The sequence below is a fragment of the Lissotriton helveticus genome, chromosome 3_1 (assembly GCF_964261635.1).
Source record: "Lissotriton helveticus chromosome 3_1, aLisHel1.1, whole genome shotgun sequence".
Classification (NCBI taxonomy): domain Eukaryota; kingdom Metazoa; phylum Chordata; class Amphibia; order Caudata; family Salamandridae; genus Lissotriton; species Lissotriton helveticus.
The window spans coordinates 860,220,658-860,364,836 of NC_136061.1; positions in this window are offsets into that span (position 1 = coordinate 860,220,658).

A 144,179-nucleotide genomic window follows, 5' to 3' on the forward strand; every position below is an offset into this window, starting at 1 on the left:
TTAACCACTGAATACACTACTACGAAATTATACCTAAGCCTGTTAAAAACAGGCATCTCCACACAATTTAACTGAATTCGAGCAAATGGGTAGTCAGACTTTCCTATGCAACACATGATCACAAATGTTTTCATGCCAACATTTAACACCTAGCAGGTCATTCATCGCTGAAACAAACTCTCAACCATGGACCGAAAATGGGCATTAAACTAATTTTTTCTAAGGTATGAGTCATCTCATCCCTACTCACATGTATAAGCCCATGAAAGTATCAGATCATTGCGGGCTACTGACTATCCAGTAAAAAATCCATCCATCTTGTCAGGATCCAACAGAAAAAGAATATACACACCCAAATACAAACCCAGGTATTATTAGAACATCTTAAAAATAATACTATTCCGGCAGGACTTCAGGTGAAAAACTATACCAGTAATCTTTGTCTTTAGACAATACACACATAAGTTCACTGGGGTTGGAACTAAATGTTTCAGAGCTTGGATCGCTTTGGGCAATACAAACTGCGCTTAGGATCTATGAGGAGTAACTAAAAGAAATGAAGGCTTTAGAAGAAGAGATAGGAGGGGACACTACTATAACTGATGCAAAATCTTTACTTGAATCTGCGGAGAAGACTATAGGCGAATTTAAGATACACACAACAAACCAAAAAACAACAAAGGTAGCTAGGGATATTAAAAACTTCAACATCGAACAGGTGTATCCGTATATGAAAGAAGATTTCTACAAAAATAGGAACCCCAGTTCATTCAACCTGTAATATAGGCGTCGTTCGAGAAATACATTTATCACTTTCTCCGACACATCATCAGATTCAGATCAAGGTCCCTCCCGGCAATATTAAACACATTTTTAATATCCAAGACCTCAACCTTTTTTAGGCAAAGGATTCAACAGTGGGCAAGGGAATATTGCCGAATGGAGGGGCCTAAATCAGGAACAGACGTTCTTCTGAACCAGAAAGAGAACATTCAGACGGTAACTGAAGTTGCTAATGTGCCCCAAATGAATGAATTAGAACGGATCCCGATCTACAATTTGTTAAAAACCAACTTACAGACACAGAAACAAGTATTTTGCAAAAAGGGCTATCTTTTGTTCCTCTGATGTTGCTGGACCCGGTTGATACCAAAATAGAAGTGTTACAATTCCAGCGTAAAATCAGGTTAAAAACTTTCTTCTCAGAGATCCCTGATTTCCAAAAAGACAATATGAGTGATAATGTGAGTGGTCCAAGATGTAAATCCAGTTTCTGTCCTGAAAGCGCAGCTATGCCTACAGAGATCTTGGCATTTGAATACCAGGTTCTCAGAGAAGTTGATGCCCTTAATGATAAGAAAACATATTTCAAACATAACTGCTCAAGAGATCAATCAGGAGCACTGTCCAAACTGGCACACAATCCCCTAATAGTTATAAAACCAGCTGATAAGGGTGGGGGCATTGTAGTCTGGGACAGTGCGATGTATGATGTAGAGGTTATGAGGCAGTTAGACAATATAATGCACTGTAGACGAATAGTGGACAACCCTACTGGGTGACTTAAGGTGGAGATAAAGAATCTTACGACACAGGCACTAGAATAGGGGTGGATTTGCAAACAAGAATATGAATTCCTTACCTGTACTTCTGAAAAAATGCCCTCAATCTATGTCTTGCCGAAGATTGATAAGAGCTTAGAGAATCCCCCCGGTAGACCTATTATAGCAGCCTGTGACTTAATTTTGGAGCTACTAATCAAATATGTTGGAACCTTTTTAAGAAATTTTGTGGTAAAAACCAGGCCTTTTATAAGGGACTTGATGGACCTACTCACTAAGATAGAAAATGTGTGCTTCAATGCAGAAAAACAGCTATTGGTGTCTTTCGACATCGAAAAGTTATCCACCAACATTCCGCAGGATGAGGCGTTGATTGTGTTGTGAGACACCTTGAACCAAAGACAACATCCTCATTTAGCACCAACAGACTTTGCTACAGCATTTTCCACGTTGTGCCTAAAGAATAATGTCTTTACTTTTAAAGGCAGTTTGTTTTTGCAAACTAAAGGAGTGGCAATGGGGTGTTGCTTTGCACTGGAAATAGCAAACTTAGTGATGGATTACTTTGAGAAGAAGTGGATATATAGTCAAGATATTCCCTTTCAGAGACACATAGTAAAATGGTTCCGCTATATAGATGATATAATGATGGTGTGGGATGGTGATCACGAGGGGCTACAATTGTTTCATCGTTGGCTTAATGCCAGAACACCTGACTTGAAGTTCACAGCAACATACAGCAAAGAAAAGCTGAATGTTTGAGATATTTGGATCAGTAATTATGAGGGCGTATTGGAGGTGAGCTTATATACTAAGCCTACAGACAAACACACACTCTTGCATTTTTCGAGTGGCCATCCTAGGAGTTTGAAGGGGAATTTGCCCTATGGGCAATTTCTCAGAGTTCGTAGAAATTGTACCAACAAGCAGGATTATTTTGATAATGCAGATAAACTTAAAACTAAACCAGTGGAACGAGGTTACCCGACAAAATTTGTCAGAAATGCGCTTAAGACAGCATGGTTTATACCAGGGTAGAATCTATTGGTCCCGAAAATCCGCCCGAGGCAAATCCTCCTATGTGCTTTTCGGCGTACAACAAGATCATACAAAGGAATTGAAGAATGATAAGACATCTTAACATTCCTCAGCCGATGTTTGCTTTTCGAAAAGGCAGAAACATTCGCCAACAAGTAGTAAGAGCGACGAGACCTGGAGAGATGAAAAAAGATTTGGGAAGTATGCTTGGTCTCTCTCCAGTAGTTGGGCATTGTAAATGTCACAATTGTTCTGCATGTCAAACGACAATAAATTCTAAATCTGTCATGATCAATGGTAAAAAAAAAAATCACCAGAGGATCTTTTCAAACTGGAACTCTAAGAACGTAGTGTGCGGCCTTAAGTGCCCTTGTGAATTGCTCTATATAGGACAAACCGCGCAAGCTGTAAAAACATGCATCCTTCAACATAAATCAAGAATAAGATGCAAAGTCCTGGGTGCTCTGCTGGTCCAACACTATCAACAGAAGGACCATAATGAAAATGAGATACAATGGTCTATGTTGCTAATGGTATTGAATACAACAGGAATGAATTTACAGACCATGCTAGAGAGATTAGAAGTGCGCATGATTGAGAAATATAGGACGGCAACACAGGGATTGAATGAACATGAAAAAAGGTGGGAGCTGGTGTAGTCATTGCTGGTGAAGGAGGTACTTGTATTCACATATTGATGGGGGCTTAAATATTTTATTCTCCCACCTATGACGATGCTATGGCTATTAGAAGGATGGATGCAGTGGAATAAATTAGAGCTATGAAGTTGCTGTGCATTGGTACAGAATTCATGTACTAGTTAACTAGGTTTAAGGGAGATCCTTGAGTATTACACCCAGTGGGTCTGACTGTTGTAAATAATCATGTCTGTGTACTTTAAGAATTTCTTTCCAATTGTGTTCGAGGGCCATCACTTTCATATTTTTATTTTTAAACCATTAGCTTGATAATATATTCATTTTTTTCATTTTTTATGGATCACCCTGTTAATTTGGTCTGTTCCTCTGGTGATTGTAGGTCCCGTGGAGCTTCTGGGCACTAGGTATGGGAAATCTAGTTATGATTATGGAATTGCATTCCTTTGATGGCCCGTAGACCCATGGAATTTAGTACCAATGGAGGGACAATAAAGATTTGGAGCTTTGTAGTGTTGATCTGCTTAATAGCGACGATCCCTCAATATGTTTATCTTTACAATGTTTGTTGACACCCCCTGGAAGGGGCATGGGACATCGGAGCACATCCCTGTTATGTCATGGACGTGTGCCTGGATATATGGTAGGACAGAGGACACGCCGAGACAGCCGCGAGGTAGATCCTGTCCGCGTAGGAATGCAAGAAAGTAGATGGCAGCAGCAGACTCCGTACAAAGATCAGCAAGGTGAGAATAGACTTGTGTGGGGGACATCGCTGTCCGTGTGAGTCTACGGTGGTTATATCAGTGACGGTGACCCTGTAATGTGTTCCGGGGACGTAATCAATAGTTTGTAGTTATGGGTGTTTTAGGTTCTTTGTTTTTCTGTCCACAGAATGGATAGTGCCTTATTCTAAGTAGACGCAGGCTACGACTCGAATTCCTCAGAAGCGTACACACTGTAGGAGTGTATTGGTGATATTCAGCCGGGGACAGATCCAAGGTACTTTTGAAAAGTCACCTTGGTGTGGCACAGGGTGTGTATATGTACCCAGCATAAGGCAGGTTGTCGATTGGAGGCATGATTTTATCCCTCTAGGTCCAGACGAGTTGACGAGTCTACACCCAGATACTTAGGGCTGCGATTAGCTCTTTTGTGAGTAGGTTGTTCTGCATTATTGGTACTTTGGGGATCTGTCCTATATAGCATGAGGATATGCTACAGCATGTTACGAGCACTGGTTATATGAAGCATGGCTGATGTATAGAACAAGATGTCTATTGATTGATGAACTCACAGCATGAGGAAGCATGTTTTGTACATTGGATGTATTATCCTTCCGACGGTTTATTTAGTATTTCTTTTGTGGTGGTCACTCTTTAAATTGTGTTTTATTCATTGTACTTGCATGGGATCATGCATGTCAAGTATGTGGCATTAATGGTGATATAGGCAGAGGTTACATGATTGTAATGTTTGTATAATTGTTTTGTAGGTTATGTTTGTGTTGTGTTACCTAAGTCCTGATGAGGCCTGACTCAGTGGGCTGAAATAGTCGACCTGAAGGAGAGGTGGGGTCAATTTAATTGAAATGTGTATATAGGAATTTGACAACACACACTATACAGTGATTGAATAGAGGGGGAGTCTCTCTCTGTTTTTGTTGTATGTGACAAGGATTATCTCTCCTCGGATTGCTTACATATATGTATCTCATTGCAAACGGATTCACATGGATGGGTACGAAAAGGTTTAGGAGTTCTTGGTTAGACCATTGGGTTTTATATGCATAATGTTTTTTATGTGCCAAAATGTATATATAAAAATTACATTTGTAGATATCTATACCAAAATATTGATTGAAGATATGTGAAAGAATTGAGGATGACTTCGTGAGTAAGTAAATTGTCTCCAAGTTGGAATTGGGGACTAGGCTCCCATCAAATATTTTTCATTTTGCTGGAATAACTATTGTGTATTTATCCCCGGACATCAGCTGCTTTTGTGTCTAACTTGTCAGGATCCAGCAGCAGGTGCCAAAAGCAAGGCCTAAAACAGTAAATGTAATCCTTGCTAAAGAACAGCTCAAATCTAAAAGGAGAATCAAATCCAATAATTAGAAGCAAATTGGAGATTGTGGAATTCCAAGATGGCAGCTGGGCACCTTTCCCTAGGCACCACACTAGTGTTTGAAGCACAGGCTTAGACTAGAATGTTCAGTGCACACTGTTTTCAAACTGCGCACTTCACTCAGGAAGTTACCCTGTGAGCAGCCTTTACCTTAGCCCCTGTAGCGATAGTCAGTCTGGAGTAGTGGCATCGATTTTTAGTCTTTGTACTAGTTCTTTGTGTTTTCTCCCATTTTTACAGGAATGCCATTGGTCAATTAGAGACCAGTAGTGTCTCTGTTTTGAGTTTGCCCATTTTTTTAGGAAATTGTGAGAAGCCTCTCTGTAATGCACCGCCTCCTATGAGGAATTACTTTCTCTGCTTCATGCATGGAATTTGAAGCATTCTTCAGAGGCAAACAACTATAAGAAAGAACATTCACAGGAAGTGTTTTCAGGCTGTCACTCTTTCAGAACAAGTCGGTTGAGATAAGAGCTAAGTGATAGTTCTAATTATAATATTTATGATTGAATGCCTTGCAACTAGAGTGAAGAAAAAAATCTTCAGTGTAAATGTTTATTTGGTGACTCTGTGTTAGTTTCTAAAACAAAAGTCAGGAGAATGAATTAATTAAGAATAAAAAAAAACTCTTACCCGAGGAAACGGAGGAGTCCTTGTATCTTTACATGTCTTCGTGGCACACATAAGTAAAACCTGAAAAGAAAAAGAATATATGCAAAGGTTACGAACAATGATAATAGCACATCAATTAGAAAAGTCTTATGAGCAAAAGGTTACTTGAAGGTTGAGTGATGTGCAATTGAAAATAATTTAATAAGATTTTTGCAATAATACACACTCGAAGAGGAGCAATAGCCTTAGGCACTTGGAGTATGTAGCATGAGCATATATAACTGTTTAGTGTTTTCAATTGAGTTAGAGATAAAAGCTAATCAAAGATTAGGAAGGAAGAATATTGTATATTGTGTTTTTTTGCCTTTTCTTACACTCTTGCAAGAAAACACACATCAGCAAACACATAGTGCCAATCAGTACAAAGAATAGAAATGTTCTATACGAGAGAAGGAACAGAAGGAAGTCACGGCTGTCTCTTTGTTTCTACCCATCCCCAATCCCCTTTGGGGCACTCTTGTCCTCCAGTGAATTGGAGGACAGTAAGGTTCTGAGCAGGGCATTGCGAACAGTCTTTATTCTGCTCCTGTGGAAATCATAGTGAAGTGCCCACACGGATCTTTCATCTGAGCAAAAGGGCCAAGGGTTTTGATTTAACATATCTGGGAGGAATCTTTGAAGCGATTCAAAAGGAATTAGTGACAGAGAGGAAAACAAAAGTCTAAGAAAAGAATTAGTGGCATTTTAGGAGAGAAATATCAGATTTAGCTATAAAGGTGAGTAGAATACTTTCAGGAACTAGTTTTAGGTTTCCATCTGAAAAAGTAGAAGGTGCAAGTTCCACCTAAAATCCTGTATCTAGAGTTGTAACAGGGCTTATGCGCAAACACAGAACTGAGCACAGAGACTAAGGCCATCAGTGAATTAGGGTGTGCCAAAACTCACCTTAGTACCCAAAATCCCCTACCAGACTAGCAATCAGTCTCCTATTAGCTCTTCGTCCTATAGCAAAGAAACCAATGATTAGACACCCTAGAACATGCGATTTAGGACAATCTCAGGAATGGTGGGAAGTGAGAACACTCTTTTGTTATACGCTCACACCAGTCCACAACAGGAGTAAAATGAGACACGGTAAGGTTAAAATGTTTATTTTAATGACATGATCTCAAGCGCAGTACTTTAATCAACACCAGCATACATATGGATAATAATAATATGGACAGTATGGTTACAATTCCATAAAATACAAAAGGAGGAATCATGTTACAATGATAGTGCAAACAGGTGATGAAAAACGCCTATTTAAAGCTCCCTCCCTATCTAGAAACTATGAATTATAAAACTATAGAAGGTCTCTTGAGCATTCTTAGGGGGATCCCATTTACCTGTCCGCTCAGTAAGTATAAATTACATCAGGACTGGTTAGTCTCTTTGCATGCCTGGATTCTTCCAAGTGTGTGCAATTTTGGCAGGTGTGCTATGATAAAGACGCCAGAATCCTACTCGGCTTGTTGCTGGCAAATTGTTGTGTCTAGAATGTGTTACACGGACACACCGACACCGACAAACAGGCTCGCACGTTATGATAATCTTGGCGGCTTAGCACTCTCTGTACAGACTGGGGACACGCTGTATGTCTAGAGATGTCGAAAATCAAACCTTTTCTCATGTATAGACCTTTGTGAAAGCTAACTCAGCAAAAATAAAAAGACAAGCAGTGTCGTGTGCAGAAGCAGCAAAAGGAAAAATGGCGTTTGAACTACGAACAAGCCATGCTAACTTAACATGCACTCAGAAAGAGGCCTATAAACCATACGACCCCCCTCCCCCCATGTTCGGGGAACACACAGCACTCAGGGCACACATGATAGAATGCAGAGTTCAAGTTCGAGGAAGACAGAACCAAGTTCAGAAAGTTTGCCAAATCTGATATTTAGGAGTGAAAAAACAAAATATATCAAATTTAGTGAATGTAAAACTCACTTGGCTATGGTGTCGGAAAACCTCTCAGCTATGTAACGAAAAAGCAAGATAAAAATAAAAAATATTCACGACTTTAGCACGTGTCTAGGAAGTAAAAAATAAGTAATACTTCAGTCCAACAACGTGTAAGCACCAAATGTTGCCACTGCTTCCAACAAGAAGTCGTTGTTTTCATCCATGAACATTTCAGCCATCCAATTAAGCAAGGGGAAAGAACATACATGTTCCTCGATTGCCGGAGCCTCTAGCATCATCAGAGGACAACTCTGGCTTACTTCAAGATAACTGCGTTCCACAAAGTCATTGGCCACAGTCCAAATGTTCTAATTGACCAGAACCCCATGTGTCGCTGCGCAGGCCATAATCCCGGTACCAGAACAGTCTATTTCATGAGCAAGTAAGGGACTCATTAGTAGATCAAAATCCAGATCAGGAGACACCGTGTTGTAGAGACACAAATCCAGGGCTAATTTGTGTTTACAATCCAGGCAATAAAAAAAACAGGCTGCACGCAAGTGAAGAAAGAAAACCGGAAGGTTAAACCATACGCTACAATCAGAGTCGCCAAAGGCAGCGCACCATAGTATTCTAGCGTCCGGTCACGCAGGTGGAGCAGGCGGGACTGAACTTCGAGGGGCACATACTGTGCATCTATTTTACAATAGACAAAATAAAAGCAGAATGTCGGCACCCAAAGCCAGGAGCAAGGGGAAACCTCCAAAGACACTCAAAAAAGTCAAATAAAAAAATGCGGGGATCACACCGAATATAGTCTGAAACGAGGTAACAAGGCCAGAGCATACTACTTTAAAAAAATGAGCCAAGCCAGTAGTCGACGAGGCATTCAAGATTGTGTGGATCAAAGCATCCGAAGTGCAAGGGCAGGTCCGTGTTTAATAAGGCATTCACTTCTGTGCATGTATTTGCAACGTGAAGGACGAATGTCTCACGCGCAGACGTAAGGGGAACTTCCTTCTGGGTCAAAAGAGCTCTTATTCTGCTCATCTTGTTGAACTCTGCTTTCAAGGTTGGAATCGAGGGCCAGATGGAAGAATCAAGTCAAGTCAATAGCACTTTATTTCGATTAATAAAAATCATAAAAGCAGTCACAGAAGTACATTAAACAAAAATATTAAAAACATTAAAATATTATCATGATTAATATACAGTATTATGCATATAACATATAAAGATTACACAAAAGCAATTAGTGTTAATAGGTATATCTAAAAATTTAAAATACCAAAATCATTAACAGAGGGATATGATCACTTCTCCAAGTCTCTAAATGCCACTGATGGAAGAATCAAGCCTGCCATATGGAGGAGGGAACAACACATTCTTGCAACAAGTAACACGCTGGGAAACGGTAACAATGTAAGCAATACCGGCGTGTTACCCATTATTTAATAATAAATAACTACCATTAGCAGGCAGTGTGAAAGTAGGTGTAATGGCCGGTACAGGGGTGCCTTTCAAAACACATGCCAAATTGGGTATAAGGACAATACAAGAGCAGTGCAATTGAAGATTTCTGCATGTTAATGAATGGCCTGGTGTAGTGATGCAATCCTCGCCATTTAAAAATTCTTGTTTACCATCCCTCAAACACCTGTAAGTGAATGGGAGGTTCCAAACGTCATGAAGATATGCTCCACCCAGGGGCTCAAATCTGCCTACAGCATAGTGTTTCATGCAATTCTCGATTGAAAAGAGAGAAGGGTAAGGTTATTAACCCGTGGATAAGCCACACAGCCGAATTTGCCTCTGCTACAGAAAAAGGCAATGGTTCTAATTTTTCAATATGCAACAGGGAAAACGTGGCTCTTTCTTTGACATAAATTGCTGTTTTAAAGTCAGATTAAAAGGTAGAAATAACAAGCTCGTGTTCATGTAATCCCAAGGAACGCGACCATTCTTAAGTGTCTGCAAAGTCAAGGCAAACTGCAATACAGAACGCAATTGATTTTGCCCATGATATAACACTGCAAGATCTTCTTGCACAATATCAACCACAGATGACACAATACTATCTAAAGGGCAAATTCGGGAAGAAAGCGTGTTAATGCTATTATCTACCACAACAAGCACTTTTTCGAAATTAGCTGGATATATAGCCCTAAGCCTAGTAGCCGCTTCAATTTGAGACAGTTTCCAAACTTCATTGTAAGCAGCATATATCCATCTTTTCGATCTACCACCTGCAGGGCCTTTTACAAAATCATTTAAATCAACAGCATCAGAGATCTTGGACAAATGTGACTTAACAGATGCTAAGGATGAATGTCTGAGCCAACTCTGGCACAATTTGCCTACAGAATAGGCGGTGACTAAATGGCTAGTCTGGAAACGGGGGTCAGAACCAGAAAGCGGTGCTGGCAGGAATCCACACTTTTTGCCATAGCAACCAGCCCTCAGGCTTAATGCTGGAAACATTAAAAGAGGAATTACTAAACAGTGCCTGAATCTCACTCAGGGGTGTACTGGTAAAATTATTCCAATGGGGGAATTCACCCAAATCTGGAAAGGAAGGAGCATAAATGTTTTTAGAAGTAGCCAATCCAAAGCATGTTGTTTGTGAAATAGTATCATTCAGAAACAACATATGGTTCGGAATGAGACAAGCACGATGCAAAGCCTCAGTGCCTTGGACTTGCCAACTTTTAGAACCCCAGATTAAAGATAAATAGTATCTGTCCACAGTTCAAAGCCCCCAACATCCTATTGGTCAATAAAGGACTTTGAATAAATTAATTTGGTGTGGGTAAGTCTAACCTTGGAAAATGACTCTCCAGTCAACTTAAAATAAAAAGCATTAGGGTTGGATTGATCAAAATCAATAAAATAGGAAAACTTTTTCAGGAATGTTTTCGAACTGCCTTCTACTGGTGCTGGACAATGTTCCCACTATGTGAAATTAACCATGCTTCGGAATGAGCCAGTCTTATGCAGAAAGTGATTGCCAAAATGTTGGTAACAGTACAAATCACCATAATTTGCGGACTCTTAATATAAATCGTCAGCATCGAAGGCAGCATAATATTTCAAATTAGTAAATAAGGCTTCAACCGCCTTAACATCCCAATCATCAGAGTGAATAATATCTTCTGTGGGACTATGAATCTGTAACTTTACAGCATCCCATACAATCCTATCCAAAATGGGCCAAGCAGTTATATTAACAATAGTCTGGTCCCTCTTCATGAAGTGTGAAGAGGAGTGGGGATCCAAAGTTCCATCAATCACTCGAATTGACGTTCTTTCTTCCACATAGTGTCCATTGATAAAACGGAAAAAATATACCACAAATCCTATGGACATGAACATAAAAATAGCAATCAGCACCAGCCAAATGTAAATCCAAGGTGGGATCAAAAACATTTTTTTAAACCAGGTAACAAAATTGAAACTTTTGAGCCAGTGTCAAATGAAAAACGGGATTGATTAGCCACACTAGTTTCCAAATCAGGCATAGACAAGTCAGTTGGATAAGTATATTCAGTGTCATTAAGAGGTACACCAGCAGGTTGATTCACTATAGGATTCGTAAGTGGACTCATTTCAATGGCAACATCAGGTCCGATGGCAAGATCCGGGGCCAAAACAGTGTGTCGCATCATTGCTGGACACGAAACTGCAGGCGTCATACTATACAGTATCGGCCACCCTGTGTGGTTTGACATGGTCAATTGAAATGTACCTGTTCCCCTTTCATCCAGGAAGAGGAGGTAAAATGACTGTTCTTGTACCCTGCACACCAAGCACGGCAACTGGAGCTCGATAGGAAGGACCAAATTCTTTTTTGTTGTCGATCTTCTCGTGGACCAGTTCTCCAACTTGATGTAGCCAGCCGACTACCGGAATCTGCAACGCAGCTTCAGACGTGGAGGGCAAGTGTTCCTTTGCAAGACTATCTCTGGTCTTTTGTAGGTTCTGCAAAACATCAGAATGTTCGTCTACGTCAAAGGATGCGGCTCCCGCCGCCATGTCTAGACCGTCAAGGTCCGGAACAAACATCTTGATGCCAAAGAGCATTTCGTATGGGGTCCGCCCACCCAGAGACCTTCTAGGGAGATTATTAAGTGCACGTTGTACGCTATTCAAGTGGGTGAGCCATTCTCTGCCAGCTCCCAACACCTTCGCTGTCAATGATTGCTTTAAGCCACGGTTCATTCGCTCCACAACACTATTGCCCTCAGGTCTGTAAGGAGATGAAAATTTGACCTGGACCCCCAATGAAGCCATGGCATCCTTGTATGCCTTAGAGGCAAACGCTGGGCCCTGGTCCGAATGGAAGGTCCCACATGCAAAAATTCCCACAAAGACATGAAAATCCCTTACAACTGTTCTGGCATCAGCGCTCCTTTGAGGCCACACCCACACAAAGCGCATGCAAAAGTCAACTGCTACTAAGATGTACTTATATGCAGTATCAGAGGAGGAAGGACCGCAGTGATCCAAATAAACCCACACAAGTGGCTTATTAGATATGTACAACTGAGTTTGGGGAGGCCGTGCAGCAGAAGAAGGCTTAATTTGCTGACAAATGTCACATTGAAGGACAAAATCACGTGTCTGTCTATACAAAGCCTGCTACCAATATCGTTGTTAAAGGAGAGATACAGTAGCTGATACGCCGGCATGCACCGAAGCCATCCCCGCATGGGCTGCTGTAATCAAAGCCTGTCTGCGGTCCGCGTTGAGAATCAGTCTGTCACCAACATCGTTAATTCTCAAATAAGGAACTTTATCGGGACATAAGTGATAAGAGTACTTCGAAGGGAAGCCCTTAGCATAATTACCTCCCTTCTCAGTCGCGGCAATAGCTGCCAAGATGTCATCATCAATCTTACTTTTGGAACGTGTAACCGCTGCCACTGCAAATATTGCATCTGCTGTCTTCGCAGCTTCATCCGCGAGACAGTTGCCAACAGTGTGAACTACTACTTGCTGATGACCTAGAGTATGAATTACAAAAACAAGTGGGAGATGTTCTTTAAGTTCCGCCACTGTAACCCAGATTGTTTTATGTTTTATTGTGCGACCTTTGGAATCACGATAATCATTTTGAGTCCAAAATGGTAGATTGTCATTGAAAGACTACACAGTAGTAGGAATCACTTACAATAAGAGTTGTCACACTGGGGTCGGCGTACTCCAATGCAAGCATCAGAGCACGTAGTTCTGCTAATTGGGCGGTACAGTCCCCTAATGTCCGAGTATGCACGACATCAGACTTGAATTCACCATCCACCATTGCACCAACCACAATTGCACAGGTCGTGGAATACGCATGTCTAGAACCCATAGCCGCTTGGACACTTCCATCAGGGTAAATGATACAACGAAAATCCTCCAGTGGGCGCACAGTCAGAGGAGCAGGATGAATAAACTCATACTGCAAAAACTCCTGAGTCTGCAAAGAGGAATTGAAAACGAAGTTACATCAGGAGCTGTCAAAGATGTAGCCCACTGTATCCACAGATGGTGCAAAGCCTTGGAATTGCCTACACTGGCCTTCATCACTGCCTCTAAGGCAGGATACGGAGTAACAACCACAATGCGTTTTCCCTGCGACAGTGCACGTTCCTTAAGAATTGCCATTTGCACTGCTGTCAAAACTTTTTCCACAGTGGAAAACCGCAATTCAGCCGAAGTGTACAGGTGTGACTTGTAAGCAATAGGAACTGTGTCTCCCTCATTAAAAGTGAGGTACGTGAAACCCACTTCCCCTGGCACGATTCTTATCACCAGGTTCGTGTGATTATCACTAGTCGACAAGAACTTAGATTCAAGTAGGTCAGTCTGCAAAGATTGCAAGACGGCTGAATGTTCAGGCAGCCAGCACGATTTGGAAAAAGTAGGTTGTATCAATGCATAAAGTGATTTGATACGCTGGGCATAATCTGAAATGTATGTTCGTCCAAACTTCAGAAAACCTAGTAAGGATTGCATCTTTTTCAGCATTGTGGGAGCACGCAAAAGTGTGCATCTCTCCAAGAAGTGAGGAGCCAAGCCTCTACCTTCATTGTTGAGCTCATAGCCACGGAACAACACTGTGCATTCTGCAATGTGCGCTCTCGCAAAATTGAATTTATAGCCAAAGTCCGCAAAACTGAAAATTATGTGGTCAATGCGGCACAGATGCGTCCATAACTCTTCGTCTGCGAGATAAATGTCATCCACATACGAACATGCATCTGCGTCGAGCCTCTCAAGCAGAGAGACAATGCGGGCAGCAAAACGCCCGGACTATTCTTGTAGCCCATGGGCAAACTAAGAAATTGACGTTGTTTGCCACCACAAGTGAAACTCGTCCACTGTCCACTAAATGGGTACAAGACAGTTATGGACAAAGAATCCATTGGAAATGTCAAGCGTAGTTTTGAACCTTTTACGCACCAGACTATTCACTAAAGCAGAACTGTGAGTATTCTGCACCGCACACGTACGACAATGTGAGTTTAAGTGGCGGTAATCCAATACCAAACAGTACAAGCCATCCGGCTTGGTCACAGTAAAAAGCGGGTTATTCATTGGACACACAGACGGTTCAATTACAACTTGATATTCCAATTGTTCAAGGATTTCGGCTACAGAGACTTTCGCCTCACACCGTATGGGGTATTGGGGTTGTGGTTGTGGCATCGACCGCAAAGGGATCTCACGTCGAGGGGAAAATTTGTCCCATCCACAATGAGAACGGTACAACGCCGGCGCAAGCGCCTTAGCCTAATCTTCTGCAAACTGCAGCGCCTGTTCCTTCGGCACAGTGTGCTCGAAAGCGGGGAGGATCACCTCCTCCCCTTGTGAAGCGGCCAAGACAAACGGTGGGGGCCAGTCGACCTCTGCCAACAAAATATCATAATTAGTCGACAGATTCTCCCAATAGACCCCTTTTATGGTACGTTCTATGTCACCTTCAATTGCAAGGACTATTTCATAAAGTCTGTCAGGGGGAGCTACTCTAGTGTCTGCTGTTTCAACTACAATGAAGGTGTCAGTCGCTGACATCTTCAGTAGTGGACGCAATGCCTCTCAAAAGATGGTAATCTCTGCCATGCTGTCCAGCAGGGTCAGAGCCCATGTCAGATTCCGAAGCTGTGTTCTCTCTATCTGTGGCATATCTCGCTGTTACAGCAGCAACTTTCTTCTTCTGAAACTGGGGTCTTTGACGCGGTGACTCATCCTGCTTGCCTTTTCTGTCACCCTTATGAGGCTGCTCACGGCTCTGTTGAGCTCCTTGACCTCTGCCGCCACTGCCTCCACCGGTGGTTGTTACCGATATTTTCCTTCAAAGAGCGAGGAGAACGTTGTTCAGGAACCTGAATTCTATCAGGCAACTTAATAGTACTGCGGTCGCGCAAATCATATTTACGCTCAACAGGGGCAGGTGTAGGCGAATCGAGACGGGAACCCTGTTTCTGCTACTGCTACTTCCCCTGTTTTTTGTTCTTATTCCAATTTTGTTTCTGAACTTTCAGGCGGTCATCCTTATCAGATGACCCTTGCTGAGCTTGCTGTTGCTTTTCTTTCTTCGCGAAAGGCTTAACACCTAAACTATTACGGACCACGGTCTTATAAGCCTCCGTAATACTTTTCGGCAACTGATGGGGTTTGTCGGCGTCGGGTACCTCGCGCAAAGCATTAGAGACATGGAAACTTACAGCATCCCCCTTGACATTAGCAAGGACGAGATCATGTACCATATCAAAAGCTCCCATGAGGCGCATTCCCAACTCCACTGCTGCCTCTGGTCCGTGCTCATCCTGAACACGCTTGATCACAGTGGGCAAAACAGTCATTGACGGGGTGCCAAAGCACCTAGTGTAAACTACTGCAAAAATCACCCCCCAAGTTGTAGACTCAGTTACGTCAGGCGCTAAGTCTTTCTGCAATCTCACGGTTAGAATCCTGTGTTTCTCAACAGGACGAGTATTTGGGAACACTGCCTCCAGTTGGTCAAATTTCTCGGCAAGCCAAAAAGGCATTTCTTCCTTGTCTTGGGGATGCTTGCCCATGACCGCATTAACCATGATGGGACTAACCTTGAGTCCACCACCGCCAACTGGATGTGCTGCACCAGCCGGGGCCCCACCCGGGAGGTTGCGAGTAATGTAGTGAACCAGACCCCTGATAACTGCTACCGAAGAGGCACACAGGGGTCGCAGTTGTACGGCTGTCAAAGCACCCGCCTGGGGATGCGGCGTGTAAGCAGCCAACACAGGCCAAGTAGCACCTGGAATGGACACCGGTCCTTGTCTGACCGCTGTAACAACGTGTGGGAGGGCGCCATTAAACCAAACGGCATGCTGCCAAACAGAAATCGGAATTTCTACTGTCCGATATGGAGCGTACACTGCAGGAGCATCAGCGGGGTTATACATGTAAAAAACACCAGAAACAGCATCCACTGCGGGAAATGTAACCCAAGAGTTATACAACTCAAATGGGTACCCCACGTCAGCAGAGACTACAAAAACCACCGCCTGTCCCTCAAGAGAAAACGATGTATTCCTGCAAATGATTATGCACAGCTACACAACTGTGAGCCGGGATATCAACCGCAGCCATATCAAAATAGTAAGAGAGAAGTACAAGACAATACTAGTAGGCACAACTGGGTTGTAATCCAAAGAAGAAACCTTCGAGAATTAACAAGCTTGAAACAACCTATGTAAATATAGGTAGGTTTTTTATCCGTCACTACCGTCAACCGGAAACGATAGTGAGGGGGTAGTAGACTGATAAAACCACTACTCAAGTGTCTCACAATAAGACCACAGTCATTAGCGGCGCCATGTAACAGGGATTCTGTGCAAACACAGAACTGTGCACAGAGACTAAGGCCATCAGTGAATTATGGTGTGCCAAAACTCACCTTAGTACCCAAAATGCCCTACCAGACTAGCAATCAGTGTCACATTAGCTCTTCGTCCTATAGCAAAGAAACCAATGATTAGACAACCTAGAACATGCGACTTAGGACCATCTCAGGAATTATGGGAAGTGAGAACACTCTTTTGTTATACGCTCATACCAGTCCACAACAGGAATAAAATAGAGACACAGTAAGGTTAAAATGTTTATTTTAACAACGTGATCTCAAGCGTAGTATTTTAATCAACATCAGCATACATATGGATAATAATAATGCGGACAGCATGGTTACAATTCCATAAAATACAAAAGGAGGAATCATGTTACAATGATAGTGCAAACAGGTGATGAAAAACGCCTATATATAGCACCCTCCCTATCAAGAAACTATGTATTATAAAACTATAGAAGGTCTCTAGAGCTTTCTTAGGGGTACCCCATTTACCTGTCCGCTCAGTAAGTATAAATTACATCAGGACCGGTTAGTCTCTCTGCATGCCTGGATTCTTCCAAGTGTGTGCAATTCCGGCAAGTGTGCTATGATAAAGGCGCCAGAATCCTACTCTGCTTGCAGCTGCCAAATTGTTGTGTCTAGAATGTGTTACACGGACACGCCGATTAACAGGCTCGCACGTTATGATAACCTTGGTGGCTTAGCACTCACTGTACAGACTGGGGACACGATGTATGACTAGAGATGTCGAAAAGCAAACCTTTTTTCATGTATAGACCTTCGTGAAAGCTAACTCAGCAAAAACAGCCAAGCAGTGTCGTGTGCAGAAGCAGAAAAAAAATGGCGTTTGAACTTCGAACAAGCCATGCTAACATAACATGCACTCTGAAAGAAGCCTATAAACCATAAGACAGAGTTACTACCCAAGTTGTACACTTGTTGTCCCATGTGATACCTATAGTTCCCCCTGAACCCTCTAATGGGGACCCACAGAAGGCTCAAACCTTATTGACCCAATGTTCCCTACACTGTATGTGTCATCCATTGATTTTCTCTGATGCACAAAATAAATGCCTTTATTCAGTCTTCTTTCAGTGGAGATACAGCACCATGGTCTATTTCCAATAGCTTCCAGGAATCACCCAGACTGTACAATTTTGAAGAATTCCAATTATAATTTGTTAGCATTTTTGATAAGAGGAAAGTGTCACAAACTACAGAAAACAAGTTATTGGAGTTGCGGCAAGCAAATAGAGACTTAGTGGCCTACTTAGTGCAGTTTAACCAGCTGGTGGTGGAAACAGAGTGGCCAAAAAAGCAAGAGAGCAGCAGTCTTTTATAGAGGCTTAAAAGATTATTTGAAGGATGCCTTGGCTCAAGTAGCTACCAACCGAAGTCTCTGCACCAGTGGTCCTGGTTTTAAAAATTGATTTTTGTCAAAATGAAAGAAGAGGGGACAGAAAGTGAGACTTTTGTTCCAATGTGCCATGGTTTGATATATTTTGGGCAGAAAATCTAAAGGTCTCAATACCAGCATGGAGTTGAACCTATGCAAATAGGAACTATTCGAGGTCCTTTGTCCATAGAGGAAAAAGGGAAGAGAAAACAAAATAACTGATGTTTGTATTGTGGATCCAGTGGGCATTTTGTAAAAAAATGTCTGAAAAAACGTAAGCAGTTGCAGAAGGAAAACTAGTAGGATGAGTTGGTCTGATGCATACGGATAAAGATACAACTCCAAAGGCCCATCAGTTGGTTGATACTTTACAGTCTTCTGCTTCTCATCTGGTCCTTTCTATGATTCTTAAGTTTTGAGAAATGTCATTGTAAGAAGAATCAGTAATAGTACATTCTGGAGCCACCAGAAACGTTTGGGAGAAAGTAGGATTGAGAGCTATTTGGAAGAACCGGAGTGAAGCAGTTCGAGCAGCTGATGGGACAAATCTTTTATCTGGTCCCTTTATGATACACGCTGATCAAGTAGAACTGATCTCTCGAGACGGGCACCAAGAAGATTGTGTAATTTAATCTGAATGATGCCCCACAGTTTCAACTCATACTAGGGCTACCATGGTTAACCAAGCACAATCTCACAATAGATTAGAGTACCAGAACCACAGTCATGGATTTGGAGTTCTGCAAAGAAAACTGTTTTGGAAAACATGAATTATGTCAAGAAAAAGGTTTACCTACCTTACTATGTGAAGGAGTAGCTTCATTATGTGTAATCCTTACCGATGACATTTCACCAGAATATGAAGATTATTTGAATGCCTTTAACAAGGTGGAAGCAGAGAAGCTCCCACCACACAGAACCTATGATTGTAAGATGAATCTAGAACCTGGTTCAAATCAACCTTGCAGTAGGATCTATGCTCTAAAAGTGAAAGAATACCAGCACTTGAAGAATTATATAAAAAATACTTTGCAAATTGATTTACTTGAGCCTCACAACCTGCCTTTCCCTCACCACTTTTCTTTGTTCCTAAGAAAGAATCAGAGCAAAGAGCATGCATTGCTTATAGAGCCATCAATTGAATCATTTCCCTTTGCCCCTATCTCAGTGTTGTTGGTCCACGTTAAGAGGGAACACGTGTATACCAGAATTAACCTGAGAGAAGCTCATCACCTCATACAAGAGGGAGACAAATGGAAAACACTTTCAGGATGATGTATGGGCTTTTTGAGTATCAGGTGATGCCGTATGAATTGTGTAATGCCACAGTAGCTTTCCAACAATTTATCAATGACGTGTTGAACAAATTCATCAACAAATGTGCCTTAGTCTATATAGATGGCATTCTAATATATTTAAACTCAAAATGGGGCATAGAAAGCATGTGAGAGTAGTTTTGCAGAACTTGAGAGTAAATTGTTTGTGAAGCTAGAGAAGAACTGTGTCTTCAATATTAAGTCTGTGTAATTTTTTGGGTTTGTACTATGTGACTATGGAAGAGCAAGCAATGAAGCTGTCACAGAGTGGAAATCGCCAAGTTCAGTGAAAGAAGTTCAGAGCTTCATAGGCTTTGCAAACTTCTAGCCAAGATTTACCTAGGACTTCTCCCAGAAGATAATTCAACTAACAAGTGTATTGAAAAAAGGAGTTCTTTGCAAATGGTCACAACATGCAGAAAATGCCTTTGAATCAGTCAGTCAGTCAGTCAGTCTTTATTCGATAATTTTTCAATCATAAAAGACACAATACATCATAAAAATGTAATTAAAAGGGTAAGACCCTAAAAACATACAATCTTACAAAATGTAATACTAGCATTATCGAAAGACCCTGGCAATACTCATAAAATAACTTTTAAGAACATTTTCATATAAGACATTCCATCAAGAATCAACAAGCGAGGAACCGCTAGGCAATCTTATTCTAAAATTTTGGTTCCTGAAGCAGGGAGATTTTCCTTTGCAGTGCCCATGCCCAACTAAGAAATTTCGCAATGGCTATAACAATGTTGGGTCGGGTATTTGTTACCAAGATTCGCAAGGCTACCATACCTGATCTCGTACCCAGGTTAGAGCAAAGCGGCTTGAGCCACTTGCGACGGGGCTACAATAAGCCGGACACACAAACAATACATGACTAATCGACTCTTCCTGTGTTGAACAAGAGGGACAAATAGTATCTGGAGCATTGTTCCAATTTGCCGTGAGAGATCTTATCGGAAGGGTGCCCACTCTGAACTGGTGATATAATTTCCTATCACCTGGTTTCGTAATCAGATTCCAGTAGGCCTCTCTTATGTTCCATAAAAATATCTGTAAGCCAGTTGCTGTCCACCACCGACAGGTTCTGTTTTGTGATCATATCCCAGTGAAGAGCTTGATATTAATTTTTACTGGGAAATGAATTCCCTATCGGGTCATCCCACAGGTGTCTTAGCCCCATGTCACACAGATTACGCTTAAGCTTCTGGAGCCATTTGATTTTTGAGGACAAGTCAGCATTCCTGATCCCCATTAGAGACAATTTATAGTTTTCCAATTCAGGAGTGGTCCATGACCTCCTCCAATAAGCTAGGGGTCTAAAACCCGCCACCTCATCGAAGGAAGTACAGCCTAGATCTAGTAGCAGAGGCTTAATAGTGGTGGATTGTGGGAGGGCGGTCATTGATCTCAGAAACTTATTTTGTGCCCTAACTAGGGGTGATAAATGTTTGAACCCCCAAAGTTTGACACCATATATTACAGAAGCTCTCATTTTCCCATTATAGATTGATATAGCTGGCCTCACCGGTTTAGTAGTTGAAAGTTGGTGTCTTTTAATAAGGCACCCGCTAACTGGTAATGCCTTAGGACTAGGACATCTAACTGTGGTGACCAGTTCATCCTCCTACCCAAAGTCACACCTAGGTATGTAAAGGTATCAGTTTGTTCCAAAGGTGCTTTGATCAATTCTACTCTACCTTTAACAGATTTCTGTTTATGCAAGACCATGAACTTTGTTTTGTCAACATTTACTATTAGGTCATGTTCGTTGCAAAAATCAATAAATCTGTCAAGGGCACGTTGCAGAGCCGATTGCGTTTTGGATAAAATTAAAGTATCGTCTACAAACATTAAAATAGGGGTCCTTGAGCCGGCTAGAGTTGGTGCATCGGTTGGAAAATTAGTGTAATAACTGACTACTTAATTAATGGACAGGGAGAATAGAGTAGGGACAAGGAAACACACTTGCCGCACTCCCTTATTAACTGGGAACCGATCAGTCAATTCGCCCCACCTTACCTGAGCATAGTTCGCCTCATGCAGTTTGATAATAAAACCTAAAATTTCTAGAGGCATCCCAGCCTCCTTTAGCAAGGCCCATAACTTGTGGCATGGCACTAAATCGAATGCTGATTTCAAATCAGCAAAGGATGCATAGAGAGTCCCCCCTGCAAGAATCACTGTATTCCAGTATATCATCATAAATCTAAAGAATTGATCTATGGTGCTGATGTGGGGTCTGAAATCCGCTTGGTAGGTAGATAATATGTTCTGATCTATTACCCATTCATTAACCCTGCCTAGCACAAGTCTAGCCACAATTTTCTGTAAAGTGTCAATTAGGCTTATTGGCCTATAATTGCTTGGGCTAGCTCAGTCTCCCTTTTTATATATGGGGATGATTTCAGCCGCACGCCATGTATCTGGAATTGCCGCACCTCTAGCAATGGCATTTATGATAATAAAAATATATTCTGTCCAGTTCTTCCTATCCCATTTATAAATATCGGCCGGGATACAATCCGGGTCGGGGGCCCTCCCTGCTGCAATACCCTCCAGGAAGGGGTTCAAACCCCGAAATGCATTGGGTTGTAAATATAACTGTGTTTTGTATCAATTGATTCGTGAAAAATGTATGATGACAATACAATAATTGTGTACTATTCATGTATAAATTGAATTGAGATATATTTTATTTGTTGATCATGAAATGAATCAAAAAACAAAGAATATGTATTAAAATTGTGTCAATTTGAAAAATTTGAAAAATTTCATTTAGTAAGTGCGCGCTAGAGTCCTGGTGATCTAGTGATCCCAGGCCATATTCATTGTTCTATTGGGGTTCAGCAGGCACCAATCTAGCGCAGCACACGTACCGTGCAAGTGGTTTAGTTTGACAGTAGAGTGCAATACCTCCAACCATTTATGCAATACCCTCCAGGACACTTTCTATCTCCCTTTTGCTGAATGTGATGACCGCCTCACTGATAACCTCAGGGTAAGCTGTTACATTACTGTTTGGGGAGGCAAATTGGGCTTGATAGTGCTCCACCCAAAGTTCTGGAGGTACATTGTTAACTGGTACAGAGTCAGTCACACCACTGCCCCACTTTACTATTTGCCAAAACATGGTCCAGTTCTTCCCGTTGATGGCAATAGATAGGCTCTCCCATCTATCCTCATCAAAGGCCTTCTTAGTCTGCATTTGTACTTTTTAATAATTTGCCCTTGCTATTTTGACCTCATAAGGTGCTCCTATTTTAATTGTGTTCGAGAGATGCTTAAATGCAGCTCCACATGCTTCATTGTACCATTTGGCTGATTTTTTCTTTATAGTGTACTTAAGAGGTTTTCTACTTTTTGTGAACAGGGACTTTATTTTAACAAATAACTCTTCATGAACCTTCAAGAGATCAGAGGGAGAGTTATCCTGGGTATCTCTAGAGCCAAGCCGTATTATGGTTTCTTCAGTTATCGACTTGATCTGCTTTAGAGCACCTTCGTCTGCAGAAACTACTGCCCCTTTCAGCCGACGGAGGTCTTGGGTCATAATTACATCTCCTATATCAGTTTCCAAAGCAGCTTTGGGGTGATCCATACCCTTCCCAATTAAGGTTAATAAAAGAGAGTTATGATCACTTTCCAGTCTGTGGTGAACCCGCATGTCCACAAATCTGGGTCATAGCTCCAAACTGAGAAGGATGTAATCGATTCCACTACCTCTAGACCCATTAGAGAAGGTATTAATACCTTCCATGTCTGAGGGAGATCTCCCGTTAACAGCTCTTAACCCCCCCCAGGGTTAAACTTTTTTGCGCCAATGCCGCCTCAGACCATTTAATGATAGGTGGCAGCGATAAAGACGGTATCCCCCAGTTCTGATCTTCCTCCAAACTAAGGCAATGGTCATCCAGGCCTAAGGGCTCAAAAGTACAGTTTAAATCGCCTGCAATAACCAAGGCATTTAAGCCGGCCTGATCATCTATGAATGCGTCCACGAGGGCTATAGTTGGTGAGGCTTTCCCACCCGCAATCCCTCTCGCATACACATTAAGTAATATAAAATCAGGCTCTCCCTGTGAGCTGATCTTAATGGCAAGAATGTCTGGGCTATCTATTGATAGTTCCTCTATTTGGATCGATGGCTGTTGCTTGACCCATATTAGCAAACCCCCACTAGGTCTCCCCCTGGGATTTGGAATTGCAGCTTTGCCAAACGCCAAGTATCCTGGATGGTAGATCATATCCACTGACAAGGACTCATGGAAGGCAATAATGTCATAGCCTTCAATAAAACTTGACCATTCAGAAGACAGTGTTTTAGTTATTAATCCGGCGATATTCCAAGATATCAGGGATATCTGTGTTTGTTGTATACCATGTGAATTTGTATTAGGTGGTGGGGGCCCAGTATAAACCTGGCAATTATCCTCCATTTGGTGCAGATCTTTTTTAGCGCGATGAAGTGGAGTTGCGCAGCCATCAGGGGTTTCAACCAGATTCAAGGTACGTGAGGGTAGTCAGTCACATAGATCCAAATCAGATAATGGGGCAAATCTCTTAGACAAAGGGACCTCAGTCCAAGGGTAGCCCATTTTTGCCTATCCTTCCTTTGATGTTCCAGCACATTAGGGAGACGGGGACCCGGTTTATAAAAGTACCCTAATGGTAAAATGCACACACTATCGATATGTCCTCCCGACATCCCTCCCAGATTCAACAACAAAACTTTGTTAAGTGTACATCATTAAAATTAACAACTACACAATCGCCGCTCCATTCTTTCCTTGAATTCCCTATCCACGGTGTCCGTCTAGCCATAATCATGTGCTGATCATCACCTTCCTCCCATATCCCAACATCTTTAAGAAGAGTGTTAAACCAATGCAATGCTTGTAATAATAGTTGTTCAGTGGTTTCGATCTGTGCTGCCAGCAAGGGTGGAACGTTCATCAACACAACCACTAGAGGTGCAGCTGCCGGGGGAAGGTTAGAAGCAGTAAGGTTTGATTGCATAGCATTATATTCCAGATCCCTGTTTCCCTGTGGTCCTATGGTTGTACTAGCTTGTCTGTCCAGGGAAAAGTTTTTACAGTTACTGTTTTTAGTAGAAGCTGATGCTGTTGACACTTTGCCGACTCCCGGAGTGCTCATAATTGATTGGGCAAATTCTCCTGATAGATTCCCTATGTGGGTGTCATTTCCATCCGAGAGAATTATTTCCTGGTGTGGTGCAAGGAATGCCTCTGTAGGTGCCCGGGGGCAGTATGTTTCATTGCTTCTGAACACGGGGGCTTAGATGTGGCTGTAACCAGGACTGGGAACTTATTACCCAGAGTGCTGGATATATTCGTAACTACAGATTTTGATTGGGCAGAAAAGTCCTCTAGGGCAGAGAAACCTGTCTTAACCTGAGATTCAGTGGTTATTAGGCGTTCCTCAATTTGGCTCAATCTGTAAGTGATCGGGGTTAATAAGGTAACTAATAGATTTTCCAGTCTTCTCCACATTTCCTCACTTGGGTTCGAGCCGTGGCCACCCAGAGAGGCAACGTTAAAGTCCGGACGGGCAGAATCAATACATCTTGTTCATTGCACTCATCAACCAGCACTAGACTTCAGTTTTTGTTAATCCTTGGCGCTTTGGTGGTCACTGGCCTCTGTGACCCACCTCCCCTCTTCCTTTTAGTTGCAGGGTCAGGGGTCGACTGGATTGTTGTGTTTTCATTTTTATAAATGGATCTGGCCGACGTTCGCGGGGGCACAGTAGGAGCAGGTTTAGCTGCTACTACAGGTGATTTTGCAGCAACCTCCAATGGCCCAGTTGGTCATCATCGATGAACATAGATGTATTAAGGCGGCAGGATGGACTGGGGAGCGAACTGTAGCAATTAAACCTAGGGAGGATCTTTTAGTTTGTTGCGGGTTCAGAGATGAGCGACGTTCTTTTATTGCTATTTCTTTTTTCTAGGACAGATGTGGCCCTTAATATAACTTGATCCAGGGTACCCGCCACGCTACTACCAGTGAGGGCAACTTTCCTCTTCCTTTCACGTTTGGCCATCTTGTTATCAAATGACAAAGCCCACACAATCTCTGTGTTCGCTGTACTCAAGGGTTTAATTAAATGTTTTTTTTCTTATTATTTTATTGAGAGTTCATACACATACAATGAAGGACACAGTAAAAAAAAAAAAAAAAAAAATAAAGAACTTTTCCCCATTATAAATACATAAATACATATATACCATCAATGATAAAAATTTTCTACAGTATTTTACTGATACGGCAGACCCGCTGACCAACCTTCACAAAAGTTCTTAAAAATGGTAAACACACGATATATCTACAATACCCTAGCAGCCATTAGACTCTTGACGCCCTCCAGGCCGCAACTGTAGCACAGATTCGAAGCCCCATTTCCCTTGTCTTAACTCCCTTTAACTCATAAAGTGCTTCCTCTATATTATGGATACCCAGCATCCTACACATCCACATTTGGAAGGTTGGTGCTTCGGTATCTTTCCATGCTGCACTAATTAATATCCTAAGTATTGCTACAGAAATAAAAACTAGAGCTTCAGCCTCTATACACATATTCAATTTCACATCGCACCCGATGATTATCAGAGTTGGGGATAGATTAATTTTAACACCTAGCAGCCCCTCTAAAAACAGCTCTATCTCAGTTTTAATGATATTCAATTTTTCGCATCCAAAGAACATGTGTATAATATCAGCTGGGCCATTCTCACATCTCGGACAATTGCTGTCCACCTTTTTCCCCCAAGAGAATAGTTTCGCCGGTGTGTAATACAAGTTAAATAAAGTTTTATAATGTTGGGCCCTAAGATTCGTGGATCGAAGAAATCTTTTGTCCATCGCTAGGGCCTTATCCAGATCAACTTCCGGATCTCCCAACTTTATGGACCAGGCTGATTCCATCTTAATCATATCGTCCATTGACCCTTCCATGAATATTTTATATATATCCTTAATTCTATGGCCACCCAACTTCAAATACTCCAATAATTCACAACTCTTCGTCAGGGTAATGCGTGGCCTTATTGATTTAATTCCGTTAACAATCTGTAAGTATTTAAACTCTTGACAACCCTGCAACGAGTACCGCTGCTTAAGTTCTTCCAGGGATCTACACTGATCCTTTACCATTATTTGCCCCAACGTGACTATGCCCTGTCTCTGCCAATGCCGCCAGGGTCCATCCCTACTCAAATTTGGGAAGAGTGTTGAATTCCAAAGTGGTGTAAGGTGGTGATATCTGGGTATATCTAGGATTTTTTTTAACTGTTGACCAAATTCGCCATACATCTTCCAACGTTTTATACCCCAGTTTTTTATAATAGTTCTTCTGAGTTCTCCTCAACAACACACCTACTGCTTCGCTACCCAGTGTTAACTGGAAGATTGATGGTATATCATCCTGTCTAAAGGTTGGACCCCCTGGATGAAATAGGATTGCCATATCAGTAAGAAGACATGCCCAATGATAGCTCCTTAGATCTGGAAGCCCCAACCCACCTCTTTCCTGTGGTAGTGACATGTATCTGCTTGACCTCCTTATTTTACCATAATGCCACAGGAAATTCATAAATATGGCTTCAATTTCCTTAATGACCTTCTCTTCAATTTTGAAAGGGATTGCCCTGAATTTATATAAAACCTTGGGAAACATGGTCATTTTGATGACATTAGCTCTACCAATTATCGATAACTGGAGTGAGTCCATCCTTTTTAAATCTTTTCCCATTGAATGCATAAACGGTGAAAAGTTATCCCTAATTATTTTTCCGAGTTCTGCATCTATTATTATACCCAGGTAGACGACAGAGTTTACATATCTAGCATCCTGCTTGGCTACCTTTTTGGAACATAAAACTTGTGTTTTACCCACATTTAATCGATAGCCCGACTAACCACCAAACTGCCCGGTAATATTAACTAGTTCCCTCATAGCTGATACTGGGTCATTAGTGATTACTGCTAGGTCGTCTGCGTATGCGAGAAGTTTCGTCTGGAACCCGTTGGTAACTACCGGACTGATGGTAACACTGTTCATTATTTGGGTAATTAAGGGATCGATATAGCGCAAATAGGATTGGTGAGCATGGGCACCCCTGTCACGTACCCCTTGTTATATTTATCTTCCCAGATCTTTCTCCCATCACCTGGATTATTGCCGTAGGTGTGGAGTCCATTGCCTGAATTGCTTGACAGAATCTTGGGCCAAACGCCCTTTCCTCCAAAACCTTCCATAGAAAGCTCCATCTGACGCGGTCGAATGCCTTTTCCGCATCGAGGAGGATCATTGCGACCTCCTCCCCCCTGGCAGCCCCGATGTCAAATAGGGTAATAGCTCTCCTAATATGGTCGGTAGTACCCCTACCTGGGATAAACCCATGTTGCCAGGGAGAAACCAGGGTCGCAACAATCCTTCCCATGCGAGCGGCCATAATCTTTGCATAGAGCTTATTGTCGCTATTTATCAGGCATATTGGTCTGTAGGAACCAGGATTATTCCTTGGTTTCCCTTTTTTGTGGAAAATCACTATATTAATTTCTTTCCAAGATTCGGGTATTACACCTGTATTCATAACACCCCTAAACAAATCTAGGAGCATCGGAGTTGTTTCATCCCTTAAACTCTTATACATCTCTAGTGGTATAGCATCTGGACCCGCAGCCTTCTCACTGGCCAGATCTTGCAGGGCCTCTGAAACTTCAGACCAAGTAATATCTTGCTCCAAAAAATCTATGTGGGCCTGTTGTAACTTGGTGCCCATATCGAGCCAACTTGTATTTGGAACCTCTGCTTCTGCCTCCTCCTGGTACAATACTTGATAACATTTTCTAAAAGCATCTAGAATTTCACTCGGTTTATCATATGTTTGACCATCATATTCTATTTGTGTCACTGTATTCTTGGAGGCCACCTGCCTGATTCGTAGTGCCAGCGCTCTTCCTGCTTGCTCCCCCGTTTCATATAATCTTGATCTCTGTGACTGATATTCTGCTGCCGCCTTTTTAGCTAGTTGTTTCTGGATCTCTGCTTTTAGAGAATTTACCCTTCCTAGACTTGCAGTGGATTGCCCCCCTAGAATTATATCCTGTCTGTGTTGTGCCTCAGCCTCAATCAATTTACCCATCAAAAGTTCTCTTTCCTGATTAACCCTTTTCCAGGTCCGAGTAGTGTAGCTGATGGTCTCACCTCTTAGTCCTGCCTTGAAACTGTCCCAAACTACACCCCTAGATGCACTGTACCTATTAGCATCAAAGAAGGCCTGGGACCAAACTTTCATATGTTTTAGATAATCCGTATCCGCTAATAGTTTCCTATCAAAGGTCCAGGGCCTAGGGGTTTTTCGTGGTTTGTTAATATCCATAGCTAAAACTAGAGGGTTGTGGTCAGACAGAACTTTTGGGAGTCTGGTTATTTTCACCCTACTTAACTGGTTGGCCGAGATCATAAAATAATCCAATTTCGTATATTTATTAAAAGGGTGCGAGAAGTAAGTGTACCCTGGGTCGCCTGCCTCTAGGTTCCCCCACACATCAGTTAATCCATGTGACTGCATCATTGAGGTTACTGCTCTGTATACCCTCGGCTTTCTACCTGCGTAGGGTCTATCATCCGAGAAATTAGCCCACATAATACTATAGGAGTTGGCCAGTCAATTAATTCATTCTCTAAACGACTGAAGACCTCAGAATCATCTGTGTTAGACCCGTAGACCGAGCATAAAGTAAACCCCAAGTTCATTTCACAGATAGCCCACCTACCCATAGCATCTGCCTTTAGCCCCCCCTAATCCAACCTTACTGATAATAGCCACCCCTCTTATCATAGAAGTCTGGGACGAACAAGACAACATTTCGTACCCCTTTAGATTCAACCAATGTTTTTTCTTCCAGGGTAGGTGGGTCTCCTGTAGACATATTATATCAAGACCCTCAACATTAAGATATTGCTCAAGCCTACCCCTCTTTTTCCAATCATTTAATCCTCCTATATTAAGAGATCCAATCCTGAGCTTAGGCATAACTATATATCAAACGTTGCCATTTCTTCAACCTGTCCAGATAGCTAATAAATAAATAATGGGAATATGTCCTTTGTTTCAAAATTACTCTTACGTTTGTGAACACATTGACGGTACAAACTCTCTTCATTTTAATTTTTTCACCCCCCTCCTCCCCCTCGCCCTCCTCCCTCCGTCCAGCCCACCCCCCTCACCTTTACCCCCACCTCCTTGGCCCCCACACTCTCCCTGGCAAAGCGCGCAGACAATGTCTGTGCATGTGATGGGTGCAGCATAGCAATGGACTCAATAGAACTACTTCCTAGTGTAAACCTCAAGAAAACCCAAATCAATTCACATCTATTTCAACATAGATCAGCACATAACCTATGGCTATTACAGAAAGCACTTCCACCCAATGTATATACCCCTAGTGCATGAACAATTAATTAGAATGCTTCTATTCCTATTGTTTATACAGAATCCAGAAACTCTTGGGCTTTGATCTCTGAAGAGAAGTACATTGTTTTCCGCAAATAGATTACTTTAAGTTGAGCCGGATTTATAAGATAGACCTGGATTTTTTTATCTTGGAAAGGCCTAATTAACTGTCGTAGCCTCCATCGCCGCTCCACCGTAGTATGGCAAAAATCCGGTCTAACGAAGAAGGTGACCCCCTCTCCGGTTCTCCGTGCATCCGGTCTTGCTTTCTCTGCCACAGATTGTCTTAAGATAAAGTTCCCAAAGAATACCAGGATTGCTCTGGGCTTATCGCCTTCTTTCGCGTTCCGGTGGATCCTAAAGGGTGTCCGGTGTGCCCTCTGAATTTCTAGGGCCCAATTCCAGCTACCCAGCTCCGGAAAGGCTTTCTCGAATATGTTCACTATGAAGGCTTTAACATCGCCCCCTTCCCGACCTTCAGGGACGCAAGGACTCTTAGATTGTTCCTCCTGAGTCTATTCTCCAAATCTTCCAGCTTCCACTGGACATCCTGCGCCTGAGCTCCAAATGATTCCACCTTAACCCGGTCCCCCCCATTCACAGTGGCCTTGGATAGCTTTCTGACCACGCTTTTCATTTTCCTCATGGCCGCTTGCGCTTTCAGGCTATCCTGCCTGGTCTCTTCCCGATGTGCAATTATTTCGTGATGAATTGCCTCCAGCATTGCTCGCTGAGTAGCCTCTTGGGTATCCTCGAAATTATGTTCTCGAATCGAATTGCCTTGGAGCAGTGTCGTCGGTGAGTGGTCCCAGGCCAGCTTCGTCTGTTTTTTTGATGGCACCACCATTTTGACCGCCGTAGTAACCAGATCTCCCTCTGGGTCACTCTCTGTTTCTGGGTTACTGACATCTACATCCGAGCTTTGTTCCTCTTCGTCCTCGGACCAATCTGCCTCCTCCGGCACTGAGACAAAGCCCTCGCTTGGAGTCTTCTCCTCCTCCCTTTCTTGCTCTTGATTCAAGTTTATCTGGAGGATATCACTTGGTTGCGCAGTTCCTGGTTGCACCTTATAATGATTTTTTCCCATACTGCTCATAGCCTTCTTAACTGTAGGGCAATTACCGGTGCTGATATCGACCCCTATTACGCTCTTGGTCTTGCTACCATGATCCTCACCCTGATTAACCTCATTGCCACCTGACATGCAAAGTATGCCCAAGTCTTTAGGAGAAACTTGGTCCTGGGCCATGCTTCCAGTCATACACTCAGAGTCACAAGTCATTATTTGGCTTACCATGGTTTCAGGCGGTTTTGTCTCAACCAGTCTCTCAGCCTCTATCTCCGATTCCACATCTGCCTCCCCTCCTGGAGCTCTAGTTTCCTTCTCCTTACCGGCTCTGCTGAACATATCAACAATGCTCAAATTGGCCGTGGCCAACCTGGTCCTGACTGTAGGTGGCCTCATTTCCTTTGTTGACTCCTGCGCTTTCGGTTTCCCCTTTCCGCCCGCTTCAGGTTGAGTATTACCTCCATCCGAATTTATTTTCCCTTCTGTAGCGGGATTAACATTTTCCCCCACTTTCTTTTTGGTAGAAACTTTCCCAACGTTGTTTTGTTTCGGGGGCATCTTGCACCGTCGCCGCTTCTCCCCCGGACCGCACCGCCTTGCAATTACCCAACCCGTGAGCACCGCCTTGATCCTGACAGCAATGTTCACTCTGGTGCCTCTGAGACCACTCCGCCTCCCCGCTCCGCGAGCTCCGCCTGCTTCGCCTGCTGTGACTGGTGCGCTGCTGCTGCTGGAAACCGCTGAGGGACTGCCGGTATACAGATCCGCGGATGCCCGAAGCAGGCCGACCGAGAGCCGGTATATTGTCTCCTTCCGTCCCATTCCGTTTCGTCCGGATTTTCTTTCTTTTCCGGGGGAGGGGGTTTCTGCGAGATCTACACGCCAACCATCATGTCGAGACCAGAGCCCTTGCTAATGCTGCCGCTCAGCCGCTAGTAGCGTCCGCCATCTTGCGGGTTTAATTAAATGTTATACAAGACTAACCTTGCAATGAAGTTGAAGTTAGAAGGGGGACCCGGCCCGGCCTTGTCCGATCTCTGACGCACCCGTGTTCCACACAGCGGTGAGCTGCTGATGTAGCCTGCAGCAAGGAGGCGCAGGTGCGGGGCAGAACCTCCGGGCTTCTTGGGACTTGCAGTCCCTTCTCCAACAGTCAGCGCCCTCCTCTCACGGTGTAGCTTTTCAATTGAGAGGCAGCTATCCCAACCTGCTATTCCACTGCTCAGCACCGGCACCGGGCATCATACATTGCCTCATTGTAATCGCCGCACACAGCCAAGCAGCAGAGCAGCAATTCCTTTTTTTTTTGCCCGGTCAGCTAGAACAAGTTGGCTCGGTTCAGCTCGGTCCAGGTTTCAGGTCAGCGGGGTTGGCGGGGACGGCGCGTGGCCAAGAACAGATGGGGCAGGGCATGGCGTCCTCCACCCAGCACTCCTCACCTGATCCTATCACGATCCTCGCGCTCCCCAGCGGCAGCAGATCTCAGTCCTGCAAAACCGCGACAAGCTGAGACCGGCCGCTACCAGCCGCAATCCACAACTCAAGAAATCCCCAGCAATCTGAGAAACCGGAGAATCCAGCTGCCAACTCCTCTCGCACCTCTTGCTCCACCTGAACACTATGATCCACTTTTACAATGCTCACAATGCTCAGGGGGCTGCTTAAACGGCACTTGCTGTTGACCACTTTGCTTCTGACTAGGTAATCACATAAAAAATATTCGTGATTCCCCTAGCTGCCTTTGAATCTTGGATAAGGATTTTACCACTGCCCCAGTCTTGCTGCATACCCATCACTCTGCACCATTCTACGTAGAAACTAATGCATCTGATTTGGCTATAGGTGGTGTATTATTTCAAAGGCACAATAAGACTGAGCAGTTACATCCAGAGGCATATCATTTACAAAAGCTGATCTCAGCTGAAATATATTATACCATCACTGAGAAAGAATGCATTCAAGGAGTGTAGACACCATATCATGGGAGCCAGACAAAGAGTCACAGTGTATACTGATAATCGAAATTTGAAATTTTTGAAATCAGCAAGAACTTTGACTCTGAGACAACTTTGTTGGCCCTAGTACTTTTCAGATTACAATGTTGTCATCATAAATAGACCTGGAAACAAAAACAGAAAGGCAGATGCTTTATCATAAATAGATACAGAAATAGCTAGGTATTTTATAGTCTCAGAGAATAATTCTAGAGGCGAAGATCATAGGAGCCACTCTAAAATTAACCATAGAAGAGCAAGTCAGCAAGTCCTTGAGTTTAGAAGAAATGAAGGAGTGAGCCGGTCATGATTAAAAAAAAGCAATTTGAGATCATTTGCCATATCAAGATGGAGCCTTTTATGTTCCAATCCAAGCTCACAAAAAAGGCCTTATAAGAGTGTCATGATAGTCCATTAGCAAGCCATAAAGGAAACCTGAAGAAATGAATGAGGCCTCGCAGCGCTTTAGCCAGGACCGTTCTGACAACAGGATAGGGCGCTAATAAGCTTTTGCAAACAGATGAGTTTTTAGTTGTCTCCTGAAAGTCAGCAGATTATTGTTCTCTCTCAGGGCAAGCGGAAGGGAGTTCCACATTCTGGCAGCATTGTGCGAAAATGAGCGACCACCCCAGCGGGCTTTGTTTATTTTGGTCGTAGTGGCCAGGTGCAACACGCTGGATTGTGTGGCTCTAGGAGGAGAATAGGGAATGGCCAAGGGAAACATTATGGATGGGCCTGTCTTGCGAAGGGCCTTCTGAGCCAGGCACATAGATTTGAATTGTATCCTGGCTGCTACCGGAAGCCAGTGTAACTTCCTCAAGGCAGGTCTGGCCGACTGCCATCGAGGGATCTGGAAAAGCAATCGGGCTGCACAGTTTTGGGTAACCTGGAGCTTATGTATTGCGGCCAGAGGGGCTCCAAGATAAAGTGCATTGCCGTAGTCCAGGCGGGAGAGGATCAGAGCCTGAACCATGATTCTCCTCGCCTGGAACGGCAATAACGGGAGGACTTTCCAGAGCATTTTCATAAGTCCGAAGCAAGTAGCAGATGTCTTGGTTGCCTGGACAGTGAAGTCGAGTGATCTGTCTAACCAGACTCCTAGGCTCGTTATCTGGGGGTTGGGGGAGGGGGAAGGACCGAGACAGGGGGGCCAAATGGGAACCAGAATGGTAGGTGAAGGGTTCCCCAACAGCATAACCTCCGTCTTTTCCCCATTTAATCTAAGGCAGGAGAGCTCCATCTATCTGGCGACCGCCTCCAGACAGGTACTCAAAGTGCTAGACAACCCATCAGCATTGTTCAATGATACCACACGCTGAGTGTCGTCTGCATAGGTGACTATACTGTCACCAAATGGATGGACAATCTGTGCGAGGGGCCTCATATAGACATTAAAAAGTGTGGGGCTCAGGGCAGAGCCCTGAGGCACCCCACAACTGAGTGGCTGTTTGGAAGAAACAACTTCTCCTTCAAAAACCTGGAAGAAGCGTTCCTCCAGGAAGGAAGTGAGCCATAACAGAGCCGCGCCCGACACTCCCATGCCACTAAGACGATGTAATAATGTGGCATGGTTAACCGTGTCGAACGCGGTGCTAAGATCTACTAATATAATGGCCGCTTTTCCTCCCTGGTCTAATACGATTCTGGCCTCCTCAGTAACTGCTAATAGGGCTGTCTCCGTCCCATGTTGGGGCGGAAGCCCGTTTGAGAAGCACAGAGCAGATCGTTAGACTCAAGATGTTCCACTAAGATGTTATTAATGTGCTTCTCAAGCAGTTTGCTCATCCATGGCAACAGAGAAATGGGGCGGAAGTTGGCTAAATTATTCTGGTCTAGATGGGTTTTTTTTAAGAGTGCCTTGACCATTGCACATTTCCAGGATTTTGGAACAACACTTGAGGTGATTGAAGAATTTAAAACGTCCAGAATTGCTGGGCGAATTAGCACCATGACCGAGGTAAGGACAGGTGGCGGTGCAGGGTCCTTAGGAGAGCCAGAGGTGACTTTTGGGAATATTTTGTCCAGCACGACTGGATCTAAGAGAGTGAACTTTTCCAGTGTACATGGGGGGAATGTGTTGGGGCTTGCTACTGTTGCAGCCTCCAGGTCAGTTAGGTCATCGGTGAATGAGGAGTAGATGGTCTGGATTTTTTGATAAAAGAAAGATGCTAGGCTATTACAGCGGCCAAATGCCCCATCTAATGGTGTTTGTTCGGGGGGGTGATCAATGACTTTGCTATTCGAAAAATTTCCTTGGGGGCATTGGCGACTAAACTAATTTTAGACTCATAAAACTGTGCTTGGGTTGCCTTAATTTCAGTTTTATAGTGCCTGATAGCGGCTCTATAGTCTGTCTTCCTGCCCTGTGTGCGATCTTGTCTCCAAGACCTTTCCAATTTACGGCATGAAAGCTTCATGTCCCTCAGTCTCGAGGTGTACCAGGGGGCTACTTTTCGCCTTCTTATGCAGTGTAAGGCTTTCTTCGGGAGAACTGAGTCAAGGGTGTTATCAATCCATTTATCAAAGTTGTCACTGGCTATGTCAGGACTGGAGGACTGCGGAAGCTCACGTGCTGCAAGTGAATACCCCCACTCAGTGGAGGGGAGTTTTGACCACTTCCTGCCCAGGTATTTTTTAGGTTCCTGTGCGGAGAGAGGGGACTCTGTGATCCAGGTGATAGGTAACAGATAATGATCAGTCCATGGTAGTGGAATGGGAGGTTCCGTTTTTAACGTATCAATGTTACTGAACACATGGTCCAGGAGATGACCTGGATCGAGTGTGAGGATCGAGTAAAAAGAAGGTTTTGGAGTCCACAAATGAATAAGGATATCTAACATACAACCTATAAGAGTTGTGCTCTGGGAAAATCAGAGATACGGTCCCCTAAAGGTCTATTACAAGCAATGCCAATCCATCCTCATCCATGGCATCCTGTGACCTTAGATTGTAGAGTGGACTTACCTTATAGTCAAGGGTTTGATACCATTTTAGTCTGTGTCCATGCTTTTAGAAAGATGGACCATTTCATTCATTTAAAAGGAATGCCAACAGCAAGGAAACTCACACAACGTTTTAGCCAACACATACTACATGCTGATGGCATTCCAAAGGTAATAATATAATATTGAGGCTCTTGGTTTCTGAACAATTTCTGGAAGATTTTCACCAGTGGATTACACATAGAAACCAAATATTCAACCAGTTGCCATTCAGAAATGGATGGACAGACAGAACAAGCAAACCAAGAACTAGAGCAATACTTGAGATTGTTTATTCCAGACAAGAGGGGACTGGTCAGAGCATTTCCGGGTTGCAGAGTTGACACACAATAATGCAAAGAGTGTGTCTACAAGTTATTTCCCTTTTTATATGACCTATGGTAGACATTCCGAATTCCGTGGTTGACTTCCAGGAAGTCACTATCCCTGCCATGAAAGATGTTGTCCAACATTAGGTATTACTACACGAATTAGCAGTAGAAAATATAACCATGGCCTTGGAGAATTACAAATTCTATGCAGACAAAAAAAGAACCAGAATTGAAGGTTGGAGACAAAGTGTGGCTAAACTCAACAAATCTTAGACTCTTGGATAGTCGAAAGTTCCAACCTCATTTTGTGGGACCATATTGAAATTGAGAAAATCATAAACCCAATAACCTTTTGATTAAAATTGCCTCCGGGTGTCAAAATACATCCTTTATTCCATGTTTCGTTTTTGAGGAAGGTGCCACTGAATTTAAGAATAAAATTGCCACCTAAGCCTTTACAACTTGAAGAAGAGCCAGAGTTTGAATTAAAACAAATTTTGGTCTCTAAAGAAATGATAGGTCAAGTATAATATCTAATCGAGTGGAAAGGGTATGTACCAGAAGAAAGATCCTGGGAGCCGCATATGGATGTACATGTTCCTCATTGACTAGAGCCTTTCATCAGAAATTTCCAACCAAACCTCGTCTAGGAAAATCCTCCTTGCAAGGGGGTACTGTCAGAATCCAGCAGCAGGCCCCAAAAGCAAGGCCTCAAGCAGTAAATGTAATCTTTGCTAAATAACAGTTCAAATCTAAAAGGAGAATCAAATCCAATAATTGGAAGGCAAATTGGAGATTGCAGAATTCCAAGATTGTCTCTAATGTGCCTTTCCGTAGACCCAGTGCTAGTCATTCAAGTGCAGGCTTAGAATAGAATGTACAGTGCACACTCTTTTCAAACTGTACACTTAAGTGAGGATATTCCCCCGTGAGCAGGCTTTACCTGAGCCCTCCATCGTGAAAGTCATTTTAGGGTAGTGGTGTCGCTTTTTAGGTTTCGTGCTTGTTCTTCGTGTTTTCTCCCATTTTTGCAGGAATGCCTTTGGTCAAATAGAGATTAGTAATGTCTCTGTTTTGAGTTTTCCCATTTTTGGAGGAGGCTGTAACTCGCCGCCTCCTGTGAGGAATTTGTGTTGCTGTTTCCATCCTGGAATTTGAAGCATTCTTCAGAGGTAAATGACTTCAAGCTTTTCTGCCCTCAGCACCAGGAACTGTGTGTTTTGTGCTGCAACAGAAGAAAACGCAACCTGACGACATCGACGATGCCGCTGCTGACTCTGTGTACTGACAGCACCGCAGAGGGCACCACTGCAATGCCGCACTGCGACCCTGGTCTCAAAGACAACGCTTGCTGTCACCGAGTCGATGCTCGCACCGCGTCCTGTGAGTACTGCGCTCCGCACCGCCTCTCTTCACGACAACACCTTGGCATCCATTATAAAGCAGCTCCATGCTGAAATCTATGCCGCTGCTGGCCCGAGGTTCCAGGGCACCGCTTGTAAAGTTACATGACACACTGCCCTCATCCCGCATCACAGCCTTAGCCTAGTGACGCCAGCGCCATCAACTCCAGTTCGTCAGCCAACGACAAAGCTTCAGCAACGATGATGACGCTGCTTGCACCGCAACTTGCCAGCACCGCAACGAGCCCAGCATTCACCTCACACCGTGACCCTGTTCTCACCAATGGCGTAATCTGACGCAGCCACAGAGCAGCTGCTTGCACCACGACCTGAGGGCACCGCTCGCTGCACCACTGCACTTCGCACCGCAGCACCCGACGCCTGCCGACGCTAGCGCTCCTGACTTCAACAGAGAGGAGTTTAATATGCAACGAGTGTGACTTCGAGGGCCCCGACGACTCCTACACCGGCCGCCGGAACCAACGCCTGTAAATGCCATTTGGAAGCTCACCCAGAGGTCGCTGACGCCCTGCATTTCTAAAAGGTACTGTTTGCGGGTCTTCCCGACACTGTCGCTGGCCTGCGACGTCACGGTCAGCCAGAACTGTTTGGATTTGTTTGCTTGTGGAAAATGGATATTTTTCGTTATTTATGTCCCATTATACACCCTCTCTTTCACATCCCGAGCTCATCATGATGGTAACTAGAAAACCCGGGCACATAAACATAAGGTTGCACACATCACATTTCTTCCTCTAACTGCAACCACAGATTCCTATGGTCAAGCCGATTCCTAGAAACAAGCCCCTGTTCTAACCACACACTTTTATGGTCAGGCCGATTCCGAGAAATAAGCCCCTGTTTGCCAAGACACGACAACCAATTCCGAGAAACCAGCTCCTGTTTGCATCGACATGACACCAGACATCCTGTCACGACCATTTCTCTCTCTTATCTAAGGAACCAGCCTAGGGTTATTTCTCAACACTCTGCCTCTGCCGTGACTTCCTCACGATTATGACACAGTTACGTCGCTTCTGCCATGACTTCTGTATGATTACAACACAAGTAACTGAAATTTGTTCAAGGGAAGCTCCTTCCTCTTTTCTATGTCCAAGAATGTATAAATACCATGTTTTCATTGATTAAAGTAGAGACTATTCCCGAGCCTCCTTAGGTGACTGAGCTCTCCCTTAACTCGAGTTACTGAATAAAGACCCTGAATTCTAACCACCACGGACTCTGCTATTCATGCTTGACCTTATTGATATTATAGAAATTCCGATCAAGGTAAATTACTAAAATATTTACTACATGCTCACAACGCCGTGATAGCCCGGGACGGAGCTATCGACATCAAGAAACTGTTTTACAAGCATATTTTGATAACTGAAGATTGCATTGTGGATTTTTATCGTTTTTGGTCTTGTCTTAAGTATATGAAAATATTGGATATTTTTCTAAACTGGTGTGATGTCCTTCTCTAGTGCTTACACTGTATTACTGTTGGATATGTGCAAATACTTCATACACTGCCTCTAAGATAAGCCTGACTGCTCGTGCCAAGCTATCGAGTGGATGAGCAGGGGTTATTTTTAGGAGTGCAACTCCCTTACCCTGACCAGGAAGAAGAGTCCCTATTTGGACAAAGGTACCTACCTCTGCCAACTCGAGACCCGCATTTCTAACATTGTATAAGAAAGAATGTTTGTAGGAAGTGTTTTCAGGCTGCAACTCCTTCAGAATAAGATGGATGAGATAAAAGCTAAGTGACAGATCTAAATATAATATTTGTGGTCAAATGCCTCAAAAGTAGAGTAAAGGGAAAAAAACCTTAAGTGTAGATGTTTATTTGGTGACTATGGGTTAGTTTCTAAAACGAAAGTCAGGAGAACGAGTTTATTGAGATGAAAAAAAGGATTCTTGTCTGAGGAGTCTTTATATAATTTCATCTGTTCATGGCACACGCAAGTAAAATGTGAAAAGAAAAGGAGTATATGCAAAGGTTACTAACAATGATAATAGTACATCAATGAGAAAAGACTTATGAGCAAAAGGTTATATGAAGGTTGAGTGATGTGTAATTGAAAAGAACAAATTGACAACAGAATTTAAAAAGATTGTTGCAAGAAAAATATACATTAGAAGAGGAACAATAGACTTAGGCACTAGGGGTCTGTAGCATATATAGCTGTTTAGTGTTTTTAATTGAGCTAGAGATAAAATCTAATGAAATATTAGATAGGAAGTGTATTGTATATTGGTTTTTTTGTTGCAGTTTTCTAGCAAGGAAGCATACATCAGCAAACATGCAGAGCCAACTATCACAGAGAATAGAAAGATAGTAGATGAGAGAAGGAACTGAAGGAAACAAGGTTGTCTCTTCTTTTCTCCCCTTTCCCCTTTCCCCTTTGGGGTACTCTTGTCATGTAGTGAATTGAAGGACGGGGGAGCTCTGAGTAGGGCATTGGGAACCGTCTTCCTACTGCTCCCGTGGAAATCATAGGTAAGAGTTTCTGACCCATTCTTTGTGGGATGGGGGATGGGGCATGGCCAAGCTGCTGACTGTGATGGCTCTGTGAGCCTCGAGCTTCGCCAATATCCCGAGATCCTCCCGCCCCGGGAAACAGTTATGGCAGCAGAGATTACGACGGAGTCGCATGGATGGTGACGGAATCGATTAGCGCCGTTATTTCCCCCTGAAGATCTGCCGCTGGGGACGAATTTTATGACCAGCTGACAAAGACACAACAAGGCCTGCTGGTGTACATGGAGCTGGGAGCTCGCATAGTCTGGCTCCGGTGCACAACGTGATGGAGGAGGGGCTGTGTAGACTAAGGAGTAGGATAATCAAGTAAGGGGGGGATGCAGTGTCAAGGGGGTGAGAGACGGCAGTGGAGGCTTCATACCTCCTCACTTGGATCCCATGAGACCTGCTGGCACTTTCCCAGAGGCCCTATAGAGAGAGGGTGAGCCTAGGATCTGGCCATTGGGCTGGGCTACCGCGGCCATCTCTGGCACCTTACGGTTCCTGCGCTGCCGGGCAGGGGGCTTGCTGTTACATGACTGCCGCCCCCTCCAACCCCCCACTCCTTAACTGGACCTCCATGAAACTGTCATGAGACCAAAGGCACCTCCATTGGCCCCCACAACAGTTCGAATGGGCTACCAATAGACACTGGCACATGAATCAGCTCACTTTCACTGGTACTGCGCTGGGTGCTGTTGACACATCATTCTGGGGTTGTGACCTGGCTCCACGGGCCTGGTCATGGTCCGGGGTGACCCGAAACAACGGAAGTTAACATTAGAGAAGCCCGGCCGTGGCGAAAACCCCCAGGGACCCAGCATGGTGGAGGGAGGCCGCATGCCCGCAGCAGCAGGGATAAAGGCCATGATGGTGGAACTCAGAGCGGGATTCAAATCCCTGGATACTCACTTTGACTCCCTGGATAAGTGCCTGGACACCATGGGCAACAGGCTTCACCAATAGGAGGGGTGCTTCACAACTGCGGAGAGCAGGATCTCAGCCTGGATGATGGCACCGCCAAAACTACTAAAAAGGTTGAATGCTTGGAGAAACTACTTAAAGCGATTGCCATCAAGAATGAGAATTTGGAGGCAAGGGGCAGCACAATCTGTGTAGTGGGTATCCTGGAATCCACCAACACTGGGTGGCTGGACCGGTTATTGGAGACATTGTTATCTGATTTGTTCGGACGCGGCTTTTTTCACCTCCACCTTTGTAGTGGAACGTGCACATCGAACGCTCGGTCCGTGTCCCAACCCTGGCTGCCTCCCGCGACCGCGACCGATAATTGCCTGTTTTCTTAACTTTAAGGACAGGGACACTACGCTTCGAATGGCTCGTGAGGAAGGCCCACTTGAATGGCAGGAGTCGTCTATTTCTATCTACCCAGATTTCACTGCGATGGTACAGGAGGCTAGATGGAAATATGGGGGAGTCAAGGCGAACCTTTTCAAGTTAGGACTACGCTATGGGATGCTCTAACCTGCCCGCTTAAAGGTGCATGTTGATGCACGATCACGCATATTTAACTCTCCGCATGCCACTCAGAAGTTTTGCCTTGCTTTCTCCAAGTCGAGGAGACAGCGGGGGTCCCCCTCTCCACATTGCTCTCTGAATTTCCCAGACTCTGGTGCTAGCACTGACCTTTTCTCGGCCAGCTAGAAGGACATTGTCTCCTTTCCAATGGTTTGCTGTCTTGAGTCCTATTGACAACTCTGTTGATTTCTTTGCTTTTATCTACCCTTCTTCCATGTTTTTTCTGGAATTGTTGCCACCTGCGGCTGCTGCATCTAACCTTCTCAGGTATCATTGATCTGACAGAATCGGAGATCGGGCATGGCATACCCCCCAGTGCGTTTGCACACTTTACGTTTTCACATTGCATTGTATAATGTCTATTACTCTCTCATGTATGATTCTCACAGTTGGGGTATGGGGCTTTCCCCCGAAGTTTGCAGCGGTGGATGGGTGGCGGGTGGGGGGGTTTGGGTTGATTAGAAATGTTTTTGGAATATAGTGCATCTGATTGTGTATATTACGGTACAGCAAACTCTTTTCGGGTCCTTGTGCTTCACTCACCTTCAGTATAGATAATGACTAAGAGGATACAGAAGCGAATATCCCATTGATGTCCTGGAATGTTTGTGGCCTTTATAACAAACATACATGTAAGCAAGTAATTCATTATTTGCAACAGCACCAGGTAGACATCGCTTTCCTGCACCATATCAGAATGTGTTAAAAAATGTAAATGCAAAAAGAACCTGACAGTTCACCTGCAGAAGAATGGAGAAAAATGCTTGGCAGTGAACCGCTAAGCATCTGATGGCATTAGGAAAAGGATTTCAAAAGGATCCTGTGACACAGAACAACATGGGATGACAATTGTATTACTTTTTCTATGGAGCTGTACCATTCTACATTTTTTATTTGCTTTTTGAAGGCCTAGAATTGGGGAATTATAGAGTCTGTCCAATACTTCCTTTAAAATGCCCTGATCTATCATTTGTTCAATCAATGGTCTCAGCCTGGAGTAAAGTTATAATGGGGTGTTTAAGGATGAACTGCATCGGGTTTCCCTTTTTTTTTCAATGGCTCAGCATCTTTTATCAGTTCAATGTCCTGTCTTGTCTGTAAAATCCCAAACTGCCTCCTTCACTGTACTTTTTAAATTAGATGGGGAGACAACTTTTGCCAAAACAGGAAGTAAACAGACATTTAACCCTTGTGATTTCAGTCATCATCTTAATACTGGGTCTAAATTGCCACTCCATCTAGAGTACAAATTGTGCAATTCATCTTGTACAAAAAATCCCTTCCCAATTGATTAAAGGGACTTACTACTGGGTGGCCATTCACTCCACATTCTACGTATGGGCTACTCAGGCCTACCTCTAGGATTGCACCAAGCATGCAATCCTCGTCCCGCCTCAGGCATGGTCAATGTGATTAGTTTGGCACAAGTACAGTTGGACTTTCAAAAGTTGATAAAAACTGTAAATCGTGGAAACCGGTCATCAGTTAATAAAGGGTTATGTTGCTAGTTAGAATTTAGTTGAAAATGAAAACCTGTACTTTGCATGACTTACTGCATCATTGGGGATTCTGACATTCTTGCATGATATGCTCTCTGATTCTGCATGCTCTGCAATTGTGTCAGTCGGGCTGGGGTTGCTGACTGCATCGCCCCATTCTGATACTACAGGGTGGAGGGTGGTGCACAGCGAGTATAGCCCAAATTGGGGACTAAGTTATAAAACGTTATGGGTGCACTCGTGGGTGGTGTTTCCGTCCGGAACATCAGCGATAATCATATATAGTTGTGTATGCATAACCTATGCATTACATCCCCAAGTGAGGCACACCGGGCTCAAACAAGATTCATAAGTAGTTCATCCAAATATAGAAATTTATTGAGACAAAGTTCATGTAGATATTGTTTTCATATCAATCCAATGGTTGTCATATGTATTTTCAAACGAAGAAATGATCAAGATAAACGACTCCGATGCATTTCGGGCAGGAGCCCTTTCTCAAGGAGTGCTGTAAGGAAGACAGGAGGGAGTGAGGATCAGGAAATGGAAGTCAATTGAGTGAACGAATTAAGTGCCGATCAATGGGTGCTGTCTTAAAAAATCAGAAGGGTGTGCATCTATACGTGGACTAAAAAAGATGTGCGCTTAATGGTAACCAAACGTGTGCGGTTAGCGGGGTGGAGCGAACGCTAGTACAAAAAATGGCATAACTTACTTCTCTTCCGTGGTAACGCGGCGCGTTACTTTACAAGTTGTGGGGCATTACAAGAACGCTGCAGAGGAGTGAGCAGGAAACGGGTCATAGAGGCTAAGGTTAAAAAAATAGTAGAAGGACTAAAAAAGTGGATAACTAAAAAAGTGAATCGGCATAGTGGGGGCCATATTGGAGAGGTGAGACGGAACTATTAGAAAAATGTCAGACGAGTGATGGGACGTAAAGAGACAATGTAAAGCAGTACAACAAGTTATAAATAGCAACTATATTCTGTCCGATCATTGAGACCAAAAGGTTTCTGTGTCTGTAAACGGAACATCCATTCCAATTCTCTTTTGAGAAGCAGTTTGTTGTTGTCAAGTCCTTTTCTTTTGATCACAGTTTCCAGGACGATGAATTGTAATTGAGCGATGGTGTGGCGAGATTCAACAAAATGTGTGGCAATGTTAGATTTCTCATTTTTAAGCCGTATATTCGATTTGTGCTCATTCAGGCGTGTCTTGATTTTTCTTTCTGTCTTTCCTATGTATAATTTGCCGCAAGGACATTTCAAAGCATAGATCAAATTTGTGGAGTCGCATGTGGCATTGACGTGAAGTTTGATTGCGTTACCCTTCATAGGGTGGCGGATGATGTTGCCCTTTATGACACAGTTGCAATGATTGCAGTTAAGACAAGGTTGGGTTCCTTTGTAATGTTTGTGGATAGTAGTAGGTTTAGACAATATTTCTTTGATGTTCTTACTTCTGGTGTAGGCGAACAGGGGGGGATTTGCAAACATGTCCCGAAAATCAGGTTCCATTTGGAGAATTGACCAATGTTTCAGTATGATCCTTTTGTAGATCGAGCTTGCTGTAGAATATTTAGAAACAAGAACGATGCGTTGTTGTTCTTTGATAGGTTTTTTGGTGAGAACCTCCTGTCTGCTAATTTGTGCCACTCGGGTTTCTGCCTCATTGAGGATCTGTGTAGGGTAGCGTACGCATGGTTCTTGTTTCTAAATATTCTACAGCAAGCTCGATCTACAAAAGGATCATACTGAAACATTGGTCAATTCTCCAAATGGAACCTGATTTTCGGGACATGTTTGCAAATCCCCCCCTGTTCGCCTACACCAGAAGTAAGAACATCAAAGAAATATTGTCTAAACCTACTACTATCCACAAACATTACAAAGGAACCCAACCTTGTCTTAACTGCAATCATTGCAACTGTGTCATAAAGGGCAACATCATCCGCCACCCTATGAAGGGTAACGCAATCAAACTTCACGTCAATGCCACATGCGACTCCACAAATTTGATCTATGCTTTGAAATGTCCATGCGGCAAATTATACATAGGAAAGACAGAAAGAAAAATCAAGACACGCCTGAATGAGCAAAAATCGAATATACGGCTTAAAAATGAGAAATCTAACATTGCAAAACACATTTTGTTGAATCTCGCCACACCATCGCTCAATCACAATTCATCGTCCTGGAAACTGTGATCAAAAGAGAAGGACTTGACAACAACAAACTGCTTCTCAAAAGAGAATTGGAATGGATGTTCCGTTTACAGACACAGAAACCTTTTGGTCTCAATGATCGGACAGAATATAGTTGCTATTTATAACTTGTTGTACTGCTTTACATTGTCTCTTTATGTCCCATCACTCGTCTGACCTTTTTCTAATAGTTCCGTCTCACCTCTCCAATATGGCCCCCACTATGCCGATTCACTTTTTTAGTTATCCACTTTTTTAGTCCTTCTACTATTTTTTTAACCTTAGCCTCTATGACCCGTTTCCTGCTCACTCCTCTGCAGCGTTCTTGTAATGCCCCACAACTTGTAAAGTAACGCGCCGCGTTACCACGGAAGAGAAGTAAGTTATGCCATTTTTTGTACTAGCGTTCGCTCCACCCCGCTAACCGCACACGTTTGGTTACCATTAAGCGCACATCTTTTTTAGTCCACGTATAGATGCACACCCTTCTGATTTTTTAAGACAGCACCCATTGATCGGCACTTAATTCGTTCACTCAATTGACTTCCATTTCCTGATCCTCACTCCCTCCTGTCTTCCTTACAGCACTCCTTGAGAAAGGGCTCCTGCCCGAAATGCATCGGAGTCGTTTATCTTGATCATTTCTTCGTTTGAAAATACATATGACAACCATTGGATTGATATGAAAACAATATCTACATCAACTTTGTCTCAATAAATTTCTATATTTGGATGAACTACTTATGAATCTTGTTTGAGCCCGGTGTGCCTCACTTGGGGATGTAATGCATAGGTTATGCATACACAACTATATATGATTATCGCTGATGTTCCGGACGGAAACCACCACCCACGAGTGCACCCATAACGTTTTATAACTTAGTCCCCAATTTGGGCTATACTCGCTGTGCACCACCCTCCACCCTGTAGTATCATTACTCCACTCCGCCTTTGGGTGGTCAGCACGCCTTACAATGCAATTTGATGAAATTAGCCGAAGCACTGAAGCTAAAGCACACACTTTAACGTATGATGAAGAAGAATGTCAACGCATATACTCATTGATTGAGGAAGACATCACTCCAGCCCTCACTACCCGTAACAAAGAGCAATGTATAAGACAACTATTATATCTGTCGAAGCGACACATCAACCAGAAACTCCATGCGAGTACTCTACTTAAATATCACCGGGCACTCAGAATCCCTCGCGGATTGCGGATCGCTTTGAAACCCTCCCTTTGTAAAAATTCGAAAACATTTAAAGATAAGTGGGATGGTATACTCAATAAATGCAGCCTGGACCTGATTCTTTTAATTGTCGAAGAACTGTCTGGCATCTTAAAAGAACTAGAACAAGAAATTAAAGAGATTGATAATGAATTAAAAGACATGTTAACACCAGAGGAACTTTCCAGTACATTAGAGGATTTGAAAATAACACTGGATAAACATCAAAAAGAAATAAAAGAGTGAAAAATTAGGAAATTTCGCAGAGACACGCTTGATTACAAGCTAGACGAAGTCTACTCTTGGGCAGATGTCTATGCCCAACGACGACACAATAGACCTACCAGCATGCAGACCGACACCTCATCCTCTGGTAGCGACAACTCAACTAGACCACCTCGAAAAAACACAGCTCAAAGACCCACAAATGACCAAGCAAGCACGTCTACAACGGCACAAGATCAACCTGCTGCGGTTCATTTTTTAGAGTCAGGCACGACAACCATCGAAGACTCAGGAGGAGCCAGAACAAAAGAAAAGGAAACAACCGTTCCAAACACACGGAGCACAGTCACCAAGAAGGATCCCAAACCAAAAAAGACCACCTAGTTATCAACATCTCAAACACCACCATCACTCCACACCAAATAAACTTACTAGAGAAAGGGACGTCTTTTATCCCTACTGCCCACACGAACTTATTGGAACTCGAAGTGAGCACCTTTAAGTTTATAAGGAAACTCAAGCTACGTCATTTTTTTGAAAACGTCTTGCCACCTACCACATCCACTAAACCTGATGAACTCAAAGGCCTGAGACCACCGAGTACATATCAGGCTCCTAGTAGCCATAAGTGTATTGACCTATTTGAGAACTTGGTTCGCAATGATGTGTCTAAAATCAACTTCAACAGAAGTTCCAGGCATCAAAACCATACTAACAAGGATCGTGATACCCTTAAATCTTTGGCTAACAATGAGAATATCAGATGTGTTAAAGCCGACAAGGGCGGAGCATTGGTAATCCTAGACACCACCATGTACACACAACGGCTCCATGAACACATACGAGACGCCACCATCTACATGCAACTTGATAACAACCCCACGAGGGAGTTTCAAAGCATCCTTAAAGACTTGGTCATGAAAGCCCTTCAAAATGGCATCATCCAAGAACGCACTAAAAATTATCTACTGCAGGAACATCCTCGGAGCCCCACCATACACATGAGTCCAAAAATACATAAGGATCTCCATAATCCTCCTTTCAGGCCAATTGTTTCCACCAAAGGATCTATTCACGAATCCACTGGGAAATTTATAGACAGGTATCTGCAACCGATCGTAACTAAAGCTGCCAGTTACATCAAGGACACCACTGAATTTTTGCTGAAATTGGCGAATGTTCAGATTGATGACAACAATCAATACATATTATGTACGGCGGACGTCAACTCCTTATATACATCGATCCCCCATCAGGGAGGCATTGAGGCTGTTGAGCAAGCCCTTCTCAACAGCAACATTGACGAATCCTTGAAATCTTTTCTGATGGAACTTATGGTATATACCCTATACCATAGTTATTTCCAAGTTGACAACGAATGGTACCTTCAGCTATCCGGAATGGCGATGGGAAACTGCGCTGCCCCAACGTATGCGAATATCTACATGGAAAACTTCGAAAAAATGAATATATATGGCAACATCAGCTTTTATGAGAAAATAAAAATGTACACAAGATACATTGACGACTTGTTCATAGTCTGGACGGACTCCAAAGAATCTCTTAATCAGTCTCTCCATGAACTCAATTCTAAGGATGAACGGATTAAACTTACATGGCAGATCAGTGACACCGAGATTACATTTCTTGACGTCAACATCAAAATCACCCAAGATGGCTTCATTACCGACCTTCACAGAAAAGCTACTGATCGCAACAATACATTACATTATAGTAGTTTCCATCAGCCATCACTAAAAAGACACCTGCCATTCTCCCAAATGCTGCGTGTCAAACGCATAGTCTCTGATGAACAAACTAGGAGCGCCCGAACCAAAGAAATGCACAACCGCTTCTTAGATAGAGGCTACCCTACACAGATACTCAATGAGGCAGAAACCCGAGTGGCACAAATTACCAGACAGGAGGTTCTCACCAAAAAACCTATCAAAGAACAACAACGCATCGTTCTTGTTTCTAAATATTCTACAGCAAGCTCGATCTACAAAAGGATCATACTGAAACATTGGTCAATTCTCCAAATGGAACCTGATTTTCGGGACATGTTTGCAAATCCCCCCCTGTTCGCCTACACCAGAAGTAAGAACATCAAAGAAATATTGTCTAAACCTACTACTATCCACAAACATTACAAAGGAACCCAACCTTGTCTTAACTGCAATCATTGCAACTGTGTCATAAAGGGCAACATCATCCGCCACCCTATGAAGGGTAACGCAATCAAACTTCACGTCAATGCCACATGCGACTCTACAAATTTTATCTATGCTTTGAAATGTCCTTGCGGCAAATTATACATAGGAAAGACAGAAAGAAAAATCAAGACACGCCTGAATGAGCACCAATCGAATATACGGCTTAAAAATGAGAAATCTAACATTGCCACACATTTTGTTGAATCTCGCCACACCATCGCTCAATTACAATTCATCGTCCTGGAAACTGTGATCAAAAGAGAAGGACTTGACAACAACAAACTGCTTCTCAAAAGAGAATTGGAATGGATGTTCCGTTTACAGACACAGAAACCTTTTGGTCTCAATGATCGGACAGAATATAGTTGCTATTTATAACTTGTTGTACTGCTTTACATTGTCTCTTTACGTCCCATCACTCGTCTGACCTTTTTCTAATAGTTCCGTCTCACCTCTCCAATATGGCCCCCACTATGCCGATTCAGTTTTTTAGTTATCCACTTTTTAAGTCCTTCTACTATTTTTTTAACCTTAGCCTCTATGACCCGTTTCCTGCTCACTCCTCTGCAGCGTTCTTGTAATGCCCCACAACTTGTAAAGTAACGCGCCGCGTTACCACGGAAGAGAAGTAAGTTATGCCATTTTTTGTACTAGTGTTCGCTCCACCCCGCTAACCGCACACGTTTGGTTACCATTAAGCGCACATCTTTTTTAGTCCACGTATAGATGCACACCCTTCTGATTTTTTAAGACAGCACCCATTGATCGGCACTTAATTCGTTCACTCAATTGACTTCCATTTCCTGATCCTCACTCCCTCCTGTCTTCCTTACAGCACTCCTTGAGAAAGGGCTCCTGCCCGAAATGCATCGGAGTCGTTTATCTTGATCATTTCTTCGTTTGAAAATACATATGACAACCATTGGATTGATATGAAAACAATATCTACATCAACTTTGTCTCAATAAATTTCTATATTTGGATGAACTACTTATGAATCTTGTTTGAGCCCGGTGTGCCTCACTTGGGGATGTAATGCATAGGTTATGCATACACAACTATATATGATTATCGCTGATGTTCCGGACGGAAACCACCACCCACGAGTGCACCCATAACGTTTTATAACTTAGTCCCCAATTTGGGCTATACTCGCTGTGCACCACCCTCCACCCTGTAGTATCATTACTCCACTCCGCCTTTGGGTGGTCAGCACGCCTTACAATGCAATTTGATGAAATTAGCCGAAGCACTGAAGCTAAAGCACATACTTTAACGTATGATGAAGAAGAATGTCAACGCATATACTCATTGATTGAGGAAGACATCACTCCAGCCCTCACTACCCGTAACAAAGAGCAATGTATAAGACAACTATTATATCTGTCGAAGCGACACATCAACCAGAAACTCCATGCGAGTACTCTACTTAAATATCACCGGGCACTCAGAATCCCTCGCGGATTGCGGATCGCTTTGAAACCCTCCCTTTGTAAAAATTCGAAAACATTTAAAGATAAGTGGGATGGTATACTCAATAAATGCAGCCTGGACCTGATTCTTTTAATTGTCGAAGAACTGTCTGGCATCTTAAAAGAACTAGAACAAGAAATTAAAGAGATTGATAATGAATTAAAAGACATGTTAACACCAGAGGAACTTTCCAGTACATTAGAGGATTTGAAAATAACACTGGATAAACATCAAAAAGAAATAAAAGAGTGAAAAATTAGGAAATTTCGCAGAGACACGCTTGATTACAAGCTAGACGAAGTCTACTCTTGGGCAGATGTCTATGCCCAACGACGACACAATAGACCTACCAGCATGCAGACCGACACCTCATCCTCTGGTAGCGACAACTCAACTAGACCACCTCGAAAAAACACAGCTCAAAGACCCACAAATGACCAAGCAAGCACGTCTACAACGGCACAAGATCAACCTGCTGCGGTTCATTTTTTAGAGTCAGGCACGACAACCATCGAAGACTCAGGAGGAGCCAGAACAAAAGAAAAGGAAACAACCGTTCCAAACACACGGAGCACAGTCACCAAGAAGGATCCCAAACCAAAAAAGACCACCTAGTTATCAACATCTCAAACACCACCATCACTCCACACCAAATAAACTTACTAGAGAAAGGGACGTCTTTTATCCCTACTGCCCACACAAACTTATTGGAACTCGAAGTGAGCACCTTTAAGTTTATAAGGAAACTCAAGCTACGTCATTTTTTTGAAAACGTCTTGCCACCTACCACATCCACTAAACCTGATGAACTCAAAGGCCTGAGACCACCGAGTACATATCAGGCTCCTAGTAGCCATAAGTGTATTGACCTATTTGAGAACTTGGTTCGCAATGATGTGTCTAAAATCAACTTCAACAGAAGTTCCAGGCATCAAAACCATACTAACAAGGATCGTGATACCCTTAAATCTTTGGCTAACAATGAGAATATCAGATGTGTTAAAGCCGACAAGGGCGGAGCATTGGTAATCCTAGACACCACCATGTACACACAACGGCTCCATGAACACATACGAGACGCCACCATCTACATGCAACTTGATAACAACCCCACGAGGGAGTTTCAAAGCATCCTTAAAGACTTGGTCATGAAAGCCCTTCAAAATGGCATCATCCAAGAACGCACTAAAAATTATCTACTGCAGGAACATCCTCGGAGCCCCACCATACACATGAGTCCAAAAATACATAAGGATCTCCATAATCCTCCTTTCAGGCCAATTGTTTCCACCAAAGGATCTATTCACGAATCCACTGGGAAATTTATAGACAGGTATCTGCAACCGATCGTAACTAAAGCTGCCAGTTACATCAAGGACACCACTGAATTTTTGCTGAAATTGGCGAATGTTCAGATTGATGACAACAATCAATACATATTATGTACGGCGGACGTCAACTCCTTATATACATCGATCCCCCATCAGGGAGGCATTGAGGCTGTTGAGCAAGCCCTTCTCAACAGCAACATTGACGAATCCTTGAAATCTTTTCTGATGGAACTTATGGTATATACCCTATACCATAGTTATTTCCAAGTTGACAACGAATGGTACCTTCAGCTATCCGGAATGGCGATGGGAAACTGCGCTGCCCCAACGTATGCGAATATCTACATGGAAAACTTCGAAAAAATGAATATATATGGCAACATCAGCTTTTATGAGAAAATAAAAATGTACACAAGATACATTGACGACTTGTTCATAGTCTGGACGGACTCCAAAGAATCTCTTAATCAGTCTCTCCATGAACTCAATTCTAAGGATGAACGGATTAAACTTACATGGCAGATCAGTGACACCGAGATTACATTTCTTGACGTCAACATCAAAATCACCCAAGATGGCTTCATTACCGACCTTCACAGAAAAGCTACTGATCGCAACAATACATTACATTATAGTAGTTTCCATCAGCCATCACTAAAAAGACACCTGCCATTCTCCCAAATGCTGCGTGTCAAACGCATAGTCTCTGATGAACAAACTAGGAGCGCCCGAACCAAAGAAATGCACAACCGCTTCTTAGATAGAGGCTACCCTACACAGATCCTCAATGAGGCAGAAACCCGAGTGGCACAAATTACCAGACAGGAGGTTCTCACCAAAAAACCTATCAAAGAACAACAACGCATCGTTCTTGTTTCTAAATATTCTACAGCAAGCTCGATCTACAAAAGGATCATACTGAAACATTGGTCAATTCTCCAAATGGAACCTGATTTTCGGGACATGTTTGCAAATCCCCCCCTGTTCGCCTACACCAGAAGTAAGAACATCAAAGAAATATTGTCTAAACCTACTACTATCCACAAACATTACAAAGGAACCCAACCTTGTCTTAACTGCAATCATTGCAACTGTGTCATAAAGGGCAACATCATCCGCCACCCTATGAAGGGTAACGCAATCAAACTTCACGTCAATGCCACATGCGACTCTACAAATTTTATCTATGCTTTGAAATGTCCTTGCGGCAAATTATACATAGGAAAGACAGAAAGAAAAATCAAGACACGCCTGAATGAGCACCAATCGAATATACGGCTTAAAAATGAGAAATCTAACATTGCCACACATTTTGTTGAATCTCGCCACACCATCGCTCAATTACAATTCATCGTCCTGGAAACTGTGATCAAAAGAGAAGGACTTGACAACAACAAACTGCTTCTCAAAAGAGAATTGGAATGGATGTTCCGTTTACAGACACAGAAACCTTTTGGTCTCAATGATCGGACAGAATATAGTTGCTATTTATAACTTGTTGTACTGCTTTACATTGTCTCTTTACGTCCCATCACTCGTCTGACCTTTTTCTAATAGTTCCGTCTCACCTCTCCAATATGGCCCCCACTATGCCGATTCAGTTTTTTAGTTATCCACTTTTTAAGTCCTTCTACTATTTTTTTAACCTTAGCCTCTATGACCCGTTTCCTGCTCACTCCTCTGCAGCGTTCTTGTAATGCCCCACAACTTGTAAAGTAACGCGCCGCGTTACCACGGAAGAGAAGTAAGTTATGCCATTTTTTGTACTAGCGTTCGCTCCACCCCGCTAACCGCACACGTTTGGTTACCATTAAGCGCACATCTTTTTTAGTCCACGTATAGATGCACACCCTTCTGATTTTTTAAGACAGCACCCTTTGATCGGCACTTAATTCGTTCACTCAATTGACTTCCATTTCCTGATCCTCACTCCCTCCTGTCTTCCTTACAGCACTCCTTGAGAAAGGGCTCCTGCCCGAAATGCATCGGAGTCGTTTATCTTGATCATTTCTTCGTTTGAAAATACATATGACAACCATTGGATTGATATGAAAACAATATCTACATGAACTTTGTCTCAATAAATTTCTATATTTGGATGAACTACTTATGAATCTTGTTTGAGCCCGGTGTGCCTCACTTGGGGATGTAATGCATAGGTTATGCATACACAACTATATATGATTATCGCTGATGTTCCGGACGGAAACCCCCACCCACGAGTGCACCCATAACGTTTTATAACTTAGTCCCCAATTTGGGCTATACTCGCTGTGCACCACCCTCCACCCTGTAGTATCATTACTCCACTCCGCCTTTGGGTGGTCAGCACGCCTTACAATGCAATTTGATGAAATTAGCCGAAGCACTGAAGCTAAAGCACACACTTTAACGTATGATGAAGAAGAATGTCAACGCATATACTCATTGATTGAGGAAGACATCACTCCAGCCCTCACTACCCGTAACAAAGAGCAATGTATAAGACAACTATTATATCTGTCGAAGCGACACATCAACCAGAAACTCCATGCGAGTACTCTACTTAAATATCACCGGGCACTCAGAATCCCTCGCGGATTGCGGATCGCTTTGAAACCCTCCCTTTGTAAAAATTCGAAAACATTTAAAGATAAGTGGGATGGTATACTCAATAAATGCAGCCTGGACCTGATTCTTTTAATTGTCGAAGAACTGTCTGGCATCTTAAAAGAACTAGAACAAGAAATTAAAGAGATTGATAATGAATTAAAAGACATGTTAACATCAGAGGAACTTTCCAGTACATTAGAGGATTTGAAAATAACACTGGATAAACATCAAAAAGAAATAAATGAGTGAAAAATTTGGAAATTTCGCAGAGACACGCTTGATTACAAGCTAGACGAAGTCTACTCTTGGGCAGATGTCTATGCCCAACGACGACACAATAGACCTACCAGCATGCAGACCGACACCTCATCCTCTGGTAGCGACAACTCAACTAGACCACCTCGAAAAAACACAGCTCAAAGACCCACAAATGACCAAGCAAGCACGTCTACAACGGCACAAGATCAACCTGCTGCGGTTCATTTTTTAGAGTCAGGCACGACAACCATCGAAGACTCAGGAGGAGCCAGAACAAAAGAAAAGGAAACAACCGTTCCAAACACACGGAGCACAGTCACCAAGAAGGATCCCAAACCAAAAAAGACCACCTAGTTATCAACATCTCAAACACCACCATCACTCCACACCAAATAAACTTACTAGAGAAAGGGACGTCTTTTATCCCTACTGCCCACACGAACTTATTGGAACTCGAAGTGAGCACCTTTAAGTTTATAAGGAAACTCAAGCTACGTCATTTTTTTGAAAACGTCTTGCCACCTACCACATCCACTAAACCTGATGAACTCAAAGGCCTGAGACCACCGAGTACATATCAGGCTCCTAGTAGCCATAAGTGTATTGACCTATTTGAGAACTTGGTTCGCAATGATGTGTCTAAAATCAACTTCAACAGAAGTTCCAGGCATCAAAACCATACTAACAAGGATCGTGATACCCTTAAATCTTTGGCTAACAATGAGAATATCAGATGTGTTAAAGCCGACAAGGGCGGAGCATTGGTAATCCTAGACACCACCATGTACACACAACGGCTCCATGAACACATACGAGACGCCACCATCTACATGCAACTTGATAACAACCCCACGAGGGAGTTTCAAAGCATCCTTAAAGACTTGGTCATGAAAGCCCTTCAAAATGGCATCATCCAAGAACGCACTAAAAATTATCTACTGCAGGAACATCCTCGGAGCCCCACCATACACATGAGTCCAAAAATACATAAGGATCTCCATAATCCTCCTTTCAGGCCAATTGTTTCCACCAAAGGATCTATTCAGGAATCCACTGGGAAATTTATAGACAGGTATCTGCAACCGATCGTAACTAAAGCTGCCAGTTACATCAAGGACACCACTGAATTTTTGCTGAAATTGGCGAATGTTCAGATTGATGACAACAATCAATACATATTATGTACGGCGGACGTCAACTCCTTATATACATCGATCCCCCATCAGGGAGGCATTGAGGCTGTTGAGCAAGCCCTTCTCAACAGCAACATTGACGAATCCTTGAAATCTTTTCTTATGGAACTTATGGTATATACCCTATACCATAGTTATTTCCAAGTTGACAACGAATGGTACCTTCAGCTATCCGGAATGGCGATGGGAAACTGCGCTGCCCCAACGTATGCGAATATCTACATGGAAAACTTCGAAAAAATGAATATATATGGCAACATCAGCTTTTATGAGAAAATAAAAATGTACACAAGATACATTGACGACTTGTTCATAGTCTGGACGGACTCCAAAGAATCTCTTAATCAGTCTCTCCATGAACCCAATTCTAAGGATGAACGGATTAAACTTACATGGCAGATCAGTGACACCGAGATTACATTTCTTGACGTCAACATCAAAATCACCCAAGATGGCTTCATTACCGACCTTCACAGAAAAGCTACTGATCGCAACAATACATTACATTATAGTAGTTTCCATCAGCCATCACTAAAAAGACACCTGCCATTCTCCCAAATGCTGCGTGTCAAACGCATAGTCTCTGATGAACAAACTAGGAGCGCCCGAACCAAAGAAATGCACAACCGCTTCTTAGATAGAGGCTACCCTACACAGATCCTCAATGAGGCAGAAACCCGAGTGGCACAAATTACCAGACAGGAGGTTCTCACCAAAAAACCTATCAAAGAACAACAACGCATCGTTCTTGTTTCTAAATATTCTACAGCAAGCTCGATCTACAAAAGGATCATACTGAAACATTGGTCAATTCTCCAAATGGAACCTGATTTTCGGGACATGTTTGCAAATCCCCCCCTGTTCGCCTACACCAGAAGTAAGAACATCAAAGAAATATTGTCTAAACCTACTACTATCCACAAACATTACAAAGGAACCCAACCTTGTCTTAACTGCAATCATTGCAACTGTGTCATAAAGGGCAACATCATCCGCCACCCTATGAAGTGTAACGCAATCAAACTTCACGTCAATGCCACATGCGACTCTACAAATTTGATCTATGCTTTGAAATGTCCTTGCGACAAATTATACATAGGAAAGACAGAAAGAAAAATCAAGACACGCCTGAATGAGCACAAATCGAATATACGGCTTAAAAATGAGAAATCTAACATTGCCACACATTTTGTTGAATCTCGCCACACCATCGCTCAATTACAATTCATCGTCCTGGAAACTGTGATCAAAAGAGAAGGACTTGACAACAACAAACTGCTTCTCAAAAGAGAATTGGAATGGATGTTCCGTTTACAGACACAGAAACCTTTTGGTCTCAATGATCGGACAGAATATAGTTGCTATTTATAACTTGTTGTACTGCTTTACATTGTCTCTTTACGTCCCATCACTCGTCTGACCTTTTTCTAATAGTTCCGTCTCACCTCTCCAATATGGCCCCCACTATGCCGATTCACTTTTTTAGTTATCCACTTTTTTAGTCCTTCTACTATTTTTTTAACCTTAGCCTCTATGACCCGTTTCCTGCTCACTCCTCTGCAGCGTTCTTGTAATGCCCCACAACTTGTAAAGTAACGCGCCGCATTACCACGGAAGAGAAGTAAGTTGTGCCATTTTTTTGTACTAGCGTTCGCTCCACCCCGCTAACCGCACACGTTTGGTTACCATTAAGCGCACATCTTTTTTAGTCCACGTATAGATGCACACCCTTCTGATTTTTTAAGACAGCACCCATTGATCGGCACTTAATTCGTTCACTCAATTGACTTCCATTTCCTGATCCTCACTCCCTCCTGTCTTCCTTACAGCACTCCTTGAGAAAGGGCTCCTGCCCGAAATGCATCGGAGTCGTTTATCTTGATCATTTCTTCGTTTGAAAATGCATATGACAACCATTGGATTGATATGAAAACAATATCTACATGAACTTTGTCTCAATAAATTTCTATATTTGGATGAACTACTTATGAATCTTGTTTGAGCCCGGTGTGCCTCACTTGGGGATGTAATGCATAGGTTATGCATACACAACTATATATGATTATCGCTGATGTTCCGGACGGAAACCCCCACCCACGAGTGCACCCATAACGTTTTATAACTTAGTCCCCAATTTGGGCTATACTCGCTGTGCACCACCCTCCACCCTGTAGTATCATTACTCCACTCCGCCTTTGGGTGGTCAGCACGCCTTACAATGCAATTTGATGAAATTAGCCGAAGCACTGAAGCTAAAGCACACACTTTAACGTATGATGAAGAAGAATGTCAACGCATATACTCATTGATTGAGGAAGACATCACTCCAGCCCTCACTACCCGTAACAAAGAGCAATGTATAAGACAACTATTATATCTGTCGAAGCGACACATCAACCAGAAACTCCATGCGAGTACTCTACTTAAATATCACCGGGCACTCAGAATCCCTCGCGGATTGCGGATCGCTTTGAAACCCTCCCTTTGTAAAAATTCGAAAACATTTAAAGATAAGTGGGATGGTATACTCAATAAATGCAGCCTGGACCTGATTCTTTTAATTGTCGAAGAACTGTCTGGCATCTTAAAAGAACTAGAACAAGAAATTAAAGAGATTGATAATGAATTAAAAGACATGTTAACATCAGAGGAACTTTCCAGTACATTAGAGGATTTGAAAATAACACTGGATAAACATCAAAAAGAAATAAATGAGTGAAAAATTTGGAAATTTCGCAGAGACACGCTTGATTACAAGCTAGACGAAGTCTACTCTTGGGCAGATGTCTATGCCCAACGACGACACAATAGACCTACCAGCATGCAGACCGACACCTCATCCTCTGGTAGCGACAACTCAACTAGACCACCTCGAAAAAACACAGCTCAAAGACCCACAAATGACCAAGCAAGCACGTCTACAACGGCACAAGATCAACCTGCTGCGGTTCATTTTTTAGAGTCAGGCACGACAACCATCGAAGACTCAGGAGGAGCCAGAACAAAAGAAAAGGAAACAACCGTTCCAAACACACGGAGCACAGTCACCAAGAAGGATCCCAAACCAAAAAAGACCACCTAGTTATCAACATCTCAAACACCACCATCACTCCACACCAAATAAACTTACTAGAGAAAGGGACGTCTTTTATCCCTACTGCCCACACGAACTTATTGGAACTCGAAGTGAGCACCTTTAAGTTTATAAGGAAACTCAAGCTACGTCATTTTTTTGAAAACGTCTTGCCACCTACCACATCCACTAAACCTGATGAACTCAAAGGCCTGAGACCACCGAGTACATATCAGGCTCCTAGTAGCCATAAGTGTATTGACCTATTTGAGAACTTGGTTCGCAATGATGTGTCTAAAATCAACTTCAACAGAAGTTCCAGGCATCAAAACCATACTAACAAGGATCGTGATACCCTTAAATCTTTGGCTAACAATGAGAATATCAGATGTGTTAAAGCCGACAAGGGCGGAGCATTGGTAATCCTAGACACCACCATGTACACACAACGGCTCCATGAACACATACGAGACGCCACCATCTACATGCAACTTGATAACAACCCCACGAGGGAGTTTCAAAGCATCCTTAAAGACTTGGTCATGAAAGCCCTTCAAAATGGCATCATCCAAGAACGCACTAAAAATTATCTACTGCAGGAACATCCTCGGAGCCCCACCATACACATGAGTCCAAAAATACATAAGGATCTCCATAATCCTCCTTTCAGGCCAATTGTTTCCACCAAAGGATCTATTCAGGAATCCACTGGGAAATTTATAGACAGGTATCTGCAACCGATCGTAACTAAAGCTGCCAGTTACATCAAGGACACCACTGAATTTTTGCTGAAATTGGCGAATGTTCAGATTGATGACAACAATCAATACATATTATGTACGGCGGACGTCAACTCCTTATATACATCGATCCCCCATCAGGGAGGCATTGAGGCTGTTGAGCAAGCCCTTCTCAACAGCAACATTGACGAATCCTTGAAATCTTTTCTTATGGAACTTATGGTATATACCCTATACCATAGTTATTTCCAAGTTGACAACGAATGGTACCTTCAGCTATCCGGAATGGCGATGGGAAACTGCGCTGCCCCAACGTATGCGAATATCTACATGGAAAACTTCGAAAAAATGAATATATATGGCAACATCAGCTTTTATGAGAAAATAAAAATGTACACAAGATACATTGACGACTTGTTCATAGTCTGGACGGACTCCAAAGAATCTCTTAATCAGTCTCTCCATGAACCCAATTCTAAGGATGAACGGATTAAACTTACATGGCAGATCAGTGACACCGAGATTACATTTCTTGACGTCAACATCAAAATCACCCAAGATGGCTTCATTACCGACCTTCACAGAAAAGCTACTGATCGCAACAATACATTACATTATAGTAGTTTCCATCAGCCATCACTAAAAAGACACCTGCCATTCTCCCAAATGCTGCGTGTCAAACGCATAGTCTCTGATGAACAAACTAGGAGCGCCCGAACCAAAGAAATGCACAACCGCTTCTTAGATAGAGGCTACCCTACACAGATCCTCAATGAGGCAGAAACCCGAGTGGCACAAATTACCAGACAGGAGGTTCTCACCAAAAAACCTATCAAAGAACAACAACGCATCGTTCTTGTTTCTAAATATTCTACAGCAAGCTCGATCTACAAAAGGATCATACTGAAACATTGGTCAATTCTCCAAATGGAACCTGATTTTCGGGACATGTTTGCAAATCCCCCCCTGTTCGCCTACACCAGAAGTAAGAACATCAAAGAAATATTGTCTAAACCTACTACTATCCACAAACATTACAAAGGAACCCAACCTTGTCTTAACTGCAATCATTGCAACTGTGTCATAAAGGGCAACATCATCCGCCACCCTATGAAGTGTAACGCAATCAAACTTCACGTCAATGCCACATGCGACTCTACAAATTTGATCTATGCTTTGAAATGTCCTTGCGACAAATTATACATAGGAAAGACAGAAAGAAAAATCAAGACACGCCTGAATGAGCACAAATCGAATATACGGCTTAAAAATGAGAAATCTAACATTGCCACACATTTTGTTGAATCTCGCCACACCATCGCTCAATTACAATTCATCGTCCTGGAAACTGTGATCAAAAGAGAAGGACTTGACAACAACAAACTGCTTCTCAAAAGAGAATTGGAATGGATGTTCCGTTTACAGACACAGAAACCTTTTGGTCTCAATGATCGGACAGAATATAGTTGCTATTTATAACTTGTTGTACTGCTTTACATTGTCTCTTTACGTCCCATCACTCGTCTGACCTTTTTCTAATAGTTCCGTCTCACCTCTCCAATATGGCCCCCACTATGCCGATTCACTTTTTTAGTTATCCACTTTTTTAGTCCTTCTACTATTTTTTTAACCTTAGCCTCTATGACCCGTTTCCTGCTCACTCCTCTGCAGCGTTCTTGTAATGCCCCACAACTTGTAAAGTAACGCGCCGCATTACCACGGAAGAGAAGTAAGTTGTGCCATTTTTTTGTACTAGCGTTCGCTCCACCCCGCTAACCGCACACGTTTGGTTACCATTAAGCGCACATCTTTTTTAGTCCACGTATAGATGCACACCCTTCTGATTTTTTAAGACAGCACCCATTGATCGGCACTTAATTCGTTCACTCAATTGACTTCCATTTCCTGATCCTCACTCCCTCCTGTCTTCCTTACAGCACTCCTTGAGAAAGGGCTCCTGCCCAAAATGCATCAGAGTCGTTTATCTTGATCATTTCTTCGTTTGAAAATACATATGACAACCATTGGATTGATATGAAAACAATATCTACATGAACTTTGTCTCAATAAATTTCTATATTTGGATGAACTACTTATGAATCTTGTTTCAGCCCGGTGTGCCTCACTTGGGGATGTAATGCATAGGTTATGCATACACAACTATATATGATTATCGCCCCATTCTGAGACATCACATTCATGTTCTGAAACTGAGAATGCACCAGAGCTTCCTCCAGTATTCTGTTAAAATCCAGTTTCTAATCTCATTTCCGATGTCTAATCTTGTTTCAGTAATGGCATGATGTGCTCTTTTTCTGGGCGCAAATGCTCACATTCACATTAGAATTATTAACAAAACCTCTACCTCCATGAGGGAGGAGATTTCCTGTTTGCTAAGACAACCTTGAACACCAACTAGTTGCACACTCTTATTTGCTACTGACTCTGGAATAGAATCAAAACCAGAGTCTGACACAAAATAACCTATCTACCCACTCCTCTGAGCCATGCGCATCTGCACCAATATGTACTTCTTTGATCTTTCTATGCTCTGCACCACATGAGTCACTGTAATACTTTACGTACTTGATTATTTTTTTATGGACTTTGTCTGCATCTCATTCTGCTGTGTTTAAGAACTGAGTTCTGGGCATAAACCAGGCACAAACAATGTAACAAATCCAGCCAGGTTGTCTTGAGCTGGGTCTTCAATTATACTGCCCTATCTATAGATCTGCATTGGCCTATAATAATAGGCGTGTACTGAATCTTGGTTCTTACATTGCCCTCATAATTTTAAACCAATTCACCTTTCCTTGGGCAACCTTCAAATTTAAATGCTCAATTGTTACTCTGAATTTGTTTATCACTTCTGGAGATATACTATTATTTAGCCAGTTCATAATCTCTTTACATTCCATCTGCAGGCTTTTGGGAACCACAATCTCAAACAGGATCACTTCTTTAGAAACAGTAACAAGTCTCTCTATTTCTGTATGCCACTTATCAGGCTCTTCCCTAAGCTTTTGCAAATTCTTTGTAAATGAAGGATGATCTGATTTACTCCAAGGTGCATGCACATACATTTCTCCAAGTACTTCTTACACAGGGAACCTCATGATCACTCCAGTATCAGGCTTATTTGCACTTGTTTCCATCACTTGCTGCCTTTTTCTCTTTCACCATGACCTTTTATTTCCTTGTCCACTTTTCCTGGAATTTCTTTAACTTTTGTCATCCTCAAATGCAATTCACTAATTCTTTAATGTGCACTCTTAAACTTGGCAATCTCATCTCCTTTATTTCTTCATCATCCATTACCTTTCTGAAATTTGTTAGCAAATCTTTCCTCTTATTCAGGCAAATCTTCTACTATTCTCCAAATCAAAATTGCATTTCCTAAGATTAAGACCTGTCAGCCTTACAATGGACTGCCCCCAAACATTTTGCCTATTCCCCTTCTGCTTGCTGAAAATCGTAACCAGTGCTAAAGTGCTTGTGTTCACTCCTTAAAACATGGTAAAATTGGCCTGCAGCTACTTGGCACATTTTATTTACATATAAGTTCCTAGCAATGTGCTATAGTATGTACTTAGGGTCTCTTAAATGAAATGGTACTAGTTGGACTAAAACACTTGTTCTGCCATCCTCTCAAGTAGCTTTATAAAGCATATCTCAGTCCTGCCATTGCAGCCTGTGTGCAGTTTAAACCTCTCTTTTTAATACATAGAAGTCACCCCAGAGTAGGTCCTAGTCAGCCCATAGGGCAGGGTGCAGTATATTTAATAAGTTGGATATGTACTTTTAAGTTTTACATGTCCTGGTTGAAAAAAATGCCTAATTTCGTTTTTCCCTACTGCAAGGCATTCCTTTCCCATAGGATAACATTGAAGTTACCTTATTACATTTTTATAATTGTAATTTCCAAATGGGAACAGGTAACCAGTTCATGTTTAGTGTATCTTTACATTCTCAGACATTTCTCCTCGATATTTCTTCTAAGCTCGTCAGGAAGCTGAGTTGAGGCCCAAACTACCTCATGTATCCAAACCGCGTTCCATTGTGGTTAGCCATAACTTTCAACTTTGCTCCAGTCTGATGCAACTAGATGGCAGTGGTTGCCGCTTTGACCTCTTAGGTGCTATTTTTTACTAAAAACGTAAAAAATTAAGAACTTTGATTTTTCTGATTAGCTTTTTGTCATTTTGGTTGTAAAATAATTTATTATATATATATATATATATATATATATATATATATATATATATATATATATATATATATATATATATATATATATATATATATATATATATATACATATATATATATATATATATATTCTTCCCTATTTTTCTAATATGGTGTGGAGTTTTTCGTGCATTGTGTTTCCACTTTATTACTGTTTGTGTGCTGCATAAATACCTTACACATTGCCTCTTTGTAAGGCTGACTGATGTTGTACCAAGCTACCAGATGGTTAAGCACAGTTTAATTGAGTGACTTTTTGTGGTTCGTCCTGACATGTATTGTTGTTACTGAGAGGGGTTCAACCCCCCAAATCAAAAACACAATTTCCAGCACAAAGCATACTCATCCTGCACACATTTTCATGACACCAAAGACTCAAACTACAAATCCCACAATGCACAATAATACACTCTCAATTAGGGGTGGGCGGACATCTTCGTTCCGCCCACGGAATGGCGATTTGCCCCTTCTGCCTTTCACAATGAAGGCGGAAAACCGAGGCAAATCTCCGCACACTTGGTTGTGTAACGGAAGTTGGCCGCCCGCCTCCTACCCGCAGTATTAAATTACATTAAAAAGCCTAAAATAAGATTTAAATAAAACTTACCTTACCGCGGGCGCATCCTTGTCCATCGCGCCTTCTTCTTGGAACTGCATATGTGCGGGAGCCTACGCATGCGCATTCCTGGCGAGGAATGCGCATGCATCTTAAGGATTTTGTTACTTTTCAACTGGACCTGAGCAACACATTTCAATGCAAATTACAAAACAGTGAAGCTCATTAGGCTTTACAATGCAAATTAGACAAGAATGAAAATGAACCTGCAAAGGTTTATTAAAGTTTAAAGCTTTACAGTGGGCAAATTAAATGGTTAGGATCAGTCAGTCAATTAAATTAAAGAGATAGCATGTAGCTCAGGATACTGTGCCAATAATAAAATAGCAACAAAAGTATAGTTCAGCTCAAATAAAATGAGTCATACTTTGGAGGTCAGATCGACATAGTGGCATCTCCTAAAGACCAGAGGAGAGTGATCCCAACACCCTCATCAAGGAGCTTTCTTGACAAAGCAAAATAAATTATAGTCCTACAAACAATACATTTTTGCATCAGTCACACAATTAAAATCAATCAGGTGAAAGAAAAAAGACTTTCGGAAATCACATTATTCAGCACTATCCCATAGATTTACGGAATGCAGTTCACATCCCTGGTGACTCTCAGACACATAAATTGTTAATACAAGTGTTGGTACTTAACATACAGGAAAAGGATCTCATGAGTAACCACCATGGTCTGAATAGGTGAGGCCTTGGGAACATTCACTCTCCATGAAACAGTATGCTACAGAATTGTAAAGAAAAGCAACATCATTCCGAAGCGGGGAAAATGAAATTACATCACAAAGCAATCTTTACAAAATTGCTTCTATGTGAATAGTCTGTATGCAGGGTGAGACAGGGACATACAAAAATAACATGCTGAAAAGATGGTTGCAGACAGCAGTAACCATTACGAGACCTACATTACTTAATATTAGCATAAGCGCAATTCCTTCAACATAAAGTCTTTATTTCATTAACATGATAATTATATTTTATCATTGTTAATTCTATTATACATATAAATATGAAATCCTCTTTCAATACCACGCATAATTAAAGCTACTGTATAACACTGATGTCTGAAGAAAAATATATTTTTAAAAAAGGCACTAAAATGTGCACTATTTTTTTGATGTATTCACTGCATATAAATGAAAATGCCATCACTCATCATTAAGAGAGCCAATGTCTGAAGCTGGTCTATGCTGTATATTGTTGTTAGTTGAGGCAGTATATATGAGTGACAATGGATCAATTGGTATGCAGGTCCTTACCCTGTGGTCTTTATCCAGTAGTTTGTTACAATGCAATCAAGCACCACATACGTACATACAGTGAGGCCCCTTTTTGTTACTTTCCCTGCAGTACTTTGCCACATGTGTAAGTATTTTTTTTCTTCTAAATGACATAAACAATATGTAATTTAAAAGAAGGACATTTAAACCTTAAGGATGGGTAAGGGTAATGGAGGGCAGAGGTAAATGAAAGCAAAGTGTTTTTAAAGTTTAGGGTTGGATAGATTGAAGGGGTGGAAGGGGATATTTATGGGTCAGGCAAGGGTTGAGATAAAGAATGATAAGTGTTTTTTTAGGGTTCAGGGGTGGGTAGACATAAAGAGAAGGAAGGGTGTTTAGGGCTCAAGGACAAGTAGAGGAAGATGTCTTGAGGTAAGGGTATTTAGGGTGAAGGGGCAGGCATAAGTAAAAAGAGATAAGAGTTTTTGGGGGTTTTAGGGTAGAAGTAAAGGGCAGTAAGGGTGTTTGAGGATTCCAAGGTGAGTAGGGGTAAAGGGAGGTAAGAGGAGGTTATTGGTTTTAAAAAAGGGTGTTTTGGGGGTTGTTCTCGAAAAACGAGAAAGGAAAAAAGGATTTCCCCCAAAAAATAAACAATATTATATATATATATAATCACAAAAAAACAAAGGTTACAGGGACGTTATAGTTAGGCTCACATTTCACTCTATAACTTACGTCACCCCAATGTACTACTTATGTCCTCACATATTACATCACTCATGACATCAATGATGACACTTGAAATTACATCATTGATGACATTTCAAATGACAACACTCTTGGTTTCAACTTTATGCATAAGGTTTATATTGGATGGACCGGGATGTGGAGATTACGAGTGAGAGAATGGTCCACTTGTACAGAGGCAGGCATTTGGCGGTATTGGAGCTATTGAGTTGACAGAACACAGGTTTTAGGAGGTCCTTGAACAAGAATCCGTATGGATCACGTATATGTGTATATGAACATTGCTTTGTTACATTACTTATTGGTTTATTTTGTATGTGGATAATGATTATTCCTTATTTACTAACACTCCCTTGAGAGAATGTTCAATAAGCCCACTGGGGCCCACAAGGCATTGACACTATTTGAATACATGCTTTATTGGTTACCTTTGCTACGCTTCCTTGTAACAGTAGTTGTCCACTTGGCCATGATTGCATCCGCTTCACTGAATGAGATTTATTATTATTTATTTTTTGCCTTGGGGCGTATTATTCTGATAAGTTACTTTTGTTGACACATTGAGTTCCATTATAGACACTGGAGGGCTGCACAATAATGTTGGGTGATTCCCAAAATGATAGAATGCAAGCACAATTTAAAGACTCTGATCACAAATACGGCACAGTGGACGTTACATGAGAAGGTGTCGACTGGAGGCAGATCTGATTCTTACCTCTTCCTCTTACTTTCCACTAATTTCATGTTTGGATGTTAATTATCGGGTGGGGTATTGGAATGATGACTATGCCAATATGGCCCAGATCGATCGAAAATTTATTATAGTTAAGGAATATTTGTGATCTTTATCGGTACAATATATGTTTTATGCAGTAGCATGTGACAATCCCCTTGCAATTTGCCCTTCTTTTATGTTGTTATCAAGATGACGAATAATTTCCTTTTTTAACCAGTCACGTGAATGAGGCTGCCCACCCTAGACCAAGGTGACTTGATGGCCAAAACGCATTGGCATTGTATGCTTTCCTACATGCGATAGGAATTAATGACTTCAACTCATGAGCAAGGCCCGGGTGTAGGCACTCCCATCCTGGGCTCCTTCCTCTGGCCGCGCTACACTGCCAAAGGCCCAGGATGGGGGTCCTGGGGACTGGATCCTGAGCCCTTGGACCTGGGTCCTTGGCATTGGGTCCCAGGACCTGGGTCCTGGGTCCCGGGTCCTGGGCGGGAACTGGGTCTTGGTGCCTGGGTCTTGGGGCCTGGGTGCTGGGATGTAGGTTCTGGGTCCTGGGCCTTTGTCCTGGGCCATCTGGTCCCGAACGTTGCCTATGCATTAAGGTGCCCGTGGGCCCCGGGCCAGGAGGTCATGTGCATTTTTGCCTTCGTCCCCTTTGTCACTTGGTGAGCACAGATTACAAGAAAGAGGGTCAGGGTACCATGGACACTCTTGTGGTCAGGTGGTTCTCAGCCAGTGACCAAATGGCCCATGTCCAAGGGCCCGATGGGCCCTGCGATTGGGTGCCCCTCATCATGGGCTCCGTACTCCAGCCTGCCATGTGGCAGAGCACCCAGGACCGGGTCCCATGGCCCTGGGGCAGCCTCACCTGCGCAGCAGGGTCCAGGAGCTCCGACCAGGCCCTGAGAAGAGACCCCCCTGCTGGGCCCTGTCATGGGCCCACCGCATGTCCAAGCACACAGGATAGGGTCCTGGGGAGGCTTTTTCTGCATGGCCTGGTCCAGGAGCTCCGACCTGGCCCCGCGGTGGGCCGTCCCGCCCTGGGCTCTGTACTCTGGCTTGCCGCACCATCAAGGGACTGGAAAGGGGGTCCTTCAGACCCGGGCAGGCTTCACATGCTTGGCTGGGTTCGGAAGCTCCGACCAGGGCCAAGCCAGGTCCTGGGATGGGGACCCCCATTCTGCCACTAGCTGCATGTCTAAGCACCCGGGATGGGGCCCCAGGGTGGCCTCCCCTTTGCAGCACCCATCAGACCTCAGGGCAGGCTCACCCACCCTGGGCTCTGTCCTCCAGCCTGTAGCACTGCCAAGAGCCTGGGCAGGGTTCCCCTGCTTGGCTGTGTAGAGAAGCTCTGACTGGGGCCACAGCGCTGTACCCTGGGTTGGTGGGCCCCCTGTCCTGCAGCCCGCTATATTTACAAGTATCCTGGGTGGGGTCACAAGTGGACTGAGGGGGCCTTCCCTGTGCCCCCAGGTCCCGGAGCTCTATCCACCGGCCTGTGGCACAGCTAAGGTCCTGGGTGGAGGGTCCAATTGTCCTGGGGAGGCTTCACCTGCTTGGTTGAGTTTAGAAGCTCTGACCAGGGAATTGGTGGACTCTGATGTGGGGGTCCTGCAGACTGCTGCTTGTCCAAGCACCAGGGATGGGGCCCTGAAGAGGCCTTCCCTGCGTGATTTAGTCCAGGACCTCCAACTGGGCCCCGTCCTGGGCCACACCGGGGCCCAGGGTTGACTGTCGTGAACTGGGCTCCAGCCTGCCACACTGCCACGATCCGAGGACGGGGTCTAGCTTGGCTGGGTTTAGAAGCTACGAGCAGGGGTTGGAGACCCCCATCCTGGGTCCTGTACTGAGGAATGTCACTTGTCCAATCAGACATGATTGGGTCCCGGGGGGCCTGGTGAGGCCTCTGTTGCAAGCCCAAGTCCAGGAGTTCCAACTGGGTCCCGGGTCCCACTGAGCCCTCCTGCCCAGGGCTCCATCCTCCAGCCTGCTGCACCACCATGGTCCCAGGACAAATGTCCCCTACCCCGATGGACAAATGTACATTGGGGTAGGGGATGCTTCCCCTGCTTGGCTGGGCTCAGAAGCTATGACCGAGTCTCCGGCAGGCTCTGAGGTAGAAGGCCACCGTGCTGAGGTCCACCATATATCCAATCACAAGGGATGGGGTCCTTAAAGCCCGGGGAGGCCTTCCCTGTGTACCTGTTTCAAGGAGGCCTGACTGGACCCTGGGGTGAGCCCTCTCACCCTGGGTCTCCATCCTATGGCTTGCCACACCACCAAATGTCTATTGGGCCTAGGTAGGCTATCCCTTTGTGGACGAATCCAGGAGCTCCAATTGGGCCCGGTGTCCTGCTGGACCTCGGGTTGAACCCTCTCACCCTGGACTCTGTCCTCTGACCTACTGCATTGCCAAGGTCCTTGGCTGTGGATCCATCAGGCCAAGAGAGGCTTCCCCTGCTTGGCTGGGTTGAGAAGCTCTGACTGGGGCCCCATGGGCCCTTGGGTGGGGAGTGCCCATCCTGGGCTATGTCCTGCAGCCTCCTAGATGTCCAAGCACCCAGTATGGGGTCCCTCGTAGGCATACCCTTTGCGCCTGGGTCCAGGATCTTTGACCGTGCCCTGGGGTTCTCCTGCCCTGAACTCAATCTTCCCGCCTGCCACATTGCCAAGAGCCTGGGATCGGGTCCATTGAAGCCAGGGACGCTTCCCCAGCTATGCTGGGTTCAGAAGCTCTGACTGGGGCCCCGGTGGGCTCTGGGGTGGGGCACCTTGTCCTGGGCCGCCGTGTGTCCAAGCACCTGAGATGAGGTCACGGGGAGGCCTACCCAGCACACCAGGGTCCAAGAGCTCTGACCAGGCCCAGCCAAGTCATCAGGCTCCATTCTCTGGCATGCCGCACTATCAAGGGCCCAGGAGGGGTTCCATTGGGCCCACGTGGCCTCCTTCACTTTACCTGCATGCTAAGTTTCCTGCGGGCCTGAGTCGGGACTCCATGAGTGCCACCCTTGCAGCCCCATGCATGAGGCCCTGATGGGACTCCAAGCACCTGGGCCGCAGCTGGGCGTCTGGATGAGGGATAATTTGCTTCCTTAAGCTCAGCCAGGGTACCAAGTGGCTAGGCACCTTTGCTCCCCTCTGTCACTTAGTGCCCAGAGATTACAAGAAAGGGTGGTGTTTTTCCTCTGGATTACTAGGGACAGGGTACTCTGGACCCCCTTGAGGTCCAGCAGTTCTCAGCCCTTCCTCATTGGGCTGCCTGCCTCCCAGTCATGCCCGATGGTCCTTTCCTCTGAGCCTTCCTTCACCGAGAGCCAGCAGGGACATCCCAGCTGCCATGGAAGTCTTGATGAAGTTGATTTTCTGCCTCTAGCCCAACAGGGCCTTAGGTGGCTTAAAGCATTGTTGGAAGTGGTCCCCTCTGTCACTCAGTGCACACAGATTAAAGAAAGGGTGGACACCTTCCTTCAGATTAATAGGGACAGGGTACTCTGGATCCCCTTGTGGTGCAGCAGTTTTAGCCAGGTGGCACCAGGGTCTGGGCTGGCATGGCCGGTCTCCCATGAGCCCAGGTCCACACTTGTCTCCCAGCTCTGCCCAATGGTCATTTCCTCTCAGCCTGCCTTCCCCAGGAGCAGGCAAGGAGTTGAAGCTGACATCCCGGTGCAGGGCCACCTTTCCCGGGTAGTTCCAGACAGAGCTGTATACTCTGATTGATTGGGCATGCTTGGTCTTTTGAGGGATGCACTGCTTGGCCATCCTTGGTGCTTGTTTCAAGGGTCATGAAGCCAGAATCTCTGTTGTTTTGGAAGCTCTGATGAGGACTCATTTGCTTCCTCAATCCCAGGCAGGGCTCCAGGAGGCTGGGTGTCTTGTCGCCAGTAGTCCCCTCTGTCACTCGGTGCCAGTGGTCTCCTTTCTCACTCGATGCAAACGGATTACAAAAAAGGGTGGTAGCCTTCCTCTGGATTACTTGGGACAGGGTACTCTGGATCCTCTTGTGTTTCATCAGTTCTAAGCAGGGTGCTGGCTGGGCTGGCCTGCCTGGTCCCCCCAGGGCCTGGGTCCCCATCGGCCTCCCAGCCCTGCTTGATGGACCTTTTCTCATAGCTTGCCTTCCCCGAGAGCATGTAGAGATGTGAAGTCAACATCCCACTGTAAGGTGGCCTACCTGGCGAGTGTTCGGCCAGTCCTGGATACTCTGATTGATTAAGCATGCTTGGTCTGTTTTGGGAGCCTCCGCTGTTGTTTAAAGCAAAGAGCTTCCACCCTGCCAGGGATCATCTGAATTGAGGGTCTGCCATTAGTGTAGACCCTACACAGCAAAGCAGCCTTGGCAGCTTGTGCCCCGCCAGTGGTCTGGCCAGAGTGGAAGGGGGACAGGTGGTGCCAGCTCCCTAATGCTGCCTGCGGTCCGGGCCCCTGTGCACCACTCCATCACCCCCTACAACCAACGCATTTCAGAAGCAGTTCAGAATGACCAATCCATGGGGTGTCACCACCGCCCAGCGTGACCAGGTTCAGAAGCTGTGGCTGGGTTCTGGAGCAGACGCTCTCGCCCTCTGCCCTGTCCTCCACATGCCTCAAAAAACATAACAATTTTACTAGACCTGCAGTTCCAGTAACTTGAGTAAACGCCATATCTTGTACCCATTTCAGAAATTCATAGTTTCCTTGATAACTATTTTTCACATGTTATATTTTACTAAATGAAGTTCTGTATACCTGCTGCACTATGAAAAACCATTGTAAAGTGCAGCTCAGGCTTTGGGTTCCTCGAGTTCTTGGAGAACCTACAAACCCTATAAATCCCCACAACCAGAAGGTACTACAAAAGTTAAAATAGTATACTTTCTGTATTACTAATTAGTAATAATTTTTTTAACATAGATTATGTGAGTGGCTCTGTGACTGTTTGTATCTGTGGGTGAGTGGGTGTCTGAGTGGCTATACGAATGTGTGAGTGGGTGTGTGACTGGGTATATGGGTGTATGCGTGAGTGTGTGAGTAGATGTGTGGGTAACTTATTGGCTGTATGAGCGGCTGTATTGGTGAGTGAGTAGGTGTGTCAGTGTCTGTATTGGTGAGTGAGTGAGTGGCAATGTGAGTGGCTGTATGGGTAATTGAGTAGGTGTGTAAGTGACTGTATTATTGAGTGAGTGGATGTCTTAATTGATGTATGAATGAGTGACTGGCTGTGGAAGTGGCTGTATGGGTGAGTAACTGGCTGTTTAAATAGGTGTTTGATTAAGTGAGTTGGTGTGTGAGTGTCTGTATTGTAGAGTAAGTGTCTGTGTGAATGGATGTATGGGTGAGTGAATGGATGTATGAGCGCTTGTATGGATGTGTGAATGGGTATGTAAGCGGTTATGTGGGTGTGTGAGTGAGTGTATGATTGCTTGCATGGGGGAGTGAGTGGCTGTGTTGAGAGGCTGTATGGGTAAGTGACTGGCTGTATGAAGGGCTATATGAGTGAGAGTGGGTATGTGAGTGCCTCTATAGAGGAATGAGTGGTTGTGTGGTGAGTACTTGTATGGGTCTGTAAATAGGTATGTGAGTGGTTGTGTGGGTGTATGAATGGGTGTATGAGAGGTTATGTAGGTGTGCGAGTGGGTGTGTAAGTGCTTCTGTGGATGATGTAATTTGAGATGTCATCAGTTATGTCATCAGCGATGTCACTGACCATGTCACGAATGATGTAATATGTGAGATCATAAGCAGTGCATTCTGGGGCATAAGTTATAGTTAGCTCAGGTATATGAATTTCTCTAAATATGTATGAGCGAAATCTGAAAATAACTATAACATCCCGGTAAACTTTTTATTTTATTGAATTTCTAAGGATTAAAACAAATTCTATTTCCTAACTATAATGTCCCTGTAACTTTAGTTTTTTTAGTGAATCTCAACGGTTTTTTAAATTTAATTTGCTAACTGTAACCTTTGGGAGTGTGTTTTAGTGGCTGTATAGGTAGGTTAGTGGGTGTATGAGTCTCTGAGTGGGTGTGCGAGTGGTTGTTTGAGTCTCAGAGCGGGTCTGTGAGTGGGTCTGTAAGTGTCTGAGTGGGTCTGGGAATGGATGTGTGAATCTCTGAGTGGGTCTGTGAGTGGTAACTAGGCCTAGGTATAAAATTCCACTTCACTCATGGATTTTGATGAATTCTGCAAACCTACATTCTGCAGAGAATGTTGAGATATCGATAAAGTCCGTACTCTACAATAGGGTGGATTTCTTTTGTTATAAGTGAGCGCAATCGAGCAAGAGCGACCACTTTTGCAACTTGTAGTGTGCCAGGAGGCCTGAGCCCCTTGCAGAGTGGTTGAGAAAGGGGAGGGCCTCCGACGATGTCTCAGCAAATTAGCTATGGAGGACTTATTTGTGGCAACAAAAGACATTTTTGCCACCAACAACCCTCATCAGACAAGGGGACTTCATCCCCCAACCAGTTGTGCTCTATGAGGACCCTGTACAGAGTTGTTGATAAAGGGGGTGGGTTTCCAGCAATGTCTCAAGCAATATTTCTGTGGGGGATTTAGTTGTTGTAACAATAGGGGTTCTTGGCCCCCATTGGCCCTCAGCAGTCAAGTGGACTTCATCCCCCAACTAGTACTACGCCCGGAGGCCCCTGTGCAGAGTGGTTGAGAAAGGGGCAGTGATGTCCTCAGCGACGTCCTTTGAGATGTCATCAGTGATGTAATATGTGAGGTCATAAGCAGTTTATTGCATGGGGTGTAAGTTAATTATTAGCTCAGGCAACTATAACTGCTGAATTCCACTGGTTTTGTATGAGTGAAGTATAACTATAATGTCCATATAACCCTTGGTTCTTTCAGTGAATTTCTAAGTTTTTTTTAATGCGAATTCATAACTATAAAGTCTCCGCAACCAATGGATTTTTCACTGAATTTCAAAGGTTTTTCAAATTGCATTTCTAAAGTATTATGTTCTTCTAATGTTTACTTTTGTAGTTAATTTGTAGGGTTTTTTAATACTAAGTGTATCACAAATAATTTTTAATTTTTTTATTAATTACATTTTTTATACTATAGATACATTTTTTTACAAATAAACTTTTTATACATTTTAAATATAAAATCACATATGCACACATGTAGATGTGTATAAGAAAGCTTTACAGAATGTGCACTGGTATATAACCATTAGCTGTAAAATTTGGTATGCATTGACCAAAGTGAGCAGTCTCGCAAACCAATTGTGAAGTATTAATGCAATGAAAAATCCACAAGTGATATATCAACATTTTGGATATTTTTTTTTGATGATGGTTATATTTCACTCTCCTTTCCAGAATGAAAAGTGCAGTAAACACGATAGTCACTAATCCTTGGCCCTTGAGTGGTAAGACAAAAGGTTTTCCATTGCATCATTTGAGCATAAGTGAATGTATTCCTGCCTTACAACATACTTTCTTATCTAACCTTGCTATCACAAGCTGCTTTTAGAGGCTGACACTATAGATACTTGGCAAGAACTATGCCTACTGTGAAGTGCTGTAGGTTTGCAGAAGTCTGGAACTGCTATGGGAAGAACATTCATGCAGGGCCTATGTCTGCAGATTTGAGGCCTGCATAAAATGTCTTCTGCAGTCCTGCTTGGCCCTCCCCCAAGTTCACACACAAACGATATCATATTTGAAGCACTTTTCAATAATGAATCTTTTTCCTGGCCTGTGGTATTACTGCTGTCTAAATCTTGACCTACCCATGTAGATTAGATAGTAATTTAACATGATTTCCTCAACAGGATTTGTTAGGGTAAGCGTGAAAGCTCTTTTTTCTTACTAGGTTATCTTTTTTATTCTTATTTTGGGGTGTACTGCTTCTTGGTTCCACACACAAGTCCCCTGCGGGAGCTGTTACAAGCCTTGCTGCTCTAACTGTGGGTGATAATGTATGGAACCCAAGTTTCTAGGATGTCAAGAACAGTGAAACTGTGCAAAACAGGTATTGTAAATATCAAGTTATTGCAAACACCATGTTCCCTCCCCGTGGAACTCCAAAAACAGGATGCATCAGCTCATGGATCATGAAGAGAAACTTATCTTTTAACAAGGCTATTGATTTACACTGCAAACAATCAGGTTAATGAAGTCCACTAGCTCCATTAGGCTCAAGTGAACCCACCTTCTGACAATACACTGCAATTAACATAAAGCAATTAATCTGCCTTGTCCCACATATAATTAGGCAATAAATAAAACAGTCATTAGCCAGAGACTAAGAGAAAGGTGGGAAGGTGGATTCAAACTTGGGGAAGTTTTCTCCAGTATCCTTGTGATTTGGAACATCATCATCAATCATCACCATTGTTGTTACCGTCAACCTCATCATCATACTGTGAAATGCTGCGATCAACATAAGGCCAGTTATTAAATATTCATCTCATTGCAACTGCTATGCATCAAAAATGGAACAATATAACAAAGATGTCATATTCATAGAACTACAGCATCACCCACTTGACCATTGCAGGATCACCACGACACAGCGCAACAGTCCTCACCCTTGCATTCCGCAGAGTTAACAAAATCACAGAACCCAGCTGGAATGCCGCCCTCACTGCCAACAGACCCCACACTACCTTTAGACAGACGTCCAAACCTTCTCTGACTGGATCACTAAACGAAAAATGCCAAAACCAGAGGAACCATCAAACACGCCAGCTGGTTCACCCCTGAACTCTGGGCCCTCAAAAGTGAACGCAAACAACTAGAGAGATGATGGTGCTCCAACAAGACCCACTCAAACCACACAACCTCCAAAGTACCCTCATCAAGTACCACCACCACTTCAAGAAAACCAAAAATGATGCTCTGACCATCTGCATAGAGACAAGCACTAACTACATGGAAGAACTCTTCAACATCATCAAAGAATTCTTTGGCCCTTCCATCACTGAGACCACGATCGGCCCCACCCAGGTCCTGTGCAACTCCCTGGCAGACAACTTACACAGCAAGATATCAGACATCTACACCACTCCGACCAGCAGCCATCCAACCTCAACCACTTCTTAACTCTCACAACTCCCGTAGTAGGCCTGGGTGTGAAATTCTGTTCCCCTCACAGAATTTTTAATCCTCTCCACTCCGCTGAGTTTTCTCCTCACTCATGCTCATCAGCGTTAAGTTGGCTAGCGTAAGCGAGGAACATCTTACTATAGACCACCTCAAGGCGAGATTTCTCAATGGGGCGGTTGCGAATGGCCACTTACGCTCGTGTTAAGAAAACTTCCGGTTGAGTTGAGAATGCTGCAGCATGAGTAGAACTTCTACTCGAGTGGCAAAAAGAAGCAGTTCCCTCTTGCGTTGCACATGGTGCTGTTTGCGCTGATTTTCCAGTGCAGAAAATAAACCGCCGCTAAAAATCAATGCAATCGGCGTGACCTAATGCATCCTGCAGCATGTGGAACTCCGCATAGCCTGGTGGAGTTTTTTGGTCACTTTACAGAGTTCCGAGTAGCAGAAATCCATGAACTCTGCCCAAGCCTATCCCACAGCCACCTCACCAACTGAACCACCCTCACCATGACCATCACCACAGCAATCATGACCTCCATTCACTCTGGAGCTCCGACTGACCTCTGCCCCCACCACTTCTTCAACCTAGGACAGAAGGAAATCGGTAATACACTCACCACCCTTCTCAACTCCTCCATCACCACTGCCATGTCCCCCAATGCCTGGAAAAACACTGAGGTGAACCCCCCCCCCAACAGCCCTCCACCAACCCCAGCGAGCTCAAGACCTACCAGTCTATTGCACTGCTCCCTTTCCGTCCAAGGTCCTTGAAAAAGCCTCAGTGGACGTTGTTCTTTCTCCTACCCTATCTCGCCGTCAAGTCCTGGAATGATCTTCCCCTCCATCTTTGAACATCCTCCCCTCTAGCCTACTTCAGGAGGGAACTAAAGACCTTGCTCTTCAACTAAGGTTCACTGCACCCCAACTCCTGGAGAACCCTCGGAGTGATAAGTTGCGCTCTACAAATACTGATTGGTTGATAGAAGTGGTTAAAATAAAGACACTAACCTTATGAGAAAAGAATACAGTTCCTCATAAGGGGCATGCTTATTTCTGGCAGCAGTTGTGTCAAATCATGGGTACGACATCCAGAAGCCTGCGTAGTGGGGTGGTATACTGCTAGAATATTGAGTTTTACAAATTGTGCTACAAAAACTTTGCAGACAGAATATTTGCAATCCAAAACCTTAAGGGTAAGTATTTACTGGTATAGATGTACTATTCCTAATTAACTTATACTGTTGGACCTGGCCCTTTTTGCAGGGTTATCCCCAAACCTTTTGTCTTCCTCCTGTATTTTTTCTGACCTGTTTTTGTTGGCTTTAGGTCTCTGGGCACTTTAACACTGCCTTTCAGTGCTAAATTGCATATGCTCTCTCCTTTAAACTTGGTATGATTGGCCTGTTGGGCATATTTAATTTACCTTTAATTCCCTTATACAGTCGTAACCCATATACCCAGGGCTGGAAAATGAAATGCTACTAATGGACCTGCAGCGCTGCTTGCCCCACCCACAGAAGTAGCCTTTCAAACCTGTCTTAGGCCTGACGCTGCAGGGCTTGCTTACTGCCACAGTGACTTAGCATGTGAAGCTACTTGCAAAGCCTGAAACTCCCTTTTTAGTACATGTAGGTCACCCCTAAGGTGGGCCCTAGATAGACCAATGGGCAGGGTGCTGTGTAGGTAACAAGTAGCACATGCACCTTCATTGTGTGGCATGTCCTGGTAGTGACAAACAGCCTATTTGGTTTCTCACTGCTGTGAGGCCCGCTCCTCTCATAGATGTGTATGGGGAATTCCCTGATATATTTTCCAGTGGTAATTACTGTTCTGAAAGAAGCAGCGTTACCATGTTTGGTATGTTTGAAACAGTGGTAATAAATCCTGCTCATTGGTGTAAGTGGATTTTTCATTAATATTGGAGAAATGCTACTTTTAGGATGTTCAAAAGGAACAAATGCTAGATGGAATAATGAACAATGCAAATATTCACAGCCAGTCACAAAGATCTGGGTTTAATCCATCGTTCTTTTGTTCACCACACCACCCCAATTTGGACCCAGCCATATGCAAATTAGTCTTGACCCTGTTCCTCGTGGGAACAGTCCAGCCCGAGCTGCCAAGCCAGGTCCTTCCTGGATCAGATACAAGCATCCTGGGACTAGTCTTGAGGAATCACCCCATATCAGCCAGGCTAGCTTGAATCATGTGGCACAGTGAGTATGGGACCCACGTCTGGGCAAACCCATCCCACTTAAGGCAACAAATGCAAATGGAACAACTGAGGGACGGAAAGCAGAACAATGCAAACATTCACCATCCGTCACAAAGATCTGTGTGTAATCCTTTCTTCTTTTGCTCACCATGCCACCCCAGTTTAGACCCAGCCATATGCAAATCAGTCTTGACCCTGTTGTTCATGGGAACTTTCGAGCCCAAACTGACAAGCCAGGTCCTCCGTGGGCTGTAAACAAGCATCCTGAGACTGGTTTCGAGGCATCACCCCTCATCAGCCAGGCTAGTTTGAATCCAGTGGCGCAGTGTGCATGGGACCCATGTCTGGGCATACCCTTCCCACTTAGGACGACAAAGGCAAAAGGAATAAATGATGGACAAAATGCTGACCAATGCAAACATTCACCGCCAGTCACAAAGATCTGGGTTTGATCCATTGTTCTCCTGCTCACCACGCCACCACAGTTTGGACCAGCCATATTATGCAAATCAATCTTGACCCTGTTCCTCATGGGAACAGTCCAGCCCGAAGTGCCAAGCCAGGTCCTCCTTGGACCGTAAACAAGCATCCGGGGACAGGTTCCAGGGCAACACTCCTCATCAGCCAGGCTAGCTTGAATCCAGTGGTTCAGTGAGCATGGGACCCACGCCTGGGCATACCTTTCCCACTAAGGCTGACAAATGCAATAGCAACAAATGAAGAATGGAATTCTGAACAGTGCAAACATTGACTGCCAGTCACAAAGATCTGGGTTTAATCCATCATTCTTTTGCTTACTACCAAGAAAGCGGGCATTTCGAAGTGCTTATGACAAGCAGCGGCCCATGCAGGTAAGAGCGGTGGGGCCGGGTGTGGGAGGGATTTCAGCAGACGATTACAACGGAAAATGAATTATTTATTTTGGTTTCCTTTGTGGTCATCTTTCGAATCCCCCCCAACCCGGCCCCACCGCTCTTACCTGTACTGGCTGCTCCTGCTTATGACTCTTTGTGCTTTGTAGCCTGACACCAATCCACGTCTGGGGTAGAGTGACAGCTGGGCTTGTGCATATTTTCCAGACAGCCATCACACACGAATGGTTTGGTGTAACAAGGTTGTATCTGCATATTGAATGGTCTTTCTGGGCTGGGAGAGAGGGAGGTGTGGCACACTTACATTTGTATAAGCTGGGACCTACCCTCACACAAAGGGCTCGTTTACCCCCTACTGATGTAAGTAGGGGGTAAGCGAGGGGGGTGTTGAGCACTTCTAAGGTTTCTTTTGAAGTTACCTGCACATCAAAGACATTTTGAGTATAAGTACAGGCGCTCGGACCCATTGTTTTTAGACAGTGTGTGGGACTTGTAACCAGATGCCTCTGGCTCTACGTACTGTACAAGGATGAATTGCTGTGCTGCTAGGAAAACCACCACTTGGACTGTGCTTTGTTGTGCTGACATACTTTCTTGCTGGGCTACTAGAGAGACTGCCACTGTGCTAAGGAAACAAGTGTGCTGGCCTGTTGCCTGGCTGACTGCTCTTTGTGCCCCCAGTGCTCTCCAGGGACAGGTGGGGTTGCCCCTCCCTGCTTAGTTGAGGATCACACAAGGATCCCAGGACAACACTGCTTGTTGCCTGATAGTAGCGTGTGTTCTAATTCAGCGCACGCACAGCGCTGAACTCGGCCCAGCACACCTTGTGATGACTTCTTTTTTCCCAGCTTCATTTTGTAGTGCAGGCACGTATGATTGATCATGCTTTGAGCTAGACATCACATGCTCTGCAAATCCTGTGCTCTCTCTCGAGGTCTCCTGAAACTGCCCCCCTCGATGCCTTGTGCTGGTTCCAAAGGCCACAGCTGAGCTAAAGAGGAGGCCCTCAGTACGCATTGTCAGGACGACCAGGATTCCCCTTGACGACGCGCCAGCCCCACATGGAGCAGATCAACTTAATCTCTGAAGCTTCTGCGTGGTCCAGAGCTGCATCGTGCTGGCAGAAGAGGAGGCCCCACTTGTGAGGTTCACACCAATCACCCAGGATGCTGTGCCTTGGAGACAGAGGGAAGTCTTTCATATCGAGTTGCCCCTGGGGTGTCACACTGCGATCACGGATTGACTCCATGTGCAGCGCTATTGTTTTGGCATGAGGAGCTAAGTCAAGCCCCAAGGGAGTTGTGAGGCCATCCCTCACCTCCTTCATAGGCAGCAGCCTTTGACTCCATGGCATACGGGGGACCATGTGAGGTCCCCCAGTGAATCCCACAGTGGGTACTTACCCTCCTTAGTTTTGGTCATAACTTTGGGGGCACTGTATGTGCCTCCAAAGGTGGATTGAGACCTCATTAGATGACCCCCATTTAAAGGATTGATGTACTGGTGACCAGTAAAGTTACTGGATTAACTGTGGTAGTTGTGCACAGGCTTCTGCACACCCATGGTTGGCCTGCATTACTGTATTATATGTAACAGACATGCATGTGTTTGAGTGCACTAGGTGTTCATGTCCTACAATGATGATTGGTGATTCGGGTATTTCTTTCCTTACCCTAAGTGCTGCATTTCATGCACTAAGGTTATGATGTGTGTTGTTTTTGCCTTGCACTGTCAGGATAACTTGTATTATTTCAGGATGTAAATTGTATGCACAATGATGGTGTTTTCATTACGTGTGCAACATATACGTCTTGATCTTGTTGCACTAACTGTGATGTTATGACAATTGCCCAGTTGGCAAAGTGATATTGGTTTATGTGGTTTTGGTCTATCTTTATATGTAATACAGAAAGATACTTTCATATAATATTGTGCGAAATCTATTTTGTGGTGTATTTATTGTGCCACTAGAGTGTGTGTTGGGCAAATGCTTCATGCATTGTCTCTGTGATAAGCCTGACTGCTCATGCCAAGCTATTAAGGGGGTGAGCAGGGGTTATCTTGGGTGTGTAACTCCCTTACCCTGAATAGAGGGGTAGGTTCTGCCTTGCTTAGGTGCAACCAGAAACCCCTATTCTAACATCTATGTACTTTTGCAATGTATGTATCTTCAAGATAGAGAGATGTGAAGCTTAGAATTGTAAATCTATACTTACATAGATGCACTTACCTTCATGATATGTGGTTGTCAATAAGCTGGCTCCGATAATTTTGTAGCACAATAATTTGTGCTTGCTATTCTGACACACTATCTGCTAGATATCTGAGAAACCAAGACTTCCGTAACTGTGAGGATGGCCGGATAATTGGGGAATATGATGAGACTATGAGTGATAAAGGAAATAGCCTTGTAAATGTATTGGGGAGTGCTTGCAGTAAAAATCAAAGCCTCATCTGAAGGCAGAGCTGAACATAAAGGTTGGGTGTTTGTTCTTAGAGCCAGGTTATTCATGGCAAAATAATGTTTGTTTAAAAGTAGTGTTAGTCCTTCATGCAGTATACTAGTACTGTGCAACTTCCTACACCTCTTTCTATTCTCTATCATCATATTAACCATTCTGCAAGAGGATATCCTGGAACATCTGACATGATGTTGACTCGTTTCAAACTCTTTTGGATTTTCTGAGGCATCAACCTGCTGATTATCATTTAGCCCAATCCCCCAATGACATTTATGTCACAAACAATATTAGCATGGTTTGAAGTAGTTCATGGTATAGTTGGATTAAGTCACATGGTGGGAATCTGGTCTTAAGTCAAACATTCATAACGTCAAAAATGTGTTGGCCCATGCTTTTTGTCTGGCTGGTCCTCAGGTGCAATTTCATCTGTGTTTCAAATTTTCCACTTTTCAAAACACAGCAATCCTATATTGTATTTAGAGACTAAAACAGTAATTATATCTTTCTGTAACTTCTCACTGACAAGACATCTGGAACAACATGTTCCTCTACAACCTCTGCATCTGGTAAAAAAGTAGATGCATGTTAATTGCCTGCTTGTGAGAGGTGTGTGAAGCTAGTAAATCACAGGTCACATGTTGGTGGGTTGCCAGCCTTTCATCATTGCTCCCTACCAATAAATTCATAACACAACACAACACAAAACAACACAACATAACATAAGACTTGTTTTTGTAAAGCTGTGAGGCTTTCTTACTCCTGACATGCTGCTTTGGGTATTGCCACTGCAGATGACCAAAATCAGCCATTCAGTGGCATAAACTGACGACTGCAATGGGGCAACCTGGAAGGAACCCCAAAACACTAACTAGAGCTGACTTAAGTTGTTAAAGAGCCCCCTGAACTTGAAACTGTCTTGGTGACTGCTGGGCATGAGGGGATCAACATGACAGCCATGTGTGATGATTTGTTGAGGAGCAGTACACACACTCTGCAGCCTGGAGGAAGCACTGGAGGGCTGCTTTGAGTCCCTGTGCCCTCTGTAACCTGCAAATGCTGGAAGCATCTGGATTATTTAGGGACACCCTTCACAAAAGATGAGTGAAAAGTGAGTGGAGAGTGTGAGGGCTCTGGCATCACTAGTAAGTGGTCCACAACCAGTGAGACCCATGCGGGGTCATGGCTGCTGCACAGCAATTCACTTCCCTCGTGCCAAGTGCAGAGGGAGCATGATTGAAGGACTGCTGCATCCCTGCACTTGACAAAACAAAAGTGAGCAACAAGTATTGGGGCATACCAGAACACCCTCCAGTATGAGCATTGGCCCAGGACAGATAGTCAAAGCTAACAGCAAAAAATAACCCTGGACCAAACATCAATGAGCTGAAAAGAACTACAAACTCATGCTTTTAATTGAAATGTTGGGTACATAGACCTCTGAATGACAAGGGCGCTGTCCACCCCCACACCTAAGTCACTGGAGACTAGCCCTGCATGAACAAATACTAACTACTGGGCCCTCATTCAGGAATGGAGGAGTTATTCCAGCCTACATATTCTTCCAGCATCTCACAGCATTAACATCCCTGAGGTGACCCCACCCATGAATGAGGCTGAAGCAGTGTTAAGTTCACTCAGGCCATGGGGGGCATATGTCCACCGGGACCATCCATAATCAAAGGGCCTGATCAGTACTTTTGCTCCATGCTGTTCACCGAAATGAACCTATGTGAGTGGCTGTATAGGGCAATAGGTCTGTTTGAGCAGCTTTCTGGGTGAGTGTATGGCTGCATGAGTGGCTGTGGGGGTGAGTGACTGGTTGTATGAGTGGCTGTATGGGTGAGTTAATGGTTGTGTGAGTGGCTGTATGAGTGAGTGAGTGGGTATGTGAGTAATGGTATGGGTCTGTGAATAGATAATTGAGTGGTTGTGTGTATGTGTGAGTGAGCATACAAGAGGTGTGTGCTGGTGTGAGTGGGTGAATTAGTGATTCTGTGAAAAATGTCATCAGTTATGTCGTTTGAGACATCACCAGTGATGTCACTGACCATGTGCTGAGTGATGTAATATGTGAAGTCACCAGTACTGCACTGCGGTAGTGTTAAGTTATAGTTAGCTCAGGTAACTATAACTGTTGAATTACTATGGTTTTGTATGAGCGAAATATTATTTATATATATACATCTTTATATATATCTATATTCACTGAAAAAACCATAGGTTAGAGACCATATATAGTTAGGAATTAGCATTTACAAAACCTTGAAAATTCACTGAAAAAACCATAGGTTATAGACCATATATAGTTAGGGATTAGTATTTAAAAAACCTTTTTTTACTCGCACAAAACCATTGAAATTCCATATATAGTTAGTTGCGCTAACTATATATCGCGCACCCGCAATCCACTGCTGATGATGTCACATATTACATCATTCATGACATGGTCAGTGACATCACTGATGACATCACGGATGACAACCCAAATGACATCACTGATGACATCACTGATGACATCACTGATGACATCATCCAGTGACTGTGTGTTTCTGTAAAGTTTAAATATGTTTGATATATTGAAGAATGAGTGGATGTATAAGTGTCTGGATGAAGGATTTAGTAGGTGCGTGACTGACTGTATGAGTGAGTGAATAAATGTGTCGTACTAAATGCATGGGTTAGTGACTAAACTGTCTGAATGTGTGCATCAGTATGTCTGTTGTGATGTAAACTGCTGCATGTGTTGATCATTAGCTATACGAGAGGCTATATGTGTTATTGATTGGTTGCCCAAGTATTTGTATGGGAGATTAAGTTTGTGTGGGGGTGGCTGGGAGGTGTGTGACTCTGTGCATAGATGTGTGAGCAGTTGATTCAGTAGGTGTATGAGTTCAAGAGTGCATGTGGAAACAGCTACATGGGCGGTTGACTGTGTGCATGAGTGTATTGATGAGTGAATGGATATCTCAATGCTACATGTCATAGTAAGTACATATGTAAAACACAGTACATGTGAGAGTTGGCATATATAAATAACTGTGCATGAGAGCCACTGAATGTGTGAGTGGCTGTATGGATCATTGTGAACTTGTATCAGGGATTGTATAAGACAGTAAATATGTGTTAGAATATGTTTCAATAAGTAAGGTGTATATAACTGTATAGTTGAGGAAATGGAGGTGTGATTGATTCAGTGCGTGACTGACTAGGTGTGTGAGTAACTCCATGGATGAGTGATAATCTGTGAGTGTCTGTTTACTATGAATGTATCTAAGGTTATATTAGAGTCGGAAGAGGTTGATCGTATTATCACATGATTGATGTCATCAGTGATGTCATCAGTGATGTCATTTGGGTTGTCATCAGTGATGTCATCAGTGATGTCACTGACCATGTCATGAATGATGTAATATGTGACATCATCAGCAGTGGATTGCGGGTGCGCGATATATAGTTAGCGCAACTAACTATATATGGAATTTCAATGGTTTTGTGCGAGTAAAAAAAGGTTTTTTAAATGCTAATCCCTAACTATATATGGTCTATAACCTATGGTTTTTTCAGTGAATTTTCAAGGTTTTGTAAATGCTAATTCCTAACTATATATGGTCTCTAACCTATGGTTTTTTCAGTGAATTTCAATGTTTTTTTTAATAGCAAATATGAAAAGCTGTAAAATGTATTCTTCTTGTAAAGGAAAAATATATTTTATATATTTTTGTATTATATTTTTTTTAATTTAATTTATATTATAATTTAAATTATTTTTTATTTTTCCAGCCGGTACGCGAACCGGTAAACGTCCCGTTAGTGCAAGTACCACGTTAGAAAGCCACATCGTGACGCGTCGCGTAATCACAACGTATCGCGTTACTGCGTAATGCGCCTTATGACACCCTTCGTTAGCGCACCCGGAAGCGCTCTGGAACGCGAACCAAGGCGCGAAACGCAGAGCCCCGGAAACGATCCGAGGCGCGGCGCAGAGCGCGTAACAACAGGTCATGTGACTAGTTCATAAAACTTTTCATTGGTTCATTTTACTTGTAGTTTCCTAATGATGGAACGTTTGATCATATGACGTAAAATAATCACTTTTCATTGGTTTACAACATTTTTTTTTCCCAAATGATGAAAGTCCCACTTTTTTTCTTCACTCCGACTTTCATTTTTATGAGAGAAAGACCTGTTTTTGCGTGCTTACTCATGGCATCTGTAGTAGCTGCAGCTGATGGCTCCCCACCACCTCCACCACCACCAAAGAAGAGAGGTCGAACTGGCCAGGTCATCTTCCAACAAGAGGAGGAAGAAGAGGAAGACGAGGAACAGGAGCAAGGGACAAGGGGGTTTTTGAAAGAAATGCCAAGGACGTCCCATGTTAAAGTCAATTTTATTTGGCAATTTTTTTCTTTGCCTTCACATGAAAAGAAAGTAAATGCCAGATACGTTACCTGCCTGATCTGCCACGAACAACTCTCCAGAGGGACCGAAAAAAAATATAGTTATGGTAATTATACCATGCATCGACACATGGAGAGGTGGCACCCGCTTAATTATAGTGCTGCACAAATGAGAGATTTGGTGGACAACCCCACGACCTGCCAGTACATCCACCAATGAAGTGGCACTGACAGCATCAGAGGCAAGGGAAACGGTCCCAAATATTCAGAAGAACTTTGGAAAAATTAAAATGACATGTTTAGATTGTGGCAAATTAATTTCATGTGGACAGATGAGTGTTACTCTAATAAATACAGCATATGAACATCATCAATGTTCAAAACGTCCCCAAAACTAAATTTTCTTTTTTTTGGGTTGCTCCTGTTAAGCCCTTTGTACTGAATCATTTTTGTTTCCCCCCCCCCTCCAAAAAAACACAAAAAAAATATAAAACAACAAAAAATAAAAAAAAAGTTCTTTTCAGAACTACCTCCCCTTTATTAAAAAAATTGCTAGAATGTTTAGCACTCTGGCAACCTCTATTTCTTTTGGTTCGCTTCCCCGTTCGCTCCCCGGTACGCGAACCGGGAGCGAACCCAAAAAATAAAAAAAATAAAAAAGAAGAGTAAGTATAAGGGAAGTAAACAGAGAGTAATGTTAAAAGAAAGACAGCTATAGGGAGTAAACCAGAGATACTGTTTAATAGATTTATTTACCGAAGAAAAAATGGAAGAGGGTATAATTGTGAAAAACAAAATAGATAAGGAAGTGAAAGAAAAAAAAGAGAGTAGAAGAATAACAAAGAAGAGTTTCTTAGAGAATATGAGTGAATGTTCAAAATGAGATTAAAACATGTGGAATAACAGAGAGAAAAAACAGAAAGCAGAAAAGAAGAAGTAACAGAAAAAGAATAATTGAAACAGCAAAGAAATGTAAATAACATAGGGCCATATTATCAACATAGGCAATAAAAGTTTTGCAGCTTTTATCGGCAGAAAACTGCCGCTAAAACCACTTTTGCCACAGTTTTCTGCCGATAAAAACAGCAATAATTTTATTGGCTGTGTTCATAATATGCCCCTTAGTGTGCTTCAACTACACAGAAAAAGCATAATGAACAAGTAGTGAAAGAGTGATCAGTCAAAGACACTAAGAGTAATAGAGATGGAGTGAGTGAACAAGAGTGAGGAACTATGAGAAGAGAGGGACTGAGAAAAGGAGTGGAAGGAGTAGAGTAAGTAGGTAATAGAAAAAGGAATGAGGGAAGTAGCAAAGGCACGAAACTGAGGGTTAAAGAAATGAAGCTGTGGAACTAATAGTAGGTGAATGTGATAGAAATGTAACGAAAAGAGTACACAACATTTACCTTATAATTGTCGTTAACTTACTCACTTGTTATTTTTATACTTTCAATCTGTGAAAGAGATAACAAACATTTGAAAAATATTACAACATTTATTTAAAAATTAGAAAAGAGAAGGGAAAAGATTGAAGGACAAACAGTTTTTCAACAACTTTGACACTTACAGAAACTTCTGCTTCTCCAGGCCCCCTACACAGTCCTAAAGATATACATTTTAAACTAACAGTATCTTGATGCAGATGAAGTGAGGCCTATCTTGGAACATGGTGCATCTTTTGCACTGCTGTTGTCTCACAAAAGTGACGCAATGGCAGCGCAAAAGAGGTGCACAATCATCATAAAACTGTTCCTAACATTTTAAATGATTGTTTCATGATGGCAATAAGGTGTGTCCTATCCAGACGTTTGTTTCAGGTGAGGCCTACTCAGGGTTGCAGATCAAATTTAGACTTGTTGAAGAGTACAGAGGAGATAATACATGTGCAGGCCAACCAGTAAAGTTCAGACTTCCTCTGTTTCCCTGGACAGGCCTAAACTTCATCTGCACAATGTGATTCGTAATGTTAAGAAACACAGGTAATGTATTTGAAAAACGTGCAATTTCTTTTGCTCATTTCACAATCACATCACTTTTGTTTCCTTTGGTTAGGTATCTCATTGTGCAGATGTAGTCCAGCATATGAAAGAGTACGCACTGCATGCAACAACTTTGACACTTACTGAAGCCTCAGCTTCTCCATACCCCCTACACAGTCCTAATTATATACATTTTAAACTGACGGTATCTTGCTGGAAATGAACTGAGGCCTATCTTGCAACATGGTGCATCTTTTACACAAAAGTGACGGAACAGCGGCGTAAAAGAGGCACACAGCCTTCGTAAAACTGCCCTTAACATTTTAAATAATTGTTTCTAGATGCTGATAAGGTGTAACCTATCCACAGATTTGTTTCAGGTAAGTCCTACTCAGGGTTGCAGATGAAATTTGGGATTGTTGAAGAGTATAGAGGATGTAATACATGTGCAGGCCTACTAACGAAGTGAGTCATATCCACTGCACTCTTGAACAAATGTCAGACCTCCTCTGTCTCCTGGAACAGGCTTAAACCTCATCTACACAATGTGATGTGTAATGTTAGGAAACACAGGTAATGTAATTGAAAAACGTGTAATTGTTTTTGCTCATTCCACAATCACATCACCTGTGTTTCCTTTGCTTAGGTATCTCATTGTGGAAATGTAGTCTATCATATGAAAGACTACGTAGAATGTGAGTACTGTATGCAACAACTTTGACACTTACAGAAGCCTCACCTTCTCCATGCCTCCTACACAGTTCTACATGTACATCATAAATACAAACAGTACAGAATTAATTATACATGTTAAATGGTTTATTTTTGCTGTTCTCAGAATTTATCAAATTTCACTAAAAACAGTGACTTGAAGGTATTCATCATATAACAGCGGGAAAAAAAAACCACAATCAAAATGATTGTGTTTAAAAAACCCATATAACATAACCAATCAGAAATCAGAACTCCTGAAAAGTAACTTACTTTCCATGACGTCGAAGGATGTCCTATGAACAGCTTACACTCGGTTGTGCTGTTTTTATTTTCAGCCCGCCACTTTCTGAAAGAAAACCTCCATCGTTTTGAAAAATATGTTACATACAATAAATGACTTCTCGCTCTCTACCACACGTTTCCACAAGGCCAAATCATGTAAGAGCCATTTATAACTCTTGGAATTCTTGTAAGCAAATCCCGTCATTTTGTATTTCCGCAACTTTCAGAAAGAAAACGTTCAAGATCACTTTCACAATCCTGGACTAGTAATATCTTACCCTTCTTGCTCACTCATGTTCTACATTTCCTATGACACTGATACTGCTTACTATGAAGCAGACTTACACTACCTCTATGACTACTACAATTATTTAATTCTCTACATCACTTTTAATCACAAAGCAATATAAAACAGTAGACAGCATTGCAGACTTACATTCCCTCTACTCCATGTTTTGATTGACTGCTTGAATTAGCTTATAAAAAGAAACAGTTTTTCTGAACTCATTCAAAGTGCAGTTATTTTTCCATGACGTCAAGTGTTATGGTAAGAACTTATGTCTCTGTACTACACTTATCCTCAAGGCCAAATCGTGTAGGAGCCATCAGAACCTCTTGAAATTCCTCGGAGCACATCCCGAGATTCTTTCCCTAAAATTTTGGTTTTAAAAACACCAGGTAAGAATTTTTAAGGTCATACGGCAATTTTTTTTTGAAAGTTAAAACAGAATCGTTGCAGAATGACCAGCCGTTTCTAGATTTTAAATAAGCTTTGTAATGTCCTGATGTTATTGAAGGACCGTCATGATATATAATTGCTGCAGTTACAAAAGTCCTTCCTGATATTGACAACTGCGAAGCTACAAAATTTTTAATTAAAGTTGTCAATTTTGTTCCATCAGCCCTACATCGTTGGAACATTAAAATGACATACTGGCCATATGTTCGTATAATTAATGTTGACATCATTTCAGATTTACATTGGCTACACTCCATGTTGTGATCAGCTGCTTTTACTAGCTTATTAAAGGACACTGATTTACTGTCTGGCAAAGTTAAATATATAAATCTTTCTGAGTCTACACTAGTAGTACTTGATACCCTACAGTTCTCGCAGTCATGCTGCCATTGATAAGAAAGCCCAAACAGGTGATCTACATCTACACCTTCAGCATGCAATACATCAAGCATATACATTAAAAACTCCTGACAATCTTGCTGAATATTTTGAGAGAATTGTGTTTGACCTGAACATCTGTCTAACAGATTTCGAATTTCAGACACACTTTCTATTTTTGTTCTATCAGTGCTACATTTCTCTAACACAGAATTTAACAAACTGCAAAATCTATGATCCGAATTGACCACAATCTCTTCTTTTACATTTTCTAGAGAAAACAAAACATTAACCACTACATTAGCATAGCAGTTGACACCAGAACTGTTTTCAAATTGAAAACCAACAACATCTTCAACAGAATCCTTTTTGTTTCTGGTTATAATTTCAGGTTCATCAACTTTTCGTCTTTTTGGTACAACCTCCCTAGTATTGGTCACATTTCTTCGTTTCCGGCCTACCACACGTTTCTCAAACAAAGGATATTGAGGCAAATGTGGCGCATACTCTCTTCTTAACCTATTGTATTCCTTAACACAATCTAGATCCGCACAAATGTTTGTGACATCACACTCAATCAAGTACAATCCCGATAAAGTTCTAACTCGTGACAATGCCACATATGCCATACCCTCCTTGAACACAAAACTGCCAATATTCCCCAATGCACTGTCTACACTTAAACCTTGTGATTTATGGATTGTCACCGCATATGCCAAGCAAACAGGAAACTGCTTACGGCGAACATATAAGTCTTTTACAAGCAAAAATCTAGCAGAACAACGACCAATTAGCTGTACTTCCTCAATGCCATCAAATTTAATTTTTAATAATTCAATCCCATCTCTATTTCTGTATTTCACAAAATCAACAACATTACCCATTGATCCATTTACCAGACCTCTTTCAACATGTAAATTCCTTCTTAAAATTATACGGCAATTTAAGCACACATTCAGAGTCTTTTCAAAACCTGCAGTTTTAGATATAGTCTTCTCTAATGAATCCAATTTTGTTTTCAAATTCTCAGACAAAATAATTGTTGATCCCATATGCTCTACTCTGTCAATAGCTTCCAGTTTCACAATCTCTTGGTTTTCTAAATACAACATTTTGTTGTTGAAGATGCCACATTCTGCAAGAGTTGGCATCAAACATATTCCAGATTTCTTCTCAGTAATTTTCTGAAAAATATTCTCAGGCACAACGTCTTGTTCTGGATATAAATTTGACAGTAATCGTGCATGTAAAGCTTGTTTCCCATGCTCGGTCACTTTTCCAATTCTAACATCTTGTAGAATATTCTTGTAAACTTCATCCTTCGCCTGACGCATATTTTCATGCAGTTCAGCATAATTGAAGTTTAACCATATATTGACGTTGCCAATGCTCCCTAGGCACTTCCTGATATCTTCATGCGTGAGCATTTTGAACACAGGTTGTCCTTTCACTGGTGTCAGCTGCAGAAGATCTCCGAAAACAATGATGTGTTTGCCACCAAATAACACATCATACTCTGTTTTAAGAACTTCTTGCATTCTCAAATGCACAAAGGCAAGCATGACATTGGAAACCATGCTTACTTCGTCAATGATAAGAAGTTTCATTTTCCTCAAGACTCTTGAAACTTCACAACAAGCATCTCCAGATAACTTGTGGTATTGTAATTTGTTATCATGCTCCACTGGCAGCATTAGTAGACGATGCAAAGTAATACCTTTAATGTTATGTGCTGCCAGTCCAGTTGAAGCGGTGACAACACAAGACAGCGATGACTCAGTCCTTTCCTTCAAATAACATGAAATTGCTTTAATGAGGAAACTCTTTCCAGTTCCCGCTTCTCCACTCACGTACAGTCGGACAGGCTTCAACGATGTACATGAGCACTCTTTCTTCTCATGACTTAATCCATGATCAATTTGCTTGGTAACTTCGTCATATATTTTCCTCTGCTCAACGTTGAGTTGTCTTTCCAAGTCTTCTAAGTTAACCGCATCCTCCTGAGCATGTGCCATGGCTCTTTCCACTTCATTCATGGCAGTGGCAGCTTCATTTTCGACAACAGGTCCTCCTAGTGGATCCTGACTCAATGAAACAGAACTCGGACTGTCCTGAGAACTGTCTCTGGCAATCTCGGCTGCAATCGTTGCTTCCTGCTCGATTTCCGCATTCAACATTTGTACATATTTGGGAAAAGCAGGACATTCTATGGTCTCCTTGGCGGCAGTGAAAGAGTCTTCATAACAGAGGAAATCTCCAAGCAGTTCCTCTTCTGCACGCCAAGGCTTGAAAAGTTGCAAAAGTGCTAAATAGAAAAACTCCTTTTTTTCAGGAGATTCGCCACTCAATTTTCGATGGTTTACCAAGTGGCATTTTCTTTGCTTGACCAGACATCCCTCACTTCCAATTACAGCATACACTCCTTTATCAATATCTTCTTTGATGTTCCTCTTGAATATGTAATTTTGTAGAACCTCATACAGACAAACATTCTCGAGGTGACTGCTTCGATTTGGATAATATGTATCCAACATGTTGGTCTTCAAAATGTCGGTACTGTTTGGCTCCTTTTCCGCCAAATACTCAATTTCCCGCACAGGTTTCAGAACTCGATTATGCGTTGCAGCAAGACCAAGACTCGCCCAAACGATACTCCTAGATTTGGCATAGAGACTTGCTGAAGACAACCGGTCAGAACATTCGTAAGCTCCGATTTCTCGATGCGACAACATCTTCAGACTGAAACTGTACAACTTCTTACTGAGGCTCTTTTCATGGGAAATGTCCACCCACATATCCTTCAATTCTGTCTTTTCTTTTTTGGTGATGTAAGATGTCACATACCGAGCCACAGCCATACAGTTATCAGCCACAAACTGTATATCCATGTTAGCATTCCACATGGACAAAATCACTGGGTTGTAGTCGTTGATGTACTTGGACTCTTCGTTCCTCTTCAAATTGTATGTGTTTTTAGGTGATTTCTTCATCACATTATGTCGCAGCGAAGACATCAAACTGTTCACTCTTCCTTTAGAAATCACCGGTCGTGGAAAGGCGAAACGACATTTGGTGTAGAACTTGTCCTTGTTTCTGAATTTACGACGACAGTACTTTCCGCAACGATGGCTTTGGAAGCGTAGAACTTGTTCTCTTAGGCTTTTGTCCTCCTTTGCGTTTGGAACAGCACATGTAGAATACTGTTCTATGAAACTCATCACTAAGTCTTCTGGATCCGTTCCAAATTTAGGTGCATCCTTGATCCACAGCAGCATATGTATATGAGGAGCACCTCTTGCTTGGTACTCCTTTCTCCAGAAGAAATCCAACACCTCTCCAAGAGGTGGATTCTTCTTATTCATGATGAAAGATATCATAGCTTCAAATCTATGATTGAAGTACCTGCATACATTGACTGGATCCAAAGAGCACAGTTCTCCAGGTGTCTTGAATTCGATGTGTTCGATGTTTCCATTTGCCTCTCGTAGAAATTCAAGTAAGTCTTCCCACCCATACTCGGCACAGCTCAGAGTGAGGAACCATGTGGGAGTTCCTAAGTTCCTCAGCATACATTTTAAATCACCATGACGACGGTACCAGTACTCATTAGTACCACGCTGACACGCCATGAGATTAATCAGGTGAAAATCCAAAATACTGTCTTGGACATTGACTTTATCCATAAAGTCACTTGCCGAGATGTTTTGCATCTGTATACCACTTTTCAAGATGTGGTTCACTGCATATGACAGTCCAGACAGATCGCTTTCAAACAGGAGATGAAACAAATAGGGAATGCATTGTCGAAACCTAGCATCTTCCGCATACAATCGTAAAGTCCGGTATTCAGAAGCAGGAATTTGATGAGGTCGCTCATTATATCTTCCTCCTTGACCTGTTGGAAATAGCTGTGGGAAACACTGAGCTTCCAAACTTTCCTCCCAGACACTAATGGGACTCCCTTTGGCTTGTTTCATTTGAAACAACTCAATAGCATTCCCCATGACTTCCTTGGAATGCAAAGGATGAACACTATAATGTTCATATATTTCTTCACTTTTAGAGGATTCTACTTTCTCAATTTGACCAGCACACACATCGCTATCCTCTTCCTCACTTACTTCCTCTTCTGCAACATATACATTCTTATAGTACTTATTATTTTTTTTCAAATACAATGTTGCCTTTTTGACTTTCCTAACATCCACTAAATCTTGCCATATTTTTTTATTCTTTGTCGGAACCCCATTAACTAAGATAACCAGAGGTTCCTCTTCCACTTTTTCTACTCCAATTGTGTTAATGTTTTTCTTCAAATCTAGAGGCAAATAAACAACTCTTCCCTTTAATCCTCTCTGTAAATCAGATGGAGGCAATTTCCCTGTCTTTGGCTCCATTCTTACAATAGCCTGAAAGGGATGGATACTTTGAATCAAAATAGATTCATAAGTATTTAAATCCTTCAATTCAGAAGGAATCTCAACCAATTCCAGATTATTATGAACCGCTCTAGCAGGCATCTGGTTTTGATTTAATTTGTTACAACAATAAGTACACACACGTTGATCCGATCCCAAATCAAAACAATTTTCTACCATCAAGTATGTAGCGAAATCCTTCCATTCACTATTATTTTCCCTTTCACTTCTTGCATATAAATCCACTAACTTAGTCTGATTCTTATAATAAGTGCGTCGAAAACACACACAAGTGAAATTAGGCCTCTAACTTGATTTCACCTGAAATGTGGCAATTTCCTTCTGAAAATTATCTGTACTGGAAACCTGTACACTATCTTCCACATTACCCTCTTCTTCTGGGTCAATTTCAACATTCTCCTCTTTACTTCCAAAGTAACAAAACTCAATTTCTTCACACATATTCTTCACATCTATTTCAGAACCATGCAAAAGAGCAGCGCATAATTGTTTAAGCATAACTGCTGGACTCTTAGCATAATACAACATTCTAACTAATTTCCTCACTTTATTATGATGCACTGCTAGCATCCTGAAATGATGAAAAACACTCTGGCATACTCTCCTGGAAAGACAAGCCAGTGAATGACCATGCAAACCTGTCACTTCTCTCACTCTGCAAGGATCTAATTCTTGCAACAACTTCATTTTCTGCTTCAAACTTTTCTTATTAAATGTCCGTACAAAATCACAAAGCAAATTGATGGAATCCTGTCGCACACTGCAAATACTACTACACTTCCAGGTGTACACAGGTCCCTTAGGACGTCTTCCTAAAACCTCATTACCTAACATCTCTTCTGCCTCTGTTGTCACAAGTTTTTCTTTTTCAACTGGACAACCATCTTTCACCTCATAAGCTCGACCGCTGGTGTCAACTGCATGCACCAAATCATTATCCTGGAAATAACTCTCCTCATTGAAAAATGCCTCACAACTTGAACTATGCATCCATTCTCCGGAAAAAACTTCACAAAAATTACTACGATTAACTATTCTCTTCCATCTACTATTTCTTTTGAAATCATAAATTGCCTTGTTTAGCTTCCTAATACTATTGATTATCAAAATAAATAACTTTCGTTTAATTTCAAATGCCTGATCAATAACTTTCTCAATTTTTTTTTTCTCTTATAAAAAACCACTTTCTGTTGACCTTTCTTAATATTTTTTAACAAATTGCCAATTATCCTGTTGCGGAACATTCGTTTACGAATGTCCCTAAACTGTTGTTTCCTTCTACTATCATGCACAGAGTTATCTCTTGCTCTAGCAGTAACATTTTTGATTGGCCTTTCCTTTCCGTTTAAATTGCTTCTCTTTTTCTGGACAAAAACATTTTCTGTAGTACTACTTTTTTTCTAGAAATGTTTCTTATGAATGTTTTCGTGGTCTTACCCGGTGCTTTCTTGGTGACTTGACGATTTTTTATGGTAGAGGACTGCTGCAGTAAATGATGGACCTGCTGTCTTTGACGTTTTGTAGCCTTTCTCATTCTATCCTTAGTTGGCATTCTCAAAATTTGAAATGATCTGCAGTTGAATCTGTGGTAAAATATAATAAAAAATGTTATTAACCACTATTACCAAACAGTAAATCAATAACAGTCATCAAAAACTTAACCCACTACTTAACATTTTTACATATAATATTTTTTAGTGCTTTGGCAAATTTAGAATACAGAAATAGCAGAAAAGAAATGGAATTCTTCTTCATTTTACCTGTCCTGTTTTATATGTGAATCTGATCTAATTTTATGAGCATATTTTAATATTTTATTGAAGACACTACACATAACCTGTTTTTGAAGGTGTGTTTAATTTAAAATTAAACAGTTTACATTTTTACTTTTCATTTATTGTAAATTTTTAAAATAAATGTTTATAGTTCCATAGGCTCAAGCAGGTCAGCTTCCCACCCTATCTCATACAATTCTGACAAATCGGCATCCTCATCATATTCTTCATCATCCTCAAGATTTAAATCATCCAAGGGATCTACTTCCACTGACGTTTCAATTACAATTTCAATGATGAGGTCGAGATCAACTGATTGCTGATTGTCACTCATGTTGATGTTGCCATTATCTTTAAAGAAAGAGAACAACAATGAGATGTTGCAGAGTAAGAGACAAATCTCAGAGATTATAATAGTAAATTTGTTTAACAAGAGTAACATTTTGCAGCTATTATTTAGCCATGTCCAGCGATGCTGAGGAGGTGAGGCCTATGTCCAAGTTTTCAATGAACAGGACTCATCTCTTCTTAACCTTGGATAAGCCTCACCGACTCTGTGTCCCCTGCTCATACTTAAATGTACAGGGGCAGATTTATGCTAAGTGGTGCATCCCCACGGATGCACCAGTTAATGTGCACCGCTGCTCTGCCACCCATAGTGTGCCACATTTACAATGTGGAGCACCATTGAGCAAAAACAGCACAGATGCGTCACGCATCTGTGCCGCAAAAGCAGCACATTCCAGGAATCACATCATACGCGCAACATGTCTACTGCAATACACAGGAGGAAGCCTCACATTGCATGGTGCATCACTTCTTATGCCTGTTTCAAACAGGCGTAAGGATTTGATTCAGCAATGCTATAAAGCTGACTCAGTGAAATCTTCTAAATTTCACTGTGTTCGTTTTACAGGGCTTTCATGCAAAATAATGCATACCTTGCAACAAAACACTTATATAAAAACTGACGCAGGTTTCATGTGGCACAGGACTTTACAACATGACACATCTGCCTAGAAGCATCAAGTTGTAAATATGTCACCACATAGCAAATCTTTTGCACCGCCGCTGTGTCACAAAAGTGACGCACAGTGACGCAAAAGAGACATACACCTATCATAAATCTGTCCCTAACATTTTAAATGATTGATTCAAGATTACGATAAAGTGTGGCCTATCCAGAGGTTTGTTTCAGGTGAGGCCTATTCAGAGTTGCAGATGAAATTTACGCTTGTTGAAGAGTACAGAAGAGATAATACATGTGAAGGCCTACCAATAAAGTAAGTCATATCCACTTCACTCTTGAACAAAGGCCAAACCTTTTCTGTGTCCATGGACAGACCTAAACTTCATCTGCACAATGTCATTCGTAAACTTAGGAAACACAGGTGATGTAATTGAAAAATGTGGAGTTTCTTTTCCTCATTTCACAATCACATCACCTGTGTTTCCTTTGCTTAGGTATCTCATAGTGCAGATGGATTCTAGCATATCAAAGACTACACATAAGTTGAGCAGTGTATACAACAAATTTGACATTCACAGAAGATTCAGCTTCTTATCTTGTTGGAGATGAAATGAGGCCTGTCTTGCAACATGGTGCATCTTTTCCATCACTGCTGCATCGGTTTCATGTGGCACGGGACTTTACAGCATGACACATCTGCCTAGATGCATCAATTTTTAAATATGTCGCCACATAGCAAATCTTTTGCACCGCCGCTGCGTCACAAAAGTGACGCACAGTGACGCAAAAGAGTCATACACCTATCATAAATCAGTCCCTAACATGTTAAATGATTGATTCAGGATGACATTAAGGTGTGGCCTATCCAGAGGTTTGTTTAAGGTAAGGCCTACTCAGGGTTGCAGATTAAATTTACGCTTGTTGAAGAGTATAGAGGAGATAATACATGTGAAGACCTACCAATGAAGTAAGTCATGTCCACTTCACTCTTGAACAAAGGCCAGACCTCTTCTGTGTCCGTGGACAGACCTAAACCTCATCTGCACAATGTCATTCGTAAACTTAGGAAACACAGGTGATGTAATTGAAAAATGTGGAGTTTCTTTTCCTCATTTCACAATCACATCACCTGTGTTTCCTTTGCTTAGGTATCTCATACTGCACATGGACTCTAGCATATCAAAGAGTACACATAAGTTGAGCAGTGTATACAACAATTTTGACATTTACAAAAGATTCAGCTTCTTATCTTGTTGCAGATCAAATGAGGCCTGTCTTGCAACATGGTGCACCTTTTGCATCACTGCTGCATCGGTTTCATGTGGCACGGGACTTTACAGCATGACACATCTGCCTAGATGCATCAAGTTGTAAATATGTCGCCACATAGCAAATCTTTTGCACCGCCGCTGCATCACAAAAATGACGCACAGTGATGCAAAAGAGGCATACATGGCTATGTAAGTTAAATAATCAAAATCTAAATTTGCCAAGCACACATGGGTGTGTATTTACAAGGACCTTCCACCACGAGGAAATGTCTTTAATTAAAAAGGGAGAAATAACATCAAAGGGACTCAAATGCCTTTTAAATGTACCCCAAGCAACCTATGAAACTCTAGCAGTACATATCAAGAAACTTAAATGACTTCAATAAACATTTTTAAACACATCAAGTAAAGCAATTATTCAAATACATTCAAGGCGAAATGACTTAAAATGGCCTAAGACACATGAAAGCGTTTTTTTAAGGTCATTGCACCATTTTTGGGTCACTTTTAACATGGCTATGATAGTCAAAGAATTAAAATCTAAATTTGCCAAGCACAGATGGGGGCGTATTTACAAGGACCTTGCACCACGGGGAAAGGTCTTTAATTAAAATGAGAAAAATAACATCAGAGAGACTCAAATGCCTTTTAAATATACCCCAAGCAACCTATGAAACTCTAGCACTACATATCAAGTAAACTAATTGATTTCAAAAATCGTTTTTAAACACGTCATCTAAATCAATTATATACCTACATTCAAGGGGAAATGACTTAAAATGGCCTAAGACACATGAACGCGTTTTTTTAAGGCCCTTGCACCATTTCTGGGTCACTTTTAACATGGCTATGTTAGTCAAAGAATTAAAATCTAAATTTGCCAAGCACAGATGGGGGCATATTTACAAGGACCTTGCTCCACGGGGAAAGGTCTTAAATTAAAATGGGAAAAATAACATCAGAGAGACTCAAATGCCTTATAAATATGCCCCAAGCAACCTATGAAGCTCTAGCAGTACATATCAAGAAACCTAATATTTTTCAAAAAACGATTTTAAACACATCATATAAATCAATTATATACCTACATTCAAGGGGAAATGACTTAAAATGGCCTAAGACACATGAAAGCATTTTTTTAAGGCCCTTGCACCATTTCTGGGTCGCTTTTAACATGGCTATGTTAGTCAAAGAATTAAAATCTAAATTTGTCAAGCACAGATGGGGGCATATTTACAAGGACCTTGCTCCACGGGGAAAGGTCTTAAAATAAAATGGGAAAAATAACATCAGAGAGACTCAAATGCCTTATAAATATGCCCCAAACAACCTATGAAGCTCTAGCAGTACATATCAAGAAACCTAATATTTTTCAAAAAACGATTTTAAACACATCATATAAATCAATTATATACCTACATTCATCGGGAAATGACTTACAATGCCCTAAGACACATGAAAGCGTTTTTTTAAGGGTCACTTTTAACATGGCTATGTAACTCAAAGAAACAAAATCTATTTGTAAAACACTTGACACAAAGCAACATTTTAAATACAGAACTTTCTTCATAATTTTCTCCCTAAAGCATACTATTGTCTATCTAAATTAAATGAATCTTTTCTCACCTTAGCAAATACTTTATGAATTTCAAAACAGTCTCAGAAACACACCAATTTGTCTTCAGCAGAGCAAAAGGTATGCACTCCAGAGTCTGCAGCTATCAAAAGCACAGAAATGCTGTAATTCTTCACACATATCTCTCATGTCACCCAATCAAAACTCTTCCCTCACATTTTTCAAATCAACACCCTTCCCCCCTCTGCCCTTTCTGCCTTTTTTGCATAGCAACCACCTCCTGAAAGACCTCTGATGTTTGCAAGTTCACACAACAATGTTTCAATTGAACTCTGAACTCTCAATGCACCTGCATATCCAGTGCAATCTTTCATAAAATGATTTTTTCTTGACCATTCAAATTACATCTTTCAAAGAACTCATCCATGCACCCTAACTTTCTGTTTTCAGCAATCAAAATCCACCAATCACTGCTACTGCTTCCTTAACACAGAAACTCCACAGTTTTTTTCATTTTAAACTCTTATTTTTCCAACTGCCATTTCATTGCCACACTTCATCTGACTGCAGCAGAACCTTCTCTCACCATGTTTTCTGTCTGGATTGTTGGACATAGTTACATCTATTGGGCTCAGAGGTATGCTGATAACAGAAATTTACCTAACCTCAATTTACAAGATGTGAAAATTAAGTGGTTTGGCCACAGAGGATTAAAATGTCACCAATTGATACCATTGGTGAAAACCTTTATGCATTTGCCTAAACCTGACCTGTTAATTTTGCACTGTGGAGGTAATGACTTGGGCACTTTGACTGGTGTAGGTCTGGAAATGCTTTTAAAGGACACCTTTGAGCAATTGATGGCACTATTTCCTCAAACTGCCTTGGTATATTCAAATATATGCCAAAGACAGAAATGGAGGTGGTCGAACCAATTTTGTCCACAAATTGAGAAATCGAGGAAGCATGTAAACAAATCTGTTTCAGCTTACATGAGAGACCATGGAATGGGCTCCATGTACAACAATAACTTGCGTTACTACATGCAAGATATCTACAGAGGAGATGGAGTTCACTTCTCAGATGAAGGGAACAGAGTTTTCATTCTGAATTTAAGACTGTGCATTGGTATCTACTTATAAGTACCTAAATGTACCATAAACCCAAAAGCTCTTCTCAGAGCTACCCTACATCTGATCACTCACAATTATTATTTTACTCTAACTTTTTTCACTAATTTTCTACAAAGTACGCTCCCCGGAGCGCTACCCGGTACGCGAACCGGAAGCTAACCGCGCAAATTATTTTAAAAAAATGGTTTTTTTTCCGCGCGAAATTTTTAAAAAAAATGTTTTTTTTTCGCACATATGGGCCTCCTCAGCCACCCTCAGAAAACCTAGGGTGTCAAGATACGTCTACCGTACCCCCTTCTACCCATTCTGAACATTATTTGCCCTCCATCTTGTATTTTAATTCGACCGAAACACAAAATGGTGGACTCCCGTAACGCTGCAGGTTCGCGTACCGGGGGCGCTCACCGGGAAGCGCTCCATTAAAAAAGGTGGGAAAGTAATTTACAGAAGAAACCCTGGAGACACTTTCACCAAATATAGATTTGATCATACTACATACCAATCCCTACCATTTTCACAAATTTGGTTGGAATTCCATTTAGCCATTTAGCCTGTAGACCTCTCTAAATACCCTGAGGTAAATTACTTCACAAAACACATCTGAAGTGTTGGAATTGACAACCAATTAAAATGTTACTTTCATTTTCTATTTTTTTTTACCTGACATTTGATTGGTTATGTACCTGAATATATATATGAAGGAAGAGAAGGAAACATAGCCATTTTGACTACTACTTCCTGGTGTACATTTCAATAGGATTTTCACTAATACCTTCAACTTCTTTTTAAAGGTAAGTTGTTATTTTAAAAACTGAAGTATATTGTGCACTTTAAGTTAATATGGTAAACTTTTTCTGATAGTTATATACTATCCCTCTGTAGTAGTTATAGATTTAGATAGACTTCTCTGTTATAGTTATGGATGGAGTTAGGCTTGTCTTTTATAATTATGAATTTACTTACGTTAAATCACATACACTTTTTTATATTCCTACTTCCACTCTGATACTATACACTGCCCAAAGATAAATTCACTGTTAAAAACTGCCTATCTAAAATTAATCCCAACAGTGCCCTATCTCTACTAATATATATTTGTTTTATGCAAATTTCAGGCAAAATGGAAGGCGAACAGAAAGTATCATTTGAAATTGTCCTTGCAGAGACCAACGAAGAAATCATTGATCCAAATGATATTGAATTTATGGATGAAACTTGGGACCAAGAACTACTGCAATGTGTGCAATCAGTAGATGTCCTCCTTTGAAAATGAGGACATTTTACACACTCAAACATTACAAGCTATGTTCAATGAAAATAACGACATTTCAGACAGTGAAATGGTAGACATTTTATTAAATTTTGAAACACAATGACAATAATAAATAATTGTTTAAAAAAAAAAAAAAAAAAAAAAATCAACAAAACAAACAATCAATTAACATACAATATTTAAAAATTCTATCATTCTTTTTTCCTAATAGTACGCTCCCCGGGCCACTTCCCGGTTCGCAGTTTTTTTTTTGCCCCATGGGGCCCTTTTAAAGCCTCCACATCAAACCTAGGGGATCAGGTAGGATCTACTATGCCCCCTTATGGTCATTTCCCCCTTTGTTTTGGCCTCCTCTTGTCTCTCGATCCTACCGAGAGACAAGATGGCGGCAGGTCCGGACTGTTTAGAATGTTGACAGACACCGGAGAACCAATCAGCTTCGCTTTGCGAAGTTCCGTTACGCGTCAAGTACGCGAACCGGAGCGCTACCCGGGACGCTGTCACAGATATATATCTTTTTTTGAACGTTAATTTCTCAAAATCCACTGGAGCACATATATTGAGACCTAGCAAAGGCACATCGGGCTAACAGTCCCTACAATTTTGCCAAGTTTCGTGCAAATCCATTCAGCCGTTCGGGCTAAAAGTGAGGCCAACCGCCCTATAGAAATTAACATGGGAAAAATGCGTTTTGGGACCCCCCTTTTTTCTCGGCCCCCCCTTGACGAACCCCCCCCAAATTTTCAGGGGCTGCTCAGAAACAAAATGTTCCATTTTCCTGAAAATGTCAGCCAATTCCGTCCACAAACGCCAAAGTTATTAGACATAGAATTTTCAAAAATCCCATAGAGAAAAAATCCTAACTATATATACCTACTGGCGACCGCCAGTAGGTAATATATATCTATATATATATCTATCTATCTATATATATATATATATATATATATATATATATATATATATATATATAGATAGATAGATAGATATATTTATATATATATGTATATTACCTACTGGCGGTCGCCAGTAGGTAGGTATAGTTAGGGCCTATTATGCTTTGGAAATCTGCAATATTCTATTCCCAATATCTTTGGCACCGATTAATGAATCTTTGCGAAATTTTCAAAACTTTTGGCCAGTTCTGGTCTGTTCCTATCCTGAAAGTTTTGGGGTGATACGTCAAGTGGGGGCCGAGAAAAAAGGGGGTCCCAAAACGTGTTTTCCCCATGCAATTCCCATAGGATCTTTAGCCACAGCTACAACCCGAACGGAATTACACCAAATTTGGCAAAGAGGTAGCCCTCAGATCAGACTTGTGCCTTTTGCCTACATGGTGTCAATCTGTTCAGTAGTTCCAGACAAAATTACAGTTACAGTCATTTATATATCTATGGGTGCGGTGTATCCGCGGAGTGTGCGAGGATTGTCATCGTACCATAAGCGCACCCTTCCGAGCACGCACTGAATGCTAATTGGCTGTCAAGTGGTTGTCAACATTCGAAACCAGGAACTGTTGGTAGCCATTTTGTGCCTCGGTAGAAGCGAGGCTGAGGAAGTCAGTGAAATATGTGTGCAAAACGGAGAAAGGGGGCAGGCTAGAAATAATTTTACCCTCTAGACCTGTTTGGGGGTCCCGGAAGGACCCCCAGGGCCCACATTTTTTTTTTTTAAACTCGGCAGGTGTGTGCAGGGTGCGTAGACTCTGCTGTAAAATAAATAAAATAAAACTGAGATAATTAGCCCCCGGGGTGGGTAAATAACGGGGGCAAAATTATTAAATTGTATGGGGGGCCCTTATAATTAGCCCCCGGGAGGGTAAATACCGGAGGCAAAATTATTACATTTTATGGGTGGCCCAGAGGGGCCCCCCAGCCCCAGGGATCATCACCCCAGCTGGTAAAAAAAAAATGGTGGGGGGGAGGGGTCTAAGGTCCCCACAGCCGCAGGGACCACCATCCCTCGGAGCTTTATGTATTGTGGGAGAGGTACTGCGTGGCCCCCTCCTGAAAAACTCGAGGGCCCCGTTACCCACCGGGGCTACAAAAAAAATGGTTGGGGGGTGCAAGGTCTCCAAAGCCTCAGGGACCACCACTCCCTGGGGCTTTATGTATTGTGGAAGGGCCAGTTCCTGCAGTGACCCGGGGTGTGCATCCAGCTCTCCCATAGCGAGGAAATGTGTTCTATCTTTCAAAATGTAAATGAGTTTGCTTTTCCACATGGGGAGCTGCATGTTAGTAGCTCCCTATGTGGAAAAGCATCCGGCTCCCAAACGCGTAGAAGTTGTGCACCAAATGCGTTGGAGTCATGCACCCTACAGATTATGAGTCGTGCACCAGGGAGCCGCACTGAGCGCTGCGCTGGGTGCGTAACTTTTAATATTACCGTAAAAAGTAGCCCCTATGAGTAATTTCTAATATCCCCCGGGATCCTATCCCCCGGGTCTTATAAAAAAGGTTGGGGATCGTGGGGGGAGCCACAATGTCCCCACGGTCCAGCCGGCTCCTCGCGTCCTCCGGGAGACGGTATTGCTTTTCTGCATGTGGAGATTCTAACTTGCATGTGGAAAAACAATCTGGTTTGGATTTTGAAGGTGATAACCGATTTCACTGCTGTGTCTTTCAAAATCCAAAGTAAGTTTGGGATGGGAGGGCGGGAGCTGTGAGACTCCTGCCCTCTCATAGCAAACAACAGTGTCCTGGGGGTAGGCACCCCAGGAGAGTGCAGGAGCTGGCCCTGGGGCGTGGTGGTCCCCAGGTCCCTCAAGGGGGTGGGCTTGGAGCCTCCCACAACTATTTGTTTTATAACCCCGGGGGGGTGGCTCTCAGTCTTGTATAGGAAACAGCAATGTTGAGAAAATCTTCCGGTAAGATCACAAAGGATTTTGAAGTCTACTTTCTGTGTTTTTGTTGTACTTTGCAGCCGTTAAAGCAACAACAATTTTAACTCTGTCTTTGTAAATATGCCACTAAGTTTTGTAATGTTGACAATCTCGTCTTCCATTTAAATAGGCACGAAGTATTTATTGAAGTTCATTGTGAATCTTGAAACAACACTGTCTAATTGTGAGCGCTGCGCTGGGTGCGTAACTTTTAATTTTACCGTAAAAAGTAGCCCCTATCAGTAATTTCTAATATCCCCGGGGACCCTATCCCCCGGGTCTTATAAAAAAGGTTGGGGACCGTGGGGGGAGCCACAATGTCCCCACGGTCCCGCCGGCTCCTCGCGTCCTTCGGGAGACGGTATTGCTTTTCTGCATGTGGAGATTCTAACTTGCATGTGGAAAAACAATCTGGTTTGGATTTTGAAAGTTATAACCGATTTCACTGCTGTGTCTTTCAAAATCCAAAGTAAGTTTGGGATGGGAGGGCGGGAGCTGTGAGACTCCTGCCCTCTTATAGCAAACAACAGTGTCCTGGGGGTAGGCACCCCAGGAGAGTGCAGGAGCCGGCCCTGGGGCGTGGTGGTCCCCAGGGCCCTCAAGGGCTCCAGGCTGAGGGCCACGCAGTCTGCCTCCCACAATACACAAAATCCCGGGGGTGGTGTTTCCCGGGGCTTGAGGGGTGTCGTTGAGGTCCCTACACTTCTAATTTTGCAGGGGGTGGGCTTGGAGCCTCCCACAACTATTTGTTTTATAGCCCCGGGGGGGGTGGCTCTCAGTCTTGTATAGGAAACAGCAATGTTGAGAAAATCTTCCGGTAAGATCACAAAGGATTTTGAAGTCTATTTTTTGTGTTTTTGTTGTACTTTGCAGCCGTTAAAGCGACGACAATTTTAACTCTGTCTTTGTAAATATGCCGCTAAGTTTTGTAATGTTGACAATCTCGTCTTCCATTTAAATAGGCACGAAGTATTTATTGAAGTTCATTGTGAATCTTGAAACAACACTGTCTAATTGTGATCGATAAAGAATTGAATGAGTTGTGTACTTGTTTTGTTTGTAATATGGATAGGAGCAGGTTTACAAGTTCATTGCGTTACTACTGCATTACTTTTAAGATGGGAAAAGTGACGCGAAAGTGGTGCAAGAGTGTTGTGAATCTGGTTTGGATTTCGAAAGAGAGAGCAGGGTGCATCTCTAGGGTAAGTGCATGTTAGTGTAGGGGTAAAAATTACTATTCTAACTCCAGGAGGGTGCATCTGAAGGGTATGTGTTGGATACTGTATGAGTAACAATTACTATTGCAAATCTAGGGGGTTGCATCTGTGGGGTATTTGTTAGATAGTGTATGAGTAACAATTACTATGAAAAAGAAAGGCGTTAAAGGAGAAGGAGACACGCACTTTCACGGTGAACCTGGAAGAAGAAAAAGTGACGAGAGATGATTTCCGACATGTTTAGGCTTGAGAGCCTGGTTAATCATTAAATGGGGTCTGGCAGATCAGTGCGTACTTATTCTGCAAGAAGCCTTTTGGGGTCTTTCGAAAGCAAGTCATCTTTAATAATTGCCTCTCGCTGCATGTCTCTCGCTAGGTCATCTGACTTGCTCATATGTTAAAAACAGAAACTTTCTACACCTCTTTTTCATTGGTTGTGAAGCATTGTAAGAAGAAGTATTACCGGCCAATCCCTTTCCTTGCGCAGATTTTGAAAAACATTTGATTGGCTGTTGTGTGGTTAACTCTAACTTCCTGATCCTAATGATGATTGGCTTGTTTTTTCTATGTGACGTTACGATACCCTCACCATGTATGTGGCCCATTTTGTGACTCACTTTATTTTACAATGCGTTTCAAGCCCTTCTTGATAATATGCCCCCAGTTGTGGTAGGGTGTTTTTAATTTAAACTGTCTACTGTGCTTACGAGTTTGTTGACTGTGAAGGTATTTAAAAATATTATTCTATTTTCTATTCTATCATAATTGTGCTGACTTTTCTCCTTTAGCATGGAGTACTTTGTCCTTTCATTAAATGTGTAATTCTTCAAACCATCCTTGAAAGAAAATGCACAAGTTTAAAAAATAATTTTATTGAGTCTTTTATATTCATCACATGGGTGAAATGCAAAATCTTTTTTTCATTCACTGGTATCACGCGTTGGACCACATTTATTTTATTTTATCATAAGCACTTATTCCTTATGTTTACATTATATAAGTGTTGCCCCATCATTTTTATTTAGCTGTTTGGGCTTTTTTTACTCTCAGATAAAGTAGAATAGAAGTGCTACAACAAACACTCCCTCACCACTTCATCTTTCTTTTTTTATGTACATTTCATTTCTATATTACATTTAACAATCATTTTTAAAAATGGAAAGAATTATTAACATTTGAAGCCACAATTATATCATTTTTTTCCACAAATATGTTTGTGAAGATAATCCTCCTGTTCTTCACGAGTAAAAATTGGTGAAAGCACTACTCAATATAAATACTTTAACCCATTTTCACTCTAGAAGATAAAGAGTATTCTCTTTTATTCCAAAGTATTCAGTTTTTTCGTCAATAGTTTATTTATACTACATTTTTCAATCATTAGGAAATACTTGCATACTAAAAAAATATTGTTTATTATGTTTTGAAATCCTCTGTTGAAAGTCATCCAACTCCAGTTGAAGGATCATAAAGTTATATATAAATTAAAATATACATTAACAATATGATCCCTCTGTGGAAATGAAAGATAAATTCAAGATGATGGCATCGCTCCTAATTATTACTTTGCACGTAGTAATTCCTTAATTAACTTACATTTCTTGTAATGGTTGTTTCGTCAAATTGTTATTATATTCCATTTAAACTTAATCATACCACTTTCTATAATCATTTAAAATATTTTGCTTTCTTTTTAAAAAATATCAAACATATACCCGTTCAGATAATTTACCTCTATTCGATAGTCCCTTCCTCTGTTGAAATTCATCCAACTCCTCTGGAAGGAAGCTAATGTTTAATGTATTTTTAAATATACATTAACAATATGTTCCCTCTGAGGAAATGAAAGATATTCTCAAGATGCTTTCGCAGCCCTGAATCATTTCCTTGCTCATAGTTTCATCGCCCGTATTGATTCTCTGAAACAAAACCAATTATTCCACGGGTGTGGTTTATATACTTTTTGGTTACTTAACACTCTATGGGATCAATTTATTGCTCCTCCCACTTTTAAGTCACGTTTTTCAGTTGACAGGTGTTCTCATTTCCACTGTTTTAGTATGTCACGTTTTTATGTAAACGTGCCTCTTTCAATACTTTTTAACTTTCGTACAGTTTCTAAAATGCTTTATTTAAATTAGTTTTTCTTATTAAAGCATTTCTATAGGTTACTCTTTTTTTAATACGAGTATTAACATTCTTTCCCCTTTTTTTTCTGACTTATCGTTCTAGTAACTTCTCTTTTTTTGTAAAACTTTTTTTTATTATTCTTCATTACCCTAAACCCCTATTTTCCCTGCATCCCGTGCCAGAGATACTTTCTATTAAACTTTGAGTATTCTAATTTATATCTGACTCTTAATTTATTTAATTCCATTACTCCGAGTTTTAATACATTTATTTTGTCTTATATTTTTAATCCTTCTTTATACACTGCAAGGGATACTGTTATTTGTCTAGAATCACACTATGAATCAGTGTTCATTTGGCAAAATTGAGAGAGAATGATATGGTTGGTTGATGTGCTTGCAGTTACATAAGTATATGTACTCTTGCAGTAAGCCAGGCTGTAGGGTATGCAGTGCTTCAAACTACTATGCATTATGCATGTAGTGGTGTAACCACTTTCACACTTGTGCTTCAGGCCTACAATTCCCCAGTCACTATCTTTATACTCCAGCAAACACAGTGACACTGCTGTTGCAATTTCAAAATGAGTCTTTCAATACCATGTAGAAATTCATTCACTAAAGTAAACGTCAACCAATTAAAAATTCACCCAGTGCCTTTACTTCTATTAATGTAATCATTCAGACAGTAAGCATGTACTCATGCTGTGAGCCAGGCTTTAGGGAATGGAGTGATTCAAAGTGCTATGTATTATGCATGTAGTGGTGTAATAACCTTCAAATTTGTGCTTCAGGACTACAATTCCCCACTCACTATACATACCAGGGGTCTCCAACTAGTAGCTCTGGAGCAACTGGTAGCTCACCAGCACCCTGAAAGTAGCTCTCAGAGGTGAAGCCAAACCAAGCCAATCTCAGAGATTCTGTGTATATTAAAGAAGGTTGTACTGCTCACTTCACTACCCTTAAGAGTTACAGACAGCCAAACCAACGGCAGGGGCTGTTGATAACACTCAAACACACACTTTGGTGGCATATCAATTAATCAATTAGGGATGTATAGAGCGCAGTACTCACCTGTGAGGGTTTCTAGGCTCTGAGGGAGTATGTGGGGGGGATTTGTGCAGCTTTGGTGATTCGAAATGCCAGGTCTTATGGCTGTTCCTGAATGCTTTTAGTGTGGGGGTTCATCTGATGCTGAAGGGGAGTTCATTCCAGGTCTTGGCCATGATGGTAGGAGAAGGGTGTGCCTCCTGTCTGGTTCGGTGGATACAGAGGATTTCGGCCTAGGCCTGGTCAGCAGAGTGGAGGTTTCATTTGGGGGTGTAGAAGGAGATTGAGGTATTTGAGTCCGGTGTTGTGGAGGGCTTTATAGATGTGTGTGAGCAGCTTGAAGGTCACTCTTTTTTCGACGGCGAGCAAGGGGAGTGCTCATTTATGCTGGGTAATGTGGTCTTGTCATGGGATGCTGAGGATGAGTCTGACTGCGGTGTTCTGGACAGTCTGAAGTTTATGGAGTAGATATTTGTTGATTCCGGCATTGCGGGCGTTCCCGTAGTCCAGCCTGCTGGTGATGAGTGCTTGAGTGATGGTCTTCCTTGATTCGGAGGGTGGGTCTATTTGAAGGTCTTGCTGAGTATGTGGCAGGTGTTGAAGCATGTCGTAGCCGCAGTGTTGGCCTATTGGTCTGTCATATGAAACATGTTTATCCACTTTAAATCTAAGTTGGGGAGACTTACTGCTGTGGTAATACCATTTGTGGCACACTGCATGTGATGATTTGAATTTTACTTGATTAGAAGAATAATTCCACCGGGTGGTTGGCCCTGATATATCATACACAATTTTGTCCTGTGATTGGACTAGAATGAAAATAGTCACTCGCAGGGGTTGTCTGGCTACAGGGAAATGGTAAATGTTAGCTTATGTCAACAAACCCACTACATTTTTTTGTGTAAGAGTGATTTGTAGACCTGGGGAAGCCAGTGGAAGGACCACATCTTTTGATATATGGGAATAATGTTGTTCATTCTTCTTATGATCCTTTTGTATCTAATTTATTTATTTATTTATTCACACCATGCACCTTTTGAAGTAATCCTTGTCTCCCATTTGGAATTACTCATAGAGATTTTTTATACTAATATCTTTCTTCTTTCCTTTTTAAAAATATGCAACTGTTTTTTGTATGCAATCTTTTAAATTATTCTGTATGTATTGTGTTGTACATTCTAGGTCATATTGACCAAAATAAAGTTGTTTGAACTTGCATTTAATATTGATAAATGTTTTCCTAGCATTCTGCTGATAACTTCACCTGGAATTTATTGGTGGTTACTACTGATAATTGTGCCTAGGGTGGTCATAGTGTAATGTTAATACATACCCCCAGCAGAACCCCACACTTCACAAGCAACCCTACACTACCCTAAACCCTAAAACACTAACCCCAGCATGAACTTCTATACTACATAAACACCACTGCGCTACTTAAAACCCTAAAACACTACCTCCTACAATAGACGAACACCACTGCACTATCCTAAACCTTAAAATACTACCCTCAACACGACCCCCTACACTACACAAACACCAGTGGACTATCCTAAACACTAAATCTACCACCAACATGACCCCCTACTCTACACAAAGACCGATGCACTACCTAGGAGAATTATTTTCACTTCTGCTCATTTTTTCTCTTTCAATATATGCTACAATGCACAGCATACATTGTAGGAGAAAAATGCCTTCACTGATTGTTTTGTGCAGGAAGGTGTCTTCCTGCACAAAAACAAACTCCACACAACACAGATATTCTTACACCACGGTGCAAGGGTGCCAGTATCACCACATGCCTGCAGTTTAAGCAGCAGTGTAGAGGGAAGGACAGACTTCCAACATATTTATGTATATATGTTGCATCTCTGTGCTTCGGAAGTAGCTCAGCACGCTATAGCTAAAGAGCTTACAGTGTCATGCTACAGCACTTCCTTCTGCAGTTATAGATTCACCATATATGACAAATGCATTCTTTAGTCAATTATACAGCATGCATTCATTTATGTAAACTTTCACACACTAGCATATACATTTAGCTCCAGAGTAGTTAGCTCTGAAAATAAATTTATTTTTTGTTTATTGTACTTTTATATATTTTTTTATTTTTAGAACGTTATTTGTTTTTTTTTAAAGAAAAAAAGTCAACAGGACAAACAAAACCATGAACTTTGAGGGAATAAAGAAAACTAGTATTGATGGTTATAAATTGCTCTGCTAACTAGGTCTACTGATTTCTCCCCATAACAAATTAAACAATTGCACTTCACACAGTGCATTCTAACTTTCCCAAATTGTGGACGTATTTGTGGTGGCGATGTTGAAGGTGATTCCCCAGGGGTATTTGGTATTGCCGGTGGTGGAGGTACATTTTGGCGCAGTCTTCAACAGTCTTCAACATTCTTCGTGAGCATAGTTGACATGATGCATGGATTGGAGGTGCTTGCGCATACTAGCAGTGCCACAGTAGTATTTCTTGTTTGGATCTCCTCTGGACAGTACTGCAAATGTTGCATGTTACTTTGGTGGGATTACATTTTTTTTGCCCTTCTTGAAAAGTAAACAATTTCCATACGATGGATGTGTATCTTTTGGGAAAGTGAGGTTCTGGTAGAAATTGTTCAGTAACAAAATGATCAGAATCAGTTGATTGTTGCAGTGGTGTAGCCCTTTTTGATTCCAAAAAAGAAGTTCAGGTTTCCAATGAACAAAAAGTGACCTTCTTTTCAGGATAGGTCTTCTCGTATGGAAGATCTCAGAAGAGTAATTGAAATGGGTGGGGTTCTTCAATAGTTAGAACAGTAAGGGGGTCATTAGTATGACGGGCGGACTTTGTCCGCCCGCCATCCTGTCGGTATGCGGGACCACCCACCATAAGGGCGGGGGTCCCGGGGGTGGTATTAGGATGTGCCCGCCACAGTGGTGGGGGCATCCTGCATGTTAAGCACTGTGGCGGGCGGTGCTCTCAGCACCGCCCGCCACAATGCTTAAAAAGCACTTTTACATTTGCATAATCAAAGCGGCAGGCACCCCCCTACTCTCCTTCACTCTGGGGGCCCGCAGGGGGCCCCCAGAGTGAAGTCCGCCTGCCTTTCCGTGGCGGCATTGACAAATGCCCATGATAATATGACTGGCGGTGTCTGATAGACACCGCCACCATATTATTCATTTTCCGCCCCGGCCGCAAGGCGACCGGGGCGGAAAAGCTGCGGACGGTCTTTCCATCCGCCGAGGTCCCCCCCCGCCATAATAATATGGCAGGGGGGAAAATGTGAGTGGATGGCGGGCGGATTGCCCCCGCTAGGGTGGCGGTGGCCACCGCCAGCCTGGCGGAGACAATCTGCCCGCCATCATAATGGGCCCCTAAGTGTTTTAAACCAATGAAATCTCTTTTTATTTTGGTCACATGGGATCCGCGTTGGGTGCGTACAAGCAGCACGCATCTAGCGCGACTTCTCAAAATTGCATTTAAAAGTTATATAAGTTTATTAAAACTAAAAGAATATATTCCCCATAATATTTATATTAAATACACACATATATATATATATATGTATATATATGCATATATATATATATTACCTACTGGCGGTCGCCAGTAGGTATATATAGTTAGGATTTTTTCTCTATGGGTTTTTTGAAAATTCTATGTCTAATAACTTTGGCGTTTGTGGACGGAATTGGCTGAAATTTTCAGGAAAATGGCACATTTTGTTTCTGAGCAGCCCTTGAAAATTTGGGGGGGTTCGTCAAGGGGGGGCCGAGAAAAAAGGGGGGTCCCAAAACGTGTTTTTAACATTGAGTTTTCCATAGGGCGGTTGGCCTCACTTTTAGCCCGAACGGCTGAATGGATTTGCACGAAACTTGGCAAAATTGTAGGGACTGGTAGCCCGATGTGCCTTTTGTAGGTCTCAATATATGTGCTCCAGTGGATTTTGAGAAATTAACGTTTAAAAAAAGATATATATCTGTAACAGCGGACCGGGCAGCGCACTGGTTCGCGGACTTTTCGCGCAACGGAGCTTTGTGAAGCGAAGCTGATTGGTTCTCCGGCGTCTGTCAACATTCCAAACAGTCCGTAGCGGCCGCCATCTTGTCTCTCGGTAGGATCGAGAGACAAGAGGAGGCCGAAGCGAAGGGGCAAATGACCATAAGGGGGCATAGTACATTGTCGCTCACCCCCTAGGTTTGATGTGGAGGTTTTAAAAGGGCCCCGCGGGGCAAAAAAAAATAAAAATAATAATAATCGAACAGGTGAATGGATTTGCACGAAACTTGGCAAAATTGTAGGGACTGGTAGCCCGATGTGCCTTTGCTAGATCTCAATATATGTGCTCCAGTGGATTTTGAGAAATTAACGTTCAAAAAAAGGTATATATCTGTAACAGCGCACCGCTTCGCGTACTTTTCGCGTTACGGAGCTTTGCGAAGCGAAGCTGATTGGCTCTCCGGTGTCTGTAAACATTCCAAACAGTCCGTAGCGGCCGCCATCTTGTCTCTCGGTAGGATCGAACAGCTGAATGGATTTGCACGAAACTTGGCAAAATTGTAGGGACTGGTAGCCCGATGTGCCTTTGCTAGGTCTCAATATATGTGCTTCAGTGCATTTTGAGAAATTAACGTTCAGAAACAAGATATATATCTGTAACAGCGCTCCGCTTCGCGGAGATAAAATTATATGTGTATTACCTAGCTGTTGCTAACACCAGTTAGCGACGGCTAGTAGAAGATAGCGACCATCTTGGGCCCCACTTTGCATGTGAGTGATATTTATCACTAATGACATGCAAAGTGGGCATGCAAGATGTTAGCGACTGGAAACAGTCGCTAACATCGCTATCTCCTATTATCAACTTTTGGAAATATTCGAGATAAGGGCGAATATCTCTAAAAGCTACCACCTGCCCTGAGCAGTTCTTAGCCATGTTATCCAATGGGAGGTGGATAACATGGCTAAGAGCATTAGCTCGGTAATGCATGAATATCGCTGAGTTTTCAGCGATATTAATGCATTGCGGTCGTTTTTTATCGTATTTCCGATAAACCTTGATAATAGCAAGGTTTATCTGCGATAATTTCTGACGGTAAAAAAATCGTTGCTAAGCATCGTTAGGGATAAATATCGCTTAACTTTGGTAATATGCCCCAACGTCTGTTAACGTTCGATTCGAAGGAAATCAGGAAGTGTTGAAAAACATTGTCTGCGCCATCTTGTCTTTTTTCAAATGCCACACTTTTGTCGTGCACGGCAGCCATTTTAGATGCCTTGACCAGACCCACTCTGTGCACGCTGTCGATCCTTAGCATGGCTCCCCACCCTCGCAAACATCTCCCCCAGGCAGTGGTCACCCCCGCTCTCTGTCTTATGCATGGGTAATAAACCTCCCCCATCTGCGCTGCTGTTCCCTGAGAATCACACCCTGTGCCCGCCCGACACCTCCCTTTCGCCCTATTCACTACCGCACCCTCTGACACTCCTTTTCCTCTGTGTCCGATTGTCCAGGCTGGTCCTAGGGTATCAGCTAGCCCTGCAGATGTAGTTTATGGCCACAGCTGTAAAGAATCACCCCTCTTCAAAGGAGTTATAGTAGATCAAGGCCCACACTCGATGAGATTCGTCACAGCAGAAGCGTTGCTATTATCTGAAAACCATCCTGTATTGTGATTGGGGAGGGGACCGAGCCTGAAGCGGAAGATTCCAGGGATGACTGTTTGTACATCAAAGTTTTTACAATTATGTGTCACATTAAAAATATATAGCACTCCGACAAAGTAGTAAGATTATAAAACTTTAATAATTTATAAATATATACAAGAAAACAAAAATAGTAATAACATATAAACATTTTTAGGGAAAAACAACGAAGTAGCGGTCGGCTGTGCGAATAGTCCCAACGCAGCACAACGTCCAGATTTCCGGCGTGGGGCGTCGCGGGGGGTGGGTCATCAGTAGCAAACTGTTGTGCGAATAGTTCCAAGGCAGCAGAACGCGTTGAAATCTAGATGACACGAAAGTGATGTCTAGTAAGTTGCCACCCAGCAAATAACGGCATGGGGCGTCGCGGGGGGTGGGTCATCAGTAGCAAACTGTTGCGCGAATAGTTCCAAGGCAGCAGAACGATGGCACCAAGGTGATGTCCAGTAAGTTGCCGCACTGGTTTTGGTATCCTACAATGCTGCTCCGAATAACGGCGTGGAGCGCCCCGGGGGAGGCGGCGTGAACGGGCCTCTCCAGGTGGAGTGTCATCTGTTGTAGTGGGGCGCCCCTTTACCGTTTCAGTTGCCATTCCGTCCGTTTTTGGTCCACTGTGTCAAAAGCCGCAATTCAGCTGAGTTGCGCCCACTCTTGCGGTGCAGCGATAGGCGGCTGTCACAGGACTCTCAAAATGGCGGCAGGCTGTTTCCTTTTTGGGCCTGGTCCACTGAAATGGCCCTGGGACACCTTGGAAATCGGACGCTTGTCTGCTAGGTCTTGGACCTCATTCTCGAAAGCGTCCCCTCCGCCTTGAGAATTCATCAAAAGTTTTGGGGGCTCCGACTCCTGCAGGCTTCTGGTGGGGAGCGGCTGCCATGATTGCTCGCGGAATGACCACGACTGAGCTACGAGATGGTGGTGCTTTCATGCTGACGCCAGCTTCAGTCTGAAACATCCAGAAACAAGGTGGGGCTTTCATCGTTTGGGGAAAAGTTTTCATCCTATGAAAAGTGTTGTTTTTAGGTCACATGATCAAGCCTTCCATCATTAGGAAACCAAAAGTAAAATGAACCAATGAAAAGTTTTATAAACAAGTCACATGACCTGTTATGCGGCATAGGGTATAAAATGCGGAGAAAATACGTTGGCACGTGAGGCGGCGTCAGTAGCGGACCGATGTGCGAATAGGCCGAAGGCAACACAACGCGCCAAGATCTGGATGGCACCGAGGTGGTGTCCAGCAAGTTGCAGCACTGGTGTGGCCATCCTACAATGCTGAAAGTCGGCGTGGGGCGCCCCGTTGGCCTGTGAGTTTGCGTCAGTAGCGGACCGATGTGCGAATAGGCCGAAGGCAGCACAACGCGCCAAGATCCGGATGGCACCGAGGTGGTGTCTAGTAAGTTGTCGCACTGGTGTGGCCATCCAACAATGCTGAAAGTCGGCGTGGGGCGCCCCGTTGGCCTGTGAGTTTGCGTCAGTAGCGGACCGATGTGCGAATAGGCCGAAGGCAGCACAACGCGCCAAGATCCGGATGGCACCGAGGTGGTGTCTAGTAAGTTGCCGCACTGGTGTGGCCATCCTACAATGCTGAAAGTCGGCGTGGGGCGCCCCGTTGGCCTGTGAGATGGTGTCAGTAGCGGACTGATGTGTGAATGGGGCCAAAGGAAGCGCAACAATATTTTCTACTATATTTTCAGAGTAGAAGACACCACAAGGCGCTGAGATGCCAAGATCCGGATGGCACCGAGGTGATGTGTAAGTTGCGGACGGATGTGCGAATGGGGCCAAAGGCAGCTCAACAATATTTTCTGAAGAGAATACACCACAAGGCGCTGAGATGCCAAGATCCGGATGGCACCGAGGTGATGTCTAAGTTGCGGACCGATGTGCGAATGGGGCCAAAGGTAGCGTAACAAGATTTTCTGTATGGAAGATACCACTAGGCGTTGAGATGCCAAGATTCGGATGGCACCGAGGTGATGTCTAGGAAGTTGTGCCACTGGTGTGGCCATCGTACAATGGTAAAAGTCGGCGTGGGGCGCCCTATTGGCCTGTGAGATGGTGTCAGTAGCGGACTGATGTGCGAATGGGGCCAAAGGCAGCGCAACAATATTTTCTGACTGACACCACAAGGCGCTGAGATGCCAAGATCCGGATGGCATCGAGGTGATGTCTAAGTTGCGGACTGATGTGCGAATGGGGCCAAAGGCAGCGTAACAATATTTTCTGTATGGAAGATACCACTAGGCGTTGAGATGCCAAGATTCGGATGGCACCGAGGTGATGTCTAGCAAGTTGTTGTGGTCATCCTACAATGCTGAAACTCGGCGTGGGTCACCCCATTAGCCTGTGAGATGGCGTCAGTAGCGGACCGATGTGCGAATAGGCCGAAGGCAGCACAACGCGCCAAGATCCGGATGTCACCGTGGTGGTTTCATAGTTGAGAGGCACTTCATCTGCAGTGGGGCGCCGAGATCCGGATGGCACCGAGGTGATGTCTAGCAAGTTGCTGTACTTGTGTGGTCATCCTACAATGCTGAAACTCGGCGTGGGTCGCCCCATTAGCCTGTGAGATAGCTGTTCTTTGGATTTGGGCCTGGTCCACTAAAATGGCCCTGGGACACCTAAGAACTCGAACGCTCGATTTTTTTTCCCTTTCCTGTACATGCAAAAAAAGGTAAATGCCCGGTATGTTACACGCTTCATCTGCCACGATGAACTCTCCAGAGGAACCGAAAAAATATATAGTTGTGGTAACTATACCATGCATCGTCATATGGAGAGGTGGCACCAATTAATTATAGTGCTGCATAAAAGAGAGATTTGGAGGAGAACCCCTGACCTGCTAGTACATTCATCAAAGAAGTGGCACTGAGAGCTTCAGAGGCAAGGGAAACGGTCCCAAATATTTAGAAGAACTTTGGAAAGATTAAAATGACATGTTTAGATTGTGGTAAATTAATTTCATGTGGGCAGATGAGTGTTACTCTAATAAATACAGCATATGAACATCATCATAGTCGATGGTTGGTAGAGACATTTTGACTATATCCTGGACCTGCCCGTCCTCGCCCAAAATGGCGCCGGAATAAATGGGACTCGTAACTCCTTGTTGTGTACTGGTTGCAGAACCTTGAAATCACGAGATACGTATGCAGTTTTGAAGCACATGGCGGGCGGGGACGAGAATTGATTGAATATTTCGACATCCCTATTGATATTAAGTTCTGATGTGTTATTGATTACTGTACTGTTGAAAATTCGAATTAACGTCACCCATGGTACTTGCCCGCAAATGTATATCTAGATAATTTTATTGTAACTGGCCCTGTCGTATTTTAATTATAAAATGTACGTCCACCGATTCCGTAACTGTTAGACACCTTAGTTTTTGCAACCTAATGGCCCGCCCGTTACGTTCCTCTACAGTGTAAATGTCTATTCATCATATACGATTACAGTTTGCTCTGTGGCAGGCCCACGTGGTTATAGGCTCGTATTTGTATAATGAAATTTTCACAATAAAGGTTTTTAAAAGAAAACATGGTAGTAGTGTATACATTGGTAAAGTTTTTAATAATAGTCACTGTTTTAGAATCATTAAAAGGCAAGTGAAATAAAGCAGACCAATTACATGAAGGGTAAAAGGTATAATACGAAGGAACGCAGTAAAGATAAATGGTCAAGGGCTGTTGTGTTTTCTATTCCTGCAACATAAAGTGATCGATAAGAATCTCATATTCAGGCGTATCGGCGACTAAGACAGCAGGTCGACCCTGTTTTGCTCAACGGCTCCGTCATAGAACGAAGAAACGCTCTTTTTCTCGAAAAAAGAATATATTTTACTTGCAGGACAGTTGTAAAATTTCCGGGAAAGTACATTAGCCTGGAACATTATAACATATATTTAAGAGAAAATAATGTTCGGAAGTAATTAAAAGCGTAATTTTTAGGTGATATGACCAAGGCTTTCATCATTAGAATAAGAAAAGTAAAATGAACCAATGAAAAGTTTTATTAACAAGTCACATGACTTGTTATGCTTACGTTACGCGCTGCGCGCCCCGGATGACTTCCGGATGCGCTAACGCGGCGCGTCATATGACGCATTACGCGACAACGCAGGTCCAGAATATAGTCAAAATGTCTCCACCAACCAGCGGTCGAAACACAACCCCTTTCAGCAGGCTAAATAGTTCTGTTAAATGACAACAGAAAGGACAGGCAACAAGAACCATCAGTCAAAGAGGGGAGGGCTAGTTCTTCTCTACCGGGTTACATTGGGGCGCTACCGGAACTGATCGAATTGGTAGTCTACAGTGTTTCTGGATGTTTCAGACCGAAGCTGGGGTTAGCATGAGAGCAGCACCATTTCGTAGCTCCGTTGTGGCCATTCCGCAACCAATCATGGCAGCCGCTCTTTATCGTTATTTTGGGCGGGGTGGGTGGCGGAGCCGAGCTGTTTTGCAGCCATCATTGTGTGGAGTTCAGTTCATCTCACTAGTTTTGTATTTGTCATGAGGGGTTGTTCCTAATGTTTCTATTTTAGCGAGGTCAAAAAGAGATCCCATTAGTGGCCTACTGATTTTGCTCGATTCCTTTTCTTTTTTTTTACACGATTTTTCGTTATCTGCAAAGACTAAACAGAGTATTGCGACTCTGTGTTTGTTTGTAAATAGAGAATGAACCAAAGAGAACTAATTCTAAAACAGTAAATACTTGGATAACAATCAATCAAATGGAGAGAGAAGCAGGCACGACGGATTACAACGGGGGCAAAGGCCTGCGTTAACTACCTTTCACTATCTGCAAAGAGAGAGTACTCCTAATAGAAATGAGGGGGGGGGGGCACCATTCAAAGCAGATCAGTGTGCATAAACACGAAAATGTTTTCACTTACCACGTACTTGACATTCGACAGCTTATGATATTTGCTATTAAAAAACCATTGAAATTCACTGAAAAAACCATAGGTTATAGACCATATATAGTTAGGAATTAGCATTTACAAAACCTTGAAAATTCACTGAAAAAACCATAGGTTATACACCATATATAGTTAGGAATTAGCATTTAAAAAACCTTATTTTACTCACACAAAACCATTGAAATTCCATATATAGTTAGTTGCACTAACTATATATCGCGCACCCGCAATCCACTGCTGATCATGTCACATATTACATCATTCATGACATGGTCAGTGACATCACTGATGACATCACTGATGACATCTCAAATGACATCACTGATGAGATCACTGATGACATCTCATTTGACATCAATGACCACATCACTGATGATATCATTCATGTGACAATACAATGCATCTCCTCACGTTTTAATATAACCTCTGTTTCACCCAGTGTTAAATACAGAGTATAATTTTTGAAACCATTGACACACCAATACTAGTTACTACATACGTACTCACTGATTCCTACGTCTACACACACATTCACTCATTCACCCATACAATCATTCATACATACAATCACTCATCTTTACAACACTATCATATGCACTCATACACCTATACAGACACTTACACTCTGCCACTCATCCATGGAGTTACTCACACACCTAGTCAGTCCTGTAAAGAATCAATCACACTTCCATTTTCTTGTCTATACAGTTAAACATAGAGCACCTTACATTTTCAAACATATACTAACACATACTTACTTTCTTATACAATCATTGATACAAGTACACATTGATCTGCACAGAGTCACACACCTCCCAGCCAGCCACACACACACTCAGTCTCCTATACAAATACTTGGACAATCAATCAATAACCCATATAGTTAATCATATAGCTACTGATCAAACATGCAGCAGTTTACAGAACAACAGACATAATGATGCACAAATTAAGACAGTTTACTCACTAACCCATGCACTCAGTGAGACACATTTAATCACTCACTCATACATTCAGTCATGCACCTACTAAATCCTTCGTCCAGACACTTATACATCTACTCATTCTTCAATATGTAAAACATATTTAAACTTTACAGAAACACACAGTCACTGGATGATGTCATCAGTGATCTCATCAGTGATGTCATTTGAGATGTCATCAGTGATGTCATCAGTGATGTCACTGACCATGTCATGAATGATGTAATATGTGACATGATCAGCAGTGGATTGCGGGTGCGCGATATATAGTTAGTGCAACTAACTATATATGGAATTTCAATGGTTTTGTGTGAGTAAAATAAGGTTTTTTAAATGCTAATTCCTAACTATATATGGTGTATAACCTATGGTTTTTTCAGTGAATTTTCAAGGTTTTGTAAATGCTAATTCCTAACTATATATGGTCTATAACCTATGGTTTTTTCAGTGAATATATATATATATATATCTATATATATATATATATATATATATATATATAGATATATATATATATATATAGATATAGATATATATATATATATATATAAATATATGTGAGAAATCCTTCCACAAGAAAAGGCAGGAGCCCAGAGGGGAACAGGTAGGAAAAGCTTTATTCCTTCAAATACAGCTCCAGTGGCGGCGAATGCATTTCGGCGTTTCGCCTTCCTCAGCGCCCAACACCGGAATAGTCATTACAGCTAGTTGTTCCCATTGCTTCTGAAATAGTTGGTGTAGGTCAGCTCCTCCCCCAAACATATGTCTGTCACCTGTTGCAGCCTGCTCATGATTGTCGGACCACAACTCCCAAGATGCTCTATTTTGTCTGCAACTCGGGTCGGTGAAAAATAGGGAGAGAGTTCAGAAATGATGAAGTCTTTACAGCGGAACCCACAGAAGCAGGACACGATGACACACTAGACTGTCCTGAACTCGTAAAGCCTCTCCTCTGGCCCCCTCGTACCATCACAGCCACTGAACAGGAAGTCATGTGAGCAGGGGCTAAATGCGTGCAGCAAGATGCCCTGAGAGAAGTGCGATACTTCAACTGCTCGAGTCCTCCTGTGCCAGGGGCGGGTACCGGACACATTCCATCACATATAAATATATACCGCGCCTGCTCCCAAACGAAGAAAAAAAAAAGGCACAACACACCTCTGGGATCTTGAGAGAGACTCTTTAATGGTGGTAAATAGCGCGGTGCTGGCAGTCCATGAAACACGTTGGCAGACGCGTTTCAGCCTTCTTTGGCTTTCCTCAGTGCCGGATTTCACGGGCTACTCGCTCCTTCAGGGTGTCTGACAGGGTACAGGTGATGTAGAGTCCGTCCCTGGTTATGTAATGTTACACCCCTCCTCCAATTTAAGGTGTACTCTCCTCACGCATTCCCTCTCCTGAGCAGATGCATGCTGGTCTCTGCAGTCCATTGGGGCTCTATGCAGTGATAGATGCACTCCAAACATACAGTGATGCTCCAAACAATATGGACATGGGCCACACGCCAGCTCAAGTGCTCCGAAGAGTTAAAGATGTTCTCATAGATCCCTTATACCAGGCAATCAATATTGCCGCCTCTCTCCCCTTGCAGCAATTAATACCTTGTGGTGAGTGAGACTGCTGGGGGGGCTCCGTGTATTGCAGGAAATGCCGATTACCAAAAGTGTGCTGGTTTTCTAGACGGTGCTCCAAACCGAGAGGGGGTGTCGTCAGTCAGCGCCCAGCTTGCTGACACAACATAGAAACAGCGCCTGCTCCCAAACGAAGAAAAAAGGCACGACACACCTCTGGGATCTTGAGAGAGACTCTTTAATGGTGGTAAATAGCGCGGTGCTGGCAGTCCATGAAACACGTTGGCAGACGCGTTTCAGCCTTCTTTGGCTTTCCTCAGTGCCAGATTTCACGGGCTACTCGCTCCTTCAGGGTGTATATCTATATATATAAATCTTTTTTTAGATCGAAAAATTTCGCGGAAGTCGTGCGACCACCGCGTTGAACACGTACATGACGTCATGCGGAAACGTGTACGCGCGGTGTGGCGTGATACGCATATGTTGCGTATGCACTTGAAGTCACGTACGGGTCGCATAGCAATCGTTACCCTACGCGCATCCCACAGAACAATTGTAAAATGGCGTCTACGTTCTGCACAGCAATCGAGAGAGGTGCGCTTTGGGTGCGGGACTGCTCAAAAAATGGTATAAAAAAGAAAACACAAAATATTATAACAATATTTTAAAAAATATAAATATATATATATATTACATTTTTTTTTAAATATATATATTAAAAATGTTTAATGTAATCTAAAAAATAAGATATCTAAAAATAAATATATTTAAAATAAATTTGTAAATCAGTATCAAAGAAATAAATATAACAATTTAAAATTGTTATTAAATAAATGTTTCAAAATCACTGAAAAAACCTTGGGTTTCAGGCAGGTTATACTTTCGAATTATCTTTTAAAAAACCATTGAAATTCACTGAAAAAAACATAGGTTTCAAGCAGGTTATAGTTACGAATTATCATTTAAAAAACCTTAGAAATTCTCGAAAAAAAACCCACATAGGGGCCCAATAGGATTGCACGCGGATTGCCCCCGCCAGGCTGGTGGTAGCCACCGCCAGCCTGGCGGGGGCAATCCGCCCGCCATCCGCACCTAAATTCCCCCCCGTCATATTAGGATGGCGGGGGGGACCGCGGTGGACAGAAAGACCGTCCGCCGCTTTTCCGCCCCGGTCGCCTTGCAACAGGGGCAGAAAAGGTTTAATATGGTGGCGGTGTCTATTAGACACCGCAAGCCATATTAGCATTGCCCAAAACCGATGCATGCGGTCTTCACTTCGGGGGCCCCCTGCGGGCCCCCGGAATGAAGGACAGGTGGGGGTGCACAAGGGGGGTACCTGTGGTAACCCCCTGCATTTGCATTAACAAAGCGGCAGGCACCGCGCGATGCCTGCCACTTTGTTAATGCAAATGCATATGTGCAATTTTGCATTGAGGCGGCGGTGCTTAGAGCACCGCCCGCCACAATGCTAAACATGCATGATGCGTCCGCCACAGTGGCGGGCGCATCTTAATCCCACCCACCGGACCCCCGCCCTTATGGCGGGCGGTCCCAAACACCGATAGGATGATGGGCGGACTAAGTCCGCCCGCCATCCTAATGACCCCCATAGATTTTAAGGGTGTTATAGTTAGCTGGACATTTCACTCATACAAAACCATTGAAATTCCTCCGTTATAGTTAGTTGTTCTAACTGTAACTCTCCCGTCCGCAATCCACTGGTGATGATGTCACATATTACATCATTCATGACATGGTCAGTGACATCACTGCACGAGAGTTACAGTTAGTACAAATAACTATAATGGTTTTTTCAGTGAATATATATATATATATATATATATATATATATATATATATTATATATGTATATATATAGATAGATAGATAGATAGAGAGATAGTTAGTTAGATAGATAGATAGATGGAGAGAGAGATAGATAGATAGATAGATAGATAGATAGATAGATAGATAGATAGATAGATAGATAGATAGATAGATAGATAGATAGATAGATAGATAGATAGATAGATAGATAGATAGATAGATAGATAGATAGATAGATAGATAGATAGATAGATAGATAGATAGATAGATAGATAGATAGATAGATAGATAGATAGATAGATAGATAGATAGATAGATATGCTGATATTATTATAATGATTATAATGGTCACAATTACCAACATGGGGTTCCTGTCATGAGCTAAGAATATATGTTAAATTATATGCAAAATTGAAGCATTTAAGCGGACAAAGGGAACAATACAATGTCATATTTTTTCTATGTCTATGGCGAAGTTAACTGCACTAGCACTTTAAAAAGCGGTAACACTGTCGGAGCTATGTCATGAGATCAGAGCTGTTGATCGACCGAAACACGTCATGGCGGACTATCTGGTGGAAATAAACGGAGAAATTTGCACTAATCATTGGGTCCATGCTTGTTTTTCTGGAAGATTATCCGGAGTGGATGGGAGTTACCTTATATATATATGACCTATGTCATGCTAGTGGTTTTAAACCTAAATCAATTTTTCTCCCCCAGATAACTAATGATGCAATTGATGTCTTTGAAAAAGGAGTCATAAAAGAGCTAGACAGAGTGCGTAGAAAAAAACATTTTGAGAGGCATAATCTCAGTAAAGATAATTTTAAAGCTATACAATCCATTAGGAAAGACACTTATAAAGTAGTTAAGAAATCAGATAAAGGGGGAAATGTAGTTGTAATGTCAAGAGCAATGTATCTGAAAGAGGGTCATCGTCAACTTAATGACGGGGACAACTACGACATTACTACTAGAGCCAAGTATGAACAGGCCAATGCAAAATATCAGGAACAATTGGGAGAGTGGAGGGAGCAGGGGTTGTTGGAATGGGAGGAATTTCTCAAATGTAGGTACCCCAAACTCCCCGCACTCTATTAACTTCCCAAACTACATAAGAATGAAACTAATCCCCCTGGTAGGTCTATCGTATCTTCGAGAGGAAGCTGTCTCGAAAATACTTCATGATACGTTGATTTCTACTTGCAACCACTAGTCCAGGGATTACCGTCCTTCATAAAAGACACCTGTGACTTTCTTAGAGTGATTGATCAGAATGAATGGGATGATCAATATCTATTGATGTGCCTCGACGTGACAAATCTCTATACCGGTTTCCCCATGAGGCAGGGATAAAGGCTTCGCCATTTCCTTCTAAATCGATCAATTTCATATCTGTTTCATACAGAGATGATTATTGACATGATGTACCAATGCCTTACTCAAAACGTCTTTGTCTTTGACAAGGTGCTTTATCGCCAGATCCTCAGAACCGCAATAGGGACCTGCTTCGCTCCCAGCTTTGCAGGTCTTTACCTAGGCTGGTGGGAGGAGCAGGTCACCACCGCATTACCCATGTATCAAGAAAATGTTGTTACATGGGTGAGATATATTGACGACATTTTCTGTGTCTGGAGGGGCACTGTTGAACATGCTAATCAGTTTGTGGATTTACTTAACAACAGCACTTTGAATCTTAAATTCAGCAGTAGGATTGAGAAAGAATCAATTGAATTTTTGGATCTTAAAGTGGTAGTCGCAGGGAAACGTCTGGAGAGTTATCTATTCAGAAAAGATACCACAGGCAACAGTTTGTTGCACACCGAAAGTTGTCATGCCACTAATTTGATATGCAGCATTCCTCTTCGTGAGTTGCTGCAAGCCAAGAGGAATTGCGGAAACACTCAGGGATATGAATTAGAAAAAGTTCTAATGACCAAACGCTTCCTTGAAAGAGACTACACTCAGATGGATATCACCAAAGCAATTGTAGAGGCTGATAAAAGAGATAGAAGTGATCTTTTGAAAGTCAAAACGGCTGAGCATACTTTTAATCTCTCAGAGACGAAGATTAGGTTCATCACTACCTATTCCAACCAGGCATATGAAGTCAGAGAATGTCTTAACAGATTCTGGAGAGTACTTAAAACAGACAAAGACCTCTCGACAGTAGTGGAATATTTTCCACAGGTAACATATAGAAAGGCTGAATCATTGAGTGACATCATATGTCAAGTACTGTAACCCCCATCTCTAAACAAGAGGCCAACCCAGTGCGGGGCTTTTACATGTGTAACAAGTGTAAAGCCTGCAAATACAGCAGGAATTGCAAACAGGTGAAACTCCAACTGCAAATCTTTTGTGATAACTGAACATGTCTTTTGTAATACGGATTATGCTGTGTATGTCCTTAGGTGTCCATGCGACAAAATACTATATTGGCAGCACAATGCATCCTGCCAAAAAGAGAATTCTGGAACACCTAAGGGCAATCACAAAAGATGATAAGCAATATCCAATAGCAAGACATTTCAAAGAATCACACAAACAAAACGCAAGCCTCCTTTCCTTTTCTGTTCTAGATACTATTCCAGTCAGAGAGAGGGGAGGTAATAGAGCCCTTGAACTAAGACTCCTTGAGTCTAGAAGGATAATAGAATATCAGACAGTGCAGCCGTCAGGGCATAATTGTCTACACTGTATTGATTAGAAGTAAATGAGGATGCCTGGTAATCACGAGGGGAACAATAAAGTTCAGTGAAGAATAAATCTTACAGTCTTCCGCCTATTCTCGCTACATGTTCTACTTTATGGTGATGTACTCGTTTATCATTTCAAGACGATTGACAATTTCTGGTTGCACCATTGAATTTGTAATTAGATTATTCACATGAGCATAATGGAATATTATGTTTAACTTTACAATGGTGCAGCTCTGTTGAGTCTGTTTTCACTGTTTTTACTTTTGTCACCAATCACATGATGTTTATTTAAATCACAACTACAAACGACCTCATTACTCGTGGACAAGGAAACGGTTTCTGAAAGGCGTTGAGTGCTGTTGCCAATAAATTATAATTTCAGCATCTGGGTGCCGTGGCTCTTTGTTCTGTGAGATTGGAATGGAGTAACTGTGGATGTTATCCGTGATGTCATGAGTGATGTCACTGACCATGTCATGAGTGATGTAATATGTGACATCATCAGCAGTGGATTGCGGGCGTGCGAGTTATAGTTAGCAGAGCTAACTATAAGGGGGGAATTTCAATGGTTTTGTATGAGTGAAATGTCCAGCTAAATATAACATGTGTGAAACCTATGGTTTTTTCAGTGAATTTCTAAGGTTTTTTAAATGCTAATTCCTAACTATAACGTGGCAGAAACCTATGTTTTTTTCAGTGAATTTGCAAGGTTTTTTTAATGCTAATTCCTAACTATAACGTGCTAAAACCTATGGTTTTTTCAGTGAATTTTATAGGTTTTGTAAATGCCAATTTTTAAATGTATTAATTGTTATACTTATTTTTTTGATACTAGTTACTACATTTTTATAAGACTTATTTTTAGATATTTTATTTTTTAAATTACATTACATATTTTTAACGAAAAATATTTTTTTTAAAATTCAAATCTGTTTTTTTATTTTATATATTTTTTTAAATATATGAAAACTAATTTCTATATTTTTTAGCATTTTCTTGTGGTAAACATAGAGTACGCGTACCGTCCTCTCACGCTGCTCGCAACTGTAATCATACTGTACGCGTACCCGCGCATACATCACAGATAGTTTAAAGCACTCCATTCCCTAAAGCCTGCCTCACTACATGAGTACATGCTTACTGAGTGAATGTTTACATTAATATATGTAAAGACACTGAGTGAATTCTTAATTGCTTCACTTTTACTTTACTGAATGAATTACAAAAAAGGGAAGTTACTACAAAAATAAGTTTAAAAAAAAGGGGAATGGATGTTAATACTCGTATTAAAAAAAGTAACCTATAGAAATGCTTTAATCAGAAAAACGAGTTTAAATTAAGCATTATAGAAATTAAACAAAAGTTAAAAAGTATGGAAAGAAGCACGTTTACATAAACACGTGACGCACTAAAACTGTGGAAATGAGAACACCTGTCAACTGAAAAACATGACTTAAAAGTGGGAGGAGCAATAAATTGATCCCATAGACTGTTAAGTAACCAAAAAGTATATAAACCACACCCGTGGGATAAATAGTTTAGTTTCAGAGAATCAATATGGGCGAAGAAACTACGAGCAAGGTAATGATTCGGGACTGCAGAAGCATCTAGACAATATCTTTCATTTCCTCAGAGGGAACATATTGTTAATGTATATTTAAAAATACATAAAACATTATGGGCCCGATTCAGGTAAATCTCATTTACGGACTCTAGAATACCGAATTTTACCGATTCTGTATTCTACATTCGGTAAATGAGATTTAGGTGAAAATTCGGTAATTTTTATTGAATCGATGTGATTCGGTAATTACCGAATCGGTAATTGCCATTGATTCCTATGGGCCTTGAGGCCCATAGGAATCAATGTCAATTACCGAATCTGTAAATACCGATTCGGTAAAATTAACGAATTGTCAAGGGGGACAGGGTGCACCCCTGATTCTGGCTTGTGTGCCAAGTGACACACATACATGCCCTTAGGGTTTTTTTTTCAGTGAATTCGCAAGGTTTTTTGAATGCTAATTCAATTACCGAATCTGTAAATACCGATTTGGTAAAATTAACGAATTGTCAAGGGGGACAGGGTGCACCCCTGATTCTGGCTTGTGTGCCAAGTGACACACATACATGCCCTTAGGGTTTTTTTTTCAGTGAATTTGCAAGGTTTTTTGAATGCTAATTCCTAACTATAACGTGCTAAAAATGTTTTTTTCAGTGAATTTTATAGGTTTTGTAAATGCCTTAGGGCATGTATGTGTGGGACATGGCACAGGTGTACATGCACAGATGTGCATGTATACAGGAATTCGTTATTTACCATGAAATAGTATTTCATGGTAAATAACAAATTCTTAAGGGCCTGTGGCACTGTTTTCAGTGCCACCTACATCTAGATTTACAGATTTACCGAATCGGTAATTTTACCGAATCGGTAAATTTACCGAATCGGTAAATTTAAGGCCCCCTACATTTCAAAAGCCAAATACCGGTCGGTAATGGCCAAAATCGACCGTTACCGACCGGTATTTGGTGTCCTACATCGGGCCCTATATCCCCTTCAGAGGAGTTGGATGCATTTCGATGGAGGAAGGAAAGAATATCGAAGAGAGGTAAATTATCTTAATGGGTATATGTTTTATATATTTAAGCAAGAAAACAAAAATATTTAAATGATTATAGAATGTGATATGATTACGTTTCAATAGAATATAATAACGAGTTCAGTAAAGAACCATTACAAGAAATATAGGTTATTTAAGGAATTACTACGTGCAAAGTAATGATTAGAAGCGATGTCATAATTTTCAATTTATCTTTCATTTCCACAGAGGGATCATATTGTTAATGTATATTTTAATTTATATAACACTTTATGATCCTTCAACTGGAGTTGGATGACTTACAACCGAGAATTTGTTTTTTTAGTATGTAAGTATTTCTTAATGATTGAAAAATATAGTATAAATAAGGTTTCGAGAAAATACTTAGCAATAAAGGAGAATACTCTTTAACTTCTGGAGTGAAAATGGGCTACAAGTATTTATAATGAGTATTGCTTTTAGTAATTTACACTTGTGAAGAACAAGATGATTATCTTTGCAAACACTTTTTTTCAACAAAATAATATAATTGTGTTTTCAAATGTTAATGTGAATATTAATTCTTTCAATTTTTAAAAATGATTGTAAAATGTAATAATGACATAAAATGTACATAAATAAAAAGATGAAGTAGTGAGGGAGTGTTTGTCGTAGCACTTCTATTCTACTTTATCTGAAAGTAAAAAAAGCCCAAACATTAAAAAAAAGATGATGGGGCAACACTTATATAATGTAAACTTAAGAAATGAGGGCTTATGATAAAATAAAATAAATGTGGTCCAACGCGTGATCCCAATGAATGAAAAAAAGATTTGCATTTCACCCATATGATGACGATAAACAACTCAATAAATATATTTTAATATTAAAAATATAAAACTTGTGCACATTTTTAAATACCTTTACAGTCAACAAACTCGTAAGCAGAGTACACAGTTTAAGTTAAAAACAGCCTACCACAACTAGTTGTGAAATAAAGTGCATCCGAAAATGGGATACATACATGGTGAATGTATCGTAACGTCACATAGAAAAAAAAGCCAATCAAAATTAGTATTAGGAAGGTAGACGTAACCACACAACAGCCAATCAAATGTTTTTCAAAATCTGCGCAAGGAAAGGGATTGGTCGTTAATACGTCTTCCTACAATGCTTCACAATCAATCAAAAAAAGGTGTTGAAAGTTTCTGTTTTTAACATACGAGCAAATCAGATAACCTTGCAAGTACACGCAGCGAGAGCCAATTATTAAAGATGACTTGCTTTCGCAAGACCCCAAAAGACTTCTTCCAGAATAAGTACGCACTTCACTGCCAGACCCCATTTAATGATTATCCAGGCTCTCAAGCCTAAACATGTCACAAATGATCTCTCATCACTTTCTCTTCTTTTTTGGTGTATTGTGTGAGGCGTGACCCGATGCCTAGAAGCCACTGGAGACTGCCACAGGGCCAGCTCCTGCAGTGTCCCGGAGAGGCGCGGCCCCTCCCAACATTTAAAAGCCCCGGAGGGTAGTGGTAAATTATTCGAGGCTGAATTTGTTAGTACAGCCCACTCTGCTTACGCTACCAGGAAAACACAACAACACTACATGGCCCAGATTTCCATTGTACTGATTTCTTAGTTCCATGTCTAGTTGTCAGATCGGCATACACAGTCCCTCATGGCTGGTTTACACTCACACCACACCCATCCAACGCATCCGTCACTACACACGTGACCCTTCCTATAAAAAAGACGGCGGCGCACGTGCTGTACGCCATTTTAGAGTTGCTCCCATCGCAAGCGCTGTGATGGCCTGTCCTGGTGGTTCGCACGCTTCATGTAGGCCCAAACTACCGAACAAGTGGGCCCACTACCACATGCATGGCCTCTTTGGTCACTGAGTTAGTGGTACCCGAAGCACTGAGCAGGTGAATAACCTGCAATGATGATGATGGGAGCACGAGTATGTCATTAGCCATAGAGATATCAAGACTCGGCACCATACATGAGACTCCTTTGTGGAAGATCGAGACTACATAATGCAGAAGGTGTCCTGACCACAAAAAAGTGAGCAATGAGGCCTGGGTACGCATCAGAGGGAGTCGAAGAACTGTAGCAGACTGGATACAAAAAAGCGACGCAGCGATTTAGAAAAACGCAGTCCTATATAGTGTATCAAATTACATGTATATATTTTTTTCCAATAGCAGGAACGTTTTTATAATCGCTCAAACGTCCGGAATATAAACTATACAAATAGTTATTTTATATGTGGGAAGGAACGTGTGTGAAAGGGCGATGTCATTCAACTCCACATTAAGATATTAACAATTACCAATCATAACATCTTTCTTTTCCTATCTATTAGATATAGAGCTTCAGGGTGCATTATGTCCAGGCACGTAGTGAAAAACACACTGGTGACAGAAAGTCGAGCTGCGAATATTCTTTGCAGTCACTCTCTCACTTCCTCTCTCCTTTGATAAAAGAATTACACACAATGATAACTTCTTTTTTATCTTACAGGTAGTGTTTCACAAATTGGCGTCCCCCCCCCCCAACACCTATAAAACTCACTGTTCGAGGACTCTGCGATGATGTCTGGCCATCGTAACAACTTCTGAGAAAGCTACTTCGACACATAGTGCACCCTTTTTGAATCAGGCCAATGGCACAAGGTGAGCAAAGAAGCTTGTTTCCGAAACAACGACCAGTCATCAGTGAAAGGAGAAAGTGGGACTATACTATTACTAACTCTTTATACTATCTTTCAGATCACTGAACTGGAGGGTGCACTATGAACCAGCATATGCTTGGACACACAACGGAGGCAAAAGGTGAGCTACGAGTATTTCCTCCAGTATTAACTGCTCCATCTATAACTTTCTCTCTCGCACCTTTTAATGTTGTTTATTTCTCTCTTTCTCACTTTCTCTCACATCATTTATATTTCTCTTTTAAAGTTATGGACGCTGCTGTCCACTCTGCCGTGCACAACCGTAGCTAAGTACAAGTAGTGAACTCTGTTGGCCACAGTGAAGCCTGCTTCGACACATAGTGCACCCTCTTTGAATCACGCCAATGGCACTAGGTGAGCAAAGAAGCTTGTTTCCGAAACAATAACAAGTAATCTGTGAAAGGAGAGAGAGGGTAGTGTCCAGCACATTAACTGCGTAGAAATATACAATTACCTCTGTGCAGTGAGAATAGATAGGTTACAGCAGCATGACGAACAGATCTACAAGCTTCTTGCACCACTTTTGTGTCACTTTTAACATGGGAAACAAAGTGCAAGGAGCTTGCAAATCTGCCTCTGACCTCAAGAAAAACACTCACCTCCAGACTCTGCGAGTCAATGAGGTGCAACAATATAGGTACGCAGCGGCAGGTCTACAAGAAAGTGCTGCAGCGTGGCACCGTAAGCTCTTAGGCTGCACCACGTTGCAGCACTTTCAGAGCGTAGGAATGTGACATATTTACAAGAATTCATGCAACAAGATGGCATCCAAAAAGAAGAAAAAGAAGGAGGGAACGGGAGTGGGACAGTGGAGGTCTCCATTCCTCCTAGGGGGGTAGGGAGGGAGGATGGTGTAGGGGGTGAAGCAGGGGAAAAAGGAGAGTTCATAGTAAAAGTCTCAATGGTAGTACTATGGCGAAAAATGCACAAAAGGAGAGTTATCTTATTGATGCATTATTTTTTCTTAATAGTGTTTCTGGTATCGAGCACTGCACTTTAAGACATGTACATGCACTTTAATGAATGTTGGCATAATTTACTATACTGCTCTAAGATGTGCGCGACATGCGCTTTGATGGTTTCTGCGCATTTTGATAATGATAAACTGCGTGTTTTTGCACTTTAATGCTAGTTTTGCACAATTACCATGGGCTTAGGCCGGTCGAGGTTGATGCAATACTGTACTGTAAACATACTTTATATAGCTGCTTCAGAACTACGTTATGTGCACAGTAATGTTGTGTTTGCACATTTGCTATATTGTCTTTATTGGATGTTTTTTATTCGCGTATTTTGCACATTCAAATGTGGTATGGCTAACAGAACATGCAAAAGTCAATTACTATGCTGTTTATATTATTGTAGCGTTATTGGGAACCGTACCATGCTTAGTTTGCACATTATGCGTTTATCACACATTATGCGCTTTAGAAATAGCCAACTACGATGCTGTTTGTATCACTGTAGCATTATTGGGAATTATGCCATGCTTAGTTTGCACATTTTGCATCTATTGCACTCGTTGCACTTTAGAAATTTCTGTTCTGTAGAAAGAGTCCGAAAACCAAAATGGTGAGAAATAAGTTGACATTCCTGGCTTTAAATGCGAATGGGTTGAATAACAGTCGTAAGAAAAATGCTATAGAGAGGTGGCTAAAAATTCTCTGCCCTGAGGTGATCTTTCTACAAGAGTCTTATCAGACTCCGAAAAATTCTTAAAGAATTGGTTGGGTTATAGTTTCTCGTCTGTATGAGGGATGGCCCAGAGGGGTGTGAGTATTCTTATAGGAAAACATGTCCAGTTTCAAATTGAAGGCTCGCATTCAGATTTGAGCGGAAGATGGGCATTTGTTTCTGGGAAAATAAATCAGGTAAGCATAGTACTTGCCACAATATATGCACCAGTTTAGATGATCCACTGCCTATTTTGCAACTAAAGCAAGCACTGACAGACATACCAGGTCAAATAATATGTGGGGGGATTTTAATTTTTTACAAAATCCAATAATTGATTCAACCAGAAAAGACCGGCGCCAAAATAAACCACAAGTTGCCATTGCCCTACAGAGCTGCAAAACAGATTTAGACAGCTTGGTTGGCTGGCACTCTCAAAATCCATCTAAATGTGAATACTCTTGCCATTCTGCAAAATATGACTCAGCATCCAGGCTGGACTTCTTTTTAATCTCACATGGCCTTGAAATTAGCAGATACGAGCATTTAGCAAATGCATTCTCAGACCATGCACTAATTAAGATGGAAATAATTATAGGCAATTTGGAAAAGGAGGAATCTAAAAGATGGTACTTCAATAAACTAAATCTTGCAGAACCGCAATAGTGCATAGAAATTGAGGATGAGTTAAGGGTCTTCTTTAATCTCAATAGAGGCTCGGACATAATTAATGTTGTATGGGATGCCTTTAAGGCTACATTAAGAAGCCTAATTACCTCCAAAGAAATACCAAAACAGAAGGCTTAAAGGGAGTAGAGAGCAGCTCTACAGTCTACTTTGGCCCATACAAATCAAGAGCATTATAGAAATAGGACCCTAGCTACTAAACAAAATGTATTGAATGCTAAAAAGAAAATGAGGGAATTCTATTATGAACTAGGAGATGCAGCTAGCAGTCTATACTTGCAGAAGCTCTATGAAGAGAGTGAGTACACAGGGAGACTGCTAGCCTGGCAAGCCAAAGAAAACCAGGTTCGCAATAGAATTTACTGCTTATATGATACAGCAACCAAAATTCATATGAAGACCCCATCATCGATAGGAGAGATGGTTTTTAATCATTATAAGGAGATTTATCAGGCCACTGGCCAGGTTACGATGGAAACAATTCACGAGTTTTTACAGGAATTACAAATTTCAAAATTAGGAAATGATTATAAAGAGCTGCTCCTCGCTGAATTCACAAAAGAAGAGCTAGACGTGGTTATAAGCTCCTTACCTAATGGTAAAGCCACCGGGGAAGATGGTATCCCAGGGGAATTTTTCAAAGTATTTTCTGGAATTCTGAGCCCCGAGTTTTTAACACTGGCTAATTATTTATTACAAGGAGGGACACCGCCGGAATCTTTTCGCACTGCAGTAGTAGTCAGTATTCTAATAAAAGAAAAAGATAAAGAAAATGTAAATTCATATAGGCCAATAAGCCTATTAAATACTGACTATTAAATTTTCACCAAACTGCTTGCAAATAGATTAAATAAGATGGTACGATCACTCATCAGGGCAGACCAGTGTGGTATTATAGCAGGGAGACAGCTCCACACTAATACAGTTTTTTTACTGGAAGCCTTGGACTTTTTTAGTGTTAACAAAGTAGAGGCACAGATTTGGTTTTTAGATGCCGAAAAGGCTTTCGATCTTGTCTCGTGGAACTGCCTCTTTGCAATCTTGGAGAGTTTTGATTTCCCGAATGAATTTGTATTTTTATTGAAACAAATTGATACACATTCTCAGGCGCAGATTTTAATTAACTCAGTAAACGTAGGGACTTGTCAAATAAACAGAGGCACTCGGCAAGGCTGTCCCCTCTCCCAGATTTTATTCGCTTTATTTATTGAACCGCTGGCAATTGCAATTAGGGAGAAAAGAGCTCAAACGGTACCAGAGTTAGGAATGACTAACATAAAACTTTATGCCGCGATATCGTCTTATTTGTTTAATACAAAGTTAGCCAGCCAGTCAGAAATTTTGAAAGTATTCTTGAACTTCCAAAAAATTGGTGGTTATAAAATAAATAAGACCAAAATGGAAATTATACTGTGCAACTGCACTGTAGACACTTTATTAACTGAGTTTAGGCAGACCTATAATACTTGCCCCAAGAGATATTTAGGACTTTATATAACTGAAAAAAATGGAGGATCTGTATCTATTAAACTATATTCCACTTCTAAAAAGAGTGAGTTCCCAGTTAACACGATGGAATCAACTCCCATTGTCAATAATGGGACGTGCCGCTCTAATTCGAATGTCCATTCTTCCGCTTTTTAACTTCCTTTTTAGTGCAGCTCCAGTGCAATCCAGGCTTCCTTTTTTAAGCAGATAGGTGGTATGTTCTCTTCTTTTCTATGGGCAAACAAGACACCGAGGTTGGCACTTAGCACTTTAAACTCTCCGGTCACGGAGGGTGGATTGTTTCTTCCAAATATTAGACATTTGCACATCACAGTTTCAGGTTTATTTTTTTAGACGCTCAAGAGGCAGATAATTTTTTTATGAAAAAGATCTTAAGAGAACTCAATATTATTGACCCAACATGAGTGACCAAGTACCCTAAGAAAGTACGATATAAGACCCTACAATGGCTATTCAAACAAAAAGCCCAGCTCCTGAAATATTATGACATACTAAGAATTAACAGCTCAACTAGACTTCCGAATTTACACACAGGAGAGATAGGTATCCTGGATAAAAATACACTGAGACGTTGGAAAGAAAATTGATATGATAAAATCCAGGATTTCATTGTGGGGAATAGTTGGAAAACTTGGGAAGAAATCGAAGTGGGACTCCAACACTCTAATATAATTTTAAAATGGTCTTTTATTAGACTTAACGCTACATTGGCAGAATTAGATATGGGTAATTTATTGTAGAAAACTTGTATAAGTGAAGCCTTAAATGGCCCCATACAGCGGAAGATTAGTACTTGGATAAAATCTTTTAATGAGAACAAACCGTCCCCACTGTATGAAAAGATCAGGGATAGATGGAAGAAAAGAGAAGACATAGAGATTAATAAATCAACTTGGGATAAATTAAATAAATATAATAAAGCTATATTCCGATGAGCAAATTTTAAACGGATGCAATTCTACTCGAAATGGCTGATTTATAGAACACCCTCTTTTCTCCATAACATATACCCCCAAGTAGAAGATAAGTGCTTCCGATGTGAGGAGAAGGGCAACTGGAAACACATTATATGGGAATGCTCCAAAATACGGAATTTATGGGAGGAGATTGAGAAATATCTCAGTAAACAATAGATCCCCAAATCTCACTTAATCAATCTTTTGCAGTTTTAGGCTGCTCCTCTGTTGCCTCTCCCCACGATGAAAGATTATTTATTGCAGCCCTAGTAGCAAAATCCTTAATCCTGCAACTGTGGAAAACAGATAAAGTACACACCCTTAATACATGGAGATTAAAATTATCTAAGATACAAGGGATGGAAAAGAAATATGCTTTAAGATCAGGAGCAGTGAGAAAATATGAGAAATATTGGAGTGTGTTTGAATGTTAGTTCTTCTGGCATTACTTTCTACTTTATCAAGATAAGATCTGGATCATAATTGTCGGTGGGTCTAGTATGCTCTTAGGAATTTATGTATTTATGTATGTATGTATTTGATTAAGAAATTTCTTGCACTTTAATGAGTTTAACTCAACACTTCTCTTTTCTTCACTTTTTTTTCCACTTTATCTTCTCATCAAAAGGACTAGCGACCCCAGTATTGTGATTGATCGTTAGATTCCCTGGGGTTTCTCCCTGTATTTTATACAAATAAGATTTTGAACATAGCACATTGCACTTTAAGGGAATTATCTTTTTTTCCTTGATCAGGAACTGTGATTGCACTATGGAGTATTTGTAGTTCGCTATGTATGCATTTTGTATAGCTGGAATTCTATATGAGACTTATATGTATTTTGTATTTTATATTTGTGTCAATGAACTCTCAATAAAAAAAAGAATATGTCGCATTCCAGTGCTCTCCCCTCCGCTGGCGCACAAACAGCTGCCATGTGCCGGTGCAGGCACCCTTGCACCATGGTGCAAGGATGTCTGCGCCAAGGTGTGATTATTTTTGTGCAGGAAGGGGCACCTTCCTGCACAAAAACAATCACTTAAGGCTTTTTCCTCTTTCAATGCGTGCGTAGAATGCAGCTCGCATTGAAAGAGGAAAAAACGAGAAGACATGAAAACATTTCTCCTCGTTGCGCCTTGCTACGCCACCTCTAGGGTGGCGTAGCATTCAGATGTATCTCCAGATTTACGATTTCTCGTAAATCTGGAGATGTGTCTTGTTCCATGGGTGTTGCGTTGGAACACCCACAGCAACACCCATGAAACGCCCCTTCACCGCAAAGTGCTGCGTGTGAAGGGGCCATATTTACAAGGAGAGGAAAAGTCACGCAGGGTGGCTTTTCCTCTCCTTGTAAATATGGAGCAGTCCCCTGCGTCACCAGTACGTCACAAAAAGTGACGTACTGTTGGCGCAGAGGGCTTGTAAATCTGCCCTGCAATATTGGGAACTCACCGCTATGCAGTGGGAATGTATGTGATATACTACTTTGGAAGAAAAACAGCGCACAGACACCTCCTTACAGTGGAAGTTGAAAAAATACATGATCCTGAGTACACAAACAAATAAAGCGAAAAAATACCTGTGCAGTTGTATGTACTATGCTAATACTAACTCTATATACTATTTTTCAGTTCACTAAACTGGAGGGTGCATTTTGGACCAGCACATGCTTGGACACACAACGGAGGCAAAAGGTGAACTACGAGTATTTTCTCCAGTATTTACTGCTCCATCTATAACTTTCTCTCTCCCACGTTTTAATGTTGTTTTTTCTCTCTTTCTCTTTCTCACTCTCTCTCACATCGTTTCTCTTTCTCTTTTAAAGTTATGGACGCTGCTGTCCACTCTGCCATGTACAACCTTAGCTGAGTACAAGTTGTGAACTCTGTTGGCCACAGTGTAGCCTACTTCGATATGTAGTGCACCCTCTTTGAATCACGCCAATGGCACTAGGTGAGCAAAGAAGCAAAGTTATCTGTGAATGGAGAGAGTAGGTAGTGTGCAGCACCTTCACTGCTTAGAAATATACAATTACCTCCAAGCACTGAGAATAGATAGGCTACAACAGTCTGAGGAACAGATCTTTAAGCTTCTTGCACCACTTTTGTGTCACTTTTAACATGGGAAAATTGGTGCAAGGAGCTTGTAAATCTGCCTCTAACTTCCCAACAAAAACACTCACCTCCGGACTCTGCGAGTCAATGGGGTGCAACACCGTAGCTACGCAATATTGAGAACACACCGCTATGCAGTGGGAGTGCATGGGATATACTACTTTGGAAGATAAACAGCGCACAGACACCTCCTTACAGTGGAACTTGTTGTAATATATCCTGAGTGTACAAAAAAATAAAGCAAAAATATACCTGTGCAGTTTATGGACAATTCTAATACTAGCTATTTATACTATCTTTCAGATCACTAAACTGGAGGGTGCACTATGAAGCAACACATCCGTGGACACACAACGGAGGCAAAAGGTGAGCTATGAGCATTTTCTCCAGTATTAACTGCTCCATCTATTACTTTCTCTCTCCCATGTTTTAATGTAGTTTTTTCTCTCTTTCTCTTTCTTACTCTCTCTCACATCGTTTCTCTTTCTCTTTTAAAATAATGGACGCTGCTGTCCACTCTGCCGTGTAGAACCAAAGCTGAACTCAAGTGGTGAATTCTGCTGGTCACAGTGTTTACACAAGGTAAGCAGAGCGGCCTAGATATACAATGCCTCCAATTAAATGCATTAGAAATAAGAGCTTGTTTACAAACCCCTTGCACCACTTTTGCGTCACTTTCAACATTGGAAAAGTAACACAAAACTGTTGCAAGAGTCTTGTAAATAAGCCCTAAAGAATATTGTCCGACATAATGACTTAATCTCTCACCTAATTCTGTATTATCTCTGAATCATTTTAAAGACCTGTTAATCTGTAAAGTAAAACTGACGCAGTAGGCACTTCCATACAGACACCGCTTGAACGCGGGCCTATAACACAAGTGAAATGTACCAGGCACACTGCACACATAAAAAGAAGAAAATATCATCAAGTGTTACCTTGACTTGTACTGTTTGACCTCATTTAGTCACATCGATCTAATTTTAAACACTAATTTTCTTTTTTGTTTTGCAGATTACCTACCGTACGTCTATTGGAGTCCACATCACATTTTGTTTGTTATATTGTTTTATTAAAGTTATGTTTCTAGTTCTTTATTGTATTATCTTTAAATTACGTTTCCAGTTATTTATTGTTGTTTTAATAAAAGTTAATTTTAAAAAAAGTATATGCGTCTTTTTTTTGGGGGGGTAGCGATCCCCAATACAAATGATATTTATAATTTGAAGTATAATTCTGAGGCTAACTCTTTACCAGATCTTTACCAGAGTCTGTAGCTACGACTAACGCTTCCAATTAGAAAAGTTTTAAAACTCCACAACAGTAACTGTTTTCAATTACCAACATAGTGTGGTGAACTTCTAACCTCTGTGCTCACATAAGTGTTCCATAAACTGTTACCATGGTAACAGGCAGAAAGCCATTTGGGGGTAGAGTTGAAAGGTATTAGCTGTACAAAAACCGTTATATTTACCCTGGATCCTCTACAAAACAGAAAGGAAAGCAAAGTAAAACAAAACACTGTGTACCAGATATACAACCCCCTTGCGCTACTTACACGTCCAAGGCCCACCCCTACAAAATTAAAAGTGTGTGGGCCTTAATGACGCCCCTCAAACTCCGGGAACAACCACCCCCGGGGATTTCTGTATTGTGTGATGGGGGCTGCGTGGCCATCCGCCTGGTGCCCTCGAGAGCCCTGGAGTCCGCCACGACCAGAGCCGGATCCTCAAGTGTCCCGAAGTGCCTACTCTCGGGACACTGCTGTTTGCTATGAGAAGGTGGAAGTCTTCGGGCTCCCGCCCTCCCATAGCAAACTTGGGGCCATATTATCAAGAAAGGGCGATACATTATCACCGCTTTTATTGGCAGGAAACTGCCGCTAAAGCGGCGATAATGGGCTTCATAATATGCCCTTATGAATTCCAATAGAAGTCCAGGTTCTGGTGTTAACCTGGTCTTCTATGGAAATTCACAAGGGCATATTATCAAGCCCATTATCGCCGCTTTAGCGGCAGTTTCCTGCCGATAAAAGCGGCGATAATATATCGCCCTTTCTTGATAATATGGCCCTTAGTTTGCATTTTGTAAGACAGAGCAGTGAAATCTGTTCTTACTTTCAAAATCCAAATAAGATTGCATTTCCACATGCAAGTTAGCATCTCCCCATGTGTAAAAGCAATGCCGGCTCCCGAAGAACGTGGAAAGCTGGCCGGCCGGACTGTGGGGGCATAGTGGCTCCTCTCACGGTCCCCAACATTTTTTTATAAGACCCGGGGGATACGATCCCCAGGAATATTAGAAAGTTCTGATAGGGGCTATTTTTTAACAGAAAAAGTAAAAGTTGCGCACCCAGCTCAGTGCGGCCCCTGTTGTGCACGCCCTGGATGCACGACTTATAATCTGTAGAAGGCGCGACTGCAGCACCTTTGGTGCACAACTTCTACGCGTTTGGGAGTTGCCATTACTTTTCCACAGCAGGAACTACTAACATGCAGCTCCCCATCTGCAAAAGCAATCTGATTTAAATTTTGAAAGAGAAAAAATATTTCCTTGCTATGGGACGGCAGGATGGGCACCCCGGGACACTGCAGGAGACGGCCCTTGGGGGTGGCGGTCCCCAGGGCCATCTTGGGATCCAGGAGGGGGGCCACTGTGGCCCCCCAACACTTTCAAGAAGCCCCGGCGGTCTCCGGGACTGGGGGGGTCTCAGAGCCCCCCTCAATTAATATTTTAAAGCCCCGGGGGTGGTGGTCCCCGGGGCTCGGGGAGCCTAAGAGCCCCCCACACATATACATTTACATTTACTGCATGGGGGCCGTGAGCCCCCCCGCACATATATTTTTAAAAAAGCCCCCAGACGCTAATTAGCACTAAAGCGGGCTCCGTTTTTTTCACACGATACGCGTATCCCACGCCCATCCCGCGATCCTTGTGGGACCCCGTGAGCAGGCCTAGGGGGTCAGGGTGTACCTTCCCTGTCCCTTTTGCATCTTTTGCGCACTTGTTTTTCAGTTTTCCTGTGCCTCGGCTCTACCGAGACACAAGATGGCTGCCAACACTTCCTGGTGTGTTGACAGACAGTTGACAGCCAATTAGCATGCAGCTCCTGCTCGTAAGGGTACGCGTATAATCCTCAGACGGTACTTCGTCCATAGACATATCTATTATTTTACTTTTGATTATCTCTGGAACTACTGCACGAATTTACACCATTTAACAAAAAGCGTCATCTGCGAACCAAACTCTACCTTTTTGCCAAATTTGGTGTAATTCCGTTCAGCAGTTCGGGCTGTAGCCCGTCTTAAAGGTCCCTATGGAAAATTGCATGGGGAAAACATGTTTTGGGACCCCCTTTTTTCTCGGCTCCCGTTTCACGAATCACCCCCAAACTTTCAGGGAAGGACCGGAGTGGAACAGGCCATCTTCTTGAAAAATTTCACAAAGATTCGTTGACCGGCGTCAAATTTATTCCAAATAGAATGTTGCGGATTTCCTGTGGAAACTAGGTCCTAACTATAACTACCTAATGGCGACCGCCAGTAGGTAATATATATATTGGTGGACTCATTTCTTTAAAAAGTGAAGTGGTGACATTTTGTCTCATTGAAGCAACACATGAGCATTTACTAGTGATATCATCTGTGTCCATAGGCATTTAAAATACTGCATTCATGCTGATATTAGTGCAAGATCTCAACGAAATAGTATTCTTTCTTTGTTTATGCCTGCATTTGGTGGGAAGGGCTTTAAATACCTGTACACTTTTGGCGCCAATTAGATTGAGAAAGCCTTCTGGGAAGGTGAAAAGTGTCTCTCTGAGCTCGGGGTCGAGGGAGACCCATGCAAATAAATGAGCCGTATCCTGACAGCTCCGTGTACGTGCCTTCTTCTTTGGGAGCAGGATTGGTATTCATATATATATATATATATATAT